The 141,603-nt window shown below is 52.6% G+C and overlaps 3 protein-coding genes across 5 annotated transcripts in view; 1 reads left to right on the top strand and 2 right to left on the bottom strand.

Moving 5' to 3' along the window:
• The window catches only part of EBF3 (EBF transcription factor 3), a gene marked incomplete at its 5' end in the record, with an annotated part of 116,245 nt that extends 99,681 nt beyond the window's left edge, over positions 1-16,564 (bottom strand). For both annotated transcript variants that reach the window (XM_079793364.1, XM_079793363.1), the window contains 6 exons: positions 10,164-10,232; positions 11,857-11,930; positions 14,960-15,015; positions 15,764-15,827; positions 16,172-16,328; positions 16,431-16,564. In XM_079793364.1, the coding sequence (XP_079649490.1) occupies positions 10,164-10,232; positions 11,857-11,930; positions 14,960-15,015; positions 15,764-15,827; positions 16,172-16,328; positions 16,431-16,564 (554 nt within the window). The remainder of the gene's footprint in view (positions 1-10,163; positions 10,233-11,856; positions 11,931-14,959; positions 15,016-15,763; positions 15,828-16,171; positions 16,329-16,430) is intronic.
• A 35,036-nt stretch (positions 16,565-51,600) lies between these two features.
• On the bottom strand, positions 51,601-68,148 carry LOC307112767 (uncharacterized protein C10orf143). Of its 2 annotated transcripts, XR_013814751.1 has the most exons (5): positions 68,022-68,148; positions 61,162-61,326; positions 60,991-61,053; positions 56,371-56,661; positions 52,117-52,156 (listed from the first exon to the last, which is right to left on the bottom strand). XR_013814751.1 is itself a non-coding variant. In XM_079793718.1 (4 exons), the coding sequence occupies exons 1-4, from the start codon at positions 68,088-68,090 to the stop codon at positions 52,127-52,129; spliced, it is 327 nt and encodes a 108-aa protein (XP_079649844.1). In that variant the 5' UTR covers positions 68,091-68,148; the 3' UTR covers positions 51,601-52,126. The 2 variants fall into 2 exon arrangements, 1 of the variants encoding a protein (XP_079649844.1); XM_079793718.1 differs by lacking the exon at positions 56,371-56,661 and having other exon boundaries at positions 51,601-52,156.
• An 11,893-nt stretch (positions 68,149-80,041) lies between these two features.
• GLRX3 (glutaredoxin 3) lies at positions 80,042-107,698 on the top strand. The gene is made up of 11 exons (XM_079794179.1): positions 80,042-80,163; positions 84,689-84,797; positions 90,974-91,048; positions 91,882-92,083; positions 97,775-97,947; positions 98,177-98,238; positions 100,567-100,624; positions 102,151-102,203; positions 104,294-104,333; positions 104,412-104,504; positions 107,485-107,698. Exons 1-11 carry the CDS (start codon positions 80,072-80,074, stop codon positions 107,533-107,535), a joined length of 1,008 nt encoding a protein of 335 aa, XP_079650305.1. The 5' UTR covers positions 80,042-80,071; the 3' UTR covers positions 107,536-107,698.
• The last annotated feature ends 33,905 nt before the right edge of the window (positions 107,699-141,603 follow it).

Below are 141,603 nucleotides of genomic sequence, written 5' to 3'. Positions count from 1 at the left end.
TGTAACGCATAAATCCATCCATGTGTCATACTACCCTGCGCCAAGGCAAGTTTTGTTTACATTGTCGAGCTGCTCCGTGGATGGTCGTGGGCGCGCTAGACTTGGTCAGGGCGGTGAGACCAACAGCCGTGGCAGAGAATCGGCCGTCTGTTGGGGTGGCAGAGGGAGGACCTCTTTTTGAGCTGCTTTCCTGAAAGGCATCACTCTGGATGGGGCATCCCGCCGTTGATTACCTTGCACAACTCATTTGTTTGTTCAAAGGAGTGATCTTCGGAGAGTGGGCTGTTATATTTAGAACCTGCTCGTCAGGCTTAACAAATGATACTGATTGCCATGTTTTCCCCCGGAAAGCCCTTCCCCAGATCCTTCCCACCTCTCCCCGGGGCGTCCGCCGGCCAAGGACCGCTGGGCAGCCCTCGTCTCCGTAACTGATGGCTGCTGCCCGGTGGCCGGATCAGGCCGCTGACCTCCGACAGCGAGGATGAGCCTCCCGTCTAATCCAATCCCCCACTTACTTCCTGACCCAATCTTCCCGGTGTCAGAGGACGAATCGCTTCATTGAGAAAATGGATATGGACGGGGAGCTCCCTTTGGCAGCCTTTCCGACAACCAAACATCAGGGCGGAGAGACAGCGCGCCTGCCCGGACCACCCCATCCCCGCACACTGATCTGATTTACAAACCTTTCCTAATGTGAAACAAATGCTGTGGGTGTGAATTCATACTTAACCATAAAAACCCGGGCATTACTCTGTCTCGTATTAAATACCACATATAACTCTCAGCAGGTTTTATGTTGTGTTTTACTGTCCGCATTGGCTAACGCTGGCCTAACATTTTGTTTGGCAATTAGGAAAATTTGTAGTTTAATTTATTAAACCAAAAAAAAAAAAAAAGCCAACAACTACACTGAATGCCGAATTCATTCCGTCTTTATGCCGCAGCACAGCAGACCGGCCTTCCCAGCGACTCAGTCATGCTCCTTGGATGGCCCATGCTACTTAAATATCCTAAAAAAAAAAGTAGTCTTTAGGGAAAAGCCCTGATAATAAGCAAAACTGAGTCACGCCGCTTAAACAAATTCTGGGTAAGCAGTTTCAATGTATTCGTTTCTCTGCAACGGAGGTAACTGGTTTAAGGAAAAAAAAAAATGGGGTTGGGCATGTCAACCAACCCCCAAAAGCCACGAGAAACCCACAGACAACATCCGAGGGTGACGACTCTACGAGTGAACGGTAAGCTCGAGGCTACAGAACTTTATTATAGAACACCAAGATGTTAAATGGAAGGGGAAATACTGCTCAGAAACCTTAAAGAAGAAAAAAAAAAAGCTGAAATTCAGAAAGTATCATTAGTGGCTATGAAGCCACAAAACACATAGAAGGACCTTCAATCCACATCCCTCAGCGAAAGGAGCCAATCGGAAAAGGCTACATGCTCTGTGAGTCCAGCTACGTGACATTCTGGAAAAGACGAAACTGCAGAGACAGGAAAGAGATCAGAGGTGGCGGGGGTGGGGGAGTTGCTTTAAGGGGGCAGAGCACAGAGGTGGTTTCGGGCAGTGAAACGACTCTGTATGATATGAAAGGGTGGGTACATGTCAGCATGCATTTGTCAAAACTCACAGGAGGTACAGCACACACAGCGAACCCCAATGCAAACTATGGACTTCAGTGAATCCCAATGCATCAGTGATGATTCATCAGTTGTAACAACGTATCTGACTAATGCAAGCTGTTACACAAAAAGGGAAACTGGGGAGGGGGGCGATATAGGGGCCCCACGTTCTGCTCATGTTTGTGTAAACCTAAAACAGCTCCAAAAATAAAGTCTATTCATTTTTCTAAAAAAACATTATCAGGACACCTTGGAATCTACATCAAAGGTAGAGGAACAGGATGCAAGCTTGGGGTGGCTTGTCGCTGGTACTGGTGTGGCTTTAGTGTCCCTGCTCTGTGGCCACCAATTGCCCTGCACCCATTTGTATCCCCCAGGCCACCCTCCAGGTCCTGGGATGTGATTCCACGGAGCTGGACACGTGGTTCTGGGCCAGGACAACCCGGGAAGGACAACTGCATGCACCTCTCAGAACGCCACTGAGGTGCCTGCCAACCACACCCCCCGACCCTAAAGGCTGGAGAAAACTTCGGGGACCCTCAGGGAGGATCCCCTCCTCAACGAGACTGGGCAGCAGCATCCCTGAGCCCTCCACCAGGCCCAGGTGGCTCGGCTGGGTGTTATCTAAAATAAAAGGGGCACCCCTCCCCACTGTCAGGCCCTGTCCCCCACCCAGGGTTGGGGTGACCTGGCTGCCCCACCCCCACACCAGGACTGGGGAAGGCTTGCTGCCCGCCTTGGCCGTAATTAAATCCCACACCTGTGCGGCACATGTCACCTTCACACGGCCCCCGCCCAGGCGCGGGCTCCAGACCTGCTTCCCGGTGACTCCCTAACGTCTCACCGGCCACTCGGGGGACGCTTTCCCTTTCGATGAAAACTTGCAGCAGGGGAGGCGGGGGGAGAGGGGGCGTGCAGTGGGCACGGAACCCCTGTTGAAGCCTTTCCCTGCATGGCAGGCCTCTGTGGTCCAGGTGGGTCTCTCCCCCCACCCCCCCCCACCTCCGCCCTTTGGAAGTTCGTCACCACAAGGGCAAGTATTTTTAGGGCCTTGAACGTTTTTAGGGCCCAAGTTTTGTCTGGATGTTCTGACAGGGCACCCTGCCTCCAAGTGCTTTCTGCTGAGAGAGAGGGAAGGGGGGGGGTAGATAGGCACGGGGAAGGGGGTGTGGGGGTGGGGCGGGGGCGCGGCTGGAGCCTCCTCCCCAGATGTGCGCTCCCTGCACACCCAGCAGAGACACGCTGGAGCCGACGCCTTCCGCCGCGGGCCTGGGCTCCGCGAACCACAGCAGCGCAGGCTGCAGCCCTGCCTTCCGCACATGTTAAACTCATTTCCTCGCCAACGACTGGGGAGGCGAGGCCCCCGCTCTGCTGTTTTCAGCTGCCGCTGGCAGGGCTGCTGGCAGGCACGGGGGCATTTTCTAGCTGAGCGGCTTCCAGAGGAGGAGCTGCAGAGGGACATTTCTCGTTTGTTTTGTTTGTAAAGGGAAGGGGGACCAAGAGATTCGAAAACCTAAATGAGAGCTTCCCCATCCCGCCCTGCTCCCCCCCGCCCCCCAGCCTCCACCTCGCGCTCCATGAAATGGTTTGCCCATTTTTAGCATTTATGATGTTGACAGATGTGCCTGGCTGTTTTCTGAATAAATAGTTTTTTAAAACAGGTTTCCCCCACAATTTAATGAATGCTAGTTACCCCAAAGTCTGAGGAGCTTATAAAATCCCACCAAAAATACCCTTGACACACAACATCCCTCCGCTTGTTTGCCTAAATTATAGCCACATTTCTATTTTCCAGCATTAATAATACCAGCATAATGCCTCATTATGTAGAGTTTTGACCACAAACATTTTGGGGAGATTGGCTCTGAAGATAAACAAACAGAGGTGCTTGTGTTCTGGCGGGCGGGCGGCGGCGAATGGTTTTCATTTTCTCCGAGTGCAAGCTCGGCAGGCTCCGCCAAGGACAGGTTAAGCTCCGAGAGTTTTCACTTCCTGTGCCCCTACTTGTCAATCACTTCCTGTCTGCCACGACCATCTCCATCATTAGAGCCTGGAATTCTTTTTTTCTTTTTTTTTTTATCTCCTCCAACGTGCCTCCTGTTGCCACCGGTAGTTTGAATTCCGATCCATTATTATTCACCATCTTGGAAAAGTAACCAAAAAATCACAGCATCGGGGCGAGCCACCAGCCAGGACCTCCGTCCCGGGGTGGGCGTCCTGAGCCGCTCTGCCCGGCCAGCTTCTCCCCCTTCCTGGGCGGCGGGGGAGGCCCGGCCAGCCCCAATTATCTCCGGGTGCACGGAGAGTAATTATTCGCTTCCTGTAAGCATGCGTACCAGAACCCCGCGTTTGGACGGCTTTCCATAAGGTAATCCAATTCATCCCAGCCATCCTAACACAATTACAGGCACTGGCAATATCTTTGCTTTTCACCTGATAAGGCCGCCGCAGAGGCGCGGGATGGCTTGCGTCAACATCCCTCCTGGACGATAGCTTCTGACAGCCCGGCCCCCAGCCCTCCCCCGCCCCCCCCCCCGCCCCCGCCGGAGCTGCGGGCTCCCGTGCACAGCGGCTCAGGGGAGGCGGCCCCCTCACGCCGCCAGCCATCGGAGTGCTGCCCAGTGTGGTGGAAGTCATTAGGGGTGTGTGTGGCTTGTTCTGAAACCCAGCCGTGCACCGGCCTGGCCCTGGAGTCCCTTCCCCGGGCCGGCAACCATAAATCTCTGCAGGCCTCCACGGCCTGGAGCAGAGGTGCAGGCTCAGGCCTGCTGGTGGCCGTGGCAGCCTCCCGACTCCTGGCCCCAAACCACGGCGGCCGTGGCCACACTGGCTGTGGCACACACACACACACACACACAGGGGCGGTCAGCACGGGGACGCAGCCTGGGAGACGGGGCTGCCAGGGGAGGAAAAGCTACCAGGTGGGCACTGTTTCTGGGGTCTCCCTGTTTCAATGAGAGCCTGGCATCGTGACTCAATCATACAGCTCTTCCTCTTCTGTTTATTTCCCGAAGTTTATGGAAAAAAAAAAAACGGTTAGAGGATGAATGAGCGCGGTGAACTTTTCGCCTCTCTCCGCCGGCGTGCCAGGGAATCAAACAGCCATTCACACCTGAGCGCGGCGCCAGCGGGGACCGTGCCAGGCAAAATCAGATTCTTTGTAGCCACGTCCATTCATCCACAGTGCGCTTTCAGATTGCCAAATCTCTAGCCAATATTTCCCCTTCACTGAAGTCCCGATGTATTAAAACAGACCCTGGGCCCACAGAGCGCCTCAGACACACGGCCAGCGCCGGGCGGGGGGCTCCGGGGTGCCGAGGCCTCGAGCCTGGTAATTATATTCACATCTTCAAGGAAACCGAGAAGGAGAAATTAACACCAAACTATACTGTTTTCATTGCGCCATGCGGGTGAAATGACAAGCTGTCGCTTAAGAAGTTAATAAACAGTCTCCGTTTTGCAGGTTATCCAAACGCTGCTGAATAGAAAAAAAAAAGCCTTGGATCGCTAAATGGTGTGTAATTAAAATTATTTTTAAAATCCTCCTTGACAGGCCGGGGCTTAGCCAAAATGTAAATGACATTAAAGAAGACAATGAATTTAATTTTATTTAATGTCCCTTTTTGCAGATCCTCATTTACATAGCGTTTTTAACAAAAGCGTTGACCTTATAAATGCTGGCATTTGTACAGCTCCCTCGGAGTTGGATTTAATCACGCTCGTGCAAAGCCATGAGGGAGGGAGCTTTAAGTTCTGTGCTTGGAGATGGAGTGGAATGAAAACATTGGGACTGGTCAAATGTTTATCCTCCTCGCTTCCGAAAACAACCTGACAAGAAGATGGAAGGGGCTAGGGAATAGCCCGGTGCTGTTTGTAAGGCTTGGTAATAATCATACATAATCGTTTGGAAATATAGCTAATAAAAAATATAATGAGTGTTCAGCAAAATCGGCATTAGGCCCAAATTACATGATATTAATACTTGAACAGGTGCAGAAAGGCGCTTTAAATGAGGTAAATGAATAAAACGTCCCAGAGCACAACTGTGTGTGCTGACAAAAGTCAATGCCATGAATAATTCAGTGGGAGGACTGCCAGCAAAGGTCGCTCTCTTTGACCTTTGTGACAGGAAGTGAAAGGAAACACTGTTGACTAAAAAAAAAAAAAAAAAAAAAAAAGGAAAGAAAGAAAGAAAGAAAATCTCCAATGTGTGTTCAGCTACCGTTCTGCAATCGTTTTAAAGGTGTAAACTTCAAACTCGTAAATGAATCAGAGAGGTGCAGGGGGGTGCCGGGGGGGCGGGGTGCGGAGTTAAAATGCTTGGGGTTTGGGGCATGTGACGGAGGACAACGTGAAATCGCAGACAATGAAAGGTTAAGTCAATAATATTTTTCTGCAACCCTGTGTCAGTTATGTATAAAAATCTGAGGTCAGCTGAAAAGTATTTTCAGAGCCCACAGGGTTGAAATTTTGTAACAGCTGTTAAATATGACAAAACTTTGCTTCTCTCGCCCCCCCCCCTCCCCACCCCCCCCACCCCCCACCCCCGGCCAACTAGAGCTATTCCAAACTCTGTATGAAAGAAAATGGAATAAACAGATGTCTGGCTTCCAGACAGCAAAGTGGGACAGACTTGGAATGATAAGTCTCCCGAACTCCACAGACCAATGCCAGGTTTGCCGGGGAGGGGGCCCCGCTGCCACAGAGATGCCAGCGCGTGGGACGCCTGAGACCGTGCCATCTGGAACTGCCCCGCCGAGCACGCTCCCTCCAGGCTCTGCACGGGGCCCCCGTGCGCGCCCCGGCCGCGCGGATGTCCCAGCACCCAGCTCCTGCCGCCCCGGAGTCCGCCTGCCCCGTCGCAGCCGTTGGACCCAAAGCTCCAAGCCACCCGGCCGGGCAGGGACGGAGGTAGGAGCACGTGCCTCCCCCGGGCCTGTCCACAGGGCCTCAGGCGACACCCCGGGATGGGATGGCATGAGAGGACGACAGCCAAAGTGTGGTTCTGGTTTAGCAGCTACACCGACATCCTGTAATCATTCACAGCCTTTGGAATGCACGGGTGAGACGGGAGAGATTCATCTGCTCATAGCTGGGCTGTGTGGACAATGGGTGTTCCTAATGAAGACCATCTGCTTTTGTGTTTTCCCAGAAAACATTATTCCACGAGGAAAACGATACCCCGTCCCTTTCAGAATACCGTAAAGCATTACGTGTGTGTGTGTGTGTGTGTGTGTGTGTGTGTGTACACACACATATACACGCACATGCATGTATGTGGGGATGTGCACATGGTGTGTACACACACACACACACACGCTCGCTCCCCCGCCCCCGTTTCTGGCTCTGCAGGTCACTACAGCCACATACATGCTTCCCACCGCAGTAGCTCTTCACGGGCCATGCCTTTACTTTACAGCGTCACGTTTCTCCTTTGCCCGTGAGTTGCTGTATTCTCCTAACCCCGCCGTAGTAGAATTATATTTGCGGAGCCGTAAACGGTGGTTCCTCTAGCATTGTTTTATGGGGAAGAAAACAGTGAAGGTAAGTGAGACCTTCACAATACAAGGGTTTCACAGCGCAAAAACACCCTCACGTGTCCCCCCTTTCCGCGCTGCGGGTCTTCACGCTGCTCGTGAGTGTTTAATGCTTCTGGAAGATAACCGGGCTAAATTGTGTAATTAATTGATTTAAGGCGTCAGAGTCTATAGAATGCGATCTGCCTGCCGGAGCCGGGGGCTGACTTCTCTGTTCTCATCACACAGCAGCGCAGGCGCGGCCTGCGGAAGCGCCTCCGCGTGGGTTAGCACGGACGTGGGCCCATTGATCTCAATTCAGGTTGGAATTATTGGTTTATATCCTCAGGACAAATAGGCCTTCTCTGGTCGGGAACCGCCAAGTGTGGCCACAGGCCACCCGGAGCCTGGGAAGCACGTTGTCTCTAATTCTTTCTTAAGCCAACTAACCAAGTAGTGACAGCGAGGGTGGGGACCTGTGGACGGACTCCCCGGCCCGGTGCGGGGTGTTATTCACCGGCCCTCCAGGGGCAACGCCGGCTAGAAGCTCAACGGGAGCAACTAGTTTTCGGAGGCAGCGCGCACGCCACTGAAATGATGATCATTATGAAACTGAAACGCATCTCAGCTGCAAAAGGCTGCATCACGCGAAAGACAGCCTCCTCCCACAGGCATTTTTCTTTCTCTGATTCACACAACTTGCCTCCGTAAACACTGAATTCTTCACTTCCCCCCTAGAACTATGCCTTACGCGGAAGGTTGTGCCAATAACTGCAATCATCACACACGGATTGACACCAAGCAACAAAATGTGAATAGTCTTTTGTCGTCAGAAGTGACAGCTCTCTTTAAGAACGGTAAAAACACACATCCTATTTGTCATCCCATAAAACTACCCTTACCCTCAGCATCCCTCACGTGGAAGGTGATTAAAATTCCTATAAAATTGTCATATCTTTGAATTTAGAAGCAGAGCAGATTTTCATCAATAATTAAGATCTCCAAAGCATTGATGCCAGGCGCAAATGGAGCTGCAATCCTCCTTATTCAAATAAACTTGGTAAACCCATTAACCAAATGTTTTTTTACATTTTCCCCTCCTCTCCTGCTTCTAGCATATCAAATGATCACACACTTCTCTAGGTCAGGGAGGTATCAGTAATCGTAGCACCTATTTTAATTAACCGAAGATAAGAAGGCATTCACTCAGACAAGAACCCGCGAGTATATTTCTGCACGTGCAGGGAAAGATATTTCCCAGGCCGTGATAAAACTGAGTATTAGAGGTTATTCCGTATCCAAGCGTCGGTACGTGATGGACTGTCACACCAACCCCAAAGTGATTTTGGGAGGGGAAACACGGCGCCCAAAACACGGGTTGAGTCAACACGGCGACGCGGTCCCTGTGCTGTGCTGTGCTGAACCCCTCACCACGTGAAAAGGAGCCAGCTTTTGTAAATGGACAAAGATCACCAATGGAAGGCAGCTCAGAAGATGAAACACTTCCCACCGCGGCGCGAGCGAGGAGCAGACACGCGCTGCCTTTTCAAGCATCCTACAGTCAGAAAAGATGCCAAGAGCTGCTCAGACACTTCTAGCCAATCACGGAAAAACAAAATAAATTCAGGTACGCGCCCAACAGCCCTGAGGCGGGAAGACTTCCCCTGACCACCGCGCTGAAGACAAATATAAAGCTATTGATTTCTGGAGCTGGAGTTGGACCAAGTGTTGAACTTGCTCTCGCCGCCTGAGTGACGGCCACAACTGGTCCACCCTATTTGATTACTAATAAGAGCCGTCCCTTCTGTCAGATACCGAGCATTCCCCACTAAGCAAACAGCGATCCCAGCTAGTTCAACATTAGCATTGCTCTCCACTGGAGGCCCAGATTTCCTCAGGCTTAACTCACGGAGTTTTCCGGGTTTAATTTTTCAGACACTGGACAGCCAAAGTTCATGATCAAAAGATAACTTTGTCCTGAAAGCCTGCTGAAATCCAACCCCTCTTCAAAACGGCCTAAACCTCTGCTTCACAAAACTGGAGTCATGTGCACACGTCTAACATGTATTCGATGTGGGTACCAGTTTCAAAAACCCCCAGCCCCTCGCACCCTGGGCCTCTGGCTGTTGTTCCCCATTGTTGGGGGGAAGAAAGCCTCCCTCCTCCCGGGCACAGAAACCCAGCGATGCGGGGGGGGGGGGGGGGGGGGGGTTGCTCCGGAGGAGGGCAGGGGGGTGGTGGTGTATTTGTTGTTTCAACTAAAGCAACAGCAAATGCACATTAACACCATCAGGGCTGATGATTAGTAGCTTTAAAGGATGCAATGTGGCCCAAGGAACATGATAAATAGCAAGATGAAGAGCAGCAAATGTAAAGAATGCATACAGCTCATCTAGTGATGGATATTAATGTTGGAAAATGTAACCAGCATGTGCAATTAGTTTCAATTATAACAACTTTGGTTTGTTAGTTACATATTTGCTACTTGACATAAAACGACAGCCACAATTGGAAAAAAATTAGGAGACATTTTGCAACTAATTGAGAGCAGATTAAATTCATTCTAACACTGGGCAACAATTACAACAGTAACACCACCCAAGTCTCAACTCCGGCTATCATCCGAGATTTTAAAAAAAAACACAACACAATAATAATAATGCAAAAATAAAATACTTGTTAACAAATTAGCAAAAAGCGTTTTATGACACATCTCTGGGTTTAAAGCCAGAAACTCTCTAGGCATAAAGTGCTCCTCACAGCGAGAGCGGTGGCAGATGAAACTGCTTCCCTTGACAACTCCAAGCAATTACCGAATCCCCACAGAGCCAGCCTCCAGGTTTCCAAGTCAACCCACCTGTGCACGATAACGCACGCGGACAACAAATGCGGCAGCGCACCCGGGGAGCCCAGCCCCAGCCCCAGCCCTGCAGACAGGGCGCCGCTGGGAACCCAGCAAGGCCCTTGCAGGCTGGGGCTGGGGCTGGGGCTGCGGTTTTGTTTTGGGAAAAATAAAGAAGCCATCCTTACCTGTCAATGATGACGGGGTCTGAGGGTGTCTCGTTCCTATTGCCACAACTTTTCTTGTCACAGCACCGGCTGTGGAGCAATTGTAAACAGGGGTTTTAATATGCATGTCATCCTTTCAAGCCTGACTCGTAATTTCTTTTTTTTCTTTTTTTTTTAAGTCTGACAGCCAAGCGGCTGGAGTCGACAAAATAAGTTATCCTACCCAGGCCGACGGGCGATGTTAAACCCAGTGGGCTCACGTGCTCGGTGGCTAAACTTAGGGTGTAACTTTCTGCCGGAAGGAAGGAACGAGCCTCGTTGGGCATATCTGTTCCTTAGGAGGAGGGTGACAGAGCTACCATCTAAATTGCGATGCTAAAATATGGAAAACATGTTGTGGTGTTTGTCTTTGCAGTGAACTGAGGAGAAGGGGAGGCAGGAGGCTGGGGAATAACTTTTCACAGCTTCAGCTTTTGTTTACCTCTAATTGTCAAGCTGTTATTTCTGGAAAAGATGCAAGATGCCACCTTCAACCAGTATTTCTTTGGGGGCACTTATTAATTATAACCACAAAAAGCATGCCTCCATCTATCAGAAACTTCCATTGTTCCTTCTTTAAGCCTACCTTAACTCTGTTATTGAAACTTTAATTAAAGCAGAAATGAAACAAAAATGTTATGCTTCTTGCATTTTAAAAAAGCATACTTGTATAATGGTTACATGTCTAAATTAGCTAAATTAACACCATATGGTAGGCAAAGTATATAAAGCCTTTTAAAGCTGACAGCTAAAGTGATTAAAGAAAGTCTACAGTCTTCCACTTAGAGCTTAAATCACATCTGTGCGCTTTCTATGTTAATTGCAGTACATGCAGAAGTGGATAATAAAGAAATTCCACTTTATTGGTTGTAATTTATATTTATTACCTGATATGAGAAAAAGTCAGCTTTTGTATATTAGTGCTGTAACAATATGTCTGCTCAGAAATGGCATGTAGGCAGCCAGCACCGTAGCCAGGCGGAGCCTGCCCCGCAGAGTCAGCGGCCCGCTACTGTCGCAGGCTCGCAGGTCCTCGTTATTCCTCGCCACGACGTTCCGCCAGCCGCACGCACCAAGTCAATGGTGCGTTTTTATTTGCCGTGGAGGGGTGAAACGCGCGTGGTCGTTAGACAAGAAGCAGGAGGGGGATGGCTCTTGTGACAGGGAGCTCAGGAAGAGCAGCCTAACCACCGGGGGAAGGGCGCCTGGCTGCAACAGGGGGAGGTGAACGGACAGGCTCCCAGACCCACGCTCACATGGTCAGCTCTGCAACACGGACAGGGTTTCCTTTTATCAACACCAGCCGCCGGCACGGCTCAGGAGGCCAGCGCCGCAGAAGGAAGCAGGCAAGTGCCTGGGAGTGATCCCCAACTCCTCCGCACGGAGGATGCCGGCATCACCAGGACCCCTTCGCATTTCTGGTATCGCAGCGACAGGGCCCACCCGTTCATCGGCTCTGCTGAGCCGCCAGCCAGTTGCGGGGACCACTGTGGCAGCCTGGGGGAAGTGAGCCCGGCTCCTGGGCTGCGGCTTGCGGCCAGCCGATTACATTTCAATCGAACCCCATCCCGAAGCCGAGCCGGGTGGAGGCGCCAGGACTGCGCATCCTTTGTGGCTGCAGCTGGCGCCGAGGCGACCCACCCGCCCGCCGCTCACCCGGCCGGCCGCCGCTCACCTGCACATGATCTCGTGGGTCAGCAGCACACGGCACATCTCCGGGTTCTTGTCCTGGCCCTCATAGACGATGGCCTGCACGGGGACACGCAGAGGCGGGCGTTACACGGCGCCCTGGCGTGGGCGTCCCGTTGCCCCCCGCCTCCAGGCCCGGCTGGCGGGCAGGTGCACAGAGGGCCGGGGGAGGCAGTGCGGCCCCCCATGCCACCCTGCAGGCGGGTCACCCAGAGGAAGGCTCAGCCACGGAGGCCTCCTCTCCCGGGCGCCCTCCAGGCCAGCTCGGGCTTTCACCTCCAGAGGATTTCAGTCTCCTGGGCGGGGGCAAGGCCGGGGTGCAGGGAGCCAGGGCACATTGGTCCGGGCACCCCGGGCTCTCAGCCCCTCGGCTACCCCCACGGCTGCCGGGCCGCGTCCTGGGGCCATTGTCTACATCGAATTCCAATGTGTGTGTCGGGAGAGGCCGCTGACAACACGCTGTGACTAAAGCAGGGCGAGCCGGCCGGGGCAGTCATTTGCCCGGAGCCCCTTGCGCTCCCCGGGCGCGGGCAAGGAGGGCGCCCAGCCGAGCCCCGAGTTCAAACCCGGGTTCCAGAGGTGGGCCTTCCGCCGGTCCGGCCGCCCTGGCCGCCCTGCCAGCTCGCCCCGCCGGGCCCTGCGCGCCGTGGGCAGCCCTGGGGCCGGGACGCAGCAGCCTCACGTGGCCGCGCCGGCCCAGGCCTCCGGGCTCCTGGCAGGAGAGCCCCTCCGGCCCCAGGCGCCCGGCCCCGCGCGGCCACGTGCTCCGCGCTGGATGGTATTTGGAAATAAAGTGCTAATGGCCAATCTGGTGTTTATTTTGAAACTGCTAACAATGATTTTTCTCGGGGAAGAAGGCAGCGGCTGCGCACACGCTCGGGTAGGTTTTGAGCAGAGGCTCTGCCAGATGGTGCGCAGCCCTAGGTGCGCTCACCACGGCGCTCACCAGCTCCGCCCGCCGGGAACCCGAGCTGGGGCCGCGCCGAGCCAGCCGCCCCAGCCCCACCGCCCGCAGCGGGGAGGGGGAGGAAGGGGGAAAGAAAAGAAGGGGGGAAAAGGCCACCGGAGGAGGGGCAGAGGGCGGGGGGGCCAGGAGCCGCAAGTTCCCGGCTGAAAATTCCACGGAAGGGGGAGGGGAGTCCCCTCTCCAGTTCCCGCCACCCCCACCCCACCCCCCAATTATCTGGAAATTACTTCCAACCTCCCCGGGCACTTCTGACTCTCTCCTCCACTTCCAGGCGGACAAAGCCCTTTCCCGAGGAAACCCGGCTTCCCTCTGGGAAGAGGGCACGGTCCCTGGGAGCCACTGTCCCCCAGCCTCCCTGGACCCTGCTCCAAACCGCGGTGTCACCCCAGGCCAACGGGGCCGCCCGGGCCGCAGGGCGGGCAGCGGGCACCACCAGCTCTTCCTTCCCAGTGCGCGGCTGGTCCTGGGATGGAGCCCCGCATTTGTATCTGATTTATTTTTTATTTTGTAGCGCAAACAGAAATCCATAAACTGTCGGTTCAGCACCATTGACTCTTTGATCAGTTACTGGGCCATTCCTTTCCTTTTTCCCCCCCCTCCATCCCGGTCAGTGAGAGGAGATTCAATGCCTTTATTTCCAGAGCTGTTTATACTGCCAAGGCCCGTGGCTAAATGAACAATAAAAGTGCACTGGGAACCGGCCTCCTGCTCTAGGCAACAACAGGAAAACTTCGGGATGCCCCCAGCCACCGCTGCCTCCCACCGCGGCGCGCTCTGGGAACACCAGCCCTTCACGTACAAAGAAAGAGAAGCACCCTGCCCGCCGCCCGCGGCTCCCCTGCGTCCGAGGGACACCCTGACCGCGGGGCACGCCGCCTGCCCTCCTCAGAAAGAGGGACGATGGCCACCAGGTCTGTGTTTCCTCTCAGAGAAAACCGCCCCGCGTGACCACCGCGGACAGGAGCAGCTGGCACGCGGGCTGCCTGGGGAAGGACAAACTTTCTAGAGGGGGAGTCCCATCGGGAAGCGAATTGCCGAGCGGAGCCGGAGGCACGCGCGCCCGGCTGCAGGAGCCGGGAGGCGCTGCCCCTGGCTCGCCTTCTTCAAGCCCGCGTCAGAAACGGAGGCTCCGCTTTCGTTTCCAAGCCTGAAGCCCAGCCTGGAACTAACTGTATTTTAAATCAATCCGTGCCAAGCGGATTTAATTTACACATCGGGCCTGCCCCTCCCCCAACCTCTGTTTTTTAAGGAAAGTGGGAGGGTGCGGGGGGGGGGGGGGTCTTTAAAACAACTGAACAACAACGTACGACCGGGCACAGACCCAGCCAGAAACTGCACCATGTCAGAAAGCAAGGAAGCGCTTTTCTGCACTTAATGACGTTTCCGAGAGCCAATAGTTATCCTCGGAAAAGTTGACCAAGACAGGTTAAATAATTTAATAAGGAGCTGCCTGTAATTATGTTATTTACAAGGTATGACAGAGGGCGGGAGCAGGAGCCAGAGCGGCTCCGCAGAGCAATGGGCGGGTTTGAGTGACCCCTGGAGCTCGGAGTTTGAATTATGGAGATGGGGGGCCGAGAGGTGAAGATGGGCTAGAGGAGAACAAGGTGACTTTTCACCCCAACACATTTAACTTTTAAATTCAAATAAACGTCTCGTGTTACTAGACCATCGTGCTGGAAAGGAGAAAAAGGGAACTAATCAAGCCCCACTCGCCGGGCTTCGGAAAGGAGTTCGTCACCGTGGTGATGAGGGGAAAAAAATCAATGAAATGATTCCAAGGAGAGAGAAGAAAAAACACACACCCGTTTAAAAATACACGGAAAGGGGCATCTTGAAATTTTTCTGTCACGTATGAATTACCATAATTAATTAAGAGAGAACTTGAATCCCATCACAAGCCATTTAATAAAGCATATCTGTCCTGTTGTAATGACAACCTCAACTATTTCACCGATTGCTTCGTTTATTCCAATAAATATGGGATTCTCATTAGCATGTCCAGGAAACTAAGCGAGAAACAAAAACACACAGGTCCATTTGTCAGTCTGCTCGCCTCTGAAGCCCGGGACGAGCCCAGCTGAGCAGCGAAAACTCATGCAGACGCTTAAAACTTTCTCACCTGCTTGGTCATGGAATCTATGAGGCGAACGTACAGATCCTGCTCCGTTCTCACTCCTGCAAGAGAGGGAGAGAGAGAGAGAGAGAGAGAGAGAGAGAGAGAGAGAGAGAGAGAGAGGTACCCATCAGTTTAGCAAGGGCACCCGGGCACAGGAAGTCCAGGGCTTAGGGACTGCACCCTCGTGATGCAGCAAAACTTAAGGCTTGGCCTTTTAAAAGGCAAGAAAGAAAACCCCAATCACTTCTCGCTTTTTTTTTTTCCTTTTTCCTAATTAAGAACCTTAGGGCTCTCAGGGTTTGCTTTCCTTGAAAGGTGCAAGAAATGTGCCCAGCTGAGTGCAGGCCTGGCTGCCATACCCACAGGCCCATGTGGTCATTTATTTTTAGAAAACAGAAAGCAAGATAAGGAAACAGAGTCTGAACTCTTTCTAACGCCTCTCGAGGATTTTTTAAGCATCGGGAGCCCGGGAAGGAAGTTATGCCCCCCGGTTTACCGGAGCCACCCCCATCTCAATCATTAACATTAATTTGCAAAATTGAAGAAAGTCACTTAGAAGTGATGTTCAGCTGGAGCGCCCCATCGATCCGCTTTTTACTTTCTACTTCGAGCCCTACCGGTTCATCATGTGAAGTGCCATCGACTTATTGATCGTTTATGTTTTGTTTTCCTTCTATGCCATGAGAAGATTTCGTGTTTACATCCATGTCATTTTAATCTCAAAATCTTTACGTCCTTTAAGCATCTCGGGCAAGGAGAGCCAGGGCGCTGGGCAGGGGCGGGGAGGCGGCGGCGGCGGCCACTTACCATTGCTGTACAACAGCTGGAGTTTGTAGTGGATGCCGTTGTTGGTTTTCTCGTTGTTGGGTTCCTGAAAGTAACGATAAATAAGGGCATTTAGTAGCGGGTCGGCCGTCGGCGCGCGCGGCCACCGCGCTCGGTCCCCCCTGCACGACCGAGGCCCCCCGGCCTCACGCAGCGCAGGATTCCAGGCTCGGAGCGGCGCGGTGATGTCACTGTCCCGCTCGCAGCCCCGCGCCCTCCCGGCCCCGCGCGAGTCCGGGGGCGCACGGGAGGCGCCCGGCCCACCGCGGTCCGGCGGGCGCACGTGGTCCCCGCCGGCCGCCGAGGGGGCTCTCCGGGCCGCCGCGCCGGGGCACCGCCTGCCTCCCGCTTCTAGGAAGACGGAGGGTGTGATCGCGTGCTCGCACTTACTTTCTCTTTCTCCACAAAGTCCACAAAAGCGGTCCTTTCGATCTCCACCGGCTGCCCCTGCCTGTCGTAGAGCGCCAGCACGAAGTGGAAGAAATTGGATTTCCGGAGGTTGGAGGGCGGCTGCTTCTCGAAGTGCGCCCGCGCCAGCCCCACGCCGCTGCGGGAGGAAAGAGACAGCGGCCCGGTGAGCGGCGCGGCGCCGGCCGGCGGCGGGGACGCGGCGGGGCCGGGGCGCGCGGGGCCGGCGGCCGGTACGTACCTCTGGGCAGCCGTGTTGGCGTCCACCACCCCCGCCGTGTGCATCCACGAGCGCACCGGGTTCATGCCGCTGCCCAGCGGCTCCTCCTTCATGGTCGTCCCCCCGCGCGGAATATTCTCCTGAATCCCAAACATGAACCCTGCTGGCGGCGGCCGCGGCTCCCGGCCGAAAGCGCTTCCGCGAGCAGCGGCGCTCGGGGCTCGGCGGCAGGCGGCTGCCCTGGCCGCGCTGGCCCTGCTCGGCGCCTGCGGTCCGGCCCGCCGCCGGCTTCAGCCCGTCCCGGGCAGGCACGACATACACCGGCGGCCGGGCGCTCCGGACGGCCGGGGGAGCGCGGGGGCGGCGACACCGGCGGCGACACCGGCGGCGGCGCGGCGCCCCGGAGAAGCAGGAGGAACGGGACGCGCGGCCGCGGCGCTGGCTGTTGTTGTTGTTGTTTGCAGGCGCGCTCAACGTGGTGTCATCCTAGCCGGGCGGCGTCCGCGGCTGCAGGACACTGCGGGATCGTCCGCTTCTGGCGCGGCCCGCCTGCTCCAAAGACAAATAAACGGGGCAGTGAGAGCCGCGGCGCAGTCCCGGGCGCAGGCGGGGCGCGGCGGGGCCTGGAGCGGCGCGCGCAGCGGACGGAGGCGCACAAAACTCAGCCCTCTCTCCCCGAGGAATGGACCCTTTCCCGGGAGCCAAAACTCGAAGCCCCCGGGAGCGGCGCTGTCAGAAGGTGACGTCGGGGGGCGGTGCCTGCGCCATATATGGGAGCGGCCGCCCCTCGCCGCGCCCCTCGCCGCCGCCGCCGCCGCCGCCGCCGCGCTCGCCGACTGACTGCCTGACGGCGCCGCGAGCCGGCCCGAGCCCCGCGAGCCCCGCGAGCCCCGCCGCCGCCGAGCGCCGCCGAGCGCCACCCAGCGCCGCGGCCGCCCCCGGCTACGCGCCGCGGCTCCTCGCGCCCACCCGCCGCCTAGGAAGTTTCCACTCGCCCAAATAAATCGTGAAATGAAACCACCAGTGCACGATGGCAGCTTGCCCCCCCCCTAATACCTTCTCCCCAATTCAGAGAGACGGTCAAAACACGGTGGCAAGGAGGGGGTAACCTGCGGAGGCACCCCGAGTTGTCCGAATGCGTGCAATAAATGCAAGGGGGCGCAGCTCCCTCTGGGGCGGCCCGGAGAGAAAAGGGAACGGTGCGAAGAGGCCCGCGGGCCTCAGGGAGGGAGCTGGAGGGGCCAGCGAAGGGCTGGGGGCTGCAGCGGGGGGAGCCGGGCTCCCTAGCCGAGGCGGGGCCCGCAGCTCAGCCCGGTTTCCAAGCAGACCCGGGGCTGCTGGAGGGGGCCGGTCCGCCCCCCGTCTGGGCCTCGCCAGACGCCAGGGTTCGCTGCCGGGGAGGGAGGCCGCTGACTGCCGGGCTGGGGCCCACGTCGGAGGCGGACTCTGCCAGATGCTCTCTCTTTCCTGGTGGCCGCGGGAGACCCCGGCCCCCGGCCCGTCCTTAGCCGCGGCGGGTAACAAAGAAGGCGACGGGCGCTCGGGCCGGCAGGAAGCGCGCCCGGCCTCCGCGGCGACCTGGAGCCGGGTGTCCGGCGGCGCGCCCCGCGCGGTGCCCAGACCTCCCTGGCGCCGGCCTCCCCCAAAGCCCAGCGGACGCCGCGGGCGCTCGGGTCCCGTCCTCGGTGCCGCCGGCCCCGGTAAGCGCGCGGCGCGCGCCTTCCCGACCTGGTTTCGAGGAATCGGGAGGGCGGCGGGGAGTGGGGAGCCCACGGTTCGCGGGCCCGGCGGCCGGGCTCCAGCAGCAGGGACTCGGAGCCCAGGCGCACCGCCCGCCCGCCCGCCCAGAGGACGTGTGCGGGACACCGATTGGAGACCCAGGGGACCGCGGAGAGCTGTCCTGCCAAGAGGAATCAGGCCCTTTTGATTAAAACAAACAAAACCAGAACAGGTTCCAGGGCGCAAGGGTGTCGCCGGGCAGCCTCTTCCCCCGTCTGGAGTAACACTCCCTTTTTTATGAATTGGCCGCGTGTGTACATTAATATTTTAATTAATCGGGAAAATCGAAGTCCGATTTACATTGTCTGGGGACCCCCACACCGCTTGGAAGGGGTGAGGGGAGAGAAAAAGATGTGTTGGAAAGCAATCTATTTTGCTGGTGTTGGGGGTTAATGACTATTGCCAAAGATAAGTGAATTATCAAAGCTGTTGCGCCGGTCCCATCTCAAAATCCATTACGGTGCCGGTCGTCTAATTAAATACGTAAGTATAATAAAATCATATTTTATGACTATTTGAGGGTAATGAGATTAGTCTTTAGAAGCGATCGCCACATATTAAAGATGCCACTGTCTATAGAATGTTAATAACCTTAAATCAAAGTGTATGGAAACTATTCACGATAAATTAAAAGAAAATTTCTGTATTCCTAATCAGCCCAGAGCTTTTCACCCACAGCAGCCTGCGTGGAGCAGGGAACACTGTCTTCCCGGAAAAACAACAGGGCATGAAGTTGGCCATGGGGGGGGGGAGAGGGTGGGGTTGAGAAGTGGCTTTGTCTCTGCGTGCTGAGCTGCTCGGGGGCTCCCGCGAGGCGGCTGACTGGCCAGGCCGGCGTTATTGTCAGGCTATGCAAAATGCCTTTTTGGGGAAAGATGAAGTTGGAAATAGGAAACAATACTTTCTTTGTCGCACACTTCCTAAAACGCCCAGCCCCGACTGGAGGTGCCCCCTTCCTTGCACTAACGAAAAGTATCATGCTTAAAATCATTTACAGTATCTTTAATTCAGATTACACGCGCCAAGGCGATTTAAATCTGATTACCAAATTAGAAGGTTTAAAAACAAATCCTTCTAAATCTGATACTGTTGACTAAAGAGGGAAGAAAAAAAAGTTCCATAAGCCCGTCGCATAAGGTAACGATCCTGCCCCAGAAAGAAAGGGGGTTTTAAACCTTTTTGACAACAAATGCAGCTGCCCCACTGTTTTGGACGATATTAAGCGAAAATGAATGCAAATCTGTGTTCAGCAGCCATCTGGCCCGAAATGGGGGAATCAGCTGCTCTCACAACAGGCTCAGAGGCTGAATCCATTTCAGCTCATTTTCTAGATCATCTGGTCCCGCACCCAAAGCGTGGAAAATACGGTCTTTATCATTCACCAACTTTATCTTTTTTGTCACTCCACTGCTGTCTCCGAGCTGTGAGCACAAGACTGGCCGCCTGGGCAGGGTCTGCACACGGGCCTGCTGTGGAGCGGCCTGGGAGGGCAGCCTCCTGGGCCCCCCTGCCCTGATCCTACCCCAGATTTTCGCCAGGATAGGGTGGGAGCAGCTTTGGAGAGGTGCAAGGGACCCAGCGCCCAGGCCCCAAAGCGGGGGGAGGGGCTGCAGGTCAATTCCTGGAAGTCTTGAGGGAGACTGGAGCGCCCCTGAGCCCAGCCCCCGCCCTCGGGAGCCCTACCCCGGCCGCTCTCCAGGGAGCTAGGGGCACCAAGTACCCAGGTAGGGGAAGCGAGGGAAGGGCAGGCTGACACTGGGAGTTGTGCAGGTCCTCCGAGGCTGCTGGTCCAGCCTCCGCTCCCGGAGCGCTCCCAGGGGCCCATTGGTTGGGGCCTGACCTTCACTGGGAACCCCCAGGCCGCAACCGCAGCGACTCTGGCTCGAGGCCGGGCTCAACGTGATTTGCACCGGTGGCCCTCACGCCGCCGCCGCCTCCGCGGAGGGTGGGAAGTATTCCTTTTGTGCGGATTTACAGGGAGAGGCTTCAATGAGCCCCCTCACATTTGCATTTAAATAGCGGCATCCAGCGCTTCGCGTGCCACACACCAGTGGGCTCCCAGATGTCACGCCGGAGTCAGTCAGATGGCCAGTGCCCAGCTGTCCTCCCCACCTCGTGCGGGAGCAGGCAGTGACCTCAGAGAGACGGCGCCCGCCGGCCACGGAGTCCTGCTCGGGGAGCAGCACGCAGGGCGCAGGGCCTTGGCAGCGCCCGGCCACTTCTCAGGGCGCCAGCCAAGGCCGGGTCGGTCGGCACAACCGGGCAGCGCCTGCACTCCGGCTCAGCCGGCCTCCCCGAGAGCCACGCCGCGCCAGTCCTCCCCCGCTGCCGGGCTCGCCGAGCCCCTCCGCCCGCGCCCAATTCCCATCCGAGGGCAGGGGCTGTTCGGCGCCTGCCAGGCAAGGATTTCCCCATCGCCCCTCCTCAGTCCCGGGTCCAACACAGCTGAGTGGTGCCGGGCCTGGAGAGTGGGAGCCCGGCTGGTTCCGGCCCCTGAGCCCCCCCAGAAACTTCGGCCAAGTTGGGCTCCTGGGGAGCGGGGCCCGGCGCGGAGCCAGAGCCCGCCCAGCATCCAAAGCGCTCCTGGGCGCCCCTTCCTGCTCGCAGCAGAGCCCGGGAGCCTGCGAGCGAGCATCCTACCGGCCTTCCAAAGTGTAACAAAGTGCATTTCCGGTGAGGAGAAGCCCGGGGGTGCGCGGGCACGGACAGGCGCGGGGCCCTCCGAGGGCTGGTGGCTTCAGGCCCAGGCTGCGCGGCCAGGCCACTCGGAGCGCTCGGAACCGGTGCGAGCCAATGCGCCTAAGGCTGGCGGTTCGCGTTCTCCCAGCCAGTGCGGAGCTGCAGGCGCGGCCCGCCCCCACGTCCTCCGTGCCCGGGGGTCACGCTCCTACCGCACCGGCTACCGGCCTCCGGCCTGGCTCCCGCCTGGGGTCGGGGCCGGCGCCGGCGCCAAGCACAGGCGGAGGCCAGAGGAAGAACCCGAAACCCTTAGCCCACCTGACCTTGGGCCCTGGAGGCCAGGAGAGCCTGGGAAGAGGGAAATCCCAGGAGGAGGCGCCTGGAAAGTGCAGTGAATTGCAGGAGAGGGTGGAACCGCCACTCACTGGCACACCTGCCCACCCCGGGCCAGTGACCCGGGCCCCAAGCGCGCCTGGGCTTTGCCTGGCATCGCGGGGTGGCGCTGCCCGTGGGCCCGGCGGGCCGGGCAAGCAAGGGCTCCGCATCAGGCCACCCCAACCTGTGAAGTTTGCACAAAGGTGGGGAGGCCAGGTTCGGGTGAGTTTGTCAGGCCCAGGGAAGGCGCCTTCGCTCTCTGCGCCGAGACGGAGGCCAAGGGGCCCTCCGGAGACATGTGGTGACTGAACCCAAGCCAGGCCGGAGTCCCGCTCACTCTGAGAGGCAAGTACCTGGGCACCGAGCCCCCAACGCACGGGGAGCACCAGCGGCCCCCTCTCTCCTGCGCTGGGAGGTGGGAGGCCTGGCGGGACTCACAGGTAAAACGCAGGCGCTGAAGGGTCCCAGAGCCCTTTCCTTTGCACACACACACACACCCACCCCACACCCCCCATCATTCTGTGAGGCTAAGGGTCCTGAGCCCGACCCAAGGACTGCAAAGGGAACAATTCTCCCGGTGAGAACGTGCAGGCGCCTCCTGCCAAGGCGGCCAAGTTTGACAAACAGCGCCTCCTGGGGTGGGGAGAGCAGAGTGCCGCGCAGCAGCGCCGGCTCCCAGCTACCCCGGGGGCAGGTGGCCACCGCGGCTCCCGGCTGGCCCCAACAGCTGGGTGGCGGCTCCTGCCAGTCCGGTGCACCTAGGCCTCTCTGACCTCGTGACCCCCGGTGCGTGCACCCGCCTCCTGGTCCTAATTGCCTCCCCCCCCCCCACACACACACACACACATGCATCTGCAAAGGCGGGAATAAGGCCCAGGCAGCCGCGTCCACGCCCTGGCTGGCAGGAACGTCGCGCTCCCAGCGGCCGGCTGAGCAAGGGGCAGCGAACACACATGCACCTCGCTCACTCTCTCCCTGGAAAACCCAGGATGCGCCTCGGCTCCTGGGACATGCGGGATCCGAAAGCGAACCGTTTATTGTCTCCTAACTTTTCTCCGGTTCCCTGGGTCGCTCACTGCGGCTGCCCCCGCTGGTCTGGGCGGGCCCTGGGGGCTCCTCAGCCAGACCACGAATCCCCAAATCAAACACTCGCTTCCAGAAAGCCGGGCTTCTCTCAGCGCACCCCGCAGCCTGAAAGGTTGCCTCTCGGTGAAAAGCTCGGAGGAGAGCCCGAGCTGGGAGAGGACAGCTGGTGCGTGGCGGGGTCCCAGGGACCCAAAAAGGTGCAGCCACTTAACAAAGCCGGGTTTCCCGAGGCGCGTTCGGCAGCGCCCCAAGGCAGCGGAGCAGGCTGCGCCAGCGCAGGCACCTGGACGCCGGTGCCGCCGCCCCCTCCAGCGCACAAAGCAAACTTCCCCCAGAGTAGCTCCTAGACAGAGCAGCGCGGGCGGGATGCGCCAATCAACACCTAAACAGACCCAAACTGTGGGAACACGGATCGATCAGATAATTTCAAATATTATAATTGGCTTTAATTAAACACACTGCGTTCTAATTAACTCTGAAATTTTAGCATGCTTTGGGACACTGGTGTCTGATTTGATATTGTCAGTCCAGATGTCCTAATAAAATTCAATCCTCCACTCAAGACTTCAATATTCACGAAGAACAAAATGCAAATTAAATGTAAAACCTAAAGTATCGCCAAAGGTATAATCAAGAAAGGTGTCTCCAAACTTCTCACTTTTTATTACGCAGTAGTTTAAAAATGCAGATTACATCCTAACAAGACCTCTCGCTCGGCTCGCGCGCAGGAAATCTTAACTCTTTCCTGGGCAGGAGGCAGTGCCTGGCGGCTGCTTCCAGGTTAACCCGGGGGGCGGGCAGACCCCTGCCCAGAACTGAATGCCCCTCCCCTGGTAGCGACGGGAACGCAAACGTTCGCCCGTGGAATTCTGGTTTGCAACCCGGGTTTGCCAACGCGGGCAAAGGTGCTGGGGTGGTAGAAAGCCAAGGGGTAGGAGTGGGCAGAATGGGGCGGGACTGGCGTCCTCTTCGGCCACTGCTTAGCCGCACCGGAACGGCGCGCACACACCCATTCCCCGTGAGCAAACGTGGGGCGGCGGGCGACAGCGGCCCGGCCTGGCCAGTCCGCCGGGGGAATCGGGGAATCGTTTCCGCTCCGGGGACAGCGAGGATGAGAAGGGGAGCGAAGCGAGAGCCCCTCTCTGCCCTTGGACAGAAATGCGTCCAGCACCGCTTCTTCCCTTGAGCTCACGTTCGCACAACTTGATCCGTGAGCGGGTGGACGGGGTCCCGCGGGGCGACGCGGCGGGATGACCGGTCCAGGGAAGCCCCGCGCAAGCCCTGCGGGGAACGGAGGGGGCGCCTTGGGCGACGCATTTAGCCAAGACGTGATTCTTCACCCAGCTGAAGGTCTGCTAAATTTGCAGTCCAAAATGAGTCCGTTAAAAGGAAGCTATTCCCACGTTAAACGTGTGTCTGTTTCCCATACTAATGGAGTCGCTTAAAACTGTTGCTAATTTAACTTTTTAAAAAGGCCACACGGTGGAAATTTGCATTTTCTTTAGGATATTGAAATGAAGAGAAAGCTGCTGGGTGGTGAGGCCGCCCAGGGCATAGCTAGGGGCCATGCAGAAATAAAAACAGAGAAAGAGAAGAAGAAAGAAAGAAACCCGCTTCTCTTCTAGACTATTAATAAGCAATTTGTCCCGCTGAAATTTACATTGCAAAGCGGAGTACGCCGGCAGTCTCGGCAGCGGGGCGGGCGCGGGCGCGGGCGCGGGCGGGACGGCCTCCGGGCGGTCCTGGCCGCCCTCGGGGGTGATCTACGGGCAGCTTTGAACTTGGTGTCCTTGCCGCCGCGCCGCCGACCCTCGCCCGCACCCACGCGCGTCTACATCCCGGTGCCCCGCCCCGGCCGCGCGCCCTCTGAGCGGGCAAGGGGGCTGCGCGGTGGCCACCCAGGCCCGAGCCGCAACCAGGATGGAGTCTCCCCGGGGACACCCCTCTCGGCTCCCAGGCAGCACCCAGGCTCACTGGACCCCCATCCGCCACCAACCATTCAAACATTAAAATGCCAACAATAAACGCTATTTTTTCCTTCGTGCTGAGCCGGGCTGCGCTGGTCCAAGTCCTTTGCAAGTGCGGCGCCCAGAGCTCCGCGCCCGCCCCGCGCGCCCCTTCCCAATTCCCCGCCCGCGCGCCGCCGGGCCGAGCGCAGCTGCGAGCCTAGCGTGGGGCCAGGGCGCCATCTACAGGCGCCGCCGCCTCCCTCCGGTCCAGGGCCGGCTCCTCCTCCTCCCTCCGCGCCGCCGCCCGCGCCCGCGCCGCGCCGCCCGCCACTTGTCACAATTACCCGACGCCCCCCGTGCTATTTTGCTTATGAAACATTGATTGCTTAGCGATGCGAACTTTTAAGCACTATATTAAAACTTTCCAAATAAAGGCCTCTCCCGCCTGCGATGTTTAGGAACGCGATTAAAAGACGTGAAATGGGAAGATAATGCAATTTGATTTGTTAGTCTAACTCCGCGATTTGAGACTTGATGTCCCCAAAGACCCAGGCGAGCTTTCCCCCTTTATTTATTTTTATTAAAACATCAATCTGCGCTCGAGCTGGGTGAACTCGGTTTCACCTGGAGAACATAAAATTCTCCATACCAGAGAAATAAGCACCGTTCATAAATCAGCGGTATTCCTGACACATCGATCAATTTTTGGTTGTTAATCCGAAAGGAGGAGTTTTAATTGCTTCCTGCGTCCCCGTCCAGGCACCTCGGCGTTGGAACCTTTGCCTCCCTGCCTCCCTCCCTCCCTCTGAGGGTCTCACTTTTGTATTGGGGGAGGGGCGAGGATTGAAAAATCCCGGGTCCCTCAACTCCATCTCCGGGACCCCCACTCTCCTCCGCGCCCGCGCGCGTCTCCCCCGCGCCGAGGGCCCTGGGCACGAGCTCCCTTCCAGCAGCCCCGGCGGAAAGGCCACTAGGAGGGGCCCCCCGGAGCCCAGGAGGCCGCCCGGGCCTTGCTCGCTGGCCACCAGGTCGCTGCCAGCGCGCAGCGCAAAAGTTCACGGGGAGGCCAGGCCGCAGCACCGCCCACGGCGCGGGGTCCCGCGTCCCCAGCCCCGCACGCCCCCCACCACAGCCCTGCCCGCGCTCCCGCTGGAGAGGAGCGCGCACCCAGCCTCGAGGGGCCCCGCCGTCCACGCAGCACCCCAACCCGCCCGCGCCCAGCCCCCGGCCCGCAACGCGCCAAGTTCAACTTTGCTGGCTCGCGGCCTCTGGGGGCCGGCGGGCCGGGCGGGGAGCCCCCGACGGGATCGCGAGCAGCCCCCGCGCGCTCACCTGCACCGCTCAGTCGATGGGCGTCGCAGGGCGCGCCGGCCGCGAGGTGTCGGTGACGCCACGGGCGGGCCGGGCGGGTGTGCGGCCGGGCGCCTGCCCACGTTCCCACCTCCCGCCCTCCCGGGAGAGCCCACGGGCCGGGCCGCGAGCGCGCCAGTGCGCACGCGCCGCGCTGCCTTCCACCGCGGGAGGCGGCGGCGGCGGCGGGGGAGGGCCGGGCGGGGGCGCGAGGAGATGCCCGCAGGCGGCCCCGCGGCCGGTCCGCCTCGGTGCCCTGAGGCCGCAGCTGCGCCCAGCTCTCGCCTCTGAGGGGGTGGGGAGGGGGGAGGGACCCCCGGGTGCCCCCTGGGCCGGCGCGGGGTCCTTCCGCGGGAGGCCTTCCTCGGAGCCACAGTGGAGAGCAGGGGACCTTCTTAACCTGCCTGGGCCCATAGCGCGCGCCAGGCCCCGGGCGGGGCGGGCCGGGGACACCTGTCCAGAAGCAGGTCCCAGGCCCCGAGGCCTGAAGCCCTCGGTGTAGATGCGTGCAAGCCCTCAAGCCTGAGAGTGGGTACCCCGACTGCTTGGTCATGTAGGGAGCGGGGACAGCTTCCAGAGTGTGGATGCTGCTGATGATCTCCTGGAAGCACCGTCCTGCCAGCGAGTAGAGCCACCTCCCACCAGGGGGAGAGAAGCCAGGATTCTCCTGAAACAGCCACAGGAAACTGCCTGTCCTGCTCCAGCCGGTTCTTAGTGGAGGGCCACCTCACTGAAGTGCTTCCGCTGCCTGACCACCCCCTCCTGCCTCCGGGGTCACCCAGCAAATGCCCAGATGTGGGGCCTGGCCATCACCCCTGGAGGTGCTGCTCCAGGCAGGAAAGGGGGCCAGGCTGGTGCCTGCACCCCTGCCCGCTGGCTGGCCCTGGGTTGGAAGGAACTGAGGTGTAGCCCTGTGCCCTACCCCGGGGCAGCATTTTCTCGCTCTAACAGACACCCCTTTGCCAAGAACCCGGGGTTAGCTCCTACTGATTCTTACCTGCCTGCGCCCTGAAACCTAAGTGCTGTGTAAATACCCGAATAAATACAACTTGCGTATCGCCAGGGTCTGTCTCCGAAAACAGGAAGCACCAGTGTGTCCACGCGTGACCCTCGCTCGGCACCGCCCACTTGGTGCTTTTTCTTGCCTGCTTTTTGCTCCTAGATGTGTTTTCCACTCTTTATTTCCACCTTGCATAGTGAAAGTTGGATGTGCTGAATCATGAAATCTTACTGGAAGGAAAAGTTATTTTTGGCCATTTATTTAGTAAAAAGCACTCTGGAGAATGCAACCCAGAAATGTACTTTATTGTGATAGCTTAATGTAAGAAAAGAACTAAATAACGAATATTTCCCCTTTGTCATCTTCACTTGGGAATCATTTTTAATGTGAGCCAGCATGAAACCATTTAAGCAATATGCAGTATTTTAAGATATAAAATTACCCATGTTTTTAATAGCAGCTCACATGTATGGAATGCTATATGCCAGACACCCGAGACAGGCACATGCACAGGAAAGTTAGAGGACGTGTCGCGGTCACTGTGCAAGGAAGCCCGGACTCCAGCCTCGGTGCTGCACCTGAGCCCTGGCCATTCCGTGGCTCAGCCACAGGCGGCTTCAGAGGCAAAGGGGCGGGGTTTCCGTGTCTCGAAATCACGTTGCATGCATGGAGCCTCCACATGGGCTTTGCTCAATCAGTTTGACCAGGGGGGGCTGTGGAATAACAGGGAGGAGACTGAGGGGCTGGGTTTGATCCCTCTAATGGTAGTAGCTCCCCAACCCTCCCCCTTATTGGGTCACCCCAAGTTCCCATCCACCCCCTCCATACAGTCTCACCTGCTCCCCCTGGCCCCAAAGGCTGTGGTTGCTGGGTCTCCTTCCTGAAAGCATCCTGAGCCTCTCCTGCTGGGCACCTGACCAAACCTCCCTTCCTCCAGTCCGGAGCCCATCCCTTACCCTTGGTAGGTCCTCAAAGACTTTTTTTTTTTTTTTCTGCAGGAAGGAGGACGGCATGGAGGGCATTTAGCCACGTATGTAACGATTCCTGATGCCAGGGGCCTGGAGAGGAATGGCTGCATGAAGTAAAGGACTTGAGCACATGGGGATGGTCGGGGGAAACCATCACCTGTGGGAAAGAAAAACTCAGAGGGCTTGGCCGTGGACAGGAGCCCCGCCTTCATATGCAAGTAACAGCACAGAGGTATCCTTAACTGAAGCAGGATGAATTCCTTTCTCTGCGCCTCACTTCCTGGACCCAGGGCTGATGTCCCCTGCTGTCTCCCACAGATTCCCCTTGGGCTGGGTTAGGCTGTGTGCCCAGTGGTGAAGCAGGGCACTGCCCTCGTGGAGCTTGAGTTTGGTGTAAGAGCAAGACAGGAGAGTCATGGGAGCCAGCTTCGTGATGTTCGCACGGGGGGAGGCCTCAGTAGATCTGGCGGGCTAAGCCCGATTCTCTCAGGCACATAAAAACCCATGTTCCTCTGCCGTCATCCACATGTGTATGCTTTGTCACTGGCCACTGTACCTAGAAACGCAAATTTACAAACATCAATATTCAAACCTGCCTCAATATTTACTTTTATCTCTTTATCCATAACAAGCAATGAGCCTGGTGGCCAATGCTAAGCAGCCAGCAGTGTAAGTGTGGGGACGAGGTGGGGATGTAACAGTGCCCAAGTGGCAGGTGCCGGTCCCAGGGCACAGAGGGACAGAGGGGCCCCCTCACGGAAACCTGGTGGAGGTGGAACGCGCCCCCCGGGCCCAGAAGTCAGAACTTAGTCCCGGGCATTTTCCGAGCACAAATGGTTTGCGTCGCCGTTTTATCTGTAGGCATCTCACTCCAGTGTGAAACGTGTCCTACGAGGCTTTCTCCTGTGGGGACCCTGGAGTCAGGAGCCACCTGCTTTCTTCATCTGTTTTTTACTTCTTAGCACAGAGCTGAGCACAGCCTGGGGTCTCAGCAAATCCATGTTGCGTTAATACAGATGTGATTCGCTTTTCTTAAAATACAGTTTTTATTAATTTCAGAGAGAAAGGGAGAGGGAGAGAGAAAGACAGAAGCAAACTTTCCCCAACTCAGAGGCTTAAACAACAGCCATGCTCCTCACGCCTGTCCCTGCAGGTCACCTGGGACAGCTCTGTTGCTCTGAGCCTGGCTGGCTGGGTCCAGCCAGGTGGGGCTCCAGGCCATGCATTCCGCCCAGGTGTGCTCCACATCTCTCATCTTCTGGGACCAGCTATCCCAGGCATGTGCTTCTCATGGCAATGGCAGGACTTCCATGGGCAGGCACATCCAAGGCTCTGCTGACAGCCCCTGGACCGAAGCAAGGCATGCGGCATGGATGCGAGAAGGTGGAGGGTTTGGCGTGTGAACTGGTATAAGAGCTCTGTGGAGCCTACATGGGCCCCAAGCCTGTTGGTGCTGGAGCCGCGAGAAGGACAGGCGCATCCGCCTGCATCCCAGGCTCCTTTGTCTCCACCCACACGCTTCCAGAGCCTGCAACCCTCTCGAAGCACTGTCTGAGCCAGCCCTGGCCTTCAGGGAGGCCAACCCCACCGGGGAGATTTGACCGTGCGAGGTGGCCATGGCTCTGTCCTGCCTGGTCACCTGCCTCCCCTTGTAAGGTATGGCTTCATCCCTAGACCTTGTTTCTGCACCTTGCCTGTGGAAGGCCCTCCTGGGTCCAAGCTCCCCAGGAGAAAGGGAAGAACTGCTGAGTGGGCTGGGGCCCCAGGCAGACGGCCTTGCAGAGATGGCCACTCCAGTAAGCCTTACCGTAAGGAATCTGCCCTCCAAGAGAGGCGTGGCCTTTATCCCAGCGATAGGACGAGGTGGAAAGTATGTCTTGTTATTCATGAGCCCCTGGGACCTTACCTGATAGTTCATGCGAATGAGAAGACTCGGGGCGGGAGCCAGCCGTGCCAGAAAGAGCACTCGCGTGATCTGAGGGTTGGTACGTTGAACCACATGATATCGTCCCACCTCTGGGAGGAGAAGCGGGGATTTATTTCAACTATGGGCCGATCAACCAAGCAATCGTGCCTATGTAATGAATGAAGCCTCCATAAAAACTCTGGACCTTGAAGCGCTAGTGGGCTTCCCAGGCTGGCGGTACTCAGTTCATGTTGTCTCACGTGTGTCCAAGAGGGAAATGCCACCCAAAACTGCATGGGGAGAGGACAAGAGCTTCCTGTGTGCCCCCTCCCCTGATTCTGCCATGTGAGTCTCTCCCTCGGGTGGTTCTCATTTGATACTTTGCCTGGAGTAACCGTGGGTGCAACCTAACACCCCTCCTGAGTCCTGTCACTTATTCTAGCAGATCAGACCTCCGGGTGGTTTGGGGAAGGGAAATCCCCAAATGTGCCGTTGGTATCAGAGTCTTGGGCAGACTAGGCAGTCTGGAGGTCTATGCCCTTGACCTCAAGTTCAACTAACTCTGGGTGAAGCCCCATCCAATTTGCCCATTGAAAGGTGGCCCAGAGCCTGTACAGCATCTGAAGCAAAGTCCCAGGAGGGACGTCCGATGAGGTTTGCACAGAGACAGCTCCAGGGGGGTCTTGGTTGGAAGGGCCTGAGCTCCTGACTGAGCCACCCTCTACCCTGACCGGGGGCAGGCCACGCCTTCCAACCAAAGCTGCTTTCAGTAGCCCCTAATCCTGGGCAGTTTACTTACCCTCTCCATGCCCCAGTTAGCAAGATGTGTGGTCTGTGCACCTAACCCAAAGAATGGCAAAGGAAGTTCTCTAAACAATAAAAGAAGGACCCCTGGAACATGCAAAGAGATCAACTTAAAAACACAATAACTAATTTAAAATAGAATTCTAACAAGTGTTACATAACCCACAGAATGAATAAGAAAAAGACATAGCCCTAGCCGGTTTGGCTCAGTGGATAGAGAGTTGGCCTGCAGACTGAAAGGTCCAAGGTTTGATTCCGGTCAAGGGCACATGCCCGGATTGTGGGCTCAATCCCCAGTGTGGGGTGTGCAGGAGGCAGCCAATCAATGATTCTCTCTCATCATTGATGTTTCTCTCTCTCCCTCTCCCTTCTGAAATCAATAAAAATATATTACAAAAAAAAAGGAAAGAAAGAGACATAAAAGCAGAGGGAGTAAACTAAAAATAAAATGGTAGACTTAAGCACTAATATATATTAAAAAAACTACATTAAAAGTAAATGGTCTAAATACACCAATAAAAAGACAAAGGTTGGCAAAAACACCTTTAAAAACATGATTCAACAATATGCTGTCTAAAAGAAACTCATTTCAAATATAATGATATAGGCAGGTTGAAAGTAAAGGGGTGGAAAAAGGATATATCACATAAACATTAATCAAAAAGAAAGAAGAATTGACTATATTAATGTAATATAAAACAGGCTTCAGAACAAAGAAAATTACCAGAGATGGAGAGAGGCATTTTATAATGATAAAAGAAGACATATCAATGTTAAATGTGCTTGCATCAAAAAGCAGCTCCAAAAAGGTGAAGCAAAGACTAATAGAAATGAAAGAAAAAATAGAGAAATCTACAATTATAGTTGAAAAGTTTCTCAACAATTGATAGAACACGTAGACAGAAAGTAAGCAGACATAAAAGAACTCAGCTATAACATCAACCATCAATTCAATCTAATTAGGTTCTAGTTGACATCTATAAAACAGTCCATTCAGCAATGGCATTGTACTCGTTCTTTCTAAGTATTAATGAACTTAGAAACTCTGGCCAACATTTCACCAATATAAGTAAACCATATAATATAGGCCATAAAAGAGATTTCAACAAATTTAAAAGAATGAAAATCATACAGAGTTTGCTGACTGACCACAATGGAATCAAACTAGCATTTAGTAACAGAAAACTCTTCAGACACTTGGAAACTAAATAAGGTGCTTCTAAATACTACCATGAGTCAAAGAAATCTTGAGTGAAATTTTAAAAAGAAATGCATTAAACTGAATGAAGCTTAAAAGACAACATATTCCAAGGGTGTAGGATACGGCTACGGGGGAGGACAATGTATAGCATTAAAATGCATACATTAGGAAAGATGCTGGACCAAGTGGACAGTCACAGGCAAACACATGCATCTCAACTGAAGACTCATGCCTTATACAAAAATTAATTCAAAATAAATCATGGACTTAATGTAAAAATACAAAACTATTAGCAAAAAGCATAGAAGAAAATCTTTGGGAACTAGGGCTAGTCAAAGAGTTCTTGGACTTGACATAAAAGCACAATCCATAAATGGAAAAATGAATAAATTGGGTTTAATCAAAATATGTTGGGAAAGGCAGTCTCCTGCATGTAGTCTTTTGACCTTCCCCTAGCCGCTTCCTCACCAAGAAATACGGAGCCCACAGTCACCCTGTGAAGGATATCTTGTCCTGTTTCAGACTCAACGTGTGCCCTCTGTTTGCTTCCGTGTGTCTCATATGGCACCTGGCCAAACCCACTACTGCGCCTGTCCCCTGCAGGGAATGAACTGGGTCTTTCTGATACAGCACAAGGCACATGACCCTGCACAGGTTGCAGGGGAGGGGCCTGCTGGTCATGGGGGTGCCAACGCCCACTTCTGAAACAGATCTTGCGCTGCCTCTCCTCTGTTGAGGAGAGTGTTGTTCTATCCAGTGTGGAGTTGCTAGACTGTGCTATTTCCTTGGCAACTATGATACCTGATGCAGAGAGGAATGTGCTCAGATTTCCACTCCTGGTGATTGGACAGATGCCACTTGCTTAGAAAAATAATTTTTTTAGGTTTTCTCTGCAGGAGACCTTGGTAAGAAGATGAAAAGATAAGCTACAGACTAGGAGAAAATATTTGCAAATCAAATATCTGACAAAGGACTAGTATCTAGAATATATAAGGAATGCTCAAAACTCAACAGTAAAAATCCTATATAATAAAGAGGTAATATGCAAATTGACAATCACTTCAACACACAACATGGCCGCCCCCATGTGGTCAAAGATGGCTGCCCCCATGTGGACACAAGATGGCCAGCAGGGGAGGGCAGTTGGGAGGGACCAGGCCTATAAGGGAGGGAAGTTGGGGGCGATCAGGCCTGTAGGGGAGGGCAGTTAGGGGAGACCATGCCGGCAGGGAGGGCAGTTAGGAGCAATCAGGCTGGCAGGGGAGCAGTTAGGCGTCAATCAGGCTGGCAGGAGAGTGGTTAGGGGGTGATCAGGCTGGCAGGCAGAAGCGGTTAGGGGCAATCAGGCAGGCAGGCAGGCAAGCGGTTGGGAGCCAGCAGTCCTGGATTATGAGAGGGATGTTCCAGATTGGAGAGGGTGCAGACTGGGCTGAGGGACAACACCGCCCCCATTCATGAATTTTGTGCACCGGGACTCTAGTAATAATAATAATAATAATAATCTCATTAGAAGACTGGCTAAAAACATGAAGAAACATTTCACCAAAGATGGCAATTCATCCCTGAAAAGATGTAAAACATCATTAGTCATTAGAGAAATGCAAATTAAAATCACTATGAGAGACGGTTACACACCCATCAAAATGGCTAAAATGAAAAATAGTGACACCACCAGACATTGGTGTGGACGAGGAGAAACTGGGTCTCGTGTACATTCCCACCAGTGCAGCCACTTTGGAAAACAGTTGGTGGTTTCTTTAAAAACTGAACATGCACCCACTATACCACCTGGCAATAGCACTCTTGGGCATCAGCCCATAGAAATGGAAACCTGTGTTCACACAGAGATCTGTGTGTGAATGTGTTCAGCAGCTTTACTCCTAATAGCCAAACCAGGTTTCCCCCAGTAAGGCAGTTCCTTAAACTCTGGCCAATCAAATACTTTCTGTTTTGCTTCCATGTCTTCCGTATAAAAACCCCTCCCCTCACTCCTACTGGGGGCAGGCTCCTTACCACCTCTGGCTAGGTGTTGCCCAAATGAAATAGATGTACGCTCAAATAAACTATCTTTTTTTATTTTATTGATTTTTTACAGACAGGAAGAGAGAGGGATAGAGAGTTAGAAACATCGATGAGAGAGAAACATCGATCAGCTGCCTCTTGCATACCCCCGACTGGGGATGTGCCCGCAACCAAGGTACATGCCCTTGACCGGAATCGAATCTGGGACCTTTCAGTCCACAGGCCGACGCTCTATCCACTGAGCCAAACCGGTTTTGGCCAGATAAACTCTTGAAAAGCTTTTTTAAAATTTCCATTACGGTTTACATTCAATATTATTTCGTATTGGTTTCAGATGTGCAGCATAGTGGTGAGACAATCATCTACTTTGCAAAGCGTTCCCCCGATATTCCTGAAAAGTTTTCATGTGCCTCAGTTTACCTTTTATCACTCACTCCCACCAGCTCCCGGCCCTCAGCCATCTGCTATCTGTCTCAATGGGTTTGCTGTTCCAGACATTTCACATCAACGAGATCGGACAATACGTGGCCTCTGTGTCTGGCTTCTTTCCCTCTGCATCGTGCTTTTGCGGTTCATCCCCGTTGCAGCATGGATCGGCGCTCTGTCCCTTCAGTGGCTGTGTGTGGGCTCTGACCCACCCAGCCTGTGGGCACTGCACCCGTTTCTCCCCACTTCTCACCCATCCTCAGCTCGGCAGCCTCAGCGCAGCGCCTTCGCCCTTGGGAAAATGCAGAAATTCGTGTCACTGTGAACAAACGGGTGTTGACCATCCCACCGACTCCAGCCCAACGGAACACTTCCGTGGGCTGTGGAGGAGCCAAGGTTGTTGTCCCCGAAGCCCCGAGCCTGCAGCCTTCTCCCCGGCCCGGGGCTGGCTACCCTCTGGCCGCAGGCCCAGCCCCTCCCGGGGACCCTGAAAGGAGATGCCGCCTTCACCTGGGCACGGTTTGGGCCCCCAGGGCGCCCGCCTGACCAGCAGCCCCACGGCCGGCTGCGAGGTGGACACGTGTGCCCTCCGTAGAGGAGAGGCCGGTGCAGGGAAGGCGGCCAGCCCGCAGCTCTGCCAGCGCCTGGCTCAGGCTCTCTCGCCCAGGCTGCATCCCCAAACCAGGCTGGCCTCCAGGCACCTGCAGCGGCAGCCCCGAGCCAGGCGGGCAGCTGCTGGGAAGCAGGGCCCGGCGGGGCCCGGCACTGGAGTGTGCAGGAATGTCCTCGGCTGCTCGCTGCCAGGCCGGGAGCCTGGCGACCAGGGCCAGGCAAAGCGGCCGGCACCTCGATCCCGGGGCCCACTGGCCAGGCACCGTCCTGACGCTCAGATGCCGGGACACAGGGAGCAGCGAAAGGAATTCCAGGTCTCAGCGGGCCGGCTGCCAGGTCAGGCAAAGGCCCCGCCAGCTCCACTCGCTCTGGAGCACCCTGCGAGCCTGCGGTGGCCGGCAGCCGCCACGGAGCGGAGTCAGAAACCGTTTACAAGGCAAGGACACCAACACAGAGGCCAGACCATCTCCAACAAGAGCTCTCTGCCTAGGTCTCTCTCTCCCCGAGGAGGGGTACAAACTGAAGTTGTCGGAAAGATCTGAGATTTGGGTCCAGGTCTGAAGTGCTAGGGTGTCGTTGAAACAGGATGGTGTAGGGCAGTGGTCGGCAAACTCATTCGTCCACAGAGCCCAATAGCAACAGCACAACGATTGAAATTTCTTTGGAGAGCCCAATATTTTAAGCTTAAACTTCTTCTAACGCCACTTCTTCAAAATAGACTCGCCCAGGCCGTGGTATTTTGTGGAAGAGCCACACTCAAGGGGCCAAAGAGCCGCATGTGGCTCGAGAGATGCAGTTTGCCGACCACTGGTATAGGGGGACAGCAGAGAGCAGCACTTCCTCACCTGACACAGACGGAGCCACAAGACTGTGTCCCAGGTGGGTCACAGCCATGGAGCTCCGTGCACAGGACTCCAAGCTCTTCATGAAAAAAATGGCAGAGCTAAGAATAATATCATAAAAGTAAGGGGAGAATGCAGGAAGTGGGAATGACTGAAACGCCTCTTTCCTACTGAGAAGCCACACAGAAATGGCTTAAAACCGACAAAAGCAGAAACAGAAGTGAAGGCCTTTTACTGGTGGTAACACCCAGGTCTGAAACCATCAGCTGTTCAGAGGGCTCAGTCCTGAGAGCGGAAAGCGGGTGGGGAACTTTGCTTTTTCATTTACTATCAGTCTACCCCGCTTTAGTATTTTCACTTGGTGTGTATTACTTTTATAATTTTAAAAAATGTGGAGAAAAAGCCATGTGCACAGACTTCAATGTCCTTGTTTCCTGTAAAATGTCCCCACTTGTGTATGATTTAGCCTTATGCCTCTGGACTTTATAGAGGGTCAGTATAAAAAACGGCCATTGAAGACTATGCCTATATTGTTCGAAAACTGCAATAAAAGGCATTCGTGTTCATTATGTCTCCTAGAATTTCTCACCTGACAAAAGGTTTGTCTCGACTGGGGGAAAATATATCTACAACAGATAGAAAGGACAAAGGGGTTGACTTTCTTAGAGAAACTTTCTCAAATTACTTTTTAAAAAAAGTCCTAAAAAAAAGTCTTAAATACCTGAATAGAAAAAAAGGATAAAGGATACAAAGCATATCACCAAAGAAGAAATAACAGTAGTCAAACAAAACAGCAAATTACCATTGTACCTCTCCGCCTGGTGAAATCGATGGGGTGTGGAGGGGAGGAGACAGCTCACAATGACCGTGGTGGGGCACCGGGGAGCCCGGCCTCTGAGCTCTGCAGGTGGAGACACCACCGTCCGTGGGCCAACTGGGTAACACGATCAAAAGCCCCGCAGTTTCGCTTCCAGGCATCCAGGCTGCGGGAATAACTGTGAGGTGTGCGAAGATGTACTTCGATCCAATGAGAAGAGAAAACAGAGACTCGAGGACATGCAAGGGGAGGGAGACGCTGTGTGAGGACAGAGGTGGAGCCTGTGGTCGTAAATCAAAGACCACCAGGGAACACCTGGGACCACCAGGGAGCACCTGGGACCACCAGGGAGCACCTGGGAACACCTGGGACCACCAGGGAGCACCTGGACCACCAGGGAACACCTGGGAGCACCGGGACCACCAGGGAGCACTGGGACCACCAGGGAACACCTGATCCACCAGGGAGCACCTGGGAGCACCGGGACCACCAGGGAGCACCTGGGAACACCAGGGAGCACTTGGGACCACCTGGGAACACCAGGGAGCACCTGGGACCACCAGGGAACACCTGGACCACCAGGGAGCACCTGGGAACACCTGGGACCACCAGGGAACACCTGGGACCACCAGGGAACACCTGGACCACCAGGGAGCACCTGGGACCACCAGGGAACACCTGGACCACCAGGGAGCACCTGGACCACCAGGGAGCACCTGGGACCAGCAGAAGCTGGAGGGAGGCAGGAAGGACCCTCCCCTCGAGTCTTCAGAGGGAACATTACCTTACCAACACGTGGAGTTCGGATTGCTGGCCTCCAAACTGGGAGAGAATACATTTCTATTATAAGCCACCAGTTTGTGGTACCTCGTGACACGTCCTAGGAAACCAGTGCCCTTGTCCAACAGCCGTCAGACGGACCGACCGTCTTGGGCAGCCCCCTGGGGTCCAGGTCAGGTCCATGACCACGGCCACCAATGTCCCGGCGTCGGGGCCTCGGGCCAGCTGCTCTGTCTGTGAGGAGTCTGCTCAGGGTGGCACCGCCACTTCTGTGAGGCCCGTGGCGTGGCCTAGTCGCCCCGGTGCAAGAGGCCCGTGAGAAGGGCCTCTGCCGGAAGCCGGGCCCTGGCTGGAACTCACAGGGTCTCGTCCTAAAAGGACGATGGGAGAAGGATGGGGGGGGTAGTTTGGGTCAGTGCGATCGCTCCCCTTCATACTGTGCCTCAGGGGTGAAGTGGTGTGGCTCCGGGCAGCACCTGGGCAGGGGTGGGTCCTGGGAGGGAGGGCCTTCCCGGGTCAGCAGCACGAGGGTGCATGGAATCGTGGCAGCAGACAGAGCAAGGCTCCCGAGTGCGCGCAGCACCCCGCAAACCCCCGGCTCTCTTCCCTTTTAGAAATAGGCCACGGGGAGCTTGATGCCGTATTTAGCAGGTGACGCATTGCTCTCTACTCTCCGCTCCAGCCAGAAAGACAAAGTAAAGGGCCATCTGGCTGTGGCACGGAGGGCACTGGGATGAACCAGTGGATGCCACCCCGGCCCGGAGCCACTCTCAGAAGGAGGGGCCGGCTCACCTGGGCTCCCAGCGTGACCTGGGCACAGCCTGGGCTGTTTCCGCCTCTGTAGCTGGGAGATGTGTGCTGTGGCCTGTCCATCTAAACACCGTCAGGAGAGGAGTCTTTACGTCACGCCTGCAACCCCGGGCCTACAGGCCGTGTGTCACACGGTGCCACTGGTGGGGATGTGACTGGGAACGCGGCCGCTGTGGTGACGGACGGGGACCCGAGGAGCCGCTGCCTGAGCCCATGGGGTGAGGGCACACAGAGTAGCTTCCCCCTGGTGGCGGACAGGGGGCCAGGTAACTTCTTATCTAATCCCACCTCGCCTGTGAGAGATGGTGGAGCGGACAGAATGGTGGCCCCCCCAAAATGTGTCCCCATGCTAACCGCTAGGTCCTCTGACGTGACCTTAGAGGCAAACAAGTGACCATGACCTTGGATGACAAAAGGTGCCACGGAGTGAAGGCCTTGAGAGGAGGAGCTCATCCTGAATCCCCCGGTGGGTCCTACATGCTGTCACGTGACTGAGCCTGGGTGCCCAGTTTGGAGCATCATTCTGGGCACACTGGGACCAGGGCAACGCTGGCCAGGGGCTGAGAGCTCGCTGGTCTGGAGGCTGCTCCTGTCATTCCTCCCTCTGGGTCTCCCCATGTCCGTCCCTCCGTCCCTCTGCCTCTCCACCGCCCTCGGTCAGGCCCCCGCGTACAGAGGGCATGGCAAGCCTGGCCCATCGGCACAACAGTCAGTGGCCTCTCTCCTCCGTGGGCACGATCGCCCTCTCCTCCTGGTCCCACGGCCTCTCTCCTCCGTGGGCACGATCGCCCTCTCCTCCTGGTCCCACGGCCTCTCTCCTCCGTGGGCACGATCGCCCTCTCCTCCTGGTCCCACGGCCTCTCTCCTCCGTGGGCACGATCGCCCTCTCCTCCTGGTCCCACGGCCTCTCTGCTCCGTGGGCACGATCGCCCTCTCCTCCTGGTCCCACGGCCTCTCTCCTCCGTGGGCACGATCGCCCTCTCCTCCTGGTCCCACGGCCTCTCTCCTCCGTGGGCACGATCGCCCTCTCCTCCTGGTCCCACGGCCTCTCTCCTCCGTGGGCACGATCGCCCTCTCCTCCTGGTCCCACGGCCTCTCTCCTCCGTGGGCACGATCGCCCTCTCCTCCTGGTCCCACGGCCTCTCTCCTCCGTGGGCACGATCGCCCTCTCCTCCTGGTCCCACGGCCTCGCTCCTCCGTGGGCACGATCGCCCTCTCCTCCTGGTCCCACGGCCTCTCTGCTCCGTGGGCACGATCGCCCTCTCCTCCTGGCCCCACGTAACGACCACAAGAGCAGCACAGGGACCAGGAAAGCAGGAGGAAGCGGTAGGGACCGGTCTGTAATGGATCCACAAGGCCCGGCAGGCAGGTGTGGGCAGCAGCCAGGCGCTGGGTCCCCGGGACAGCACCGCCCAGGACAGGGGTATGGGGACGAGGTCAGCACCTTTGGTGACAAGGGACCATCTGAAGCCGGCTGCCTCCTTCCATTCTTCTTTCCTCTTCCCGAACTGGTTTCAGGTCGGCCTCTCCGAGGTGCAGCCTCAGGGTTCCTGGGGTGGCTGGAAAAGGCCGAACAGGGAGAATTAGGGGGCAGACAGGCCTCGTAACACAACAAGACGAATTCCTGGCAAGCGTGAGGCATTGGTTTCTCATCACCCGAGAAGCCACTAGAGCACGCGGAGGCGTGTGCTCAGTCTGAGGTCCCCTAATGGATCTGACGACGCTGACGGATTCCCCTGCTAGGGCTAAATCTCTCCTTTGGACGGTGCCAAGCGCTGTCGTGAGTGCTGATCATATGACAAATGGGGTTAGGACATGATCTCTATTTTGCATATGAGCCTCTCAGCCAAGGCTGCCGCTGGCCTGCCTTTCCAGACAAATGAGTCCACGGGCTGGGCAGCGACCAGGGTGGGTCCACAAGGCTGGAGGGTCTTCAGCCCAAATAGCTCCCCCTCCTGCCCAAATATCGCCTTGGGCAGGTCTCCGCCTTGCCGCTCATTACCATGTTAACTACTATGACAACGTATTATTGTTATTGTTATTGTTATTGTTATTGTTATCATTATTCTGCAGAGGAGGACTCAGAGGCCCAGGGAGATGCAGGCCTTGTCCGCAGTCCTGCGGGCACCTGTCCTGTGAGAGCGCGGTGTCCGCAGCAAGTACCTGGGCACCCCCTGTGCCACGCCGGGCGCCCCTCTGCGCTCCAGCATCAATTACTACAACTGATTCTCACTCACATCCCGGACTTGTTATCCCAATTTTACAGAGGAGGAAACTGAGGCACAGCAACCCGGAGAAATCCACCCAAGGCCACAGGGCTGGGAAGGGGGAAGCTGTCAATTATGCCAGGTGGGCGGGGCTCCAGCCTTCAGTGTCAGAAGCATAGACGGGACACTGGCGAGAACGCTAGCTGCCTCCTCCTGCCCTCTCCAGGTGGGCACCGGGACCTCCACCTCCACCCAGGAGGCTGCTCCCCAGGCTCCTCCCGCCACACATGGGCCCCACGGAGTCTGCATATGGGTCTGTCCTGCCACATGGCTGCTCCCGGGTGGCTCTGGCCTCCATGTGGTGCGGGCAGGGGGCAGGGGGCCCTGGGCAGAGGCCTGGGGAGCACAGTGGGGCCCGGGTGGGAGGAGCCAGCTCTGTGTGCCCTGGGCCCGAGGCGGCTCAGCAATGGCCTGGGGAAATATCCTGTCTTTCATCACATGGACCACATGCGGGGGTTTTTACTGACTTTGTTGCTATGTAAGATTTTCCCCAGGACTCTCCCATAATCACGTTTTCTAAGTCAGGCTGATGATGTCTCCCTTAAGAGGTATTAATATCCCAATAAATTGTTCTTAAGGTGCATCTGCTTAGGAAATAAGCTGTAACAAGCACACTGCAGAGTCCCACCGAGCACAGGAGACATGCTAATACACAGAAGGCTGTGGGTGGTCAGAACTGTGTTGACTCCTTGAATCAGCCCTGCAAGGGACGGGCGCCTTTCTGGAACTCTCTCTGCTAGAGAGGAAAACTTACCCAATGCTCCCTCTGGATGAGGCGAAGCATTCGCAAAGGGCAGCGGTCAGTCGGGATGGAGGCGGCTTGCGGGGCCCGGGAGTCCCTCCGGCCGCAGCAGGGAGCCCAGGCGCAGAGCTGTCTCCTCCGAGGTCCTTGCTCCACCCCCCACCCCCCTGCCCATCTGGAGGCTTCATAGTCTAAACCTCCAAACTGCGGCTCCAAGAAGACTTCCCTGCATTTGAAGCTCTGTCCTCTAATGGTAGGTGTCAACTACATCGCCTCATCTAAACATTCCATGCATTAAGTATTAAACACCCGCTCTAAATACACTGTGAAATGCAAATGATGGCAGCTGTGTTATATCTTAATACAAAATTCATTAAATGCATCGCCCCAAACTTCCCAGCCTCATTACCCCGCGGTGTGCTCAGTGCTCACTACCAGAGGCTCGGCCTCGTCTGCAGCCTGTTCGTGAAGCCGGCACATCCCGGCTGCAGGCAGCTACGAAAGAAGCGAGGGGTGGGGAGAACTTGCACCCTCCCAGGAGAAACGGGAAGTAAAGCGGTGAGCAGTGCATCTCGGGGGAAACTGTGCTCAGGTCAAAGCACGCTCAGGATTCACCCAAGTCAACCCAAACGTGCCCACGCCTGAGAGCGCCACGGCTCCGCCATCACGGGGGAGGGCGGGGCAGGGCGGGGCCCCACTGGTCTAGACCCAGGGATGCCCCCGGGCCAGTGCCCTGCAGGGCCAACTAGCTATGTGCAGAGAGGACCTGCGGGCAGCAGGGCCCCCACCACCCTGGGGCTCCTGACAGATGAGCACAGAGGACATGGGCTGGTCAGAGGCACGGGGCCACCCCTTCTACCCACAGACACTCAGAAGCACCTCCAAGGAGCCTCCGCTAACCAATCACAGGAGCACCGGGGCAGCCCGCACACGGGGCGGCGGGCAACACTTGGTTAACTCATCCATTCCGGGTTCCCTACGAGGTCATCGAACATTCCCGGTTGACAGCTGCTGTCTCTAGCTCCCGCCCCACGGAGGGCCCTGGGTCCATTTCCTCCCCTGGAGAGCGCTGCTCCCCGAGGGCACTGCCCACTGTTCTCACTTATCTGTCCTTGAAATTGTTTTTGAAATTGACTGAGTGATATCCTGCCACTTCTGAGACAAATGTGTTTTAAAGTCTATGTGTCCAGTTGGATGTGCCCATGAACGTTTGTGAAAGCCACCCACCAAGGTTCGAGAGTGACTGTGCACATTCACAGCACGAGGGCCCAGGACTCCGCTTCATGAGCACGGATGGGGGTCCTGGGGGGAGGTGCCCTAGGCCTCCGGCGGGCGGGACCTGGGTGCTGCCAGAGCGCTGCCAGCCTTCCCCCGGCTCCATCCAACCTCTGAGCGCTTCACATCCTTCTTCCACAGAACCTGCAGCATACTCTCCGCCCGGCGATTTCACGGGGCCTTCCCGGAGAGAGACTTTCTCTCTCTTTTGAATGCATTTAGGAATGGCTGTGTTGGGGGTTCCAGGGGCTCCCAATTACTGGAATGTTCTCCTTAACTTGAAATGCTTCCCCTCGCAGCTCCCAAGCATTGGCACAAACGATCCCCGTGTTCAGGTTTGGATTAGAGCTCCAGGCCGAGCTGCTGTGACCAGAGGGGCAGCAGGCAGTTTGGGCACCAGATTCAGGCGATAAAACCCGAATTAGAACTAGACCAGGGAGAGGGCAGCCCTGTGCCGTGGCCCCATGAGAAGTAGGGCTGTTGGTGTGATGGCTGTGACCAGGGGGCTGGGCAGTGACTGGCACAGCAGGTGACTCAGTGCGCCAGCCCTGGGTGCCCAGCTCCACTGGGCTTCTCGCTTCCTCCAGCAAACCCGCTGGGCGCTGGGGACAGTGGGGGACTTCCCCCATCTGAGGCCCTGTGAGCAGCCCCCTGGACGGTAGGAGGCAGCAGGCTGGCTGTGGCTCTGCCTCGGGTCAGCAGGAGGTGGGTGAGCAGCCCCTGTGCTAACACAGGCCTGAACGGACTGAGTCTGAGGGCAGCTGTGTTGCCGTGAAGTGTAACAGCCACAGCCTCCTGAGGGCCAGACTCACGCGGCGCTGTCCACTCCCCAGGTGCGGTTATGGCCTTGACGATAAACAGAAACGACGATGACCCCAAACTGAGGACTAGGTCTCTCCCTTAGTCCTGCCCGACTGCCTCCCAGCAGATGTGGCAGCAGCCCCACCACTGGGAGCCTGGGCAGCTGCTGCATGGCCCTCCCTGGCCTCCGCCCTGCACTGCAGCCTGGGATGCTGGGCAGGGAGCTGGGCAGTAGCTGGTCGGCCAAGCCCAAGGGCAGGGCCTGATCTCACTGGCATCACCACCCACCTCCCCTGGGCCCACCGCCTGGCTGGAATGGGAAGTGGGCTCAGAGCAAGTCGGGCCCTCTGGAGATGGTCTCCCTGGATGCTGGACGGCACCCTCGGCTCTGCCTGACCCGGGGAACACAGAGGGAAAGGCGCAGGCACCCTTCTGGAGGCTCCAGGGGAGAGTCCACGTCTTTGCCTCCACCGGCTTCAGGGGCGGCTGCCCTCCGGGGCTGTGGCTTCCTCCATCCCGAAAGCAAGCAGAGCAGGTCAAGTCCTGTTCACATCACGTCTCTGAGACTTCCTCTCCTGCCTCCCTCTCCCACTTACAAGGACCCTTGATGACTCGGGGCGCTGGAATAATGCAGGATCTGATCTCTAGGTCCTAGCAGAGCGGCCTTCATCCCATCTGCGATCTTAATTCCCCTTGCCACGGAACCTTACAGATTCACAGGCTGCAGGGACGAGGACAGGACACCCCGGGGTGGGTTTTATTCATGATTCTGTCTCCCACAGCAGGCTTCCTGGGCATCTTCTTGTTCTTGATTTCCTATTTGATTCCATATTGTCAGGTTACATCTTCTGCATGAATTCAATCCTTTAGATTATTAAGGCTTGATATGTGACCCAGCCTGTGGTCATCTATCTTGGAGAACATCCCACATATTTAATTTTTCATTCTTGTTAGAGTTAACATGGTACCATTATGTAAAATACAAAAAACTTATAACTGTATAGGTCCAACTGCTCCCCAGTCCTTTATATTATGTCCACATACCTGGTAAACCCCAGAAGACAATATTGGAATTTTTAGATTAAAACAGTATTATGTATTTCAAAGAGATTAAGATTTTTAAAGTTCTTTTATATTTATGCATATTTCCCAGTTTTGATACTCTTCATTGCTTCCCTAAAATCTAAATTTCCAACTGGTCTTATTTTTCTTCAAAGAACTTGTTTTAGCATTTCTTATAAATAGCAATAGAGTCGCTAAATGTTCTTTAATTGGAAAGCATTTTTATTTTTGGAGGATACTAGCTCTCCCTGATGATAGAATCCTAGGTTGACAGTTTTTTCTTTCAGCACTTTAAAGACATTCTTCCACTGCCTTCTGGCCTCCATAGTTTCTGATGAGATGTCTGCAGTCATTCAAATAACACTCCTCTGAGTACTATGTGTATAGCTTTTCTCTGGTTGCTTTAAAGATCTCTCTCTCTCTCTCTCTCTCTCTCTCTCTCTCTCTCTCTCTCTCTCTCCCTCCCTCCCTCCCTCCCTCCCTCTCAATTTTCAGCAGTTTGATTAGGATGCTTAGGTGTGGTTTATTTCTATTTATCCTGTTTGGGGTTCAATGAGTTTTTTGAAACTCAAATTTATGTGTTTTGTCAAATTTAGGAAATTTCTTGATCACTAGATCTTTGAATACTTTTTTGGCTACATTCTCTGTTTCCTCTCTTCTTGGGATTCAAATTGCATAGATGTTAGACCATTTGATATTGTCCCACAGGTTCCCAAGGTTCTGTCCATTATTTTCAGAGTGTTATCTCTTTGTCAGATTGGATCATCTATATTCATGTTCATGGACTCTTGACTCTTATTTCCATTCTGGTAGTAAGTCAATTTACTAATTTTTCAAAATCAAATACTGTTATTTTTTTTTTCGGTTCTAGTATTTCCATGTAGTTCATATTATTATGATTTCAATTTCTTAGCTGAGATTTCTTTCCCCCTCTTTCACTGCCAGCATATTTTTCTTTACTTCCTAAAGTATAGTTATAATATTTAAAATCCTTGTCTTCTAATTCCAACACCTTGGAATCATCTCAGGATTGTTCTCAGTTGAATGACTTTTCTCTTGAGACTCGGTCACATTTTCCTGTTTCTTCCTGTCGAGCAAATTTAGATTGTATCCTAGAATGGATGTATTGGGCCATTACATTGTGGAGAGTCTGAAGTCTTTTATAATGCCCCAGAGAGAGTGTTGACTTTGTTGTTGTTGTTTTAGGAAGTAATTAACACAATTGGATGTAGTGTGAAAACTCTGTGTCGTTAGTATAAGCACAAATCACAAGTGGGATATTTTATTTTAGCTAACTTGCTTAAAGTCTGTGAAAAAGCGTGTGTGGTTCAGGGGTCAGCCAGAGACATGAGTGGAGGTTATTATTTTTCTTTCTGACCAGAGTTTGTAGTTTTTATTTGCAAGAGAGTTAGTTCCTGCCCTAGCCGGTTTGGCTCAGTGAGTAGAGCATCGGCCTGTGGACTGAAGGGTCCTGGGTTCGATTCCGGCTAAGGGCACATGCCTGGGTTGCGGGCTCGATCCCCAGTGTGGGGTGTGCAGGAGGCAGCCAATCAATGATTCTCTCGCATCATTGATGTTTCTATCTCTCTCTCTCTCTCTCCCTTCCTCTCTGAAATCAATAAAAATATATTTTTTAAAAAAAGAGGGTTAGGTCCAGCATGAGTTTACTTGGTTTGTGCTTGTATTCATAGGCTTGTTTCTACCACACAGGCGTTCTGTTCTCCTGTCACAAGGCTGGGAGGCTCCTGAGCATGTGACTTAGTGACAGAAACACCTTCAGAAGAGACTGAGGAATAAAGGCTAATAACAGAGGCAGCTGTCGGAAAACTTGCCTATATTAGTCTGCACAGGTTGCCATAACAAAATACCACAGAGTATGTGGATTAAACAATAGAAATTTATTTTCTCACAGTTCTGGAGGCTAGAAGTCCAATATCAAGGTATCAGCAGGTTTGGTTTCTTCGGAGGCCTCTCTCCTTGGTGTATAGAGGGCCGTCTTCTCCCTCTGTCTTCTCATGGTCTTCCCTCTGTGTGTCTGTGTCCTATTCTCCTCTTCTCACAAGAACAATGATCATATTGGGTTAGAGTCCACCCCAATGACTTCATTTAACCTTAATTGCCTTTAACAATTCTATCCATAAATACAGTCACATTCTGAGGTACTGGAGGTTAGGACTTCAACATATGAAATTCAGGGGGAGACAATTAATTCCATAACTCTGCCCTCCAAAGGCTGAGAACTGTCTTCTATTAAAAGGTTGCAATTGCCCTGGCCAGTGTGGCTCAGTTGGTTGTCATCCTATGCCAGTTTGATGCCTGGTTAGGGCACATGCCCAGGTTGTAGGCTCGATCCCTAGTAGGAGTCATGCAGGAGGCAGCAGATCAATGTTTCACTCTCACTTTGATGTTTCTCTCTCTTCCTCTCCCTTCCTCTCTCTCTAAAAATCAACAAACTATTCTTAAAAAATAAAAAAGCTGCACTGAGTTCAGCTAATCTGCCGAATGGCACCTGTTATCCCATATTCTTTTTTTTAAAATATATATTTCTTTATTGATTTAAGAGAGGAAGGCAGGGAGAGAGAGAGAGAGAGAGAGAGAGAGAGAGAGAGAGAGAGAGAGAGAACCATCAATGATGAGAATCATTGATCGGCCGCCTCCTGCACGCCTCCCAGTGGGGATCGAGCCCGCAACCCGGGCACGTGCCCCTGACCGGAACCGAACCCAGGACCCCTCAGTCCGCAGGCCGACGCTCCATCCACTGAGCCAAACCCGCTAGGGCTGTTATCCCATATTCTGATGAGGACACTGAAGCTCAGGAAGATCAGTCGTGGAGGGCATGGCTGGCACACCTGATGGTACTTCCCATGCCAGGCCTTCTGACCAGGAGCCTATGTGGGCCCTGGGCTCTGGCCTTCTGAGCCCAGTAGGTTGTAGGAACCACCCACAGACCTCAGGACCTCCCGTCACAGAAACATAAGCACCAGGGGAGAGTTGCCACCGGGGCTGGAGGGTTCTGTGGGCCTGTGGCTCAGCATTGACACCTGGGAGCCACAGTACCTGACCCAGAGGCAGGCGGCTCCCTCTCAAGTCCCCCGACACCAGGGCCTAGACGTTTCTCAAAGCCCTGCCTTATGCCTCACCGAGGGGAGCAGCTCCCTCCCCTTCTCCTCGTCAGCTGCCTCATGGCCACATGGTTCCTGTGAGCACCCGCATTTCCATGGTCTGTATTTGACGATCAAAGGGAGAAGCCACATACAGCAGCTCCGTAAGTGTTGTGAATCAGGGTGGAGTGTCCCGAGTCCCCTCGGTGGGACGTGGCCGTGAGGCAGGCGTGCGGCCCACCTAAGTGCACGCTGTGCCGTGTTGCTCCCTCTCCAAGTGGACCCGAGTGGGGTCCCCGGAGAACGGCGGTCCCCGGAGAAGGGCAGTGCAGAGCATGCAGGGTGGGTCTCCAGGAGCATCAGCCCTCCCAAATGCACCTCTCCTCAGTAGGGACTGCGGGAATGAAACCTCAACAGAGATGCATCCCCGTGGAATGGGGCAGGCTCTCCAAGGTACAGCTCAAGGGATGAAGCAACGCCTGGAATTAGCAGAAGTGGAATGTTCTGGAAAACTTGGCTTCAACGTCATTTTAAATTGCAGATGAAGGAGAAGAGCCTGGCAGGATAAGTAAGGCATGGACCAGCCTGGCACCACCAGACAGTCCAGGTGGAGAGGCTGTGGGCTGGGGGCAGGGGCTAGGCCCTCTGCCCCACGGGAAGGGGCAGACAGGCAGGAAGTGTGTGTGATGTCACAGCTCTCTACAGCCATGCTCTGGTTCAGTGGCATCTCACAGGTCAGAGAACATCTGTATCCAAGCACTGCCCCTCTCCTGGCTGTCTTTATGCATCACTCTCACCTGGTACATTCATAAAACCTGCCTCCATTACACTGTCTGGGAAACAGCCTGGCAACCATTAATCCCCTGATAAAGTATTTGCAAAGCTAACACACTCAGAGGAAAATCACTCCGGATCCTGAATTTCACCAACGCCCCCCGCTGAGAGAAGTTGGGACGCTTGGCCTCCCGGGGAGGGGCAGCTGGCTCTGTCCTCTGTCCGAGAGGGAGGTGCCATGGCACGGTGGGCACAGCCCGCAAAGAGGAGAGTGACGCATATGCATCTTGCCATCAGGTACCTGTAGCCCACATGTCACTCCGCTCGGGGTCACCACAGGAAGGTGTGCAATTACAGGGACAAAAATACCCCAAGGAAATCAACATGGAACTTATTAATATCAGACCCATAGGTGACAAGTGTCAGACAATCGGTCAACAAGGGGCCCCGTGTCTGCGTGATCCCAGCTAACCCATTATGATCTTTATGAAGTGTCCTTCTGGGGGGTCCGCGTCGTCAGGCGGGAGGGGAAGCCCCTTCCCTTTTATTAGCAGCTAAGCTCTTTATGCTCTGACCATATTGCAGCAGGTTAGGCGTCTAAGCTTTATTGTCTTATGTTATTGAAAATCCAGCTTCCGGCAGGCTTCTCCCTCAGGTCACGCTTTGTCTGCGAATACATTCTCATTTTTCCATGTACAGAGACTGTCTGGAGAGAGGCAGAAAAAGATTATGACTGTAATATACTTAAATCCAATTTATTTGCCTGGCCAGAAACTTGCACCCTCCACAATTGCTTCCTACCCTAGATGTTGTCTTTAATTCTTTCCTGACAGCGAGAGGCACGCAGCGCCGGCGTCCGGCAGGGACCGGCGTAGGGAGAGGGTGAGGGTCCCGAGGTGTCCAGCCCACGGGTGGCAGGAGGGCCCGAGGGGGCTCCAGGCACGCGCTGGTTTCCAGTTCAGAAGGTCTCATTTGTCACGGGGAAGACGTCTGCAGGCACGTGGCGCTCCCCAGAGGAGACAGGCGAAGGTGAGAAAGCAGGGAAGTGGCCACGAAGGAAGGAAAGGAAGCCCCGGGAAGGAAGGCGGGACCGCATCACGTGGAGGAAACTGAACTTGAACTGGTATCAGATTCGATTAGGGAATCACTGTTGATTGGGTTGGGTTAGCTATAACCTAACCACATGCCCGAGCCAGACCTGCTGCCAGAACAGAAACTTCGAGACCAGAGGGAAATGTACGAGTCACGTGTCTGACACTGGCTGATTAAAACGGGACGGGCCCCACTCGTGTGCACTTGACGACAGAGCAGCCGCGGCCCCGGGGCCCGCACACCCTGGGCTCAGCGTTTCTGGGGCCACCCCTGGGCCCGGCACCCTCACACTCACTCGCTTAGAGATGCCACACGGTGTTGCTGTGCCGCGCTAAACCCTTTACTCCAGAAACGTCGTTATTCGGTGGCATCAGGAAAGTGTCACTGGGCAGCCGCCCCTGCCCAGTCACATCCCACACGAGTGGAGATGAAGTCACGGCTCAGTCACATCCCGTCATGCCGGCGGGGCGCGTGCCCGTGGGCAGCGTGGATGCAGATGCCGGCATCTCATTTGCCAGGCGCCTGCCCGGATCCCATCAAGCACCGGCTTTCCCAGATGCCGAGGCAGACTGACAAAGTCGTCGGATACAAATAAGTCCTAGATTCGATTCTGCAAAGCACATTTTCCTAGGAAATCCAATTGCGCCTGCTTTGTTTCTGGGGCGTATCCGTCATTGCTGATATTACATGAAATGTGCTTAGGCGGCTTGAGCAGGAGCGGGGAGCACCTTTGTTGATAGCGGGTGAGACCGCACCGGGGAGCTGGCAGGGGGAAGGGACCATGCTGGACACCCGTGGTCCCGGCTGGCCGGGCAGCACCACCTGTCTCCTCCCCCAGCACCTCCCTGACCAGGACCTGCCCCGGGGGCACCAGCCCACCGTCCATAAGTGGGAAGGCAGGCAGTTGGTTTTAATTACGTGGGACACACTAGGACCACCCACGGATGCGACAACGCTGCCGGAGAGTCTCAAGGTTACTGTGGGGAATACTTCATAACCCAAGTGTGTTTTCCCCAAGGAGTTACACCATTTGATTTAATTTTTAATTTTTACATTTTAATCAAAAATAGATCAAATGGTGGTGGTCTCTCCGGGGAAACACACTTCAGATAGAAAGCCGGCCATGCTCCTTTCCATGTGTAAAGCTGCCACCTCCGTGAAGTCATGGGCTGGGCGTGTTTCTGGAGCTGCAAGGCCACAGGCAGCTCCAGCGGCTGCAGCCCGGCACCCGCTCCACAGCGAGCGGGTGAGAGCGCCTGACTTAACCATCGCGCCTCCGCACAGGGTGGGCTTCCCATCTCCCCGAAAGGGCTACTTCTGTCTCCCCAGGGGAGTCCCTTTACCTGCCCAGGGGAGGGCAGTGGGCAGTGTCCACCCCCTCTCAGGTGCATGTGTGTATCTGCGCACGCTTGCTTTTTGAGGCTCTGCATTCTAGAAACAGGCAGTATTTTGTTTGCAAGGAGAGGCACACACATTCTCACCCAGGTGTTTGCAAGGAAGAGGCGTGTCTTCCGTCCACGATGCTCACCTGGCTTGTTACGTCACAGCTCTGAGTGGCCTGGACCCCTGCTGACCCCAGGTGGGCTCTGAGAGCAGCCCTCCGACCGGCTGAGCGGCCTCAGACGGCGCAGCTTCTCTGGACCTGGTGCCATGTGTAAAGTGGGCGAGGCTGGAACATGCCCACGGCGTCGTCATGGGAATCAGGTGTCCGTCAAAGGCCGTGCCAGAGAAACGCTGGCTGCACCTAAGTGCTCACTATGTTACCGCGTTAGCGTCATAGCTGTTTCGTGGGTCATGAAGGCAATCTGCTCTCTCTCATCCTGTGTCCACTCAGGCCTGGGGGGGGGCTGGGTGCTTGGTAGGGAAAATAGTGGGCAATGGGGAGACCCAGGGCCTCCAGAGCTCGGCTTTTCCTAGAGGCGCCTCAGGCCCCAACAGAGCTCGCAGCATCCTCCCAAGGACCTAGCTCTCTCTTCCATGCGTCACCCTCGGGCTCAGCACAATGGCATTTGGTTTTGCCTCCATCTCTGGATCACTGACTGTCCCGCTCCCTCTCCGAGCTGGGCGACAACAGGACAAGGGGAGGCTGGTCTGGCTGTGTCCCTTCCCTGGCCCCGCCCACCAAAGCCAAGGATGGAGCCCCAGTCTGTGGGCACCCCATCCACTGGCCAGGGGGGACAGGCATTGGGAGCAGGCACCCCTTCCCCCATGACCTGCACCCCCGAGGTCCCCCCTTCCTCCCGCCACTGCCTTGGCCATTGGCTTGGCTGGAGCGCCAGCTTCCTTTCCAGCGGTTCTGAGAGCCCACATCACAGACGGCATTTATTAGTGTCCTCCGGCTCCTTGTCCCCTTCTGTCTGTCTTTCCAGTGTGCATTCCCTCCACAACTACACACTGTGACTGTCTATGGTTTGGGCTCCTCAGAGCGCCAAGGGGGAGGGTTGGTGGCCGGCAGAGAACCGGCCCACGTGGGTAACACAACGAAATCAATCACCTGAGCTCAGGGGCTCCGTCCACCTCTGGTTCAGGAAGGGGAAGAACCGAGAGCAATCCCTTAACCAGCTCCATTTGTTAGGGCCTCGTCCTAGGTGACGGGGACACCCCGGGAAGCCTCTGACTCAGGGCAAATGACACCGGTCTCCGCAGTCAGACGATACATCGAAAACCCAAGAAAATGAGAAACTGCCATTTAATGTCAAAGGGGCCAGGGGCACAGTCACACAGAGCGGCTGGGACACCAGCACGTGGTAAGATTCACTTTAAGATGATAGGGCATTTAAGTATAAAAATAAGTCTTCATTAAAAAGAATGCACAAGCAGCCCTGGACACACCCACAAAGCCACGGGAAAGTACAAAAAGGAGGCCACATCTGGATATGGTTCCAGAAGCCACAGGGTTCTCCAACCTCACAGGAAATTCGATGACTGAAATTTTCAGAACTTTTCAACGACACAATGGACCTCCTTTCCACCGGGCTGCACGGGAAGACGGCTCAGAAGGCGCTAGCGGTCCGCAGTCTCTCTGGAAGTGACAGGGTCCTCCTGGCGGGGTCGCGGAGGGCGGTGGGTTACCTGGATGATGGCAACGTGGATGATCCCGGTGGAAAGGTGTGCACCCACACCCATCCGTAAGAGGCTTACGTTCGCCATCACACGGAAGTTCAAAATCGGAATGTTCCTCTTCCATCTCCCATCTTCTAATGCGTCTCGGTATGGTTAAAGTGGCCCTAAAATGACAAAACAGCACACGTGGGAATTAATTTTCATGGACGAAATTCATCTACTGTGGCTGCGTGTTCACCAACACACAGACCTGCTACCCCTGAAGTGACGCTACCCCGGCGAATGAGACCTCATTTCTGAGGCAGGTGCGTGCTTACCGAGTGTACAGGGCCGACCTCGGAGACACGGTGGCCGGGTCCAGACCATCAATAAAGCGAGTATCGCGATAGAACTAATCATGCGAATCTGTTGGTTTCCCAGTGCACATGTAAGTTGTTTACACTGTACTATAGCCTAGTAAGTGTGTAATAATAGCTCTATGCCTAAAAATGCATATCTCTTAATTAAAAAATACTTTATTGGTAAAGATACTATGCATCATCTGAGCCTTTTTGCTGGTGGAGGGTCTGACCTTCAATTTGTAAAAAAAAAGAAAAATCAGTATCAGCGAAGCACCATAAAGCAAAATGCAATAAAACGGGGTATGCCTATAAATATAAAAATATTATAGTTAATATAGTTAAAGCACTTCCTACAGTGCCCGTATGTAGAATGTTCTTAATAAATGTTATTTCTTCTCTTGCCTCTGAGGAAAAAGGAGAATAAAATATCTAGATATTCATAAAATAGAATTTTTTTAAATGATGTCCAAATACTGAATCGGGATTCAACTCAAAAGTGGCTCCTGGGGGGACGGGACACGGAAGTAGCCCAGGTTCCTCGCCATCCGGCCACGGCCTCCTGCCCTGTCTCCTGGACCAGGCCTCGCGTCTCCTCACCTCACCGCAGAAACAGCGGGGGAGCCAGACGGCTGGTGGCAGACAGGTGGCCAGACACTGTGCTACCGTGAAAGGAGGTCTCTCCAGCATTTAGGAACCTTTGTCACACCTGGCCATAATACCGCAGGAACAGCGTGGCTCCGTGGCCCAACGGCAGAGGCCGCCCTGCTCTCCGAGGCCACACTGTGATGGCAGTGGGCCCCTGGATGCCAGGAAGGCTGGTGTGGGCTGGCGGCGGGGAGAACAGCAGCCAGGTCCACGATGGTGTCCCAGTTCCCGGCGGGCAGGTGTGCCCGAAGCCACGGGGACCAATAGGAGAGACTCGGGCCTGACCGACAGCAGCGTCACACAGGACGGCTCATTCAGGTGATGGGAACGAAGCTATGGTGGCACTGATGCCACCTGACGAGGGCCGGGGAAGGCTTCACACAAAGCCAGGTGTCCCGAGTGGACCACAAAGGTGGAATAGAGCCTTACAGGGTGGGAGAGGCCATCCCAGGCAGTGAGAACGGCATGAGGTCAGAACGTTCCAGAACTGGAGAGGCTGTGATTTCACCGCACACGGGCAGTGATGGGAGACCTGCCTGAAGAGCCCAGCGGTGCCCAGACTGTGGAAGGCCCTGGGCACCATGATGACGGCAGGGCTGCGTTTACCCATCAGGCTGCTTCCCAACAGTCTCGGAAGTCCATGTGTGACGAGCACTCTTTACAAGAGGACATGGAAGGAAATGAACAGGTTTCTTCACTGTGAGTCTCAGCGTCTTTACTCGTCTAATGCACAGCAAATCTACAGGAAGTAGGGAAGCCCAGCCAGCGTGGCTCAGTGGTTGAGCGTTGACCTATGAACCAGGAAGTCAAGGTTTAATTCCCGGTCAGGGAACATGCCCGGTTGCAGGCTCAATCTCATGTGGGGAGTGAGGAGGCAGCCGATCAATGATTCTCATCATTGATGTTTCTATCTCTCCCTCTCCCTTCCTCTCTGAAATCAATAAAAATATATTTTAAAAAAGAAGTGGTACCCGGCCGGCATGACTCAGTGGTTGAGTGTTGACCTATGAACCAGGAGGTCATGGTTCAATTCCTGGTCAGGGCATATGTCTGGGTTGCCGGCTCCATCTTCATTGTGGGGCCTGCAGGAGGCAGCCGATTAATGATTCTCTCTCATCATTGATGTTTCTGTCTCCCTCTCCTTTCCTCTCTGAAGTCAATAAAAAATATATTAGAGAAAGAGAAATGATAATAAAAAAAAGAAATGAGGGAAAAAATTCAGCATTTCTCAAACTTCTTTGACCTAGAAACTTGTCCTGAGACCCTCAGCAGCAGCAGGGAAGAGCAGCTCTGGGCATCAGAGTTGTAGAGGTGAGGTCAGACAGACGTCTGGAAAGCTCACTCTGAGCTGCTGGGGGCGAGGGAGAGGGGCAGATGGGGTCAAGAGACAAGACAGGGCCTCTCTCAGCACAATTTACAGAATACCTTGTCATTTCCAACTGATTTGTAATATCTTCTCTGTAAAGTATAAGCTGCCATATATGTTTGTTTAAAGCCCTTGACTTTATTCATTGGTCCATGTGTCTATTGCTGGACTAATAACACATCATCTTAATTATCACTGCTTTGTCATATGTCTTGATATCTGATAGGTGATTTCCCTCATCTTGTTCTTCTGCTTCAAAACTGTTTGGCTTTCTTCCAATTCTAGGAAATTCTCAGCCATTATCTTTTTAAAAGTCACTATTCCTTTCAAATCTTTTGTTTTCTTTTCCTCTCCCATTTTAATATTCCTCCATTCTGGGTTTCCTAATAGATCTTCTCATTTTTTCCTCTGACTCCTAAATACTTTCCTACTTTCCACTTATTTCACTTGGTGCATTTTAGCAACTTCCCTGCTTTATCTTCTGATTCACAAATTTGGTCTTCAACTGTGTCTAATCTGATGGTTTTTTCTTTAACTTCAATATTCATCATTGAAGTTAAAGAAAAAAACCATCAGATTAGACACAGTTGAAGACCAAATTTGTGAATTCACTTTAAGTTCTTTTTTTTTTAAATCTTCCAATTGCTTTTTCTCCATACTGTTCTATTCTTTCATTATGGCCCAGCAGCCTGCTCCGACACCCCAGAAGGGCAGCAGGGAGACTGTGGGTCTTCTTTGATCACTTTTAAAAATTAAAATACTTATCTTTATAGTAAATTTCATTTATTATTTCAGATTCTTGGAGGTTTGTATTCTCCTGTTTGTTGTAGTTCCTGACCCCCTATTCCCAACCATGGCTGGTTTGTTTATGTGCTGCTGTTCCATCTCTGCATCCTGTGTGCTCCGGTGGGGGACGCCTACAGGATAATTCTGCATTCGTCACGATGAAAGACCATAATGTCTTCAACAGTTGTACCTGTTTTTATGCTAATGTTTGGCTTTTGGTTCTTGTGCTGCTGAGGTAGACTAAAAGGGGAGCCCAACCCCATGCACGGCTGGTGTTTTAATTTCTAAGCCCTAAGGTCCAGACAGGTCTTCAAGGCTCTGAGCTTTATGCAAATTCTGGCTCCCACACCTCCACTGGAAATTAGAATCCTAGCCCCCAGCCCCTGGACCAATCCCGGGCCAAACCCAACAAAGGCCAAGGCGGAGGACAGCGGCCAGGGGTGTTTTGTGCTCCCTCTTCACTTACAGGATTAACTGTGCACTTCACGTTTTCTAAGCAGGAGGGACACGTTTGCGTTAGCTTAGTCCAGCATGCTTATAAGAAGTCTAAACTGCATTTTTCTTCAAGTGCTAACTTTCCTTTTATTCCATCCCACCATCCCCTCATAGAGTAACATTTCACTCCTAGAGAAAGGTGTTTGTTTTGTTCGTCTCATCATCTGAAGGCGCTCTTCCTTCAGAGCCTAGCAATGATCCAAGTTAAGCCTTTCTAACACTACTTTTCTGTACCCACATTCCAGAGAAAGCTTTCTCTATCAGACGCTCAATCGGAAGCCTGTGTCAGTGAGTCTGTTCAAAAGCATCTATTTTGGGATTCACATTTGGCTGCACTGGCACAGCCCAAGTTTCCCCTTGGCCAGCTTATTCGTTCACAGTTTGAATAATTCAGCCCTGCGCCTGAGCCAAGCAGCTCTCATTGTGTCTGGGAATGAGGTCCACGAAGACCCACAGCCTCCCTGCTGCCCTTCTTGGGGTGTCGGAGCAGGCCGCTGCACCCCGTGTTGGGAAGTGATGCTGGCACACTGGCTGTAAACACACACACCAGCCAAGAAGAACAGGAGAGGAGGGCGCAGTGCGTGCTGGAGCCAGCCTCCCTCTCAATCAGGCTGCATGGCAGGCCAATCACTTACCCCTGTGGACCTCACTGCCCTTATCTCTAACTTGACGGGGTTAGACCGATGAACTCAGGATCCCTGACACATCGAGGGGGGAAAGGCACGGAGCACAATTCCATTCTTACAGAATGATCAATGAAATCCTGTTGATAACTCCATGATTGCGTTTTCTTCTCTCAGGACGTAAGAATAAAGGACCGACAAGAAGTAGCTGTTGAAACAGGACACACGGAGCGAGCCACTGCACATCGATCTTCCTTAATCTGTGTCAGGACATCACATTTCCCTCCCTGGCCTTGGTCCCGGCCTGACACCTGGGCCTGCGGTATCGAGCACAGGCGGGCACAGGAGACAGGCAGAGTCTTGCTTCCGCCGGGCCTGGGTCCGCTCCTGCTCTGCTACTGTGCTTCTAGACGCTGCAGGCGTGCAAAGCAATCACCAATGAGACAGGCAGGCAAACAAATAAAGCAAATATTTTAAAGGTCACCCACTTGGAGATAAAAGTACAAAAAAATGTATGTCCATTTAGAATCAGAGTCATCATCATGCTTGGCTCCTCCTGCTGTCCCTACAGGGCAACAATGAACCAACAACCCCCTCGCGGGCCCTCCATTCCTACCGCTGCCGTGACCCAGCCCCGCCATCAGGCAATGGAGTCGAAAAGCGAGTGTCACACAGTGAGCAGCACAGAGGCTGATGAAGACCACTCCCTCAGCAGCTGCCCTCAGCCCCCACGCACAGGCCAGGATCCCAAATCAGTTCGTTGGGAAGTGGGGGTGGGGTGCTGGTCAGCAATACCAACAATCATGGTTTCTATATTGGGTTCCAGTTTGGGCAGGAAAGCCCACTAACACCAGGTAAAAGAAAGCGAAGGAACCCCAGTGATGGGCCATAGTAGAGGGCCTGACTGCATTTTTCAATTTAACACCCCCCCCCCCCCCCGCCCCATCCGTGTGACTCGCAGCCAGGACTGGCCCTGCCACACGCCAAACGCTGAGCCCGGACCAAGCCCCTGAGCCCGAGGGGAGGCACAAAGGCCCAGGGGCCTGCGTGTAGAACTGCAGTCTTTGCCCTAGCCAGTTGGGCTCAGCGGAGAGAGTGTTGGCCCTCGGACTGAAGGGTCTGGGTTTCGATTCCGGTCAAGGGCACATATGTGCATTGCAGGCTAGATCCCCGGCCCTGGTCAGGGCACGTGCGGGAGACAACTGATCCATATGTCTCTTTCAGATCAATGTTTCTCTCTCTCTGTGTCTCGCTCCCTTCCACACTCTCTAAAAAAAGAAAAAAAAAAATCAATGGAAAAATATCCTCTGGTGAGGATTAGCTAAAAACAAAAAACAAAACACTATCTTTTCTTGTCCAGGGAAACTGTCCATGCATTAGCTGATTAGCCCAGGTGGGTCCAATCTAGGCATTCCAACACAGGAAATTTAACATGGGATTCAAGTCCACAAATGGTGGAAATCTTAGCCACACAGGGGAGGGGGAGGCAACCCAGCAATCCCCACAGTGGGAAGCCCCAGTTTGGGCTGGGAGGGCCAGCAAGAGTTGGGACCACAGGGACCCTGTGCAGGAGCTGGGACCTTGGGGGGAGGCACCGAGAGGCTGCCCTTAAGGAAGGAGGAGGGAGAAATGCTCCGGCTGCCACCCCCCTCCGACCACGCTGGTGTCCACTGTCAGAAACCAGAGCAAGGGAGTCCGGAAATGCAGCCTCCACAAGAGCGCAGGGGACACAAAGCTGGGGACGGAGCTGAGAGAAAGCAGGCCACTGACTGTCCCGCTGACCCAGGGGAATCTGAGGGTGGCCCCTTCCCTGAAGGGCTACAGAGTGTCAGGAGCCAGATCCCCCTCGAACACTTGGTGCTGAGAATACAGACCTGCCCCTCAACTACCATCCCCATCTGTCCTTCCCATGGTTTCTGTCTTACAAGGCCACCCCCTTCCCATGTACCTATCATGCCACCCCTTTCATGTATCTTTCTGGATTATCCTGGAGAGCTCTGGCAGCCTTCTGAGGTTTCATTTAACGGGTCTGAATTGACAACGAACGGTGTGCTTTCCCGGTCACACCTGGGACCCTGTGGGCTGAGCTGGCCCGAGAAAGGAAGCCTGCTCCCAGGCCCTGGCCCAGCGCTGGAACCTCTGAGGAAGGAAAGCCTGCCAATGACAGCGACCGCTGGCACTGCTGCCAGACTGCAGCACGGGACGGTGCACAGAGCGAGGGCAGCCTGGCCCGTGTCGGGGAGAGACCCCGAGGGACATAATACCATGTCCTACCACGTGAGAAGAGGACAGTTCCGTTCCAACTGTCAGTAACACGAGCAGAGTAACTCAGGGCTGAGAGATGTTTCCAAATAACAATATATATGAGTTCAACCTTAACGGCAACTACGATAAAGGACGACATCAGCGACTACTGAAATAGTGGTCATTGTAACCGTGACCTAGCACGAGAAGGTCTAGGGGGAGATCCTGGCTGATGTGAGCAGTCAAGACCTTGCATTTGTGAGAAAGGACTCGTGATAAAAATAAGGAAAAGCTCAGGGACAGGAGGAGGACAGGAAGCCGGGCACCGAGCTGAGACAGCCACGTGGACAATTCAGGGCAGAACTGATCAGCTGACATTCCACTAGGATCAGAAAAATACCAGGGAATTAGGATGTGAAGGGGTTCCTGGGGGAAAGCACCAAATAAGCTCACAATCACACAAGATCCCCGTTAAGAAACCCACACAAACTACCCCTGGGCCAGTGGTGGGGATGGGGCCCGGGCGGGAGGCACTTGGGCCTGACGCGCCCTGGTGCGTGGCGGGGCCTGGTGTGTGGCACGGCCTGGTGCGTGGCATGGCATGTTTAATGAAGCCGTCTGACATGCAGGGCTATGCCCACTGGTGATCTGTGTTAAGCACTGCTCCCTGGGATCCTGCATCGCTAAAAATACTATTTGCTTTTTATTTAACACTGGACTTTCAATGTTCTAAAATGCAAAAATAGTGTCTTATTATTTTAAAAGCTTAGGAGGGAAAGTAGCCATATTATTAGAAAAAGAAGATATATGCAGCTAGAGTCTGTTCAAATATCAAGAGGTGTGACTTTTCGAATTCATATTTCAATCTTTATTTACATAAGACTTTTAGAAATAGTGGGTGTAAATATTAAATCACCCAAGGCTGGGTGAAATTTTATTGAAAATAACTACAAATAGAGAGAAACTGATTTTTTAAAGTCGGTTTCTGAAATTTAGATGAAAAAGAATATCAAGCATTAACCAAAAACTGATATATTTACATATCAATGTAGGTTTTCTGCTCATAGACTCATTTCCTATGAAACCTAACAGAGGCAAGCTTGGGGAATTACAAAGGAAGGAAAAACCCTAATCAAATAGGTACTGTTGTTCAAACAGAATATTAGCCAAAATGATCCAATCAGTTGCATGAGCCAAATTTTTTTCCTTTAAGCCACTCATGCCAGCGCACAGCTCTGAGAGCACCGAGATCCACGGTTCATTCCCAGGGTGTGCCCCACGGGTGGGGTTTGGGAGACACTGAAATGGGAGGAGAAGGGAGGGCAGCAGCAATAAGCAACGGGCCCAGAAAGGGTCCCATTTCTCGAGGTAAATATTACTTCTCTGCATTGCACGGTACGTGTGGCAGTCACGTGAGCCATCCCAGCAGAGTGAGTTCCAGCGCTGGCTCCTTGCCTTCCCGCTGTGCGGAAGCCCATCACCTTCGAGAGCAGAGCGTCCTAGAGACAGCGCCGAGGAAGAAGAGCGCGCCTTCGCGGGCGAGTCTGACGCGGGGCTTTGTTTTATACCTGACTGATGACTTCACATGAGCAGAGGTGCACAGAGATGACAACTAACATGCTTTCAGTTCTTGGAATAAAACAAAATCGTTGCCTATCACTGTAAAACATAATAACTTGCAATGTGTCCACTGAAGATCTTATTTGTTGACTCAATGTTTTGCTTATCAAAATCAGAACAATGTGCTTCTGTAAAAATCTTTAAGGAGCAAAAGCAGAAATACACAGACATGCGCGCGCACACACACACACACTCCTGGTTTCTACGTAAAATTAAACATAATTCTATTTTATTACAATATTAAGATTCCAATTTTTAAATTGAAAAACCCCCAAGAATTACAGAGGTTATCAAAGATATATTAACTTGTTCTTAGAATAAGCTCAAAATTAATAACCAAGGCATGATTATGCTAATGTATACTTTATGATATTCCACCTGACACAGGAGACTGAGAACCCGGCCCTGGCAGTGTTAGACCGCCCTTGACTTTGAATTAATGGTGTGAATACTGCATTTCTCCTGAAATCTTTGGTTTATGGGAAGTTTATGGAAACCTGAAAGAAAAGCTTATCAGAGAGGAGAAAAAACAACACCGATTCCTATTTGGATAATTAAATGAGGGCAGGCCTTTCTTCCAGGATATCCTCAAAAGATCTGTGTTCGTCCCACCCAGTGGCCTGTTCCCTTCCCTGAACCCTGCTTTTAAAAAGAATTTTAAACATATTTGCAATTTCTATTTCCAACTTGAAGCTGGAGACAAATTAGTTTGCACCCCAGTAGAATGCTAAGGAAAGCTTAAATCAAACGGCACCTTTTTATTTACATCCCTCATTCCTGAGAAGCGTAATTGCCTTTTTTATTAACTTTGTTTTATGGATCTAATATTTAAGAACAAGTCTACCCTTTATGTGACACAAGAAGGTGAATGCACTTACAGACTCTCCTGCAATACATCTCAGGCAGGGCTGGGCGGGGCTCCTTCCACCGGGCGGAGGGACCTGGTTGACAAATCACAGCCGCAGACGGATCAGAACCACGGTTATTGACACCTTTTATTGGAATATTTCAATGGGTTCCCAGCCGGGTTGGCAGGAACAGGAACCTACCCCCACACGTGGTGGCCCCTGGCCGCTGGCTGGCCTTGGCGCAGGGGGGCGGCCTCCAGGCTGCGCCTCCAGCTCCCGGCTGCCCCAGGACACCAGGGTGCTGGCCTTCACCTGGGGACAGCCCGGCTCCGGCGCAGCTGCTTCGAAGCTCCGGCACACCCGCTTCTGAAACGAACCACGTTGCACTTGAGATGGCCTCGTAAAGCACACGGCACTAATTACATTTGCTTTCTCCCTGAAAACTTCAGCTGCAAATACAGACCCTGTGGAGCTGGCAAGTTTATAGGACATTTGAGGAGGTGACTTTAAACTTTATCTTCAGGAATAACCACCATCAATTACATGTAACCTCATTATTTCCTAAATTGTCTGGTATTTACTTAGCTTTACAGATTTAAAACAGCCATTTTTAACAATTTGAGCAGAAAATCTTGTCATAAACTATTGTGACTGGTTTATTGATATTGAAAATGCACAAAACCCATAAATTTTGTTCAAGAAACTACTTTTATGCTGCAACACATTCTGCTAGTAGTAAGTGGCACACTTTCTCCACACAACAGGAGTAATCCACACATGAATAATTCTTTCTCTACGGACACCGAAGACCAAGTTAATTTTATTTCACAAGTTGCGCACCCAGTCTTAACTGACAACCTTTGGGAAAGTTGGCATTTGGTTTCTGCTTCCACTTGAGCTAAAGGTAAACTACGAAAGCACTCCCCTAAAGCTACAGGAAAATTACTCTCCAAGTGCCAAGGCTGTGTACTGTGAGGGGCCACGTGCGCGGACACAGAGTTAGATGTCACTGCCTCGCCCGGCCCCAGCGGGGTCTCTGGATCCCTGGGCAGCGCAGGCCCGGCTGCTAGACAGCTCCTGCCCGTGACTCCGTGGCTACAACTTCTTCAGTCACTTGCAAACCCTCATCACGATTTGTGCCAGATTATTTATTATCTGTACTGTTATTGACTTAATATTTTCTAAACTCTCACCTTTTTATTTAATGGATTTATTCAATATAGAAGCTTTATCTCAGAGGTTTAGGCTGCTGGTTCTACTATTCTCTAACATGCCTTAAAACAGATACGTAGAGATTAAAATGAAAAATGTTGAACTCTGAGGCCCTTAAGCCACTTGGTAGTAATTCCTTGGGGTAAGCGCTTGACCTCTATTTAGATGGCAGAAGACAAAGGCGGGTATACAGTTCTTCCCAAATGATAGGAAACTAAAGCCTGCGAAACTCTCAAAATTCTACACCAAACCACACCCTGAGCAAAACTTAAAGACAGAGGATGCCAAAATCTGAAAATAAGGCTAGTTAAAAAGAGGAACACCACCAAATCTGAGTGTGGGTCCCCGGGCTCCCAGCCCACACCACTGACGCGGGCTCTGTGATGAGCCACTACCATAGGGGTGAGAGCCAGCTCCGTGGCCCGGGAGAGACCACTGCAGACATGCAGGAGCTGTGACAGTACCTGTGTGGCCCAGAGCATGGACGCGGGGAGGGATTTCAAAGTCCACACAATTCTAAGGAACAGACCCCCTTTAAAGAGGCCTTCTCCAAAACTCATAGCTTCCGGAGCAAACAGGGGAAAGAGGAGGGTGAAGTGCCCTTTGGCAACTGGTGGTGAAGATAAACAGAAGAAAAACAGGGAAAATTTCGGGTCCTACAAGTAAAGGGGACCATACTATCAGGAGGCTCACGCCCTCCCGTAGACACACACACACACACACACACACACACTCACACTCACACTCACACTCACGCACACACAGCGGCTGCACTGACTGGACCAGGTGCCATCAGACCAGGGTCTTGTAGAAAGACCAACGCCATAGAAATTCCTTCCTGAAAAACCACCATGAACCAAAGAAAACTGTAGTTCAATACTCTGCAAACGTAACTAAACGTATTCAAACAAACACTGGAGGAGACGAAATTCACCTTGAATTAGAGATGTCAATTAAAAACAGAAAGGGACAAAAACAGGGAGGAAGAAAGAAAGTGAATGAGCCCAGGAAAGTAATGGAAGGGGAAATCGAAATTACGTCAGAAATGAAGAATAAATTGTAAAGTACCCAAGGAGAATTCAAACGAAAACTAGTAAGGAGCCTTGGGGAAAGAAGGAACACAACCAAGAGAATGAAAATGACATAAAAAAGGGGTAAAGGAGGTCAAATACATGGTGAGGAAGAGAACTAGACTTTGGGTGGTGAGCACAGAACAGATGTTGCATGATAAAGTTGGACACGTGAAATTTATATAATATTATTAGCCGTTGTTATTCCAATAAATTTAATTTAAAAAAGAGGCATGATATGTTAAAACTGGTTTATTGTCAGCTTTCAATAATCTGTGTTAAGCACAACCCATGGACACAGATAATAGGGTGGTGAAGGCCTGGGGTTGGGGGTGGGGGTAGGCTGGAAGGGCTCAATGGGGGAAAAAGGAGGACAGATGTAATACTTTCAACAAAAAATATTTAATTAAAAAATAATCTGTGTTAAAGGGAAACAGCGGAAACACCACGTGGCCCATGCCATTTTATACATGGGCGTGGACTTTCCATCAGCAACATCACTCAGCAACGAGCACTCCTACCATTTCCCTGCCTTCTGAGTGACATCAGACTTGCTGAGAAGGAAAGCACAGGGCTGGGTGGGGGATGGGAGGCAGAAGCCACTGCCTCCGTGACATACCCCGCACTCCAGGGTGACATCGGAAGTATTTCTGGGTGGGGTCACAGAACAACTGGCACGTGAAGGTCAGCAGACTTGTGAGTATCCATGGTGACAAGCCGAGGTTCTTCGAGGGGCTCAGGTGGCCGAGGAGGCCAGCTCCCCACCTCTGTGGCAGGTGAAAGGAGGGCCCGCGCTGATACCAAGGTGCTGGGTTCAGGTTGGGCTCCCCAGGGAATGTGGGGATCACCGGCTTGATGGCCCTCAGTCAGCTGAGTGGATTAAATTATTCATGTTTTCTGCTATTTACCGTGGATTACTGAGAGCTGACCGCATGAGATTGACCTGTACACTTACTCGGCAAATAGTCGGGTCATCGCGGATTGGCCTGGACCCAGGGAAAAGGAAGGCTGCAGAGGCACCGCACGCTGGATGCCTGCGTGACACGGCTCTCTCCCCCCTCCCTTCCGGCGAGGCTCTGTCAGCCTTCATAAGGCAGATGGAGATTTACTGCCCGACTATAAAGACACTCGCACTGTATAAACAAAATTAAAACCCCGCGTCTACACAAAGACCCCATTACTTAACAGTAATTGAAGGAGATCAATCGAACAGCAACCTCGCCAGAGAACAACTGAAGCAGGAATGCGATTAAGAGAAGACACTTGATACGACGCATAAATTAAAATATAAGATATGTATCTTGTTGCCTCAGTGATGGAACAAAGTGGACAGGTCTGGGAAAGACAGGCTGCCCTCGCCGAGGAGGTGCGACTGCGCCTGTGTTGCCGAGGACTTGCTTCTTTATTGGAAGTGATGGGGCCCAGGGAGTGGATGAGTGGACGTGGAGGAGGAGGGGGGTGGGGGAGGGTTAAAGGTTTCACAATCGGGCAGAAATGAAATTCAAAGCCTCGGCTTCCGTGCTGATGCGAGCGAGCCGGCGCAGCAATCAGACTGGAGATGCTTTCCCCACGCACCTGGGAGCCAATGGACAGGACAAGGGACAGGGCGCGCGGAGCACAGGCCTGAACCCGCTATGGCTGAACCCGCAGGCTGCCACCTCCAGAAACCCATTCTTCCACTCTACACGAGAGAAGAGTGTGGAGAAGGAAGAAGAGATCCCAACGTCCTCCAACACTGACAGAAGAGCGCCGTGTGTTCTCTCCCATCAGCACGGCAAGAACATGCCACGTTCTTAAAAATGAAACACCTTGAACTAGACGTATATAATATATATGCTGATATATGAGTTAAGCATATATACCATGAGTGAGAATACCAAGGTGAATCATTAGAACTCAGCAATGTAATTAATGGTAAGTCTACACACACACACACACACACACACACACACACACACACACACACATCTAACCTTTCAGATTGAAGGTATTTGAGGGTTTTTACTGACTAATGGCCTTTATTCATTTGTATTCTAAATGTGTGATGCTGGCTAATTGAGTCCTAGTTACTAGAAACAGTTTGCTGAGTGAGGATTTTAGTTGAGTTTGGTCTTAATTCTACCACAGTAAGGAAAGTTTACTTTTGCTGATATGGAGTAGCTGATACGGACGTCCATCAGCCCTGAGTACAGAACCGTTAATGCTGATGAGAAAGATTAATAAGGCCCTACAGACCGCCATTTAGAAAGAGAGCATGGTTTCCATCAAGCAAAGATTCCTCCTCGATGACACTTTCATTTGGAAAATGACCTTGCACTTGGGAGGTTTGCTCTACAACACAGTGAAATCTGGCACAATGTCAACTACAGAGAAGATCAGAAATTAAGGAGTCCCGCCATCAACTCCCATGTTAGCAGGGCATAGAGGACGTCAACCAAATCTGAATATCTTGATGTTGTGCTTTATCCAGCTCTGACCATGTCTTAAGACTCCTCAACTTTCTGACCACATCCACACTCAACTTCCTGCGCATGTCCACACTCTAGCCTGGCAAAGAGAAGGAAACTTATGAGGAGACAAGGCAAGCCAGTGGTCAGAAGTAAGAATGCTAACTTCATTCTATGAGAGCGAGTTATCTAGAAGAAGATAAGCAAACAAGAGCAAAGAAAAATCACTTTTATTTCGAATTAAAGTAAAAAGACATGAATGCACATACTATACTTATTGGGGAGTAATCTTAGGCTTGCAATATTCATCAAGTACAATATAAATCTGTTATACTAGTGGCCCAGTGCATGAAATTTGTGCACGGGGTGGGCATTGTCCCTCAGCCTGGCCTGCACCCTCTCCAATCTGGGACCCTCAGGGGATGTCCGACTGCCGGTTTAGGCCCGATCCCTGTGGCAGTCGGACATCCCTCTCGCAATCCGGGACCGCTGGGTCCTAACCGCTCACCTGCCTGCCTGCTTGATCGCCCCTAACCACTCTGCCTGCTGGCCTGCTTGCCCCCAACTTTCCCCTCCCCCGCTAGCCTGATTGCCCCCAACTGCCCCCCCACCGCCTGATCACTCCCAACTGCCCCCCTGCTGGCCTGATCACCCCCAACTGCCCTCCCCTCCTGGCCTGATCGCCCCTAACCGCCTCTGCCTCGGCCTGCCACCATGGCTTTGTCTGGAAGGACATCCTGAAGGCCCCCTGGAAGGTCTTCTGGTCTGATTAGCATATTACCCTTTTATTAGTCTAGATTCCTGGTTAAAATTAAGAATCCTAAGGAAAGCGAGTATACAAATTGACTTACAACAGGTAGAACCTAATAAACATCCCTTCCCATCAGAAAAAACTACGGTTTAGGGTGTTTCCCTATTTGTTATCTCATTTGATCCTCACAATAATCTACTCCATAAGCAGGGCCTATCAGTTCTTCCTCCACAATATACTGCTGTCTACTCCTACCACCTCACTGTCCTCTGGCCAAGCCTCTGTCGCCTCCCTGATCTATGTACTCAACCCATTCCTTCATTCTGACCACCCCCCCTTTCATTTCCCACACAGCTGCCAGAGGAAGCTCTCAAAATGTCAGTATGATCACGTCACTTGACTATTTACTCCCCAGTCTGGAATGTGAGCACTGTAGTGATGAGCCAGTGCTGACCTCAGAAGGGGACAGCATTGGGGGGGCGGGGGGGGGGGGCGCAGAGCTGAGACAGAAGGACCTGGGCTCCCTGGATGTCTATGATCTGGGCAGCAGCGGTCTTATACCTGTATGCAGAGTACCTATGTTCCACAGTCCTGGACTGCTCACCTCTGTACTTTTAGGTGAGAGAATCCAACTTGTTTGAGCCAATGTGGTATGAAGTCGCCCTGTTACAGAAGCTACACCTGTGCCCTAGTGACATGGTCCCTGGAAGTGGGGTGTGGCTGTGACGTAAGTGATGCTGGCCTAGTGATCAGGCAGTGAGTGGGTGGCGAGGAAACAAAGAGATGCTGCAGGGTAGAAAGTTAAGCCACTTATCCTACCGGGCGAAACATTTGAAAACGCGCTGCCCGCATTAACTCGGGCGAGATCCTGTCTCTTGGAGCCTGTAGGTCCAGGAGAAGCAGAGAGAAGAAAGTCCGACGTGGGTGTGCAGGCAGCTGGCCCATGCTCTGGGGCAGAACCGCGGCATCCCCGAGGTGGAGAGGAGCCAGCAATCCGCAGACAGAGGCGGAAGACGAGCGTGCTGCCCGCTTCAACCCCACGGACTGCTTTGGGTTCCTGGAAAGGGGAGGTGCCTTTCCACGTCCCACACTGTTTTCCCTCCCAGTCTCGCACCGACCCGACCACCCACCCACGCCATCGCCTCCCACCTGGTTCCCTCGGGCCAGAACACTCAACCCAGGCGGGACTGACCAGTCTGCCCAACCAGCACTCCTACCACACCAGCCCAGCGCCTGCACGTGGAGGCGGGACGCAGGAACGCCACTCCCTGGCCCAGACACCGAGTCCTCAAGCCTTGCAGGGAGGCCCGCGCACCTGGAGGGGACACGGGTCTCGCAGTCCCTGACAGCACGCGGGTCTGGCGGCAAACAAGTCCCGATTTCTGCGCAGGCGCGGCAGGAGGGAGGGCCCCGCCCACCCCGGGCCCCGCCCACCTCGGGCCCCGCCCCAACAGGTGCGCGCGGGCAGCTGCCAGCCGGGCCTCCACCCCGAAGGGGCCGCCAGGAGACGCGAAGCCCACTGTGGGCCAGCCCGAGGACACCGCCTTCCCGTTCCCAACGCCCAGACCCCTGGGGGCTCACCGCGTCCCCCGGAACCTGCAACTCCTCCGGCCTCCGCCGACGCCACCGGCCCAGCGCCAGGGTGTCCATGCGACCCACCAGCCCGAGTCCGCGGGACGATCTATCATCTCCCCCAGAGGCCGGGCGCCCCGCCCACGCCGCCGGGTCCGCGCCCCCTACCTCCACGTGTCCCGAGGGAGCCAATGAGAAATGGGGGCGGGGTTCCGCCGGGCCACTGGAGTCCCGCCGGGCGGTCGCTTCAGGCAGGAGTAGCGGAGACCAGAGTCTTCTGGACTGAAGGGACGCCTGCCCCGGGTCATTATTTTGCCACGAGGGCCGGCCTGTCGCTTCTACGATCACTGAATCAGTCGTGAAGCTCGGGAGAACTTAACTTGTTAAGGGACCCACCACGCTTCGACTGCAGACCTTGGATCGGAGGGAGGAGCGCCCGCCTTCTCGCCCTCGTAATTGGCCAGCTTCCTGGCTGGTTGGCTGATAGAAGGCGCAGCGAGCCAATCAGTATGGGCGAGACCGCGGGGTCTCTGGGAATTGTAGTCCCAGTAAGGAGGCCTCACTTCCTGGCCGGAGCTGGCAAGGACGATTGTGGGGCGACTCCACGGTCTCCAGCCGCGTTTGGCCAGGCGCACGGTGGCTTCCGGTCCGGAGGCCCTAGGGGCAATGCTAATCTGCTGGCTGAGGGCAGCGCTGCGGGGCCCTTGGATTGTATACAAGGGGGAACCGTGGCCTCTCCGCCCGACCGTGGGGAGTGGGGTTCCGGCTGTGTGCATGGTGAGCAGGGGTGCCCAGGTGACTGACGTTGGTAAACAGTGCAGAGCTACACCGCATCCTTCTAAATACACCTACTGTATGGCATGTTAGAGGGAAGATATTCGTGACCCTTGTTAAAAACGGTAAGGCAGACTTTCCCCGGGGGACCATCATGACGGGTATTGGGGTTCGCAGTAGGGAGAGTGGGCTCAACTCTGACTTCAAAGACAAGTGGGAATTTATACCCTATTGACCTAGTATGTTTATTGAATTCTTAATATCTTAAAAATTTTTTAAAAACTTTAAAAATAATAAAATGATAGTTAAAGTGCTCGTTATTTAAACGTTAAATACATTAACCGGTGGAAGAAAAAGGGAGACTTTCATGACAAATGGAGTCTTGTATAAAACACAGTCAACAAAAAGGGGACAAAGGTAATACTTTCAACAATAAAGATACATTTTAAAAAAAAATTCACAGTCAACAAAAGAGAAAATGCCTGAATTGGACTATTGAAAAGTTTGAAACTTTTATGCATCAAAGGTGATAATACAAATGGCTAATAAACACATGAGAATATGCTCAACATCACTAATCATTAGGGAAATGCAAATCAAAACCACATTGAGATAGCACGTCATACCCATTAGGAGGGTTGTAATAAAAAAGCCAATCATTGTTGGCTAGGGTGGGAAGAAATTGGACTCCTGGTGCATTGTATGACAGTACCTCAAAAAATTAAAAATAAAGTTATCATATGATTCCATAATTCCACTTTTGAGTATAATTGAAAGCAGTGATTAGAATACCCATGTTCAAAACAGTACCATTCATGATAGCCAAAAGGTAGAAGTGACCTGTGTGTCCATAAATGGGTAAATGGATAAACAACATATGGTAGATACCTACCAGGGAATATTGCTCGGCCTAAAAAGGAAGGAAATGCCGGAAGCAGCTGCATTATGCTGAATGAAATGCGCTGGCCGCAAAAGGGCAAATGCAATGTGATGCCACTGTTTGAAGTGCTGGAATAGACAGACGATAGAATGGGCTCTCTCCGTGAAGAGACTTTTCAGAGGGCTGAAGGGAGGGGGCAGAGGACCTATTGTTTAATGGGGACAGTGTCTCCGTTTAGAAAATGAAAAGGGTTGTGGACATGGCGGGGATGTTGGTTGACAAAAAGGTGAATGTGCTTAATGCTACTGAGCTGTACATCAAAGAATGGTTAAAATGGCCCACTCTGTGTTCTGTACGCTTTACGACAGTAAAGACATTCCTGTTACAAGTTGCTTATCCGTGCACCACTTCCCGCCGCCGCCTTGCACACCACCTTCAGGGGAAGTGGCTCAGGAGGAAGGTGACCTGAGTTCCAGTTTCCCCCTGGGGACTTCCAGCTCCAGGGCAAGGTGCTCTCACCTGGCAGTCCCCACCCCTGGGTGACAAATTGGGGTGCTGATAAGGGGTCTACCTCAAGGGGGTGCTCTGGGTTCTCAGTGAGCCGTCTGGGCAGTGGTGAGCCTGCCATTGAGAACACAGTCAGCTCCCGCTCATTGGCTCATTGTCCCTCCTGGGACCATCTCCAGCTCCCAGCTGAGCCCTGGACCAGTTGGAGTTCAGAAAGGGTCAGGAGGGGTTTCAATGGCACTTAACCAAGGATGTGTACTGGGCGAGTGTCGACCTCTGAGTCTCAGTTCCCTCCTCTGTAAATAGGAATACAACAGCCTGCTCCTGTCGCCTGCCTTCCAGGGAAGACAAAACTGCCAGGAGTAGCTGTGGATTACCTTTAATAAGTGGCTCAGCTCCTGGCCAAGGGAGCGTGTGTGTGTGTGTGTGTGTGTGTGTGTATGTGTGTGTGTGTGTGTATATGTGTGTGTGTGTGTGTGTGGTGTGGTGTGTGTGTGTGTGTGTGGTGTGTGTGTGGTGTGTGGTGGGGATGGGATTGAGGTTTTTTAAAACAGTTTTTAAAAATATATTTTTTATTGGTTTCAAAGAGGAAGGGAGAGGGGGAGAGAGAGAAACATCAATGGTGAGAGAGAATCATTGATTGGCTGCCTCCTGCACACCCCCCATTAGGGATCGAGCCCACAACCTGGGCATGTGCCCTTACCGGGAATTGAACCATGAACTCCTGGCTCATAGGTTGACGCTCAACCACCAAGCCATACTGGCTGGGCAAGTGAGTAACAGTTTTCATTCAATTGTTGCAAAGCCATTCTATTCTTCCACTGACGTAACCTTCCCCCTTTCAATCTTTCATGACCTCTTTCAAACATTACTGTCCTCTTATCTTGTTTGGGATGTAAACGCGGTGGTACTCAGGGCAAGGCTGGTGAAGGATGAGTTCAGCATTTAGCTGCGTGGCGTCTGCTCCAGCCAGGGCCTAGGAAGGCCTTCAAAGGGGTGCCCCGCCCCCCAGCTGCTGTCCCCTGAAGATGTCTATAGGCACTTGTCCACCGCTTGTCTTTATTCAAATCACAGTGTTACTGCAGAGTGGCTGATCAGGGTTGTCTCGGGCCCATACCTGGCCCTCATCTTCTGCCTCAGTGATCCAGCTCGCAGCGTACAGGTAACCTGTCCAGTCCACTCTCGGCGGACAGGTGTCTATCCCGGAGGACTGGATCTGCAGGGAACGTGTCTCTCTGAGGTCAGCACACACCTGTTTGCTGAGGGTCATGGTTTTGTTCCAGTGTCATCTTAGCTCAGGTTTCTTGTTAGTTTTTTTGGGTTTGTGTTTTTTTTTTTAATGTATGACAAGACTCAGTATAAGATTTTCCTAGATGCAATCCTTATAATCTAGACATACTTCCTTCAGGCAAAAAAACAATAGCCCACTGCTTTCCAACTTCCTAAATGATACCTCTCTGTGGCGGCCTTAGTGATCTGAGCCAGTGCCCTAAGCTATTTCCTGACGTCACGTGTGCTCTTCAGGGGTGACCAACAATAGAGAGTTATTTACTGTGGAAAGACTGACTGGTGCGCAAGAGAGATTTACACGAAACCGGGCGGTGGACGGGCCCGCTCCCTCCCATCACGTAAACATTCGCTGGGTACGTAGCGGGGATTTTTAATCTGTCACTTTGCATTTTCTTCACCGGTGCTGTGGGCGAATAAAGATATCAATGCACCACCAATGTGTCTCCTAAACTCCACAGCTTTAGGTTAGACTGGAAAGTATTAATTGTGCCTCATTTGAACGCATCCCTGCTTCTGATCTGTTGATGACACTCCCTGAGAGTCACACTCAGGGTGCTCCCTGTGCTAGGCTATGCTTCAACAAGAGATTAAATTTTAGCATGTTTTATATTTCATCCTAAATTTTTTTTTATTTATTTTTGAGGGTATGAAGTCACATTGGTTATGTTTGATAACCCACGTTTGCATGGATTTTCCTATAAATTAGAGGGTGTTGTGCCTCTCAGCGCTCACACCATCGTACGGAGAAGCCCCCAGCACGTGGAAATATGACGGATGTCGCATTAGCGCGTGGCTTGGCAATAATAAGGATTATAAATGACTCACTAGGTGTAGAAAACCGGGGGAGACTTGCTGGGAAGAAAGAAACAGCGTGCTCTCTTTATGGGCAGCCCGAAGAAGGCACCGGGAAGATATATCACTTCCACCTGGTTTGTATTTCTAAGGGGGTTTTGTTAACCCCTTTTTATCAATCGAAATAAATTGACTGCCAGCGGATGCAATATTTTCTGACTCTTGGAAATGATAAAACAGAAGCAAAGACCGCAAACTCATTGTATTCCATCTCCTGATAAATGAGAGACAAACTCCTTCCGACGAGACTGCTAAATAGTGGTAAAGATTTCTGTGGCGGTTCCTGACGATGGGATGTTTCCTTTAAGGCCAGGAGTGGGCCTTGGGACGCCTGGAGCCGGCTTTATCCTGCCGTGTTAGTGGCCAGGTATTCCAGAACACCGCTCTTTACTATTCATGCCCCATCATAAAAGGACACATCTCTGTAGGTAAGCACATTTATGGCTAATAACTCGGCTCTGGGTAGGGAGTGATGCAATAACCTGCTTCAAGGAGAGAGGAAGCCGGGTGGCCTGGGATCCCTGGACAAGTGCCGCCTGAAGCCACTCCCAGCGGCGACACGGTGATGGCGAACGTGTGGGAACGAGAAAATAAACAGTTCTTCCAGGCGGGTGAGAGCATCCCTCCCGGTCCTCCCCAGTCTGGGGAGAAGGCCGGGTTCGGGACAATTGGAATAAAGCCCAGCAGCAGTTCAGACGGTGGGACCATGTGGAGCCCATGGGGCGGGGCTGAGGATGGGCGGGTCGCTGGCCTCGGCTGAGGACCCCCAGGCACCCGGAGCTCTGTGCCTGGTCCTCCTCACCCTCCGGGCAGCTGCGCCTCACTGCTCGAGGGCCTGGGGCCTGGCACAGCCTTCCTGTCCTGCCTGCAGATGGGCCAGGTGTGGCTTAGCACCCCTCTGTCCCTCAGATCCGCGGCACGGGGGCCCCCCATTTAGGGGCCCCCATTTTAGGGTCTCACACATCTGTCCTTCGTCATAGGAAGGAGACTCCCCCATCTCCTGGTACTAGTTTCTTAGTTCATGTATGAACTGAAAAAGGCATGGATGTCACATGGGAACGTCTAAAAGGAATGTTGGCATTGAAATTTCTAAATGAGGGGTTTCTTCTGATTAAAGTAAAGCGCGTGTTTCACAGGAATGAGTGAATAGCAGATAGTAACTTAAGTTCAGGCTGATGGTGGAGCCACCACAAGTGTTTGCTTCATCTGGTGAGAGGACACAGCCACCGAGGTTTAAACTTCAGCATGAGAATGTGAAATAAAGCCCATTTATTTTATTACATCTTACCGCCGGGCAGTAGGCCTCCGCACCATTTGAAGATCACTGGTTTGCGTTTTTCCTTTCTTTTTTGTTTGGTTCTACGGGAAGGCGTTTGAGGTCAGCAGCCATTCTACAGGAAGCGTATCCCGGCCGCCCCAGCCCGAGGGAGGCAGCCCCGATGGGAGGCCCTCCGACCTGGGAATCCTTCCAGGATTGGAGGCCATTCGGGACCCGGCACCGCCTTCAGGACGGCTTTACTGTCACCGCCTTCCCGAGGGCCCCTGAGCCTCGCTGGAGCAGCTGCTGACCCCTGGGCACAGGAGGTGGAAGAGGCTCAAGAATACGGTTTCAGAAGATAAAAAAAATACTTGGCCCTGGCCGTTGTGGCTGAGCTGGTTGGGCATCGTTTTTTTTGTTTTTTGTTTTTTTTTTTTAAATATATTTTATTGATTTTTTTACAGAGAGGAAGGGAGAGGGAGAGAGAGTTAGAAACACTGATGAGAGAGAAACATCAATCAGCTGCCTCCTGCACACCTCCTACTGGGGATGTGCCCGCAACCAAGGTACATGCCCTTGATCGGAATCGAACCTGGGACCCTTGAGTCCGAAGGCCGACGCTCTCTCCACTGAGCCAAAACAGTTAGGGCGGGCATCGTTTAATAGACTCTATCCCATACACCAAAAGGTTGCCAGTTCAAAGGGCACATGCCCAGGTTGCAGGCTCCATCTCTAGTAGGGGACGTGCATGAGGCAGCCGATTGACGGTTCACTGTTTCTCTCTCCCTCTCCCTTCCTCTCTCTCTAACAAGTCAATAAAAAAATCTTTAAAAACATGCTTGGTGTTCCTTTGCCCTGCACTCGGGGGAAATGGCATGCTCTCCGCTAGAGGACAGAGGGGGAGGGAGGGAGCCCTCGTAGCTGTGGCCCTTTGGAGGCTCTGGGGCAGGCAGGAGATACGGGGGTCAGTTCTTTAACTAGTGGAGCCGACTCACTTTCCAGGTTGGGACGATGTCTGCCATGTGACAGAGGACCCGTGACCGTCCTCGGCCAGAGCTCGGACCCCAGAACTCAGCAGCATGTCGCCGAGCTGTGTCCTTCAGGGCCACACACGCGTGTTCTCCGTGTCCCGGCCCTCTGCACCCTGAACCCCTTCTGCAGGCGGGGAGGGCCAGCTCTGCTTGTGGCGCCCACTGGACGCTCCGGATGTCCACTCCGTGAGGGGCGGTCTCTGGGCAAAAGCAGCCTGTGCGAGAGCGCCCCGGTCAGCGGGACAGAGGGCCCGTCAGCTCCAATGAGGCAGCGCCCGTGGGGACCCGGGGTCTGGAAGGTTCCTTGTTGAGGTGTGAGCTCTTGGAGCCACAGAGCCTCCCGGAGCCCACCTGGTTACAACTTCTTGGCCCTCTTAAGGATTACCTCTGGCCCAGTCGGTGTGGCTCAGTGGTTGAGCACCGACTATGAACCAGGAGGTCATAGTTCAATTCCCAGTCAGGGCGCACGCCCGGGTTGCGGGCTTGATCCCCAGTGGGGGGTGTGCAGGAGGCAGCCGATCAATGATTCTCTCATCATAGATGCTTCTATCTCTCCCTCTCCCTTCCTCTCTAAATCAATAAAAAATGTTTTTTTTTTAATTTTTTAAAAAAAGGAATTACTTCTGACTTTACAAGCGTTCTTGTCTGTGGCACCAAGGCAAGCTCACCTAGGCCCTTCGTTTCAGTTGTCAAATTTGAAACAATGACAAGTAAGAGCAGAAAATTAACTCCCGGTGGACGTGAAGAATAAACACACACAGACACACATGGGCGCACACACCAGCGCATTTTCAGGTAAAACATTTGACGGGACGCCTTGCAGATGCACACAAACACACACAGTTATCCCGGACACTCCTGGTCCCAGCGTGTCCCCGACTCTGCATCTGGGGTGACCACATGGGGAACTGGCCCTTGGGGTAAACCAGGATGCACGTGGAGGTGAGTGTGCAGGTGACAACATGCTCTGCCCGCCCCCCCCCCCCCCTTCAGTGCCAGCGTGTTCACAGCACAGACTTGGGAAACTACAGGCAGGATCTCGAATACCCACGCCTGGGCATGAGAGGCCGGGAGAAGGTGCGTGTCTGCAGGCGGGAGAAGGCACCTGCTCCCGGTGGGTGAGCAGCTTCTGAAGAGGCGGCCCCAGGCTGTGTAGACTCAGCCTCTCCAGGCTGGAGAGAGAGCCCTCAACAAAGGAGGCTCCTGCAGCTGGGAGGGCGCGGATGCCACCTGCAGCCGGCGGTGGGCCCTGCACCGGCTGGTGGCTGTGGGGAGAGGCGGTTAGGATGTTTGTCGGGGCTGGAAAAAGGGCAGTCGGCTCTCGGATGCATTCTTTCCTGATGAATTGTAAACAGCTAAAAACATGTTTAAAATTTATTTTGGCCAAAGAGTTTTGGGAGCTTGCAGCAATTAGATGAAGGCCCATGAACCACATTTCTTAGAAGCTGATTTCTTCTAGAGAGCACCTGGGGGATGAGCCACGCCTCCCCCCGCCCCTCCCCGTCTATACAACCCCCAAACATCCAGCCCAACACGACAGGTCAGCGGGTACCTCCTTGTCCGGGTTGTTTTATCTTCTTAGAGGAAACCGGATTGCGGTGAAACCATCCGATAGCACACCTCTGAGAAGAAAGGAGATGTCTTTTTATTGGCGGAGCCAGGATGAAGTATGCCTTGAAATCTGTTGTGCAAATACCCTGGCACATAAATTGTCCATTCCTGCCTCGGGATCCTTTGTCACGTTTGAGGAGCTGTCAGAGGTCCCTAATAAACATGAGCCTTATTTAGTTTACCGGATATGTAATTCTTCTTTTCTTTGAAAATAATAATTTTTTTTTCCAAGCAAGTACAGCAAAAATACAACCAATAAAAATCTAGCTATGACAGCATAAACCACCTTTATAGCCAGCATATACATAGAGTCCTTCCAATAAAAGCAGTTCCAGGTAAGAAAGACAACACAGGAAATTGGCTGACTTGTGTCAAGATCAAGTCCCTGGCTCTTAGGGTGACAGCAGCAGCATCCTGGCTGCCAGGCTGGCCCGTGGGCGAAGGAGAAGAGCTGGCTGCGCGGTTGGACCCATGTCCAATGTATCTCACCATCCTTTTTTTTTAAAAAAATTATGTGTTTATTGATATCAGAGAGGAAGGGCGAGGGAGAGAGAGAGAGAGAGAAAGAGGGAGAGAGAGAGAGAGAAATATCAGTGATGAGAGAGAATCATTGATTGGCTGCCTCCTGCATACCCCCCAATGGGGATGGAGCCCACAACCTGGGCATGTACTCTGACTGGGAATCGAACCGTGACCTCCTGGTTCATAGGTTGATGCTCAACCACGGAGCCACGCCCGGCCGGGCTCTCATCACATTTTGTGAGCCAAGGCCCATACTTGGAGCCACCCAAGCTGATGGACAGTGGAGGGTGCATGAGGGCAGGACACAGACTGTCTACCTCTTGGTCCCCCCTTTCTGCATCCCAGGTAGGCGGTCCCCCAGGGAAGGAGGTGCCAGGGTTAGTGGCAGGGCTGGGCGTGGGGACGGGCTTTGGAGAGTCGAGTCCAGGGAGAATGCTCTGGGATTTGGGCAACCTGTTGGGGCTCCTGGGCAGGCAACTTTGTTTGGACCCTTCCCAGCCAGGCACCCAGCGGTGGTCACTGTGCCCCTGGCCATAACCCTGGGCTCCCAGCCCCTCTGTGGACAGACTGGGGGTGGGGGGCCCTCCTGGTGTCCCCAGCCAGGGGGTGGGCTCCTCCTGGTTTCCCAGCAGCCCTGTGGTGCTCATTTGGGCTTTTTATAGTAGCTCCAGAGATGTTATCGCAGCTTGAGAACAGAAATTTAAAATTATGTATTCTTCAGGTGCAAATCTACTGTACTTACAGTTTTACTGTTTCTCTGCAGGGGGGCTCCATTCCTCTTCCAGCCGTGAAATTCCTAAGGAAATTAATTCCCTCCAGTTGGGGTTATTTTCAACTGGTCTTCTGGGGGCAGAGTAATTGGAATTTAAGAGTCTCTCTTAAAAGAAAGGAAACATTAGCCACTTTACCTGAATAACAACACTTTGCAGTGCCATGCTCTGCCCATTAAAAGTGCTCTCTGTCCGGGCCAGTGTGGCTCAGTGGTTGAACCGGGTTGGATTCACCGTCAGGTTACTGGCTCCATCCCCAGTAGGGGGCGTGCAGGAGGCAGCTGATCCGTTATTCTCTCCCACCATTGATGTTTCTATCTCTCTCTCCCTCTCCCTTTCTGAAATCAATAAAAATACATATACTTTTAAAAGTGTCCTCTGAATTCTTCCCTCCTGTACCACCGTGTCTCTCAGGCCCTCTGGGTGGGGTTTACAAAGCTCCCACCGGCCGGGAATTCAACGCCAAGTCCTCATCTCCGCTGACCGCTGTTCCTCTCTACTCTGGGTTACACATGTCCCCCCTAGAACGCAGCACCGTGCCCTGCCACAGAGTGCAGAGTGGCACTCGGTTGGCTGCAGGAATGAATGGTTCTTCATCGGAAGGGCATGGCTACAATGCTTCCTTGCCCACGTAGGAGCAGTATTAGCGGTCATTACCGGGAAGAAAATCAATCACACACACCCCTCCTTAAATGAGGTCAATCCACAGCCCCGGCAGTCCTGTCTGGAGCTTCGCTCGCCCAGCCCGGGGCTTCAGCCCTGAGGACCCAGAGCCCCAGCTTCCCGGTCCTCATGCTCCCGGCCCTGGAGTGGCACCCAGCACCCAGAGAACGAACTGTGCCATCCTTCTCAGGGCTGTGCTGCTGCCTGGGGAAAGCTGCTCCTGGTTCCTGACCAAGCGGGTCCTGGGAACCCAGGGCACTGAAGACGAAGTGTCACTCAGTTGCCTAGCCCTGAGTGGCCCACGGATGCTGACATGGAGTCAGCAGAATGCCAGTGATGGACTCACCTTGGAGACCAGGCCAAAATCAGCCCCAGTATCTTGCTTTGCTGTGTTTTTGAACTTCTGAGCAGTAACAGGGGCATAAGGGTAAGCCAAATCCAGAGAGTGGAAGCGGCCGGGGGAGGGGGGGGTGTAGAAACATCAGTGTGAGACACCTCCCACATGCACCCCGACCTGGGCAGGGAGTGAATCCACAACCCAGGTATGTGCCCTTGACCAGGAATCGAACCCAAGACCCTTCGGTGTGCAGACAGACGCTCTAATCACTGAGCCAGGCTGAAGACCTTTTTAAATGCTATATTCAATTATAAATACTTATGTATTCTATTTACATGTAGTTCTGCTGCAAAATGGTTATTGGCATATAATCCTGTTTTGCAACACGCTGGGGTTGCATTTTTTCCATGGTTATCTCTAGGTTTTGTTTACTTTTTTTTTTTTTAAACTAACCTTTTGGCCCTGGCTGGGTAGCTCAGTTGCTCAGAGTGTTGTCCTGATAAACCAAGGTTTGGGGGTTGATATCTGGTCAGGGCACATACAAGGATCAACCCGTGAATGCATAAGTAAGTAGAACAACAAATCGATGTTTTTCTCTCTCTCAAATCAATTTTAAAAAATCAACCTTTTTATTTTAAAATAATGGTAGTCACATGCAGGTGTAAGAAGTGACACAGAGATCCTGGGTTCGCCTTCTCCAAAGACATCTTGCCAACTGTGGTGCAGCTGCACAACCAGGATGCTGACGCTCCTACTGTCCGCCATCTGGTCCAGACCTCCCCTGTTTCCCCCGTACATGTGTGTGCGCTTTGTTCCGTGTTTAAACATCTAATCACGTGCTTAGGTTTGTGTATCTACCTCCAGAATACAAAACGGCTCCGCATCGCTCTCCTGCTGCATTATAAATACTGTAACTTACCGTTTTCAGTAACACCTATTTCTCAGCGTGAGGCACACCTAGAACAGCCACCAAAGGCCACTTCCGGTCACTGCACCCTTGGGCGCAGGTGGCCGGACACGCGGTGGCGCGCGGGTTGGGGTCCCCCAGGCCCTAGTTCGCAGTCCATGGTCAGTGCTGAGGTTCCGAGACGAGGAGCACCCTCCCTTTTCCTGACCTTTCACTCCAACCCTGCCTTGGTGTAGTTTTAGGTTGAGATTTATTTTTTTTCCCATTTTATTTATTTATTTGTTATTTATTATTTTTGCTTTCTCAAGAATTTTTATTTTTTTTATTTTTTATTTTTTTCCATTTTTTTATTAAGATATTATATGTGTACATAAGATTTAGATTAAGATTTCGGGTATTTTGTGCAGTAAGTACAAGCGACTGCGCTTACACTCCCATCGCGCGCACACCCTTTCCCAGCCCAGAGCGTCCCCCGCGGCTGCCCTCGGCTCTGGAGCAAAGGGCGGCCGTAAGCCCCGCCCCCCGCGGCCCGTCCGGGATGACGCCTGCGCAGACCTGGGACAGGGCGGGGCCTGGGCGGGGCCTCCGCGCGAGCCGCCGTAGGCCACGCCCCCACCGCCCGCCCGCGCTCGATTGCTCCTGTCTGGCGGCGGCAGCATGGCGGCGGGGGCGGTTGGGGCGGCGGCGGCGGCGGTGGTGGAGGTCGGCTCCCCCCAGCAGTTTGAGGAGCTGCTGCGCCTCAAAGCCAAGTGAGCGGGGCGACGGGCGGCAGGGGTGAGGGTCGCGGCAGCGGCGGGCGGAACGGGTCTTCCCGGCCTGGGCGGAGTGGCGGGCGCGGCCCCCGGGCCATGGCTCCCGCCGCCGGCGGAGGAGCGGGGCCCGACCCCAGATCCCGGGCCAGACCCCGGTCCGCCGGGCGCTCGCAGGCCCGGGCCCCCACCTTCCCGCCCGGCCCTAGACCCCGGACGCGGCGACGCGGTGACCGAGCCGGGATCCGGAGGGGCGCGGAGACCCCCTCTGCGGCGTGGCCGCCCGCGGTGGAGGAAGGCCCGCTGGGGTCCGTGCTGCGGGGGCGCGCGCCTGCCGCCCTTGGGAAGGACACTCGCAGGGCGGCCCCGAGGCCACGTTGGGGACGAACAGGGACCCGGGCTGTCCGAGTGCTCACCAGTCGGGGCTCCCCGGCGATCCTGCCCCTGGCCCGGTAGGGCTGCAGGGGCCTCCGGCCCAGGCCTGGGAGGTTCCGGGCGGGGAGACTGGTGGGTGGCAGGGGAGCGAGCTTCAGCGTCGGCGGCCTGGGTGCAGCCCCCACCTCAGCCACTGCCTAGCCAGCTAATCCCTGGGCAAGTTTCATACCCGGGCCTCAGTTTCCTCACCGCGAGACGGATTGGGACAGTGCCCAGCTCGGGGTGGGGGGTTAAATGGGGTGACGCAGGTGAGGTGACACACGCATTGCCCAGCACGCTTCAGTGCCTGCGTGCAGCTCACAGGCAAGAAATGCTATTGACGGGCCCAAGGGCAGCGGAATTTTGAACTTGGCCCGTGTGGCCCAGATGGGCATCAGCCTGCGCACCAAAAGGTTGCTGGTTTGATTCACGGTCAGGGCACAAGCTGGGCCAGGCTTGATCCCCGGTGAGGTAGGGTTGTGCAGGAGGCAGCCGATGTATCCATCCGTGTTCTGCTCTTACATGGATGTTTCTCTTTCTCCCTCTCCCTTCCTCGCTCTCTCTAAAAATCAATAAAAATATGTTTTAAAAAAGATTGATAACCTATTTTAATTTTTTAAAAATATATAATTATATCCCATGTCATTAAAAATTCTTTGACATATTTAACATACAATCTTAATGGCTTTATTTTGCTATATGACTATTAAAAACTATATTGTTGGACCATATATGTGCATATATACATATATGTTTATTTGTTTGTTAATCCTTATCCGAGGATATTTTTTCCATTGCTTTTCAGAGAGAGAGAGAGAGAGAGAGGGAGGGAGGGAGGGAGGGAGGGAGGGAGGAAGGGAGGGAGAGAGAGGAACATTGATGTGAGAGAGACACATTGATTGGCTGTCAACCGAACCCTCCTCCACCATGGGCTGAGAGTGAACCGGCAACCCAGGTACATGCCCTTGACCAGGAATTGAACCCGAGAGCAAGGACGGAAGCTCTAACTACTTAGTAATACCAGCCAGGGCTGGGCAATCTATGTTTACAGTTACTTGCTATGTAAAATAATAGGCAAGTATTTGTATACATATACCTTTGTCTCTTTAATTGTGTTCTGAGGATAGAGACTTGAAAGTGTAAGAAATTTCTGAAAGGTTCCAGTTTAATTTTAACCAGCAGGATATTTCACTTTATCCTTTTTATCATTGAACTAGAGGCCCGATGCACGAAATTCGTGCAAGAGTAGGCCTTCCTTCCCCCGGCTGCTGGCACCAGCTTCCCTCTGGCACCTGGGACCCGGGCTTCCCTCACAGCCCTGGCTTTGTCTGGAAGGTCGTCCGGTCTAATTAGCATATTACACTTTTATTATTATAGATATTATGATCTTAAAAATCTTTTTTCAACTTGGTAAAAAGTTGAGCTATTAACTTACTATAATGAAATGCCCAGATCTTGTTAGGTGCAGTGAACTTGGCGATTGGATGGATACACACAAGTAACCATCATTTAAAACAAGGACAGAGAGCCCGGAAAATGGAGTCACACAACTCCCCGTCTAGTGTCTTGTTCTGCTCAGTATGTTTTTGAGGTACTTCCATGTTGTTGAGTGTCTCTATAGCTGGTTCTTTTTCATTGCTGAGTAGTATTCCATTGTGTGAGTTTTACAAGTTCTCCAACTTGTGCACTTTATTTCCAGGATTTGGCCTTTATGTCCAAGGCTACTGGGAACATTCATGCATGGGTTTTTGGGGGGCTCGCTTCTCATCTCACTATGCCTTAGGTCTTGGGGCCCCCTTACCCTCTGCAGAGGCTCTGTGAGATGTGGCTGGAGCAGTGGGAGGGTTTTGAGGGGCCAGGTAGATCACTTCTGGCCTGCATCCCAGCAGCCAGAACGCAGACCCAAACAGCTGCAAGGGTCCCGAACAGCTGTAAGGAAGACGGAACCGCAGCCTAGCTGTCCGTCCCAGAGGAAGAGGACGCGGTGCTGGAGGACACACAGCGTCTCTGGCCTAGACCCTGAGGCCTCTCACACCGCCGCTTCCCACTCTGCTGATACAAATAGTGACGCCCTGGTTGGGGGCCCCTCACTCGGTGTGTCCTTTCCCACCTTAGCTGCGTCGTCCTGTAGAGCCTCCTGCTCTCCTTGGTGTAGCTCTCCTTCAGCATCAGTCCTGTCTCTGCCCCCTGCCCGCCGTTTTCCTTGGTTTCAGCAATGACCTTGCTTCTTATCTGGGAAAACAGGACTTCAGAGCATCTCCCAAGCTCTCCTTCTACTTGTCCCTCCCCCAACACTTCACCCATTGATGCCTCTGCTTCTGGCCCAGAGGAGACCGTCCCTCTTCTCAAGGTGGGTTCCTCTAGATCTCCCCGCCCCTGCCGCCTCTGAGGCCTCGCACACTCAACCCCGCTGTCTTCTTCAGCTTCTCCCCGTGGCCTCTCACAAAATAAACTGTCCAGGCTTCCTTGTATTAATAAAACCCATTCCTGCCTGGGCGGCGTGGCTCAGTGGTTGAACGTGGACCTATGAACCAGGAGGTCACGGTTTGATTCTCGGTCAGGGCACAGGCCTGGGTTGTGGACTCGGTCCCCAGGGTGGGTGTGCAGGAGGCAGCCGATAGGTGATTCTCTCTCATCATTGATGTTTCTCTCCTCTCTTCCTCACTGAAATGAATAAAAATATATTTAAAAACAACAACCCATTCCTTGATCCTGTCTTTGCCTCTGCCTCATTCTGTTTTCAGCCAGATCTCATAAGAGCGGAGTTCTAGCAGTCTGCACTTCCTCATCTTCAGTCCCCCCCATGCTGCCGGGGGACCTGCCCTGCTCCCACTGGATCCCCCCCCATTGCTCGCTGTCCTTCCTGCTGAGCTGGATGGGTGTCACCTCTTCCTTGGCCCTGGGAGGCCCTCTAACTGCCCTGTATGTACCTCTGGGCGCCTTTTCCGCCACCTGTCCTGCAGCTTAGCGTTGAGGAGCCAGAGACTGACCTGGCCTCTGGCCCTCTGCATGGGTGCGCGGGGTGCCAGCACGGACTCTCTTCCCGAACCTTCAGATCAAGTGCAGACTTTTCCTGAGCGCCAGACCGTCACCTCACAAACAGCCATTGGACTCCCTTTCCTCTCAGGTTGGCAGCTTCTGTGCTGGGATCTGCCCCTCCAGACGGTGCCTCCAGTGCCACCCCATCCTGCCCCTCCCGCCTCCAACCCCAGTGCCTCCCTTTGCTGGGTGCTGGGCTCCTTCTCACCCGATTCACTTCACTGTGTTATTTTCCTTGCCTACGGGTTAGTTACCCTTGGTTCCTCTCTCCATGTAACATACTTAAAACATGTTTTCTTCCTGAATTTTCAGATTTTTTTGTTTGTTTCTTTGTGGGTTTTTTGTTGTTGGGGGATTATATTTGAGCTTAGAATTCTATAAAACTAGGGTTTTTCAGTTGGATATGAAGATAGAGATATCTTTGTCTAGATAATTTTATATGAGAGTAGTTGATAGATATGTACAGATTCCTAAGAATTTCATCAACAGTTTATTCATCTACTATTCTGTTCATACTATCCATTTTTAGAAAACCTTTGTAGCATAATATAAAAGTATGTCTTTGTAAAACGCAGTTCAGTTTTTTCCATGTTTGCTGCTTGCATGCTCTCATTGTCAGTGTTTTATTCCTGTTCTGATGGTACATTATGCCCCTTCATCATAGTTCTGTGTTTAAAAAGGTAAATACTGTCATTAACAGTAATCATGCTTCTGCAGTCTGTTTTTACGAACATGGTACCTCAGCTACAGAAATCTGGTCTCCACCTTTCCTAAGGGTCAGAAAAGGTAGTTGACTTCCATGACTCTTAGTTAAGGTGGAGGAATATTCAGAACCACTTCGTGTGAGCTAAGTATTGACTCAAGAAATATCATTAACTCGAAAATTCACCTAGAAGATTCCCGAGACCTTGCAAGTCCTTCTATCTTAGTCTGTGTTTAATACAATGAAATTCTAACAGAACGAGAAGATTCAGGCAGTTCCCGTAACTGTGGGGAAGACTTGAGTCTATCAGTATTTGCTTCTTTCTAAAGATACCGTATCTTTTTAAAACTGCATTTTACTTACTTACAGGTCCCTCGTCGTGGTCCATTTTTGGGCACCATGGGCTCCGCAGTGTGCTCAGATGAACGACGTGATGGCAGAGTTAGCCAAAGAGCACCCCCAGGTTTCCTTTGTGAAGGTATTTCATGCTCCGTGTCATGTCTTTTAGGAGTTTATATGAACTAATGTGAAAGGAATTCCACATGCTTATAATTGAGGTTGGAATCTGTTATTTTTGTAGTAGACTATTCTTAAAAATCTTAAAATAGTTTTGCATTTCTCTAGTATCAGGAGTGTAAAACTCACCACACTTTCCCTACATGTGTGTGGGGGTGGACAGGACCGATACAGAGCAGGATGGGCCACGGGGGGGGGGGTGGGGGGTGGTGCCTGTGAACAAAAGCAGACTAGATCATTCACTGTGGATAATTGTGATTTTAAAGGAAAAATATTAGCAGACACATTTCATGGAACAGGTAGGTGTGGTGTGGAAATGATTGAAGAAAGGGGGTCCCAGGTGCTGGGAACTGGGGGGTTGGGGGTGGGGGTGGGAAGAGTTGCTCTCTGGGACTGGGCAGACCTGCAGGAGACACCGAAGGTTTTCCTGACTTGTTCAGGAAGCAGAGGACAAAGGAAGCCATCTCTCTTGCTTTCTGTGTGTGTACTGAATGTTACATGCTGTATATTTGCAGTATCTCTTGGATGGGTAAGTACTAGGAAAGTGATAATTGTGGCACGCTTGGTTTAGCACACATATTATTATTTAGTACTTCGTACTGGTTTAGACAAAAGGCCAGCATATGAGTTGAGAGTCTTAGAAATGAATTATTGGGAAGGAAGGCACACCCTGTATTCAAAAGCCTGGATCTTTAGGATTTAAAACAAACAAACTAAAAAACCAAAGCCTTATTTCTTAAACCAGAATTTATTAGTTCATAAGGCATGTTGACAAGTATACCTGTACATAGAGTTAAAAATGACATCAGCTGGGTTTGTATGCCACTTGATATACAAACTGAAAACAGAATTTGGACAGGCTAATTCATTTGTACAGCAGGTGTATAATTTATCAGACAGTTTCTCTATAGAAGTGTGCTCTGAATAGGTATTGCAGTGAGATGGCTCAAAAATCAAAACTGAAAAGCTGTGCTGAGCAGGCTCATCACACGCCTTCCCATCAGTCCTGTTGTCCCCCCATAAGTAACTGCTTGCATTAATTTTGTATGAATCCTTCTTTATGCAGATAGAGCAAGTGTGAATATAATGGCTAGCTTTTTAAAATTTAAGGACTTATTTAAAATTCCAATGAAATGTGTAATGTAACCTTAGAATGTAACCCTAAAATGTCCAATATAAATAATGGAAGGGAACATTAAAACTGCATGTTTGGTCAGTGATAAAAGATAATGATTACAAGTGAAATGAATGATTAAACATTTCAATCATAAGATTAATCAAGATGATGGTAATTGTTGTAAGTCTGCTTTTGTATGTATAATGTTACTGGTTTAGGTAGCACATTGTTCCTGGCTGCCATCTGAATGATTTATTTAAAGTGACTCTACAGTTACTTCTCACATTGGTACCAGACTTGGCAGTGAGACTTTGAGTTGTTCAAGTGCTTAAGTGTCTCAGCAGGCCAAGGTCGGAAGCCCTTATCTGTCGGGGATACCTGAGCCCGACTGCGTCTGCCGTTCCCAGGGAGGGTGAAGTGTGGGTGGGTCGCTCACTCGCACAGGCTTTCTTTCCCTGGACATCGAGGAGGGCAGAGGCAGTTTGCATGGAGCTTGTGAGGTGGATTGTTCCAAAGGCTGCAATTGCTGAACCACAGTGAGCAAATGAGAAAGGAGATATTGGCGAGATCTGTTGGCATTTCCTACTAAGAGAGGCTTGTGGTTCATTTTAAAACAGCTGGCTTGTTGGGAGCTTTTTGAAACTTCTGGGCTATGGAACTGATGTTCTGTTACTTCTGTGTTTTTTCATTTGATTTCTTAGTCTTTTTTTTTAATGACTGCAGTAGTTTGGCATTTTTGACATGTGAAATATGGAGATTAGTCCATTCTGTGACTTGTATTTACAGAATCATTATGCAGGTTATCTTAAACTTGATATTTTCAATAGTTTGATGTAAAGTTTTGTGACCATCAATAATTTATCTTATAGATAATGGTAAAATATGCCTGAGGAAAGTTAGCATGCTTTTTTGGTCCACGTTTGTGCTCACTGGAAGAGGCTTCCCCATCTTTGAGTCCGAGTGCCCTCATTTCCTGGACTGTGGTGTGGTGATGAAGGGCACGCAGGTCCTCCTGGTGCCATGTGTATGCCCATGGTGGTCCACTCGCCTGGATCGGCCCCCAAGTTTGGTCAGATCCTGAGGTTCTCATGTCTACAAGGGCTTTGAGGTGATACATGAGTTACTTCTATTGCTGAGCCTCATAGAAACCTATTTTTATTCAGAATAAACTTAAAACGTTAATTAAAATGTCAAATGTCTTTGCTTTTCAAATTATGTAAAGTTGGTTTGCTAGCACTAACAAAAATGGGAATACATATTTATCATTTATCAATTGTTTGGTAGATAAAATCTTTGAAGGTAAAGTGCCTAGTAGAGAAGATGGAAAGAAGAAGAATTATACAAGGTTTTTTGGGTGATGAACAAGTTGGGTTCCCCTAGTCATATCCAAAGTCCAAATCAAATCCATGTTTTTTATAGGAGTGGCAATTTTTGAAATTTTATATTTGATTTTATTTTTAAAAATTAAAATGGCCTCTATTTAAGGTGTCTAACATAATGATTTATATCAAACCATTTTATATGAAGTCGTTCCCATGTACCCCTGTGGCCTTTTTAGGGGGGAGGGGGTGTCTCTGAACTTAGTCTGTGCCGTTGGTTGGACTATTAGTCAGGGAACATCTTTAACTCTTGTTTTGATTGGTTTCTGGACTAGATGGTGGGTGCTTGAGGTGGGAGCCTGTACCCTGCCATTTCTTAATTGCTTTCCTTTGTGCAGGTAGCTCCCACCTCCCGTGCCAGCCTCTCCCCGTCCCCCCCCCCCACCCCCCGCAAGTTTAGTGCACTGATGGTGCTGGGCTGTGGTTACTATGCAATGCACTTGGGTACAAAAATTCTCCAAGTCAGACTCATCAGCCACCTGATTAGTGAGGTTTTCTACTGTTGCATTTCATTTAGCATTAATCTTGTTTGTATAGTAGCTGCTGTACTTGCATTTTATGTTCATTGTAACTTCATATTGTAAGATCAAGGGTACAGAAGGAGTTAATATACTTAGGTTTGTATTTTCTGATTTAAAAAAATAGGAATATTTATAGTTTGATTTATTCTTAAATGTGCAACCATCTTAAAGATACAGCTCACGCTGTTTAATTTCGGAAGCTCTTGACAGTCAGTATAGATCATCTCTGGAGCCTGCACTGTTTAATTCTCAATGTCTGTGCAGTTGGTGTGTGTGAGCAGACAACATAGGGCAGTCTCCAGGGCACCAACTAGCTGTGCAACTAGGTACCAGCTGACCAGCTGAATTCCTGTTTTTCTCTGTCAGAAGATATTTGCCAGGTTATTTGGCATCTTATCGTAAGTGCCTCTCAGATAATTCTAGTGAATTGTTAAATCTTAAAAAATACCCTAGTTTTTATCTATGTTGTTGTGGTAATAAAATAAACCCAATGAACATAGTTTATTAGCTGTTGCTGCACTAAGTTTGGCAAAAATTTTTAAAAAGTTATCAGAAATGTTAATTTAAATATCTATTTTGAAATTTATATTTGACTGACAAAGAATTTGATTTTGAAAAATTTTCCTGTACTGTCAACATGCCATGAGTAGAAAGAAACCTCTGTTTGAGGTTTAACAAAATGTCCCTGAGTGCAGGTTTAAACGTTCCCTCCTCAACCTTGGAGCCTCATTGCCACGACTGGCAATTTTTATTTCTTTTCTGAGCTCAGCTGCTTACTAACTGTGTGTCTTTGGACAAGTTACCCTGTGCCCAGCTGCATACCTGTCCAGGGTGTAAGTAGCGTACTGTGCACGCTTATGTAGAGGGCCTGTCATGACTTGTGACACAGAGTAGGTCTTCCTTGAAAGATATCTATTATCCATCAAAGATATCTTTGGTCTCTTCTGAATGTAGATCATTATTAAATATTTATATACTTAGTTTCCATTTTCATTATTATAACTCATGTTTTACATTCAACAAAAATATTTCCAAAGACTTTTAGTGCTGCAAAGGTTTTTGAATTTCAGATGCCCTTGACGTCCTGGAGAGGGGCTGTCCTTCATTGGTACTCCTGGCCCATGCTCAGCAGGATCTGCCTGTCACCATTGCCTTTGTCTTTGTAAGATTGGTCTCTGGAGCTCACGTAGTGAGGGGAGGGAGGGAGGCACACGTAGTGATCCTTCCGGCTTCAGCGGGAATGGCAAGAGGCCTATTTGCTTCCCAGAAGAGTTCCCAGAAGGGACCCTACTGGGAACCAGGAATGTGAGAAGAGACCACTTTTAACAGCATACAAGACTTTGGTTTTATGCATGTTCTGGGTTAAGACCACGCTATCTTGTTTCTACTTAGTGTAGCCCGTTTATGGATTTTACTTTCTGTTAGAATCCAGTTGTACCAAAGATGGGAATCTAGTGAGCCTAGCTCAATGTCCATTGCCCAGTGCCCAGTGTGCGGTGGGCATGCCACAGATCTCAGTCAAAGACAAAAGAGCCTAACCGGTGTGGCTCAGTGGATAGAGCGTCGGCCTGCGGACTGAAAGGTCCCAAGTTCGATTCCGGTCAAGGGCATGTACCTTGGTTGTGGGCACATCCCCAGTAGAAGGTGTGCAGGAGGCAGCTGATCGATGTTTCTCTCTCATCGATGTTTCTAACTCTCTTTCCCTCTCCCTTCCTCTCTGTAAAAAAAAAAAAAAAAATCAATAAAATATATTTTTAAAAAAAGACAAAAGATAATGAATTGCCTTTGTAGTCACCTTTGCTGCTCCTCTTTGGTCTGACTGAGGAATTGTGGGGAAAACACAGGTGTGTCTACAATTTTAGAGTCTGTTCTAAAGAGCTGTCTCCCATTGCTTAGTCTTCTCATTGTTCTTTTTTCACTTTTATTGGACAGCTGATGTTGATTTAAAGTGTATATAGTTTTTCTCATAAACATTTAAAAATGAAAATAATTAAAAATATTGTTTCGAAAGGGTGTTCTAGAGGAAAACAGAATTAAGGTAGTAAAGGAGCACCCGAGAGCCTATGAGGTGGGAGAATCAAACCCAAGACAAATGGCTGTGCCTCCACTATGTCAGGGCTCGTTTGTGTAGATACGCTGGATTGGTTAAAGCTCGGGCTGAGGATAGGGTTTCAAGCCCAGTGGAAATCTCCCACTCTTGGAAAAATACAGTACTTATATTTTAAAAACTTTTAACAATGTAATTTATCAATAAATTTTATTTCCTACAGGTATAATGTAAATACAGGTTTTTATTGGTTTTAAAAAGTTTATATTACATTGACAGTCCTATGAGGGAAAGATGCAATAGATATCGGTTTTTCTCAAAGTGCGTTGTTTTTAAAGTCTTACATAATAGCTTATAGTAATTGTGTTTAATTATTGGGAGATTGTGTTACTTAATGTGTTTCAGATTCGCGCATCAGCTATCACACGGTGTCTTGTTGAGGGGAATTATCACACAGCGTGCACTCATCTCATTTCACAGGCATTCACGTGGGCGCAGATCCCAGCAGCCGGGAACCTGCAAGGTATCTGCTTCGTGCCCAGCAGCCTTGCAGGAGTTAAAAGTAAAATTTATCAGACATCAATAGTTTATTGAAGAAATACTCCTTTTTGCTTCATAATTTGCAGAAGGCTGCAACTGTCAGTCATGATGTACTGCCTCTTGAAATTAGTCAATAGAGCAAACAGCAAGAATTGCTGTGGGCAGAAAATAAGCACTGTAATCATGACATAACTGGGGTCAGTGATTTATGGATTTCAATATAGTAGTAGCTGCATATGATTGAAAATTTACTAGGTCACTAGTGCACCAAAAATTTTATTCACAGCCTCCAGGCATCTTTTGAAATGTGCAACAAAATAAAAACCTCTGAACCTGTTTTGACACCGCAGACTCAGTGGATGATATGCCAGCCCAGTGAGTCTCATTTAAATGTAAATGTGTCATAAACTTTTGTACTACACTCTTTAAAAAATGTCACCTACTAGAAGGAATAATGCATGTGAAACTGATTTACATATTGAAGTTGTCAAAAAGGACCTTTTATAATCAAGCTTAAATTCTCTTATTTTAAAGTTGGAAGCTGAAGCTGTTCCTGAAGTATCTGAAAAATATGAAATTAGTTCTGTTCCCACGTTTCTGTTTTTCAAGGTAAGGATAAAGCTGGCACAAGAGTCTCCATCTGCCCTGGGCCGGGGGGTTTCTGCTTTGGTTTCTTTACCCGCTCCCCTGACCCCTGTCCATTCCCATTGGGTTGTTCCTGGCTTTGTCCCTTCTCGCAGTCTCAGTGTTTGCTTGTCCTGGGCGTCCTGGAAAAGTGACATGAGCTGGAGGTGCAGCAACCAGAACTGGGGTTTGTTGAGAACCATTCAGATACAGGCTGTAGACCACAGCGTTCTGGCGCTGGGTCAGAAGTTGGTTGCTGGGGCGGTGTGGATGGAATGACACAGCAGACTGGCCCTGGTTTGATTAATGGTTCCTTTATGAAGCCATGTAGATCTGTCCTTGGGGCCCCCTGGGTGTTACCACAGTCCCCAGATGCCTCCTTTATACTTAATAAAGGACGCATCCCAGCTGGGGTGGGGAGATCTTTCTGTTTTAGGTGAGACTGGTCTGGTTTGAGTTTGAGACGGGGTGATGTTTACAGCCAGCCCAGTGAGTCTCATGTAAATGTGGATGTGTCAGAAATCTTTGTACCACTCTTGAAAAACATCAGCTACTTGAAGGGATTTGATATTTGAAAATTGACAGATGTTTTCTTAGTATGTTCCCAAAAAGGGAAAAAAGAAAACAAGAAAAATTAGTTATTTCTAAAATTGAGATGCATTGCAGGCAATTGGTAGATTTCTATAAAGTTCTCCAGTAATAGTAGTCCTTTAAAAATGGACTAGAACTATTGGTTTGTAATTGTTATAATTTTGGAGCCTAAAATATAGAGGTGATGGAGGAATGCCTCACATACTAAATGAGTTTTTTAACTTTAGAATTCTCAGAAAATTGACCAATTAGATGGTGCACATGCCCCAGAGTTGACCAAAAAAGTTCAGCGACATGCATCTGTGGGCGCCTTCCCACCCAGTGGTAGTGAGCACCCCAAAGAAGACCTCAACCTTCGCCTGAAGAAATTAATTCATGCTGCCCCCTGCATGCTGTTTATGAAAGGGACTCCGCAGGAGCCGCGCTGTGGTAAGACGCTGCTGTTAAGATCCTGTAACAAAGGGCCTGCACCAGGATGGGTCAGCTAGGAGCCCACGCTGGTTTCAAGCTGTGCCATCCTCCTATGCTTGGGTTCAGACACCTCCAGAAAGTCAGGAAGGTTCTAAAGGTTAGGTAGTTACTTGGGTGATATGAATTAGTTTGCCCTAGAGACTCAGAATATGGGAACCAAAAGGCATCTTAGAAGTCATCTAATTCAAGATCATTGTTGCTTGTGTAGGTACTCAAAGGTGTGAGGGCAGCTTGCCCACGGTCTGTCTCCTGGTTGCGGAGTTGGGATCAGCTTCCTACTGCATATTGCCGGCCCCCTGAATGGGCTTCCTGCCTGTTCTGTTCCCTTTGCTGTTAACAGCTGCCTCTCCATCCTGGCTTCCCCCTTTTACCCACCTCCTCCAGCTTGAGCAGTTCACAAGCTCACTGAGTTTTGCTAGTGTTCCTGTGTCTGCCCTGAGACTGCTGCCTGCCTTGTCTCGCAGCATCTGATGACTATTACTCATCCATTGCTGTCATTTCCCGTTTTTAGCTTCTGCTAATTTAAAATTCCTAATTCTGTGTCTTATAGTCACCCTTATTTTCTGAACCTCAGAGCTGCTTGTGATTTCGTCCTTAAGTTTTACAGTTATTTGACGCCTCTGGTATGGGGCTTACGTTGTTTTCTTTGTACTATGCCTCGCATACAGTGTGATGCTGCATAATTGAGCATTTAATGCCTTTTGATGTGCTGCTGAGAATCTGAGTATTTGTTTCACCTGCTTTGGAGGGACTTCGTTAGGTGGGTGCTGTTGGTGGGATCGCTGGCTGTCTGGGGTGACCATGAAAATAGCCAAGTTTCCGAATAAATTCCATTGTAAATTCTTCCCCATGCGGTTAGCAAGTTACATAGTAAATTATGAAATGTCTAGTTTAAAAACAAAGTTTCATGATGAATTCTAAGCCTAAAAAGCTACAAGAAAATCATTTCTTTATCTCTCAGTTCTACTGGAACAATTTCCTTGCCAACATGCACATATCAGGTGGCCTGCTGCCTATGTATGTACTGAAGCTAACTGGTCTGCCCCAGAGCTAGCTGCAGCGGCCTCGGGCAGTCTCTGGGAGGTGCTTTGTTTTCAGTGGAGGGTGCACTGGTTTACTTCCTGCCAGCAGGCATGGAAATCATTTCTGGCACTTGATGTGGTGACAATAACAGGACTTAGAACGCCAGCCCAGTCACTCTAAGTCTGGAGTGCTGCAGAACTGCAAAATGTGGGAGAACCTGTGTGACAGGTTAGACTTGGTGAACCTGCAGAAAACCAATAGAATGTTCTCTTCTCTGGGATCCAACAGTAGCATTCTCTTCATCTGTGCTGGATGGTGACCTAAGGAACCCGGCAGGTGGGCTGACTGAAGCTTGAGGCACTGGAGGGGAAGGCCAACTAGATGTCACGACAGGTGGGCTGTGGTCCCGACTCTGCCCCTTGCCACCTGCCTTGATAACTGGAGGTGCAAGTCAGTCACCCTCCTGTGCCTTCCGTTCTTCCTCGGTGGAGGTGGGAGTGGGAGCCAGTCTCGGAGATCCTTTTCACTTCACTTAGAAATAAACCTTTCCTGCTTACCGTTCACTTCATTAGACTGACTTCATGATGTATTTATAGCTATTTTTATATTAACTGTCTGAGTGGCATTTAGAAGACTACAAATAACAAGTTAGAATAAAAGCTTTAAAGCATTTCAGAGCAATCTGAAAAACACGATATAGACAGATATTCAAGATCTAATTAGGAAACTAAAAGATGTTTAGATACCAAGGGTTTAACAAATTTTATTCTTTATAATTTTTGTAACTACATTTTTAAAAAATGTATTTTTCAATGACATTTGACATTCAGTATCGTTTTGTGTTAGTTTCAGCATGGTGGTTAGACATTCATATACTTTCCGGAGTGTCCCCCCTGATATTTCAAGTACCTGTAACTACATTTTAAAAAGGCTTTTCTATTTCCTGATAGTTTGGTTTTTGCTACAGGTCTTTCTGTCCCATTTGGAAATAGATCATTGTGCAGTGCTGTATTCTCTAATAAAATACCGACCTGAGGATGCATTGGGAGATGTTTTATGTGCCCGCCCGTTCCTTCCTTCCTCAGCTCTGCTCCCATTGTTTGCCCTGTCTGTGCGCACTGTGACAAAGCTCTTCATCTTCCAGCTGTTTCCTGGAGGACTGGGTACCATTTCACCCTCTTCCTCCCAGAGCCTGTGTCGTGGGAAGTAGTTTTGCTCTCCTTAGCACGTGAGAGGGGAGGCCGGCCAGAGCCTCCTTTGTCGTGGCTGTTGGCTGTGTGGACGCGGGCGGCTGGTACTTCTGTGTTTTGCACTGAGTTCGCTTTGAAAGCACTCCCATCGGTAATAACCAGGCTCCCTATGATGCCTTTGCTTTTTGACTAGCTGGCTCCCACCTACCTCACTTTTAGTTAGTCAGGAAATACGTGCATGAGTAACACACATTTTGTATCAAGGAACCCTGGAAAGCTATTCAGGGTCTGCCCTGGCGTCTCCCGGGCTCTGTCTGCGGAATACAGTGTGATGCAAGCCTGGCATCTCGGTGGGTCTCAGTCGACAGGATTAGATGTCCTCATCTGTGATCCTAGGAAGACAGGACAGAGGGCCCTCGTGTGTTGGGGAGATGTTTACGAGGCGCCGAGCTGTACATCTTCTTAAGCAGAATGTAAAATCCTCCAACATGCAGTTAATAAGTTAGTTGGGAATTCTTTTATCTATTTCAGTGAACAAAGCTTTTAGCAGAAGGAAAGGTATTTGAACCACAGTACAGAAATTTCTCCTGCAGTGAGTCATCTAATTGGGTTTTACTTTTTAAATCAGACACAAAAACATTGGAGGTTCAGGAGTGTTCTTTGGGGTTTCGTTGTTATTAGTGATGAAATGTGGCAGCTGGCTTATTATTCACGGCTTCTGTCAAGGTAGAAATGACTACAGGTAGAAGGGCTGATTCTGTGGCAGTTAAACATGGGCTTTCCACTTTTAAATATCTTTATTGCATGCATGCATGCATGCATGCATTTTTCTTTAAAAAATGTGTGTAAATATTTTGTTATTAGAATAAAGCCTTCTTACTATTTTATCCTTAAGCATAACATTTCCAGTCAGCCACTTTAACCCTTAAAAATGAAGCACTACCAATCAATCTTTCTGGTCTGCATGTAATTGCCTGAAGCTAAAATAAAGCTTTTTCTCAGCCAGTTACAGTAGAAATGAGTTAATATATTGGCAACAGAATAACCATGAGCAATCAGCCGTTAGCTGTTTACTAATGAACTCCCAGATGAATGAAAAAATTTCAGAGTCAGTGTTTTACTTCAGGCTGTACATGAACTTAACACTTCAGTTGTAGGAAAAGCAACTGCTGTGCTATACAAATAAATATAGGGGGCAAAAGTAGGTTTACAGTTGCTCATATGGAAAATAATACAATGATTAATAAATAATAATGCAGGAATAAACTGTGTTTCCCGTACAGCTGTAAACCCCCTTTTGTCCATCCTGTACTGGTGCTTGCTGTCGGTAGGCTGCGGGCTGGAGATGTTTGGTGCTCACTAATAGATCCACATCTTAGTAGTGAAGGTGCATTTGCATGGCATCAGATAGAGCCTGATCTGGAAATAATCTGTTCTTTGTTTGCTTGCTTGCTTTGTTTTCTTTTTTTCTTAATCCTCACCGGAGGATATTTTTCCTATTGCCTTTTTTTAGAGAGTGGAAGGGAGGGAGGAGGGAGAGAAGAGAGAAGCATCAATGTGAGAGAGACGCATTGATTGGTTGCCACCTGCATGTACCCTGACCTGGGCCGGGATCGAACCTGTAAACCCGGTATGTGCTCTTGATGGGGAATCGAACTCGAGACCCCTCAGTGCTCAGGCTGATGCTCTAACCATTGACCAACTGGTCAGGGGTGGAAATAATCTTATACTGAATTTTATGATTCAGTTTTATTTACAAATTAGAAGCCCGCTGCACGAAGAGATTCGTGCAATAGGCTTTCCTTCCCTTGGCTTCCAGCACTGATTTTCCTCTGGCACCCAGGACCCAGGTTTTCACTCCGGCCAGAGTCTGCCTTCTTCGTCTTTGCTGCAGACTTAGGCCGGAGTCTGCCATCTTCGTCTTCGCGGCAGACTCAGGCCGGAGTCTGCCATCTTCGTCTTCGCTGCAGACTCCAGCTGGAGTCTGCCATCTTCGTCTTCGCTGCAGACTCCAGCTGGAGTCTGCCATCTTCATCTTCGCTGCAGCACTCAGCTCCTGTATATCCCTTCGCACGCCCTCCCTCTCATAGCAGGCGTCCTGCCCCGCCTGGCCACTCCACGCCTGGAGCAGCTGGGCAGCCACCATCTTTGGCCTTCTAATTTGCATACTCACTCTGATTGGCTGTGGGCGTAGTGGAGGTATGGTCCATTTACTTATTTGTCTATTATTAGGTAAGATAATTGCAAGTATTGAAAACACTTGGGAAGAATTAGCTTACAGAAAGAAAAATATCCTCTTTTCAGACAAGACCAATAGGTTTATAAAAGACTGATATTCACACTCTTATTCTTCAGTACTAATGTAATCCTAAGAAAATGATGTCAAAAAAGTATGGAACAAAAATGTGTCACTAAAATGTAATAAAATCATGGAGCATGAAAAAATCACATAACATACTTGGGGGAATGTAAATAGTTTTAAAAAAGAAACTGTCAAGTTATGACACCAGATGAGAAAGAGCTCCCTCAGTTAGACAGTTCATATATAACAACAGAGGGGATAGCTTTGAAACCCAGTGTGGGAAATATCCCTTTTAGACCACACAGAACACATCCACTTGCTTTTTTGTTATATATATATTTTTTATTGATTTTTTACACAGAGGAAGGGAGAGGGATAGAGAGTTAGAAACATCGATGAAAGAGAAACATCGATCAGCTGCCTCCTGCACATCCCCTACTGGGGATGTGCCCACAACCAAGGTACATGCCCTTGACTGGAATCGAACCTGGGACCTTTCAGTCTGCAGGCCGACGCTCTTTCCACTTAGCCAAACCAGTTAGGGCTCACTTGCTTTTTAATTTCTTCTACTTAGAGGTGGCAAAGATTGAGAACTGCTGAAGTGGTTACATGGGAAGTAGTAACGGACAAACTGAACGGGGTCTCCAGTATGGTCAAGTAGTAGTTAAAAATGAATGTTGTAGAGCTCTGTCCTCCGCCTGTGCTGATTCTCGCAGGTGCACAGGACATCAGAGCTGGCAGGGCGAGTCCCGGGTCCAGGTCAGTCCCCTGGTTGATGGGCAGGGCTTGAGGCTCTGCTTTTTGGCTTGTACTGTTTCTTTTACAACAAAAAAAATGTGCCTGATATCAAAGAGGAACTTTGATAAACACACACACATACACATTAAAGAAAAATTCACAAGTATTAAAAAGTTAAATCATGTGAACATGTGGTATGTGGTTCAGCATGAGATAAGGGGTTCTTGGAATTTGTTTTCTCTGCACACTATTCAGCCATGGTTATGAAATCACTGGTAAAACAGAGGCAGACATCTATGGTTAGTAGATATATGTACTTTGAATTCAGAGTTGTGTGTATGTATATGCGAGAGAGAGAGAGAAACTAAGTTTTTTATTTTCTTTTTCTGTATGCAGGTTTCAGCAAGCAGATGGTGGAAATTCTCAACAAACACAATATTCAGTTTAGCAGTTTTGATATCTTCTCAGATGAAGAAGTTCGTCAGGGCCTCAAAACCTATTCCAATTGGCCCACCTACCCCCAGCTCTATGTGTCTGGCGAACTCATAGGAGGACTTGACATCGTGAAGGTTAGAATTGGGAGTTGTATGGGTACAGAGTTTTCCTTTAGAGCCTCGTTTCCTGAGTGCTGTACTAGGTCCAAAGAGTCAATTTCTTAAGCACGTCTCCAGTTAGCAGGCTGAGTCTGGGACATGTGCGGGCATTTCTGAGGAGATGATTGGGACTGGCATTGTGTGTTAGGGTGTGGCCAGGACTTACCTGTAAGTGTTCCTTCAGCTTAACCTGTGTTTATTTCAGGAGCTGGAAGCATCTGAAGAACTAGATACAATTTGCCCCAAAGCCCCCAAATTAGAGGAAAGGTAAGTGTTTTAAGAGTTTCAAATAGTCTGTCATTATTTTTAAAAATGTTTTTAAAATTCTCAGCCTTGCATTGCCTTTCTATACAGAAATCAGAGATTGGTCTCATGTGCCAAGTTCATCATTCTGCTGTTTGCAGTCAGACACGCCATCCTCACGCGGGAAGGGGTGATTTGGACTGGGGAGTGTTGGGTGTCAGTTTGGTGACTAAGTGGAGGGTATTCTTTGTTTTATAGAAACGTCACTGCTGCAGTGGGGCCACCCCGTTTTAGTTGTCTCTGCATTTCTGAGCCAGGATCCAGCTGTCGGGATGTGCAGGTTTTAGTCACGGGTCCCGCTCACGGCACAAGCTGGTCCCTGTGTTTTACTTCACGGGCCCTGGCGCTGCTGCTGTCACTGTCCCGTCGGAGCACTGGCGTGGGAGTCGGGAGCCAGTGCTGTGCTGGCAGTGCGCGGGCCGCGCGGGTTCCCCTTGCCTCCAAACCCTGAGAACGCAGCATCCGGGGAGATTCCGGAGCTGTGAAGTCTGTCCGACTCGTTTTATGAAGCATCTCAATCAGCTTTTAGACATTTTATCTTATAGAAATTTTGGACTTTGGCCTGTAGGGAGACTTAAAGGAATTTTTATTGTAATAAATATGAATTAATGTAGTGGTTTAAGAAGGAATTTCTTTTGAAGTGTAGCGGCATATCAGCCATTCATTGTTGGGGAGTGGCTGGGCTTCAGTTTGTAAGGTAAAACTTCTCCATGTCATTGTGTTGCCATTTTAACTGCGCGTGGAGCTGTGCGCAGTTAAAAAACATTTTGAGAAATTTTTTAAAAATATATTTTATTGATTTCAGAGAGGAAGGGAGAGGGAGAGAGAGATAGAAACATCAATGATGAGAGAGAATCATTGATTGGCTGCCTCCTGCATGCCCCCTACTGGGGATCGAGCCTGAAACCTGGGCCTGTGCCCTTGACCAGAATTGTACCGGGGACCTTTCAGTCCGCAGGCTGGTGCTCTATCCACTGAGCCAAACTGGCTAAGGCGAGGAATTTTAAGTGTTTAAAAATAAACACCTGATTTAGCTACCCTTGATAATGAAGTAATCCTTACAAACAGTATTCCATCTACGTCAAGCCGGCCTTTAGGTGGCACATTCTCTCAAATGATTTCCATCCTTTCTTGCCTTTTGGTAAGAAAGTGGTGCTCCTCGCCCCTTTGTTACTCTGGGGTCCTCTGCTGAGAGCTCGGGCGGCCCCGGAGGCTGTGTGGCCCCAGGAGACTGCTGTGCACCTGCTCTGCTTGGGTTTGCTCTTCATTTGCTCTCTGTTGAATGCACCCGAATCTCTGTGGTCAGACACCGAAGGATGGCTGGCTAGAATTATGTAGGAAGTAAGGTCAGTGTATTTTGAGTAACAACTTAAAGGGCTCCTGGGAGGAAAAGTGCAGGAGCCAGAGTTCCTAGGCTTGGTGACATCTGTGGGTGGGACAGAGGGACCTGTTTTGCTTCCCTGGATGCAGGTGGTGGTTACTAGGTGAGATTGGGATCAGCATCATGTTGTTTCTCACTGTGTTTTGTTTGTTTGTTTTGAGAATTAGCTAATGGCACTCTGTTGAAAGTGTACATGACAGCTTTGTGCATGATTTGTGGTTCCGTTTGTGACAACTTGATACTGTGAGGAGATTTGGAGCCACCACGAAGGATCCAGAGAACCAGGGGCAGGAGGAGAACATGGTGATGGGGCCACCACGGGGCCAAGAGGGTCTTCAGCAGCCACTGTCCCCACTGACTGTCCCCGAGGCCTGTTTCTAGGCTCTAGGCTCGTGTGCAGATGGTGCGCATTCGGACAGCAGGTTCGCTCCTGATGATGAAAGATGGTGCGACGTGTTCAGCCGGAAGTGAAGGAGCAGCTGGTGTTAGTGGGGTTCCAAGACGTAGTGCTCCCCTCGGGGGCGGCCTGTGGGCACTGAGCGCGTGGAGCCGTGCGCAGCCTCAGGACGAGGGGAACATGCAGGATGGAGTGCTGGAGGTTCCGGATGGGCCCTTATCGAACAATTCCTTATTGGATTGGGTATTATTATTTTTTCAGCACTGTGAGTTGATGGGCTTAAATTGCAACTTGAAGGAACATTCTTTGCCTTAAAAAGCCACATTGTGTTTTACAGTGGCTTAGGGAGGGAGTGAAATAAAGGAAAATGTCAATGCATTTGCCTGTTTAATGCCATTCAGAGCTGAGAGCCATCCTCCTGCTGTCCCTCAGCATGCACGTTGCTCCTGAAGCGCAGCGAAAGTGGGGCTTAATAATTGAGCTGAGCCGTTTCATATCAATTTTCTCTCCTTAGGCTCAAAGTACTGACAAATAAAGCTTCTGTGATGCTCTTTATGAAAGGAAACAAACAGGTAAAGAACTCAGAATGGTTTTCCTTGTAATTTCTTTTGGGGTAACATGTGCAGCAGGGGGACATTTACCATCTTTTCCGCTTCGGCTAATGGAGCCGCGGAGGCCCCAGGAAGTTCTCTGGGCCTAATCGGTGCTTATGGACATCAGCCCCCGCCATCGGCATTTTCTGATTCTGCCCTCGCATCGCACGCAGTGGGTGCGTTTCTTCCTGCTGCCGGGCTGTCAGCTCCCTGGTCAGCACTGTTCTCGCTTCCTGGTCTGAGAGCTGCTGTCGGGACCATGACTGAGTCCACAGAGTGCGGTCTGGCCGCTGCTTCCTGGGTCCGGGAACCTCAGGGTCTCGGCCTTGGGCTTTAGACCATCCTTGAAGTGTGACCCCTGCCGCCGCCTGTGTGCTCCGTGCTTGTGTGATGAATGAGTGAAATCGTTTCGGCGATTTTTTTTCCTTTTCTGTAACTGCATATTCCATATTCCTATTTTTCTAAAAGGAGAGTTCTTAGTGTTCATCAGATCCTCAAAGGGTCTGCCCCTCACTGGCTAAGAGCCACTGACACATCCGACTTCCCTCCAAATTCCATTGCGCTCTGGTGTCAGCACGATTGTCACTTGTGGCCGTCACTTCACAGAGCCTCGCTGTCCCTTGGTGCACAGAGAGCCTGGTGCCGCCCGCACCGCGGCTGCGAGACCGAGGTCGCCATCACTGTGGAGTTAATAGCACTAATACAGGGACACCAGTTAGTTTGCAGAGGAATCAGTTAATGTAACTGTTACAGTGAAAGCAGGACAACTAGGAAATGGTCAGATACATGTCAGCGTGTGATCCCTGGATGAGGACCTAGATTCTTCGCCTGCTCCACTGTACTTACTAAACAAAATAGAGGAAGCTAGTAATTCCCAGTAGTGGAAAAGCCATCTCTTCCTTTTGGTGATTATTTTTATTCTCAAAACACTTTTTTCTTTTCTTTCTGGAAGCCCAGACAGTATTCGTGCATTTGGGAACATAATTATTAGCGCCATTAAGGTGTTTGTGTGGCCCCAAGTCTTCCCTCAGGATTGAGGGGATTTGAGATTCTGTGCATGAAAAAAGTGTAAGATTTCCATAACCTCAAAGAAGTTTGGAATAGGAAAAAGATGGAACAGGAAGGGGATGATGATGGTGAAAGGTCGAGTTATTGAGATGGTCTGTATGAGTGACATCTCCGGAGAGCATGGGGGTTTACTCGCGGGACTTCTGACCACAAAGATTAGAAGCTACTAGACACACGCCCTCCCCCTGGTTACAGACCGAAGTGAATGGGGGTGAGGGGGGCGCGGGGGCGCGGGGAGGAAGGGGGAGTGCATCTGAGCCGATGCCTCGGGGTCAGTATTGGAGGTGCCCCTGAGCCCTCACCCCTGACTGCCCTGTGATGTGAAGGGCCTGAGGCTCGTACTCGCCCACCAGCTGTCCCAGGACAGAGCGAGGGACAGCCACGCCGTGGGCCGTGGGGAAATGCCGTGCATCTTCACTCTTTCTCTTTGCTTTTAGGAAGCTAAGTGTGGATTCAGCAAACAGATTCTGGAAATACTAAATAGTACTGGGTAAGTCAGTCTTATTTTTAAAATGGTCTATTTAAGAAGTTCTAACTTTTCAGTTATATCTAAATCCATGCATTTTTATCTATGTATTCTTGTTATACTGTTTTGTGAATGCTTTAAGTTAGATTACAATAGAATGTTCTGGCCATTGTCAAACTCCTGGTAACATTAAGGAGTTTCTCAGGCAACAATGAAATAACTATTGGTCTACTCTCCCAGAGGAAAGTTAATAACTGAGTTCTTACCAGGCGTAAAGATACGTTGGAGAGAGTGAATTATAGGTGTTTTAATTTTCTTTAAAAACATTGTAGTGTCTAAATAGTCCATAAAGCAGATGGGGTAAGTATTAAGGTCGATTATATGGATCTGAGGAGGAGGATAAATTACATGCAAGGTCCTTGCTTTTGATCTGCTCAGTGATAAGCTGTCAGGTGAGAAAATTGTGATTGATTTTTATGGTTAAAAACAACCACTTTTATATGTCAATTATACCTCAATTTAAAAAATTAAAACAAAACCACTCGGGGATATTTACACATGTTTTGTAGAGTTTGTCATGTGTTTTTGCTTATTTTATTTCACGATTGCTTTTTAATGTAAGTTTTCTAATCATAGCTTTAAGTAGATTAGGCAGCCCTATGAAATTATAGTGAAAATAATCTTCGAAATATTTAGACATTCTTGGGGAGAGTTGAAATAGTCGAATAGTACAGGTTTACATGCAGTTTTAGGGACATAAAAAGAAAAATGATAGATTTCTTAAAATGATTGTGGCATTTCACAGTGCAGAGTCTGGTCAGCCTGTGTGCTGTGTGTTGAGCCGTCCTGCTCACTCTGCCTGAGGATGGAGGACAGCTGGCTTGGTTTTGGTCCTTATTTTTATGGCCTTCCTCTGTCTTCCCTCGGCCACAGCTCCACGGAGACGCACACTCAGTCCACTCCTTCCTGGCCCAGCCTGGCCCTGGGGCACCCTCTGCTGGTTCATGAGCCAGGACGTGACAGATCTCCCTGTCTGCTTTCTGTCCTGTATCTGTGCAGTCCGGATGGGACCGGAGGGCAGTTCTTGGGGGGCTGGGCTTCCGTGGGAGACAGTGTCCCATGGCCCGAGCCTTGGTAAACAGGATGGCTCTGCGGTGGGCGCCCGTGGAGCCTCTGCGGCTCTATAGCGGGAGCACCGTGAACTTGGGGGGTCGTGGTGTGGAGAAAGAAGGCCCGGCCCTTTGTCCTTTCTCTGATCTTGCTAGTCCAGATTAACTCGCCACAAGGGTGGAGTCCCAGGTGCACGTTGAGGTGTGAACGGTCCTTGACAAAGAACTGCTGGGACTCTGACCCAGGCCCCTGGCCCCGGACTCTCTAGGTCCCTGACAGGTGGCCTGTCATTCGCCCTTTTTATCAGACTGTTTAGCTGAAGATCTGCCTCCCTTAGTTCACCCTGAAGGTCCTTTTTAATTTCCTTTTGCTCTTTCAAACATTTCTTTTCTGGTACTTGCTGCTGGTTAATCCTGTCGTCTGTTTTTGAGTATTTCTGCGCCATGGATAGATTTCTTGGGAACTTGTTTACTAAGTAACCAAGGTTTCCCTTGAGGGTGGCCTCAGTTTTTGTATGTGGCGTTTTCTTTGGCCAGTTTTTGGACCTGCACATAGGACCCTCACGTCTGGTCCCACGCCGCCTGATTCCCTGATTCCCTTTAACACCACGCAGTTAGAGCACAGCACCGTCCTGGTGTAAGTCCATCCCCAGGTCACGAGGCGGCATTTGCTGGCAGTGAGGGTGCCCTGGCTGGTGAGTCCCAGCAGCCTCTGGCCATGGCCTGCGGCATCTAAATGTTTCTCTTGCCCTTTAAGAAAAAGTCTGCTGGCCCCTGTGCAACCTAGTATTGCCTAGAGAAAAATTCAGACACCTATGTGTGTTGGCATGACGTATTCTGAATAGTACCAGACGGATTAAGAAGTAAAATCATTTCCGTTTTTCTACAGTAAATTTTGTTGGCACCAAAATGGTTTATTTTCTTGACTCTTTTAAAAACACAAAGTAGGTTTACAGTTTCTGCTTAGAACCGAATTGTCTGTTGAAATGTTCTCTCCTTTTGCAGTGTTGAGTATGAGACGTTTGACATACTGGAGGATGAGGAAGTAAGTTCCTTCTTTCATGTCCTTGGTCTCTGTCCCTGCGCCTGAGGGGCAGGTGTCAGGGTCCTGTGGTTTCCGCAGGTGCGGCAGGGACTGAAAACCTTCTCCAACTGGCCCACGTACCCGCAGCTGTATGTGAAAGGGGAGCTGGTCGGAGGGCTGGACATCGTGAAGGTGAGTCCCGTGCCACCGGGCGCCCCGGAGAGCTGGGGAATGAGAGTCCCGTTTCCAACAGGAACTCGGGGCTGTCCTGGCCGCCTTTCTCTTCTGGCCTCACGTCCAGGCACTTCTACACCATGTTCCCTGTCCGGGCCGTCATGGCTTGTCATCTCCCGTCACTGCCCTGTCAGACCGTCCTCACCGCTCACCTGAGCCCCAGGCTCTGCCTCACTGTGGGGCCTGACCCGACACTGGCTGCTGCTCCGGGAGCCCCTCCAGCTCCTGAGCGGTGCCGCCCAAGCCCAGTCTCTGGAACGTGGTGCTCAGAGGAGCTCACCCTGCGGCCAGGCTCCACATTCAGTTCTCTCCCACTGCACCGGTCCGGTGGGACTTCCTGCATGTTTTCGGCTTCTCTTCGCCGCCGCCTCTGCTTCGGGTGGCCTTGCACGTTCGTTCCGTAGTTCAATCTGTTCTTTGTATCCATCAGGGTCGCTCTTGTCTGGGAGTCACCTGGAGTATTCCAGCCAGAAGTGTTTGCTTCTGCTCCTGAAGTCCTCCCGTGCCTTCAGACTCACGTTGTTGTAATTATTCTACCAGAGGCCCGATGCACGGAATTTGTGGGAGAGTAGGCCTTCGCAGCCTGGCTGCCTGGATCCCTCCCTCGCAGCCCCGGCTTCATCCTGGAAGGACATCTGGAAGGATGTCCGGTCTAATTAGCATATTACGCTTTTATTATTATAGATAGCTTTTCTCGTGTTACTCTGTTCTGCCTCACTCACATGCTCTTGGGTGACACCAGGTCGTGGGCAGGAGCCTGAGCCGCGGTGCCCGCCCGGCCCTGTGGTTACTGCCTGTTCCTGAAGGGAAACTGCAGATGCGTTAGCCACACCAGATCCCCCGCTGGGTCTCAGGGGCTAGAAAATGGATTCCTCCTCAGACTGGGAGCACATTTCAAGGGGACACGGTTTCTTACACGTCTTCAGGGATTCGTGTCCTTCTTTGTTGGCTTTAAACTCCTGTTGAATTTTCATTGGCCATGACTTTTCTTCTAGAATTTAAAGTCTAGAGGTGCGGTGGCACCTGTGTGCTGCAGACACTACTGAGGGAACCTGGCCCCCCCCCCCCTCCCCCCGGGGTGGCGGTGCTGGAGGGGGGCCGTGGTGGGTACGGCAGGGCCTGAGCAGGGCGTGGCCAGGCAGCGAGCTGCTCCTGCGCCCAGGCCTTCGTCCTCTGCCTGGACTTCCTCCGAGGTCACATCTCTGGCTTAAGTGGAAGGCAAGTAGTAAGTGGTACTGCTCCTAGTCACGTGGGAGAATGAAAGCTGTAAAGTCGCACTCGGTAACGTGAAGGAATCCGAGCAGGACCTGCGTGACGTCGGTGCTGTGGTCGGAGGTTTCTAAGCACATCCTTTGAGGGCAGAGGCTCTGCTCTGCGCAGGCGTCTCCTGCAGGCTTCCGGGTTTGATGTCACACTTGCAAGCAGCCAGGGAGGCATTGTTCTGGTAAACTGTCTACTCCTGGTGGAAAAAAGGTCTCACTTAGTAGCTTGTGAATAGCCCTGAAGCAACAAATAGATCTGCATCTGTTATTTTATACAGGTATTTTATTTTTGTAAAACACAGAGTCTTCAGACCCCACACTCTCCTGAGCCTGTTCCTGTCTGAATGTTTTATAGCCGGTACCTTAGCCATTGGTGACTCTTGGGAAGATGCAATCAATAAATCTCATTTCATTCTGCAGCTGAGCAGCACGCAGCTTCTTCTGGGTATAGAGCAGGGTGTTTGCCATGCGACTTGATGCTCCCCTGCTGGGAACGAGGAGTGTGGAGGTTTGTTCTTTGGGAAGATCACTGGGAGCAGCTCCTGGATGGGCACTTTGGTGTGCTTCTTGCAGAGCGGGGTTCTTCATCTATCGTTCAGTTAAAACCGAGGTTACGTTCCCGGGGGTCTGTTCCGGCCTCTTTAGGAGCGGAGTGCTTCTCTGATGAATGGGTGACTGACCTGATGAGCTAGTGAGTCAGTGACCCCGTCAGTCTCACGTCCTGAGAATCTTAGCTGCTGAGCAGTATGGACGCATGAGTGGGTCTCAGCTCTGAAGAGCCCACTCTGGAGAGAGTTTGGAGTCCGAGTAGTTAGCCCTTTAGACTGCTCCAGTGCCGCAGCCTGAGAGAGGCCTTGTCCCCGTCAGAGGAGGGGTCACAGCCATGGAGAAGTAGGCGAGCTGTCTGCCATGTCACAGCCAGGACGTCCTCCATCCAGATCTACCCGAGGGCGCCGGCCTCCTGGGCGTGCTCAGACAGCCCTGCGGGTCTTTGGGGGCAGCGGGCGGCTGCTGTTTTGTGGGTGGTGGATCCCAAACATCACTGCGGGCTGGCCGAGAGCGTGTGACAGGATCTCCCCTCCCAGGTCTAACCCAGGGAGGCGCTCTCACGGGGTTATTGATTGGTGTTCAGGCTGCTTCATAAGAACCTGACATGTTACATCAAATTAAATGTTCATTTTAACTAGAAAACTTGATCCCTTGGTCGCACTTTACACCTGATGGCTGTATTCCAGCTTTTCTGGGCGGTTCTGCGGCGTGCTGGTTCCTGGCCTCTTGCTGTATTGACGCAGCAGTGCTGTGGCTTTGCGGGGGGCTGGGGGGGGAGAGTGGCGGGGCGGCAGGTGCGTGTGCAGGTTTGAGTGGTCGCTCCCATCGCAGAGCTTTTCCTTCAGCCCCTCAGTGTCCGCCTCTCTCTGTTGTGTTGCTTAAGCAGGAGGCCTCGTGGTGGGTTCCAGCTGCTGGGTTCGCTAAAGCTAAACAGTCTGCGGCTGCGGAAGCCTCTTCCTTCACCTGATCTTCGCAGCCTGACCGCGTCCTCTGAACGCTGTGTGGCTCCATGCGGAGCTGGGGGTTGGCAGGCTGGCGGTCTGTCTGGTTCTGATGCAGATGCGACTCTACCTACATTGTTTTTCCCAGGTGCCTGTACATGTTACTGTTTCCTTCTTTATTTCTAGGAACTGAAAGAAAACGGTGAACTGCTGCCTACACTGAAAGGAGGGAATTAGTACCAGCTCAGCGTGGAGCCCAACCAGTGCAGGAAGGACTTCGCTACAGCCGAGCGGCTCGCGGCCAGGCCTCCCCACGGACGCTGTGTCCCACAAGCTGTGCTAAAGACGTGTTACCATTTCCCCACCAAAACCAGAACGCAATAAACCAGTTCAGTTAACAGCGCTGCGGGAAGGGTGTATCTTTACAGGGAGGGTAACCCTAGTGACCACAATTAACTCACAATCTCTCTCTCATAACCTGGGCTCCTGGTAGCTGGTAAAGATGGGCAGGCGTCAGGAAAGGGAGCCTGGTGGAGCGAATCCACAGCGCTATTACAGCAGCTCAGACCGGGCCGTGGCTCCCCTCGTGGCCAGAGGCCTCCGCAGCGTGGGCAGCGCTTCGTGGTGGAGCGCGGAGGTGATGCAGGGCGCTCGGGCTCCAGTGAGCGCAGCGCGTGCTCCCAGGAAGCACTGCAGAGGCAGCGGCTGATGGAGTTGGCACAGCAGGCACTGCGCGGCACCGGGGAGTGGGCGGCCGGGACACGGCGGGACAGGGCCCAGGGTGTCGTGGCTTCATTATCACAGCGTGTTGTAAGCACTCTGTGGACAGCACTGAGTTAGCCTTTAAACAGGTCCACAACATCCTGAGGCCCGTGAACATGTCGGCAGCATTTTCGATCCTGAGTCAGCGTTATTTAAGAAATAAGTGCTCCATCAGGCCTGTGTCACGCATGCCATTCACAGGATGGCCGAGTTCCCCTCCATGCTGCTGAGATTCTGGGGGTCCCTCTGGCCTGTTATGGTCACTGACTTTTCCCAGCCTATGGATCTGGTGGTTAGGGCCCACAAAAGTGCCTGGTGGTAGTAAGGAAGGGGTAACAGGCCGCCATTCAGATAAGAGACGGGAAACGCTGGGCTCTGGGGGTTCGCCCTGCGCGAGGCGCTGCTTCCCTGCTGTTGGCCTGTGTCAGCGAAGCAGCGGCCACACGGGGCGCGTGTGACAAAGGGCATGTGCACAGGTCGCAGCGGGGGACATGGCCTTGCGTCCTGCTCGGAGACGGACACCATCTCATGGGTTTTCTTGCCCCTGTGTAATCAGATGGGGCGCCTGCATTGTCCATGAAGCAGAACCTTTAAATGCAGACGGGAATCAGTTCACTAAGCCATTGAGTGACTCACGGGGGAGGAGTCCATACATTTAAACTTAAATCGTTTGCTTTCATGAATTTTGCCCTGTCCACCTTGTCCTATGATACTTTCTGCTAAATTGCCTTTTAACTTCACCTTATCCTAAGCAAGAATATCTTTTAAAATACATATTTTTTTATTGATTTCAGAGAGGAAGGGGGCGGGGGAAAGAGACATCAGTGATGAGAGTCATTGATTGGCTGCCTCTACTGGGGATTGGGCCCACAACCCAGGCATGTGCCCTTGAGCAGAATCAAACCCAGCACTGCTCAGTCCCCAGGACAAGTCTCTATCCACTGAGCCAGACCAGCATGTCTTTGCTATCACAGGTTGGTAAGCTGTTTCCTCCCTATTGCATCTCAGAGAAAATGGCTGACTCTTCACACAGTCACCCGCCTGTAGCTTAGGAACCACTGTTCCGCCAAAGGCGGTTGCTCTGATGTCAGCTGCGCCGTGGACTTTAGAACAGACTTCCCTTCCTTAGGGCGACTCGCATGACGAGAACCCCCAGCGACGTCACCCTCGGCTGAGCACCCAGGTTTGAGTAGGGGTGAGAGTTGATAAGAGTTTTTGGGGCGTCAGCCCTGTCCAGCACGTGTTAGTCTGCTTTTCTCGACATCCTGTTGGGGCTGCTGGACTCCAGGTGCAGTGCAGGGAGGTGTCTGCAGCTAGCCCCGGGAAGGTCAGGGGACCCTCATGCACTGACCGAAGGCCATTCCTAACCGATATTTTAGGATCGAGGCGATTCTTGGGCCCAACTGAGCCCCACGTTCCACTGGCAGTCCCCAGTAGGTTTTCTAACATCGAGCTCACCCTTGCGGTAACATTTTGTCAGAACCGATCTCTCTGATGCACTTGAAAGGCTGTGAGCAAGGAGAGGTGACATCATTTGACTGTCACCCCAGGTCTGAGCTCTGTCGGGAGGGCCCTAGTGAGTGTGGGTGTTGCGGGAGTGGGGGTTCCCGTGTGGAAAGAGCCCGGTCTGCACTGCGGGTTTGAGAAGCACCGGCATGCTTTTGGGGGTAGGGCCTCGCACGCCCAGCCACTCGCAGCCTCCCTGTGCTTGTGCGTCCTCGTGGCTGGAGCTCATGGCTCTGGGGGGCTGTGGATCGCCCTCCCAGCACGTGACTTCAGTGGAAACAGACCTCAGCGAGGGGGGTGCCTCCTCACCGGGGCCTAAAGGTGACCTTGCCAGGGGAGGGTTCTTAGGGGATTGGTGTTCACTCGGAAATAGCCTGCAGAGACGGCCCTTTTCTTTTAAACTCTTTGCTTGGTAACCAAAACTGGAAAGAAAAATACAATGAAAGGAGTTAGGAATTGTGCAGGTGAAGAACTTGGGGACGTAAGAATTCGTTCAAGGGCATAATAGTAGCATTGGAGCAGGGATTTCTGTCCCCAAACCCCAGGCTCGCCCCTTCTCCACAAGAGGGCAGTATTGCAACACCTCCCTTACTACGGTGCTGTTCCCAGAATGTCCACAAGAGGGCACTATAGCAACACCCCTGCAGGATGAGAGCCCTCTAGGTCTCAATAGGATTTTCTTTTCAGATTTGTGAAATTCATGACTACAGTTCTGGTCTCAGAATACCCGCAAGAGGGAAATACTGCACGACTCCCTGCAAGGGGGAGAGCACTCTAGGATAAGGTGACCAGATTTTAACATTGGTAAAGCGGGACACCATTGACCAGGGGGAGGAGGGTCTTTTTTCTTTTAAAATTTATTTTATTGGTTTTTTACAGAGAGGAAGAGAGAGGGATAGAGAGTTAGAAACATCGATGAGAGAGAAACATCGATCAGCTGCCTCTTGCACACCCCCTACTGGGGATGTGCCCACAACCAAGGTACATGCCCTTGACCGGAATCGAACCTGGGACCCTTGAGTCCGCAGGCCGACGCTCTATCCACTGAGCCAAACCGGTTTCGGGCGGGGGGGGGGGGGGGTTCTTGATTAAAAATTTGGTCTATATTGTAATCGCTTTTGGTTTTTTTAATAAAAGGAAATTCACTTCTTAGATCATCGTTGAATTTGCATCCTCTTTTCTTACTCATGTTAAAAATCTAAAAAAAATAATTTAAAATTATATTATAAATTATATACATATTGTTTAAAAACACAGTAAGTAGGTACATAATTACATGAACATATTTTGTTTTAAAATTATAAATTATTATATACATATTGCTTAAAAACACAATAAGTAGGTACATAATTACATGAACATATTTTATTGTTTATAAATTAATTTGATTGTTATAAAGTAACTATATTTTAAAAATTATTTTAATCCTATATTTCTTTCTAAATAATAACAATACTAACTTGTATTATTTTTCCTCTGAATTTGCTGTAACGTAAGTCGTAAGTGTCACTTTCAAGGCCGGCGCTAGACTTTTTGCCGCCACTATAAAATATAAATAATACGAGTACTGTCTGCTAAATTCAAGAAAATTTATGTATTTATTTCATTTTTATGAAATAAATACATAAATTACTTACCTAAATTATCTGAATAGCTGATTTGTAATGACATCACTTGTTTAACTATCTTACTAGCACGCAGTACGATGTGTATCGTCTGAGAGACAGTTACAAAATGTCTTCGTCGTTGCCAATCCCAAAAAATGCCATTGTTCATTAAGGCCAAACAATGGTGGTCGAATTCTAACAACTGATCAACAATGCGAACTTTGATAAGCAGTTCTCAATAATCAGTTCTCAACAATTATTTGTTATTATTAAAGTTTAACATTATAAAATTAACAAAAATAATATAAAACTCATATCCTGGCTAAATAGCCACATGGCCGCCGAAAACCGTATATTCCCTTCCCGTTCTCCCGCCGTTCCCTAGCTTGTCGTGCATTCTTTCCAAAAATCGGGACTTTTTTAAAACGCCGTGGGACACGGGACAAATTGTTAAAAATAATTTTTAAAATGTAGTTACTTTATAACAAATTGTCCAAAGCAGGACGTCTGGTCACCTTACTCTAGGACTGCCAGTGGGACTTCATTTTCAGACTCCTAGATTTCATTAGGAGGGTGCTCTTCTCAGAATGTCCACAAGAGGGCACAACTGCCACACCTCCCCGCAGGGCCAGAGCGGTCTAAGTCAGTGGTCAGCAAACCGCGGCTCGCGAGCCACATGCGGCTCTTTGGCCCCTTGAGTATGGCTCTTCCACAAAATACCACGGCCTGGGCGAGTCTATTTTGAAGAAGTGGCGTTGGAAGAAGTTTAAGTTTAAAAATTTTGGCTCTCCAAAGAAATTTCAGTCGTTGTACTGTTGATATTTGGCTCTGTTGACGAATGAGTTTGCCGACCACTGGTCTAGGTCTATCAATCAGTTTTCTGTTCAGACTGGCAGAATTCCTTACCGGGTGCTCTTCTCAGAATGCCCACAAGAGGGCACTGTTGCAGACCCTCAGCCAGCATTGCCTGTAAACGGCCCATTTTGCATACCCATTCTTACCCCTTAGTCTTTGTCCTTCTACCCAAGGTAAGCAGCTGAAGGGCTATGGTGGAGGGCAGGGCAGATTTCGTGCATGACCTGCTCTCCCACGCTGCCGGCAGGATTGGAGTCAACACTCATATGATTCAACCCCGTCTCTGTGAACTGGCTCAAGTAGGGACAGGCAGCCTGGACCCACTGAGGGTCCAGTTTCAGTTTCTGACTTAATCTTCAACTAAAACCAGTTTCCTTAAACTTGATAATTGTTACTAAAATCGAAAACTTTTTTCTAAATAAAAGGAGTTGGGTACTTTGCACATAAATTCACTCATTTATACATATTCCAGATGTTGAGTTCCAGGGATGGATATACCTTAACTTGCTGATGCCTCATTCACCGCAATGGTGAATTTCTTTTTTTAACCTTTAAAAAACTTTTTAACCTTTTCAGTTACAGTTGACATACAGTATTATATTCATTTCATGTGTTCAACATAGTGATTGGACATTTATGTATTGGACATTTATGAAGTGATCACCCCGAAATGCCTAGCACCCCATGACCCTGGAATGGGGAGCTTCACAGAGAAGTCTGTGAGGTTAGCATCGCACTCTGGGTCACAGTCGGGGCTTTCTCGTCCAGCTGCGTCTGATATCTGCGGACGCACAGATTCGGGGAGTCTGGACCCAGTGAAGAGGGTGCGGGGGCGGGGTTAAGGGGGTCGCCTGTGCTGCTGTGTGCCCTGGCCCCATTCCCGCTCTCCTCGGGCCGCGTCCTGAGCGGCAGGACTCGGGCCCTGAAGCCACTCCCCGGGTGCCTGGCTGGGAGCCCTGGCGGGCTCAGTGCTCGGAGCCTCCCCACACGGGCGGCCACGCCACCCCTTGCAGGCGCCTCCCTTCTGAATTAACAGTTTTACATCGAATTCAAAATTCAGTGCCCAGACTCAGCAAGGGGTGCCGGTAAGAGGCCTCTGCCGTGCCCCCTTCATCTAAAGGTTATTGTTGGTAGGTGTTCATTTAACCTCTGCTTAAAACCAAGTTTTATTTGAGGGGGCGACACGTTTCCCATCTGGACCCGGAGAGGGAGAGCGGTGCCTTCTCGGGTGGCCTGGGGGTGCCTGCCATGGGCTGGGGTAAAGGCTTCCGTCTCCCTCGGGTTCAGCCTCGGAACTCAGGCCTGGGATCCGGACTCGGACGTCTAACCAGGAAGAGGGAGCTTGGTATTCTATAGTGCGGGGCTGACCGGCAGAGCTGATGGTGAATTTTAGTTCAAGTTGTTGTTCCAGTAAAAGCCTAAGGAGGCAGGTGAACAGGGCTGTTTGCTCCTAAAGGATCGCACTCTTTGTGTTTGGAGTCTAAACGTAAAGATTCCAGTAAAACACCCAAGGGCTCAGGCTGGTTTGGAAAAGGGGCTGCCGCCTTCGGCAAGGTCCCCCTGGAGGCCCCCAACCTTTCAGAGAATCCTCCTTACAGACCTCCCAGCCTAGTCCCGCGCTGCCCCACATTACAGGAGTTAAAATAGTTTATTATGCTCTTGCCCTGCGTTTTAATAAAGGACCATGCATGCGCTAATGAAAAGTTAGGAGCAGGTGGGTGTCCTCAGAGAGTCCCTTCCTGCCCCCTCCTCCCCTCCTCCCCTCCCCCATTCCTCTTCCTCTTCTGGGAGGGCAGTGCCTTGGCTGTGGTGAGTGCAGGCAGGGGGGGGGGGGGGGCGCCCAAGCTGTTTCTGGGCCAGCCGTGGAGACTCACCTCACCGGGTTGGAGCAATGCAGGGCCCTCGTCCTTCCTGAGTCCTGAGGGTCCCACCCCAGAATTACCAGCCACTGTGCACCGCCCCTCCTGGCTGGGGGGCTTCGCAGAGGGGGCGGCTGAGCAGGAGAGCCGCGTTTGGGGAGGTGGCCCGTGAGTCCAGCACTGGGGTTCCCAGGCCAAGTAAGCCTGCACTTGCTTTGAGTCTCACTGAGCTCCCCGGCACGGTGCCCTGGGCCCCTGTGCTCACGGGGCACCCCAGCACTGAGAACAGGGAAGGGGGGCCTGGGGCCCAGGTGGACACATGGAATGCATGTGTCTGTTCACACACACCCTCTACGGTCGGATTTCACTCACCGAACACAGGTCCAGAGACAGCAGGTTGCGAAACTCAGCTGAAGAACAGCATCCCATGAAGGTCAGGGCCGGGGGCCACACCCCCAGGAACCGCGGCTTCGGAGGGTGTGGACCGAGGAGGGCTGGGGCTGGGAGGTCAAGCCGGGACCTGTGTTCTTTCCCGGAGGTTCTGTTGAAGAACCACTCGGAGCCACGGGCCCGCTGACGGACCCTCTCCGACCTCCAGCAGACTGCTCACGAGGAACAGCACGTCCCCGCGGCCGTGCAGAGCAGCGACAGCCAACACTGGTGCTTGTTACGGTCGGGAGCTGCCCTGAGCGTGTGGCACCGTGAGTCACAATTCTCGCTGCACCCCTGGGAGGCTGCCTCAGCCCCCTGTCCAGATGGGGAACAGGGTAGCAGACGGCTCCAGGTCAGAGTTCCAGGTGGAGCGGGGACCCAGTCCCGGGTCAGGTCGCCTGGCCCTGGGTGTGGAGTCAGACTCTGCTCCTTCCTCTTGGCGCGGGGCGGGAAGCCAGGGGGCCCTGGGCACAGAGACGGGCCCAGCTGGTCCCGCGGGGGCAGGCTGCGCAGGCGGCACCGGAGAGGCCCCCGGGGAAGCCAGGTGCTGCTGCCAGCATGCGCATGTCCCTTCGAGACGCGAAGGACCCACAGTGGGTGCCGTGGGTGCTACTTTTGTCCTCCGGGAACGGGGTTCAGAAATGTCCCCGAGCCCCTCGCCTGAGCGGGTGGCTGGACCCCTGCCCCTCCTGGGCAGCGGGTGGCGGCGAGCAAGCCTCCGGGGCTGAGTGCAGACCCTGAAGCTTTAAGGCCCGGGAGCAGACGTTGCCAAGGGCGCTGTCCCCTCACGTGACACATACACCTGCTGATGACGGCAGACCGCACCTGAGTGCAGAACGATCGGTCCGGTCGGCGGAGCGCTGTGCCGGCCACCTGGGCAGAGCGCCCCGTGCACGCGGCCCAGCCGGGCATGCGCACTGGGGTGAGAGCGCGGAGGGGATCTGCGCAGGCTCCGCGCGCCCCCCCGGAGGTCCTCGGCCCGCTGCGCCCTCTTCCTGTGGGGTCGCCTCTCTGGAGAGGCCGGTCCCAGCGCGCCCACCTTTTGGAGGGGTCCGCCTCCGGGGATGCCTCTTCTGGGGAGGTAAGTCCTAGAGCACCCCCCTGCCAGAGGGGTCTGCCTGGGCGCCCCCACTTCTGGAGGGGTTGGCTGGGGCGCTTCTGCACTGGGCCTGCAGGCTCCTCACCTGCCAGGATGGGCGGGGTGCGAACGGCCTGACAGGTGCGGAAAGAGCCGCCCAGAGCCCCTCAAGCCTCGCGGCCGAGAGTGCCCAAAGGCCAGGCGCGGGATCTGGCTGCCAGGCCTCCGTGGACCTCGAGGTCTACACCGTGAGCGCCCGGAGCGCGTGCCGCGTCAGAGCTCTGCACACAGCACGCAGGCCCAGCCCGCGCCGCCTGCAGTGGCGGACTCCAGGCACCAGGGGGCGGGCGAAGACCAAGGACCACCCCGGAGCCAGGCCCTTGCCCCAGGATTGACTTCAGGGCCCAGGATGGGTGACTGGATCCCAGATGTAGGTCTGGGTTCAGAATGGGGTCTGGATCCCGGATGTAGGTGTGAATCATGCCATGGCTTTTCAGGTCCTTCCATAAGGGTCAGTCCCTGGAGGGAGGTCCCAGTCCCGCCTTGGAAATACAGGTCCTGCCATGAAGGTCTGGGCCCCGAATTAAGGTCTGATCCTGGGATGGAGGTCTTGGTCCCGGGATGGGGGTCTGAGCCTCAGGATAGGGGTCTGGGCCCCAGAATGGAGGTCTGGGTCCCAGGATAGAGGTCCGGGCCCCAGGATTGAAATCAGCACCTCAGAGAGAGGGCAGGGCCCCGGAGGGAGGTCCAAGTCCCGCCATGGAAATGGGGGTTCTGTCATAAAGGTCTGGGCCCTGAATTAAGGTCTGATCCTGGGATGGAGGTCTGGGCCCCGAGATGAGGGTGTGGGCCTCAGGAGGGATATCTGGGGGTCCGGGTAGAGGTCCGCTCCCCAGAATTGAGTTCAGGGCCCTGGATGCAGGTCAAGGCCCAAGATGGAGGACTGAGTGCCGCTGTAGAACTAGGGGTCCTGACCTGAAAGTCGGGGCCCCGGATTAAGGTCTGATCCTGGGCTGTAGGTCTTGGTCCTGGGATGGAGGTCTGGGTCCCAAGATAGTGATCCAAGGCCCCAGGATTTAAGTCAGTACCCCCGAGGGAGGTCAGGGCCCAGGAGGGAGGTCCCAGGCCCTCCACAAAAATAGGGTTCCCTCCATGAGGATCTGGGCCCCGAATTAAGGTCTGATCCTGGGATCAAGGTCTGGGTCCCGGGATGGGGGTCTGAGCCTCAGGATGAAGTTCTGGGCCCCGGGGTAGTGGTCTGGGCCCCAGGAGTGACATCAGGTACCCAGACGTAGGTAACGGCCCAAGATGGAGGTCCTGGTACCGCCATAGGAATAGGGGTCCTGCCATTCAGGTCTGGGCCCCGAATTAACATCTGATCCTGGGATGGACGTCAGGGCACCGGAATGGGCGTCTGGGCTTCCTCATGGGAGTCTGGGCCCGAGCAAGGAGTTCTGAGTGTCGGGATAGAAATCCGGGCCCCATAATTGCGTTCAGGACCCAGGATGTAGGTCAATGCGGCTGACGGAGGTTCGAGTGCTGCCATAGAAATTGGGGTCCTGATTTGAAGGTCTGGGCCCCAAATTAAGGTCTAATCTTAGGATGGCTGTCTGGGCCCCGGATAGGGGTCTAGGCATCGGAATTGAAGTCAGTGCCTCTTAGGGAGGTCAGGGCCCTGGAGGGAGGTCTGAGTCTCGCCATGGAAATAGGGGTCCTGCTGTGAAGGTCTGGGCCCCGAATTAAGGTGTGATCCTTGGATGAAAGTCTAGAACCCAGGATGGGAGTCTGGGCCCCAGGATGGCGATCTGAGCCCCAGGATGGAAGTCTGGGCCCCGTGGTAGTGATCCCGGCCCAAGGAGTGACATCAGGTACCCGGATCTAGGTGAAGGCCCCGGATGGAGGTCCTGGTACCACCATAGGAATAGGGGTCCTGGCCTTAAGGTGCTGTCCCCGAATTAATGTCTGATCCTGGGATGGAAGTCTGGGCCCTGAGATGGGGGTCTGGGCCTCAGGAGGGATGTCTGGGGGTCCAGGTAGAGGTCTGCTCCCAAGAATAAATCTCAGGGAGTTGGATGTAGGTCAAGGCCCAGGATGGAGGACCAAGTGCCATTAAGGTCTGGGCCCCGAATTAACATCTGATCCTGGGATGGATGTCAGGGCCCCAGAATGGGCCCATAGCGAGTTCTGGGTCAAGGGCAGCACCTCGTCATGATGAAAAGGTGGTCAGGACTAGCCTGGACAGCTAGACTCCAATACAGGAATAGGCACTGGGTTCTAGTCTGGGTCCCTGGAATGGCCTTCTGGTCCTCGCCATAAAGATCTGGGACCCGGGTGTAGGTCTGATACCCAGAGGTAGGTCTGGGTGCTCGGAGAGAGGTGTGGTCACTAGGGGGGGCTATGGCCCCAGGTGGGAGGTTTGGGTCAAGGGCAGGGCCTCGGGATGATGAAATGGTGGTCAGGACTAGCCTAGATATTTCGATTCCAATAAAGGAATAGGCACTGGGTTCTAGTCTGGGTCCCCGGAATGGCCTTCTGGTCCTCGCCATAAAGGTCTGGGACCCGGATGTAGGGCTGATCCCCGGATGGATGTCTGGGCCTCAGGGTGCGGTCTGGTACCTTACCTGGACATCTGGGTTATGGAATAGTGGTCTGGGTTACAGATGGAGAACTACACCCCTGATACAAGACTGGATACTGTGTTAGAGGCCTGGGTCCCGGGATAATCTTCTCGGCACCACCATGATAGTCTGGGACCCTGATGTATGTCTGAGCCACAGATGTAGGCCTGGGTGCAGGAAGAGAGGTGTGGTCACTAGGGGGCGCTAGGGGCCCTGTTGGGAGGATTGGGTCAAGGGCAGGACCTGGGGATGATGAAATTGTGATCAGGACTATCCTGGCTATTTATTTATTTATTTATTTAATAGCAAGTGTGGAAATTTATTAAAGAACAAGTACCCGCCCTGACCGGTGTGGCTCAGTGGATAGAGCGTCGGCCTGCAGACTGAAGGGTCCCAGGTTCGATTCCGGTCAAGGGCATGTACCTTGCTTGCAGCACATACCCAGTAGGGGGTGTGCAGGAGGCAGCTGATCGATGTTTCTCTCTCATCGATGTTTCTAACTCTCTATCCCTCTCCCTTCCTCTCTGTAAAAAATCAATAAAATAGATTTAAAAAGCACATGGAGCTGCAGATACCGCCTCAAGAAAAAAAAAATAAAAAAGAACAAGTACTGACTCCCGATGTAGGGAGGGGAAGAGTCCACAGAGCTCCTCTTTTCCTATGGCTTATAAAGGCTACAGATCCTTGTGCCTTGATATGCCCTCTGATTGGTCACTATTCCCTTATACTGGTTACTATAGTAACTCATTTTTGTTTTCCTATTTCCTTTGGCCTTTCTTCCTCTCCTTCTGGATTAAGGGCTTCCTTCCCTTTATACTGTAAATATAGACCTTTTGCTGTTCCATGGTTCCATATTCTATGGTAATGCACCAGTTGCAGCTTCTCAGCTTCCCTATTTTATGGAAATTGACCTTCTGTTGCTCTGCAGCCTTGTGCTTCCTCCATGCTAGCCGGGACATCTAGACTCCAATAAAGGAATAGGCACTGGGTTCTAGTCTGGATCCCAGGAATGGCCTTCTGGTCCTTGCCATAAAGGTCTGGGAATCGGATGTAGGTCAGAGCCCTGAATGGAGATCTGGGTTTTGGGAGGGCAGTTCCATCCAGGGAGGGAGGTCTTGACCCCGGGGGTGGGGGGCAGTCTGGTACCTCACCTGAACACCTGCGTTATGGATAGGTGGTTTGGGGTACAGATGGAGAACTACACACCTGATACAAGTCTGGATTCTTTATTGAGTTCTGGGCCCAGGGATGATCTTCTTGGCCCCACCATGATGATAGGGGACCCGGATGTAGGTCTGAGCCCCAATTGGAGGTCTGGATTCTGGGATGCTCCTTCGGGCCAGGGAGGGATGTCTGGTCCCCGGGGGTGATCTGGTACCTCACCTGGACATATGGTTATAGAATAGTGGTCTGGTCCGCTGATAAAACACTGGATTCGGTGTTTGTGGCCGGGGACCCGGATGTAAGTCCCAGCCCCGGATAGAGGTCTGGATTCTGGGATGGTCGTTCGGGCCAGGCGGATCCTGGGCCCCGGGGTGAGGTCTGGTACCTCACCTGGACATTTGAATTATGGAATGGTGGTCTGGGATACATAAGGGGAACTACACCCCTGATACCATACTGGATTCTGTGTTTGAGGCTTGGGCCCCGGGATAATCTTCTCGGCCCAGACATGATGATCTGGGACCCTGATGTAGGTCTGAGCCCCAGATGGAGGTCTGGGCCTCCTGGGACGGTCTGGCACCTTACCTGGACATTTGGGTTATGCAATGGAGGTCTTGATTACAGATGGATAACTACACCCTTTTTTTTAAAAAAATATATTTTATTGATTTTTTACACAGAGGAAGAGAGTGGGATAGAGAGTTAGAAACATCGATGAGAGAGAAACATCGATCAGCTGCCTCTTGAACACCCCCTACTGGGGATGTGCCCGCAACGAAGGTGCATGCCCTTGACGGGAATCGAACCCGGGACCGTTGAGTCCGCAGGCCGACGCTCTATCCACTGAGCCAAACGGGTTTCAGCAAGAACTACACCCTTGATACAAGACTGGATACTGTGTTTGAGGCCTGGGACCCAGTATAATCTTCTCGGCACCACTATGACCATCTGGGATCCGGATGTAGATATGAGCCCCGGATGTAGGTCTGGGTGATGGGAGAGAGGTGTGGTCACTAGGGGGCGCTATGGTTTCAGGTGTGAGGTTTGGGTCAAGGGCAGGACCTCAGGATGATGAAATAGTGCTCAGGACTAGCCTGGACATCTAGACTCCAAAAAAGGAATAAGCAGATGATTCTAGTCTGGGTCCCAGGAATGGCCTTCTGGTCCTTGCCATAAAGGTCAGGGACCCAGTTGTAGGTCTGTGCCCTGAAAGGAGGTCTCGGTTTTGGGAGGGCAGATCGGGCCAGGTAGGGAGGTCTTGAACCCGGGGGGTGTTCTGGTACCTCCCCTGGACCTATGGTAATGGCATAGTGGTCTGGTCCGCTGATACACAGGATTTGGTGTTTGTGGCCAGGGAACCAGATGTAGGTCCCACCCCGGATAGAGGTCTGGATTCTGGGATGTTCATTCGGGCCAGGCCGATCCTGTGCCCCAGGGAAGGTTTGGTACCTCACCTGGACATTTGAATTATAGAATGGTGGTCTGGGGTACATAAGGGAACTAACCCCTGATAAAACACTGGATTCTTAGTTTGAGGCTTGGGCCCCGTGATATTCTTCTCGGCCCCGCCATGATGATCTGGGACCCTGATGTAGATTTGGGCCCGAGATGGAGGTCTGGGCCTCCTGGAGCGGCCTGGCACCTTACATGGACATTTGGGTTATGCAATGGTGGTCTTGGTTACAGATGGAGAAATACACCCCTGATACAACACTGGATACTGTGTTTGAGGCTAGGGCCCCGGGATAATCTTCTCGGCGCTGCTATGACCAACTGGGACCCGGATGTAGGTCTGAGCCCCAGATGTAGGTCTGGGTGATGGGAGAGAGCTGTGGTCACTAGGGGGCGCTATGGGTGCAGGTGTGAAGTTTGGGTCAAGGCAGGACCTCAGGATGATGAAATAGTGGTCAGGACTAGCCTGTACATCTAGACTCCAAAAAAGGAATTGGGACATGATTCCAGTCTGGGTCCCCGGAATGGCCTTCTGCTCCTTGCCATAAAGGTCAGGGACCCAGTTGTAGGTCTGTGCCCCGATAGGAGGTCTCGGTCTTGGGAGGGCAGATTGGGCCAGGTAGGGAGGTCTTGAACCCGGGAGGCGTTCTGGTACCTCCCCTGGACATATGGTTATGGAATAGTGGTCTGGTCCGGTGATAAAACACTGGATTCGGTGTTTGTGGCCAGGGAACGAGATGTAGGTCCCAGCCCCGGATAGAGGTCTGGATTCTGCGATGGTCGTTCGGGCCAGGCGGATCCTGGGCCCAGGGGGAAGGTCTGGTACCTCACCTGGACATTTGAATTATAGAATGGTGGTCTGGGGTACAGAAGGGGAACTACACCCCTGATACCATACTGGATTCTGTGTTTGAGGCTTGGGCCCCGGGATATTCTTCTCGGCCCCACCATGATGCTCTGGGACGCTGATGTAGGTCTGGGCCCCACGTGGTGGTCTGGGCCTCGGATGGCCGTCTGGGACCTTACCTGGACATTTGGGTTATGGAATGGTAGTGTGGGTTACAGATGGAGAACTACACCCCTGATACAAGACTGGATACTTAGTTTGAGACCTAGGCCCCGGGATAATCTTCTAGGCGCCCCTCTGACCATCTGGGACCCGGATGTAGGTCTGAGCCCCGGATAGAGGTCTGGATACTGGCATGGTCATTCGGGCCAGGCGAATCCTGGGCCTAAGCGGAAGGTCTGGTACCTCATCTGGACATTTGAATTATAGAATGGTGGTGTGGGGTACAGAAGGGGAACTACACCCCCGATACCATACTGGATTCTGTGTTTGAGGCTTGGGCCCCGGGATATTCTTCTCGGCCCCGCCATGATGCTCTGGGACCCTGATGTAGGTCTGGGCCCCACATGGAGGTCTGGGCCTGGGATGGCGGTCTGGTACCTCACCTGGACATCTGGTTGGGAATGGTTGTCAGGGTTACAGATAGAAAACTACACGCTGATACAAGACTGGATACTGAGTTTGAGGCCTGGGCCCCGGGATAATCTTCTCAGCGCCTCTATGACTATCTGGGACCCGGATGTAGGTCTGAGTCCAGGATGTAGGTCTGGGTTATGGGAGAGAGGTGTGGTCACTAGGGGGCACTTTGGTTCCAGGTGTGAGGTTTGGGTCAAGGGCAGGACCTCAGGATGATGAAATAGTGGTCTGGACTAGCCTGGACATCCAGACTCCAAAAAAGGAATAGGCAGAAGACTCTAGTCTGGGTCCCAGGAATGGCCTTCTGGTCCTTGCCATAAAGGTCAGGGACTCAGGTGTAGGTCTGTGCCCCGAAAGGAGGTCTCAGTCTTGGGAGGGCAGTTCGGGCCAGGTAGTGAGGTCTTGATCCCGTGTTGCGGTCTGGTACCTCACCTGGACATATGGTTATGGAATAGTGGTCTGGTCCGCTGATAAAACACTGGATTCGGTGTATGTGGCCAAGGAACCAGATGTAGGTCCCAGCCCCGGATAGAGGTTTGGATTCTGGCATGTTCGTTCAGGCCAGGCAGATCCTGGGCCCAGGGGGAATATCTGGTACCTCACCTGGACATTTGAATTATAGAATGGTGGTCTGGGGTACAGAAGGGGAACTACACCCCTGATACCACACTCGATCCTGTGTTTGAGGCTTGGTCCCGGGATATTTTTCTCGGCCCCGCCTTGATGCTCTGGGACCCTGATGTAGGTCTGGGCCCAACATGGTGGTCTGGGCCTCGGATGGCCGTCTGGGACCTTACCTGGACATTTGGGTTATGGAATGGTAGTGTGGGTTACAGATGGAGAACTACACCCCTGATACAAGACTGGATACTTAGTTTGAGACCTAGGCCCCGGGATATTCTTCTAGGCTCTGCTATGACCATCTGGGACCCATATGTATGTCTGAGCCCCCGATGTAGGTCTGGGTGATGGGAGAGAGGTGTGGTCGCAATGGGGCGCTGTGGGTGCAGGTGTGAGGTTTGGGTAAAGGGCAGGACCTCAGGATGATGAGATAGTGGACTGGACTAGCCTGGACATCTAGACTCCAAAAAAGGAATAGGCAGATGATTCTAGTCTGGGTCCCAGGAATGGCCTTCTGGTCCTTGCCATAAAGGTCAGGGACTCAGATGTAGGTCTGTGCCCCATAGGAGGTCTCGGTCTTGGGAGGGCAGATCTGGTCAGGTAGGGAGGTCTTGAACCCGGGGAGCGTTCTGGTACCTCCCCTGGACCTATGGTAATGGCATAGTGGTCTGGTCCGCTGATATACAGGATTTGGTGTTTGTGGCCAGGGAACCAGATGTAGGTCCCACCCCGGATAGAGGTCTGGATTCTGGGATGTTCATTCGGGCCAGGCGGATCCTGGGCCCCGGGGGAAGATTTGGTACCTCACCTGGACATTTGAATTGTAGAATGGTGGTCTGGGGTACAGGAGGGGAACTACACCCCTGATACCATACTGGATTCTGTGTTTGAGGCTTGGGCCCCGGGATATTCTTCTCTGTCCCGCCATGATGCTCTGGGACCCTGATGTAGGTCTGGGCCCCACATGGTGGTCTGGGCCTCGGATGGCCGTCTGGGACCATACCTGGACATTTGGGTTATGGAATGGTAGTGTGGGTTACAGATGGAGAACTACACCCCTGATACAAGACTGGATACTTAGTTTGAGGCCTGGGCCCCGGGATAATCTTCTCGGCGCCTCTATGACCATCTGGGACCCGGATGTAGGTCTGAGCCCCGGATGTAGGTCTGTGTGATGGGAGACTGGTGTGGTCACTAGGGGGCGCTATGGTTCCAGGTGTGAGGTTTGGGTCAAGGGCAGCACCTCAGGATGATGAAATAGTGGTCAGGACTAGCATGGACATCTAGACTCCAAATAAGGAATTGGGAGATGATTCTAGTCTGGGTCCCAGGAATGGCCTTCTGCTCCTTGCCATAAAGGTCAGGGACTCAGATGTAGGTCTGTGCACCGAAAGGAGGTCTCGGACTTGGGATGGCAGATCGGGCCAGGTAGGGAGGTCTTGACCCCGGGTGGCGGTCTGGTACCTCACCTGGACATACGGTTATGGAATAGTGGTCTGGTCCGCTGATAAAACACGGGATTCGGTGTTTGTGGCTAGGGAACCAGATTTAGGTCCCAGCCCCGGATATATTTCTGGATTCTGGGATGATCGTTCGGGCCAGGCGGATCCTGGGCCCAGGGGGACGATCTGGTACCTCACCTGGACATTTGAATTATAGAATGGTGGTCTGGGGTACAGAAGGGGAACTACACCCCCGATACCATACTGGATTCTGTGTTTGAGGCTTGGGCCCCGGGATATTCTTCTCGGCCCCGCCATGATGCTCTGGGACCCTGATGTAGGTCTGGGCCCCACATGATGGTCTGGGCCTCGGATGGCCGTCTGGGACCTTAGCTGGACATTTGGGTTATGGAATGGTAGTGTGGGTTACAGATGGAGAACTACACCCCTGATACAAGACTGGATACTTAGTTTGAGACCTAGGCCCTGGGATAATCTTCTAGGCGCCGCTATGACCATCTGGGACCCGGATGTAGGTCTGAGCCCCGGATGTAGGTCTGGCTGATGGAAGAGAGCTGTGGTCACTAGGGGGCGCTATGGGTGCAGGTGTGAGGTTTGGGTAAAGGGCAGGACCTCAGGATGATGAAATGGTTGTCAGGACTAGCATGGACATCTAGACTCCAAAAAAGGAATAGGCAGATGATTCTAGTCTGGGTCCCAGGAATGGCCTTCTGGTCCTTGCCATAAAGGTCATGGACCCAGCTGTAGGTCTGTGCCCCGATAGGAGGTCTCGGTCTTGGGAGGGCAGATCGGGCCAGGCAGGGAGGTCTTGAACCCGGGGGGTGTTCTGGTACCTCCCCTGGACCTATGGTAATGGCATAGTGGTCTGGTCCGCTGATACACAGGATTTGGTGTTTGTGGCCAGGGAACCAGATGTAGGTCCCACCCCGGATAGAGGTCTGGATTCTGGGATGTTCATTCGGACCAGGCCGATCCTGTGCCCCAGGGAAGGTTTGGTACCTCACCTGGACATTTGAATGATAGAATGGTGGTCTGGGGTACAGAAGGGGAACTACACCCCCGATACCATACTGGATTCTGTGTTTGAGGCTTGGACCCTGGTTTATTCTTCTCGGCCCCGCCATGATGATCTGGGACCCTGATGTAGGTCTGGGCCCCACATGGAAGTCTGGGCCTAGGATGGTGGTCTGGTACCTCACCTGGACATTTGGGTTATGGAATGGTAGTGTGGGTTACAGATGGAGAACTACACCCCTGATACAAGACTGGATACTTAGTTTGAGACCTAGGCCCCGGGATAACCTTCTAGGCGCCGCTATGACCATCTGGGACCCGGATGTAGGTCTGAGCCCAGGATGTAGGTCTGGGTGATGGGAGAGAGCTGTGGTCACTAGGGGGCGCTATGGGTGCAGGTGTGAGGTTTGGGTAAAGCGCAGGACCACAGGATGATGAAATAGTTGGCAGGACTAGCATGGACATCTAGACTCCAAAAAAAGGAATAGGCAGATGATTCTAGTCTTGGTCCCAGGAATGGCCTTCTGGACCTTGCTATAAAGGTCAGGGACCCAGTTGTAGGTCTGTGCCCCAATAGGAGGTCTCGGTCTTGGGAGGGCAGATCGGGCCAGGTAGGGAGGTCTTGAACCCGGGGGCGTTCTGGTACCTCCCCTGGACCTATGGTAATGGCATAGTGGTCTGGTCCGCTGATACACAGGATTTGGTGTTTGTGGCCAGGGAAGCAGATGTAGGTCCCACCCCGGATAGAGGTCTGGATTCTGGGATGTTCATTCGGGGCAGGCCGATCCTGGGCCCAGGGGGAAGATCTGGTACCTCACCTGGACATTTGAATTATAGAATGGTGGTCTGGGGTACAGAAGGGGAACTACACCCCTGATACCATACTGGATTCTGTGTTTGAGGTTTGGGCCCTGGGATATTCTTCTCGGCCCCGCCATGATGATCTGGGACCCTGATGTAGGTCTGTGCCCCACATGGAAGTGTGGGCCAAGGATGGCGGTCTGGTACCTCACCTGGACTTCTGGTTTGTGAATGGTGGTCCGGGTTACAGATGGAGAACTACACCCCTGATACAAGCCTGGATACTGAGTTTGAGGCCTGGGCCCCGGGATAATCTTCTCGGCGCCTCTATGACTATCTGGGACCCGGATGTAGGTCTGAGCCCGGGATGTAGGTCTGGGTGATGGGAGAGAGGTGTGGTCACTAGGGGGCGCTATGGGTGCAGGTGTGAGGTTTGGGTAAAGGGCAGGACCTCAGGATGATGAAATAGTGGTCTGGACTAGCCTGGACATCTAGACTCCAAAAAAGGAATTGGGAGATGATTCTAGTCTGGGTCCTAGGAATGGCCTTCTGGTCCTTGCCATAAAGGTCAGGGACTCAGATGTAGGTCTGTGCCCCGAAAGGAGGTCTCGGTCTTGGGAGGGCAGATCGGGGCAGGTAGGGAGGTCTTGACCCCGGGTGGCGGTCTGATACCTCACCTGGACATATGGTTATGGAATAGAGGTCTGGTCCACTGATAAAACACCGGATTCGGTGTTTGTGGCTAGGGAACGAGATGTAGGTCCCAGCCCCGGATAGAGGTCTGGATTCTGGGATGGTCGTTCGGGCCCGGCGGATCCTGGGTCTAGGGGGAAGGTCTGGTACCTCACCTGGACATTTGAATTATAGAATGGTGGTCTAGGGTACAGAAGGGGAACTACACCCCTGATACCATACTGGATTCTGTGTTTGAGGCTTGGGACCCGGGATATTCTTCTCGGCCCCGCCATGATGCTCTGGGACCCTGATGTAGGTCTGGGCCCCACATGGTGGTCTGCGCCTCGGATGGCCGTCTGGGACCTTACCTGGACATTGGGGTTATGGATTGGTAGTGTGGGTTACGGATGGAGAACTACACCCCTGATACAAGACTGGATACTTAGTTTGAGACCTAGGCCCCGGGATAACCTTCTAGGCGCCGCTATGACCATCTGGGATCCGGATGTAGGTCTGAGCCCCGGATGTAGGTCTGGGTGATGGGAGAGAGCTGTGGTCACTAGGGGGAGCTATGGGTGCAGGTGTGAGGTTTGGGTAAAGGGCAGGACCTCAGGATGATGAAATGGTTGTCAGGACTAGCATGGACATCTAGACTCCAAAAAAGGAATAGGCAGATGATTCTAGTCTGGGTCCCAGGAATGGCCTTCTGGTCCTTGCCATAAAGGTCATGGACCCAGTTGTAGGTCTGTGCCCCGATAGGAGGTCTCGGTCTTGGGAGGGCAGATCGGGCCAGGTAGGGAGGTCTTGAACCCGGGGGGTGTTCTGGTACCTCCCCTGGACCTATGGTAATGGCATAGTGGTCTGGTCCGCTGATACACAGGATTTGGTGTTTGTGGCCAGGGAACCAGATGCAGGTCCCACCCCGGATAGAGGTCTGGATTCTGGGATGTTCATTCGGGCCAGGCCGATCCTGTGCCCCAGGGAAGGTTTGGTACCTCACCTGGACATTTGAATTATAGAATGGTGGTCTGGGGTACAGAAGGGGAACTACACCCCCGATACCATACTGGATTCTGTGTTTGAGGCTTGGGCCCTGGTTTATTCTTCTCGGACCCGCCATGATGATCTGGGACCCTGATGTAGGTCTGGGCCCCACATGGAAGTCTGGGCCTAGGATGGCGGTCTGGTACCTCACCTGGACTTCTGGTTTGGGAATGGTGGTCCGGGTTACAGAGGGAGAACTACACCCCTGATACAAGCCTGGATACTGAGTTTGAGGCCTGGGCCCCGGGATAATCTTCTCGGCGCCTCTATGACTATCTGGGACCCGGATGTAGGTCTGAGCCCGGGATGTAGGTCTGGGTGATGGGAGAGAGGTGTGGTCACTAGGGGGCGCTATGGGTGCAGGTGTGAGGTTTGGGTAAAGGGCAGGACCTCAGGATGATGAAATAGTGGTCTGGACTAGCCTGGACATCTAGACACCAAAAAAGGAATTGGGAGATGATTCTAGTCTGGGTCCCAGGAATGGCCTTCTGCTCCTTGCCATAAAGGTCGGGGACTCAGATGTAGGTCTCTGCCCCGAAAGGAGGTCTCGGTCTTGGGAGGGCAGATCGGGCCAGGTAGGGAGGTCTTGACCCCGGGTGGCGGTCTGATACCTCACCTGGACATATGGTTATGGAATAGTGGTCTGGTCCGCTGATAAAACACGGGATTCGGTGTTTGTGGCAAGGGAACGAGATGTAGGTCCCAGCCCCGGATAGAGGTGTGGATTCTGGGATGGTCGTTCGGGCCTGGCGGATCCTGGGCCTAGGGTGAAGGTCTGGTACCTCACCTGTACATTTGAATTATAGAATGGTGGTCTAGGGTGCAGAAGGGGAAATACACCCCTGATACCATACTGGATTCTGTGTTTGAGGCTTGGGACCCGGGATATTCTTCTCGGCCCCGCCATGATGCTCTGGGACCCTGATGTAGGTCTGGGCCCCCATGGTGGTCTGGTCCTCGGATGGCCGTCTGGGACCTTAGCTGGACATTTGGGTTATGGAATGGTAGTGTGGGTTACGGATGGAGAACTACACCCCTGATACAAGACTGGATACTTAGTTTGAGACCTAGGCCCCGGGATAACCTTCTAGGCGCCGCTATGACCATCTGGGACCCGGATGTAGGTCTGAGCCCCGGATGTAGGTCTGGGTGATGGGAGAGAGCTGTGGTCACTAGGGGGCGCTATGGGTGCAGGTGTGAGGTTTGGGTAAAGGGCAGGACCTCAGGATGATGAAATAGTTGTCAGGACTAGCGTGACATCTAGACTCCAAAAAAGGAATAGGCAGATGATGCTAGTCTGGGTGCCAGGAATGGCCTTCTGGTCCTTGCCATAAAGGTCATGGACCCAGTTGTAGGTCTGTGCCCCATAGGAGGTCTCGGTCTTGGGAGGGCAGATCGGGCCAGGCAGGGAGGTCTTGAACCCGGGGGGTGTTCTGGTACCTCCCCTGGACCTATGGTAATGGCATAGTGGTCTGGTCCGCTGATACACGGGATTTGGTGTTTGTGGCCAGGGAACCAGATGTAGGTCCCACCCCGGATAGAGGTCTGGATTCTGGGATGTTCATTCGGGCCAGGCCGATCCTGTGCCCCGGGGAAGGTTTGGTACCTCACCTGGACATTTGAATTATAGAATGGTGGTCTGGGGTACAGAAGGGGAACTACACCCCCGATACCATACTGGATTCTGTGTTTGAGGCTTGGGCCCTGGTTTATTCTTCTCGGCCCCGCCATGATGATCTGGGACGCTGATGTAGGTCTGGGCCCCACATGGAAGTCTGGGCCTAGGATGGCGGTCTGGTACCTCACCTGGACTTCTGGTTTGGGAATGGTGGTCCGGGTTACAGATGGAGAACTACACCCCTGATACAAGCCTGGATACTGTGTTTGAGGCCTGGGCTCCGGGATAATCTTCTCGGCGCCTCTATGACTATCTGGGACCCGGATGTAGGTCTGAGCCCGGGATGTAGGTCTGGGTGATGGGAGAGAGGTGTGGTCACTAGGGGGCGCTATGGGTGCAGGTGTGAGGTTTGGGTAAAGGGCAGGACCTCAGGATGATGAAATAGTGGTCTGGACTAGCCTGGACATCTAGACACCAAAAAAGGAATTGGGAGATGATTCTAATCTCGGTCCCAGGAATGGCCTTCTGCTCCTTGCCATAAAGGTCAGGGACTCAGATGTAGGTCTCTGCCCCGAAAGGAGGTCTCGGTCTTGGGAGGGCAGATCGGGCCAGGTAGGGAGGTCTTGACCCCGGGTGGCGGTCTGATACCTCACCTGGACATATGGTTATGGAATAGTGGTCTGGTCCGCTGATAAAACACGGGATTCGGTGTTTGTGGCTAGGGAACAAGATGTAGGTCCCAGCCCCGGATAGAGGTGTGGATTCTGGGATGGTCGTTCGGGCCTGGCGGATCCTGGGCCTAGGGGGAAGTTCTGGTACCTCACCTGGACATTTGAATTATAGAATGGTGGTCTAGGGTACAGAAGGGGAACTACACCCCTGATACCATACTGGATTCTGTGTTTGAGGCTTGGGACCCAGGATATTCTTCTCGGCCCCGCCATGATGCTCTGGGACCCTGATGTAGGTCTGGGCCCCACATGGTGGTCTGGGCCTCGGATGGCCGTCTGGGACCTTAGCTGGACATTTGGGTTATGGAATGGTAGTGTGGGTTACGGATGGAGAACTACACCCCTGATACAAGACTGGATACTTAGTTTGAGACCTAGGCCCCGGGATAACCTTCTAGGCGCCACTATGACCATCTGGGACCCGGATGTAGGTCTGAGCCCCGGATGTAGGTCTGGGTGATGGGAGAGAGCTGTGGTCACTAGGGGGCGCTATAGGTGCAGGTGTGAGGTTTGGGTAAAGGGCAGGACCTCAGGATGATGAAATAGTTGTCAGGACTAGCGTGGACATCTAGACTCCAAAAAAGGAATAGGCAGATGATGCTAGTCTGGGTCCCAGGAATGGCCTTCTGGTCCTTGCCATAAAGGTCATGGACCCAGTTGTAGGTCTGTGCCCCGATAGGAGGTCTCCGTCTTGGGAGGGCAGATCGGGCCAGGCAGGGAGGTCTTGAACCCGGGGGGTGTTCTGGTACCTCCCCTGGACCTATGGTAATGGCATAGTGGTCTGGTCCGCTGATACACAGGATTTGGTGTTTGTGGCCAGGGAACCAGATGTAGGTCCCACCCCGGATAGAGGTCTGGATTCTGGGATGTTCATTCGGACCAGGCCGATCCTGTGCCCCAGGGAAGGTTTGGTACCTCACCTGGACATTTGAATTATAGAATGGTGGTCTGGGGTACAGAAGGGGAACTACACCCCCGATACCATACTGGATTCTGTGTTTGAGGCTTGGGCCCTGGTTTATACTTCTCGGCCCCGCCATGATGATCTGGGACGCTGATGTAGGTCTGGGCCCCACATGGAAGTCTGGGCCTAGGATGGCGGTCTGGTACCTCACCTGGACTTTTGGTTTGGGAATGGTGGTCCGGGTTACAGATGGAGAACTACACCCTTGATACAAGCCTGGATACTGAGTTTGAGGCCTGGACCCCGGGATAATCTTCTCGGCGCCTCTATGACTATCTGGGACCCTGATGTAGGTCTGAGCCCGGGATGTAGGTCTGGGTGATGGGAGAGAGGTGTGGTCACTAGGGGGCGCTATGGGTGCAGGTGTGAGGTTTGGGTAAAGGGCAGGACCTCAGGATGATGAAATAGTGGTCTGGACTAGCCTGGACATCTAGACTCCAAAAAAGGAATTGGGAGATGATTCTAGTCTGGGTCCCAGGAATGGCCTTCTGCTCCTTGCCATAAAGGTCGGGGACTCAGATGTAGGTCTCTGCCCCGAAAGGAGGTCTCGGTCTTGGGAGGGCAGATCGGGCCAGGTAGGGAGGTCTTGACCCCGGGTGGCGGTCTGATACCTCACCTGGACATATGGTTATGGAATAGTGGTCTGGTCCGCTGATAAAACACGGGATTCGGTGTTTGTGGCTAGGGAACGAGATGTAGGTCCCAGCCCCGGATAGAGGTGTGGATTCTGGGATGGTCGTTCGGGCCTGGCGGATCCTGGGCCTAGGGGGAAGGTCTGGTACCTCACCTGGACATTTGAATTATAGAATGGTGGTCTAGGGTACAGAAGGGGAACTACACCCCTGATACCATACTGGATTCTATGTTTGAGGCTTGGGACCCGGGATATTCTTCTCGGCCCCGCCATAATGCTCTGAGACCCTGATGTAGGTCTGGGCCCCCATGGTGGTCTGGGCCTCGGATGGCCGTCTGGGACCTTACCTGGACATTTGGGTTATGGAATGGTAGTGTGGGTTACGGATGGAGAACTACACCCCTGATACAAGACTGGATACTTAGTTTGAGACCTAGGCCCCGGGATAACCTTCTAGGCGCCGCTATGACCATCTGGGACCCGGATGTAGGTCTGAGCCCCGGATGTAGGTCTGGGTGATGGGAGAGAGCTGTGGTCACTAGGGGGCGCTATGGGTGCAGGTGTGAGGTTTGGGTAAAGGGCAGGACCTCAGGATGATGAAATAGTTGTCAGGACTAGCGTGGACATCTAGACTCCAAAAAAGGAATAGGCAGATGATGCTAGTCTGGGTCCCAGGGATGGCCTTCTGGTCCTTGCCATAAAGGTCATGGACCCAATGTAGGTCTGTGCCCCATAGGAGGTCTCGGTCTTGGGAGGGCAGATCGGGCCAGGCAGGGAGGTCTTGAACCCGGGGGGTGTTCTGGTACCTCCCCTGGACCTATGGTAATGGCATAGTGGTCTGGTCCGCTGATACACAGGATTTGGTGTTTGTGGCCAGGGAACCAGATGTAGGTCCCACCCCGGATAGAGGTCTGGATTCTGGGATGTTCATTCGGGCCAGGCCGATCCTGTGCCCCAGGGAAGGTTTGGTACCTCACCTGGACATTTGAATTATAGAATGGTGGTCTGGGGTACAGAAGGGGAACTACACCCCCGATACCATACTGGATTCTGTGTTTGAGGCTTGGGCCCTGTTTTATTCTTCTCGGCCCCGCCATGATGATCTGGGACGCTGATGTAGGTCTGGGCCCCACATGGAAGTCTGGGCCTAGGATGGCGGTCTGGTACCTCACCTGGACTTCTGGTTTGGGAATGGTGGTCCGGGTTAGAGATGGAGAACTACACCCCTGATACAAGCCTGGATACTGAGTTTGAGGCCTGGGCCCCGGGATAATCTTCTCGGCGCCTCTATGACTATCTGGGACCCGGATGTAGGTCTGAGCCCGGGATGTAGGTCTGGGTGAGGGGAGAGAGGTGTGGTCACTAGGGGGCGCTATGGGTGCAGGTGTGAGGTTTGGGTAAAGGGCAGGAATTCAGGATGATGAAATAGTGGTCTGGACTAGCCTGGAAATCTAGACACCAAAAAAGGAATTGGGAGATGATTCTAGTCTGGGTCCCAGGAATGGCCTTCTGCTCCTTGCCATAAAGGTCGGGGACTCAGATGTAGGTCTCTGCCCCGAAAGGAGGTCTCGGTCTTGGGAGGGCAGATCGGGCCAGGTAGGGAGGTCTTGACCCCGGGTGGCGGTCTGATACCTCACCTGGACATATGGTTATGGAATAGTGGTCTGGTCCGCTGATAAAACACGGGATTCGGTGTTTGTGGCTAGGGAACGAGATGTAGGTCCCAGCCCCGGATAGAGGTGTGGATTCTGGGATGGTCGTTCGGGCCCGGCGGATCCTGGGCCTAGGGGGAAGGTCTGGTACCTCACCTGGACATTTGAATTATAGAATGGTGGTCTAGGGTACAGAAGGGGAACTACAACCCTGATACCATACTGGATTCTGTGTTTGAGGCTTGGGACCCGGGATATTCTTCTCGGCCCCGCCATGATGCTCTGGGACCCTGATGTAGGTCTGGGCCCCCATGTTGGTCTGTGCCTCGGATGGTCGTCTGGGACCTTACCTGGACATTTGGGTTATGGAATGGTAGTGTGGGTTACGGATGGAGAACTACACCCCTGATACAAGACTGGATACTTAGTTTGAGACCTAGGCCCCGGGATAACCTTCTAGGCGCCGCTATGACCATCTGGGACCCGGATGTAGGTCTGAGCCCCGGATGTAGGTCTGGGTGATGGGAGAGAGCTGTGGTCACTAGGGGGCGCTATGGGTGCAGGTGTGAGGTTTGGGTAAAGGGCAGGACCTCAGGATGATGAAATAGTTGTCAGGACTAGCGTGGACATCTAGACTCCAAAAAAGGAATAGGCAGATGATGCTAGTCTGGGTCCCAGGAATGGCCTTCTGGTCCTTGCCATAAAGGTCATGGACCCAGTTGTAGGTCTGTGCCCCGATAGGAGGTCTGGGTCTTGGGAGGGCAGATCGGGCCAGGTAGGGAGGTCTTGAATCCGGGGGGTGTTCTGGTACCTCCCCTGGACCTATGGTAATGGCATAGTGGTCTGGTCCGCTGATACACAGGATTTGGTGTTTGTGGCCAGGGAACCAGATGTAGGTCCCAACCCGGATAGAGGTCTGGATTCTGGCATGTTCATTCGGGCCAGGCCAATCCTGTGCCCCAGGGATTGTTTGGTACCTCACCTGGACATTTGAATTATAGAATGGTGGTCTGGGGTACAGAAGGGGAACTACACCCCCGATACCATACTGGATTCTGTGTTTGAGGCTTGGGCCCTGGTTTATTCTTCTCGGCCCCGCCATGATGATCTGGGACGCTGATGTAGGTCTGGGCCCCACATGGAAGTCTGGGACTAGGATGGCGGTCTGGTACCTCACCTGGACTTCTGGTTTGGGAATGGTGGTCCGGGTTACAGATGGAGAACTACACCCCTGATACAAGCCTGGATACTGAGTTTGAGGCCTGGGCCCCGGGATAATCTTCTCGGAGCCTCTATGACTATCTGGGATCCGGATGTAGGTCTGAGCCCGGGATGTAGGTCTGGGTGATGGGAGAGAGGTGTGGTCACTAGGGGGCGCTATGGGTGCAGGTGTGAGGTTTGGGTAAAGGGCAGGACCTCAGGATGATGAAATAGTGGTCTGGACTAGCCTGGACATCTAGACACCAAAAAAGGAATTGGGAGATGATTCTAGTCTGGGTCCCAGGAATGGCCTTCTGCTCCTTGCCATAAAGGTCGGGGACTCAGATGTAGGTCTCTGCCCCGAAAGGAGGTCTCGGTCTTGGGAGGGCAGATCGGGCCAGGTAGGTAGGTCTTGACCCCGGGTGGCGGTCTGATACCTCACCTGGACATATGGTTATGGAATAGTGGTCTGGTCCGCTGATAAAACACGGGATTCGGTGTTTGTGGCTAGGGAACGAGATGTAGGTCCCAGCCCCGGATAGAGGTGTGGATTCTGGGATGGTCGTTCGGGCCCGGCGGATCCTGGGCCTAGGGGTAAGGTCTGGTACCTCACCTGGACATTTGAATTATAGAATGGTGGTCTAGGGTACAGAAGGGGAACTACACCCCTGATACCATACTGGATTCTGTGTTTGAGGCTTGGGACCCGGGATATTCTTCTCGGCCCCGCCATGATGCTCTGGGACCCTGATGTAGGTCTGGGCCCCACATGGTGGTCTGGGCCTCGGATGGCCGCCTGGGACCTTACCTGGACATTCGGGTTATGGAATGGTAGTGTGGGTTACGGATGGAGAACTACACCCCTGATACAAGACTGGATACTTAGTTTGAGACCTAGGCCCCGGGATAACCTTCTAGGCGCCGCTATGACCATCTGGGACCCGGATGTAGGTCTGAGCCCCGGATGTAGGTCTGGGTGATGGGAGAGAGCTGTGGTCACTAGGGGGCGCTATGGGTGCAGGTGTGAGGTTTGGGTAAAGGGCAGGACCTCAGGATGATGAAATAGTTGTCAGGACTTGCGTGGACATCTAGACTCCAAAAAAGGAATAGGCAGATGATGCTAGTCTGGGTCCCAGGAATGGCCTTCTGGTCCTTGCCATAAAGGTCATGGACCCAGTTGTAGGTCTGTGCCCCGATAGGAGGTCTCGGTCTTGGGAGGGCAGATCGGGCCAGGTAGGGAGGTCTTGAACCCGGGGGGTGTTCTGGTACCTCCCCTGGACCTATGGTAATGGCATAGTGCTCTGGTCCGCTGATACACAGGATTTGGTGTTTGTGGCCAGGGAACCAGATGTAGGTCCCACCCCGGATAGAGGTCTGGATTCTGGGATGTTCATTCGGGCCAGGCCGATCCTGTGCCCCAGGGAAGGTTTGGTACCTCACCTGGACATTTGAATTATAGAATGGTGGTCTGGGGTACAGAAGGGGAACTACACCCCCGATACCATACTGGATTCTGTGTTTGAGGCTTGGGCCCTGGTTTATTCTTCTCGGACCCGCCATGATGATCTGGGACCCTGATGTAGGTCTGGGCCCCACATGGAAGTCTGGGCCTAGGATGGCGGTCTGGTACCTCACCTGGACTTCTGGTTTGGGAATGGTGGTCCGGGTTACAGATGGAGAACTACACCCCTGATACAAGCCTGGATACTGAGTTTGAGGCCTGGGCCCCGGGATAATCTTCTCGGCGCCTCTATGACTATCTGGGACCCGGATGTAGGTCTGAGCCCTGGATGTAGGTCTGGGTGATGGGAGAGAGGTGTGGTCACTAGGGGGCGCTATGTGTGCAGGTGTGAGGTTTGGGTAAAGGGCAGGACCTCAGGATGATGAAATAGTGGTCTGGACTAGCCTGGACATCCAGACTCCAAAAAAGGAATTGGGAGATGATTCTAGTCTGGGTCCCAGGAATGGCCTTCTGGTCCTTGCCATAAAGGTCAGGGACTCAGATGTAGGTCTATGCCCCGAAAGGAGGTCTCGGTCTTGGGAGGGCAGATCGGGCCAGGTAGGGAGGTCTTGACCCCGGGTGGCGGTCTGATACCTCACCTGGACATATGGTTATGGAATAGTGGTCTGGTCCGCTGATAAAACACGGGATTCGGTGTTTGTGGCTAGGGAACGAGATGTAGGTCCCAGCCCCGAATAGAGGTGTGGATTCTGGGATAGTCGTTCGGGCCTGGCGGATCCTGGGCCTAGGGGGAAGGTCTGGTACCTCACCTGGACATTTGAATTATAGAATGGTGGTCTAGGGTACAGAAGGGGAACTACACCCCTGATACCATACTGGATTCTGTGTTTGAGGCTTGGGACCCGGGATATTCTTCTCGGCCCCGCCATGATGCTCTGGGACCCTGATGTAGGTCTGGGCCCCACATGGTGGTCTGGGCCTCGGATGGCCGTCTGGGACCTTACCTGGACATTTGGGTTATGGAATGGTAGTGTGGATTACGGATGGAGAACTACACCCCTGATACAAGACTGGATACTTAGTTTGAGACCTAGCCCCCGGGATAACCTTCTAGGCGCCGCTATGACCATTTGGGACCCGGATTAGGTCTGAGCCCCGGATGTAGGTCTGGGTGATGGGAGAGAGCTGTGGTCACTAGGGGGCGCTATGGGTGCAGGTGTGAGGTTTGGGTAAAGGGCAGGACCTCAGGATGATGAAATAGTTGTCAGGACTAGCGTGGACATCTAGACTCCAAAAAAGGAATAGGCAGATGATGCTAGTCTGGGTCCCAGGAATGGCCTTCTGGTCCTTGCCATAAAGGTCATGGACCCAGTTGTAGGTCTGTGCCCCGATAGGAGGTCTCCGTCTTGGGAGGGCAGATCGGGCCAGGTAAGGAGGTCTTGAACCCGGGGGGTGTTCTGGTACCTCCCCTGGACCTATGGTAATGGCATAGTGGTCTGGTCCGCTGATACACAGGATTTGGTGTTTGTGGCCAGGGAACCAGATGTAGGTCCCACCCCGGATAGAGGTCTGGATTCTGGGATGTTCATTCGGGCCAGGCCGATCCTGTGCCCCAGGGAAGGTTTGGTACCTCACCTGGACATTTGAATTATAGAATGGTGGTCTGGGGTACAGAAGGGGAACTACACCCCCGATACCATACTGGATTCTGTGTTTGAGGCTTGGGCCCTGGTTTATTCTTCTCGGCCCCGCCATGATGATCTGGGACGCTGATGTAGGTCTGGGCCCCACATGGAAGTCTGGCCTAGGATGGCGGTCTGGTACCTCACCTGGACTTGTGGTTTGGGAATGGTGGTCCGGGTTACAGATGGAGAACTACACCCCTGATACAAGCCTGGATACTGAGTTTGAGGCCTGGGCCCCGGGATAATCTTCTCGGCGCCTCTATGACTATCTGGGACCCGGATGTAGATCTGAGCCCGGGATGTAGGTCTGGGTGATGGGAGAGAGGTGTGGTCACTAGGGGGCGCTATGGGTGCAGGTGTGAGGTTTGGGTAAAGGGCAGGACTTCAGGATGATGAAATAGTGTTCTGGACTAGCCTGGACATCTAGACTCCAAAAAAGGAATTGGGAGATGATTCTAGTCTGGGTCCCAGGAATGGCCTTCTGGTCCTTGCCATAAAGGTCAGGGACTCAGATGTAGGTCTGTGCCCCGAAAGGAGGTCTCGGTCTTGGGAGGGCAGATCGGGGCAGGTAGGGAGGTCTTGACCCCGGGTGGCGGTCTGATACCTCACCTGGACATATGGTTATGGAATAGTGGTCTGGTCCGCTGATAAAACACGGGATTCGGTGTTTGTGGCTAGGGAACGAGATGTAGGTCCCAGCCCCGGATAGAGGTGTGAATTCTGGGATGGTCGTTCGGGCCCGGCGGATCCTGAGCCTATGGGGAAGGTCTGGTACCTCACCTGGACATTTGAATTATAGAATGGTGGTCTAGGGTACAGAAGGGGAACTACACCCCTGATACCATACTGGATTCTGTGTTTGAGGCTTGGGACCCGGGATATTCTTCTCGGCCCCGCCATGATGCTCTGGGACCCTGATGTAGGTTTGGGCCCCACATGGTGGTCTGGGCCTCGGATGGCCGTCTGGGACCTTACCTGGACATTCGGGTTATGGAATGGTAGTGTGGGTTACGGATGGAGAACTACACCCCTGATACAAGACTGGATACTTAGTTTGAGACCTAGGCCCCGGGATAACCTTCTAGGCGCCCCTATGACCATCTGGGACCCGGATGTAGGTCTGAGCCCCGGATGTAGGTCTGGGTGATGGGAGAGAGCTGTGGTCACTAGGGGGCGCTATGGGTGCAGGTGTGAGGTTTGGGTAAAGGGCAGGACCTCAGGATGATGAAATAGTTGTCAGGACTAGCATGGACATCTAGACTCCAAAAAAGGAATAGGCAGATGATGCTAGTCTGGGTCCCAGGAATGGCCTTCTGGTCCTTGCCATAAAGGTCATGGACCCAGTTGTAGGTCTGTGCCCCGATAGGAGGTCTCGGTCTTGGGAGGGCAGATCGGGCCTGGTAGGGAGGTCTTGAACCCGGGGGGTGTTCTGGTACCTCCCCTGGACCTATGGTAATGGCATAGTGGTCTGGTCCGCTGATACACAGGATTTGGTGTTTGTGGCCAGGGAACCAGATGTAGGTCCCACCCCGGATAGAGGTCTGGATTCTGGGATGTTCATTCAGGCCAGACCGATCCTGTGCCCCAGGGAAGGTTTGGTACCTCACCTGGACATTTGAATTATAGAATGGTGGTCTAGGATACAGAAGGGGAACTACACCCCTGATACCATACTGGATTCTGTGTTTGAGGCTTGGGACCCGGGATATTCTTCTCGTCCCCGCCATGATGATCTGGGACCCTGATGTAGGTCTGGGCTCCACATGGTGGTCTGGGCCTCGGATGGCCGTCTGGGACCTTACCTGGACATTCGGGTTATGGAATGGTAGTGTGGGTTACGGATGGAGAACTACACCCCCGATACAAGAGTGGATACTTAGTTTGAGACCTAGGCCCCGGGATAACCTTCTAGGCGCCCCTATGACCATCTGGGACCCGGATGTAGGTCTGAGCCCCGGATGTAGGTCTGGGTGATGGGAGAGAGCTGTGGTCACTAGGGGGCGCTATGGGTGCAGGTGTGAGGTTTGGGTAAAGGGCAGGACCTCAGGATGATGAAATAGTTGTCAGGACTAGCATGGACATCTAGACTCCAAAAAAGGAATAGGCAGATGATGCTAGTCTGGGTCCCAGGAATGGCCTTCTGGTCCTTGCCATAAAGGCCATGGACCCACTTGTAGGTCTGTGCCCCGATAGGAGGTCTCGGTCTTGGGAGGGCAGATCGGGCCAGGTAGGGAGGTCTTGAACCCGGTGGGTGTTCTGGTACCTCCCCTGGACCTATGGTAATGGCATAGTGCTCTGGTCCGCTGATACACAGGATTTGGTGTTTGTGGCCAGGGAACCAGATGTAGGTCCCACCCCGGATAGAGGTCTGGATTCTGGGATGTTCATTCGGGCCAGGCCAATCCTGTGCCCCAGGGATGGTTTGGTACCTCACCTGGACATTTGAATTATAGAATGGTGGTCTGGGGTACAGAAGGGGAACTACACCCCCGATACCATACTGGATTCTGTGTTTGAGGCTTGGGACCCGGGATATTCTTCTCGGCCCCGCCATGATGCTCTGGGACCCTGATGTAGGTCTGGGCCCCACATGGTGGTCTGGGCCTCGGATGGCCGTCTGGGACCTTACCTGGACATTTGGGTTATGGAATGGTAGTGTGGGTTACGGATGGAGAACTACACCCCTGATACAAGACTGGATACTTAGTTTGAGACCTAGGCCCCGGGATAACCTTCTAGGCGCCGCTATGACCATCTGGGACCCGGATGTAGGTCTGAGCCCAGGATGTAGGTCTGGGTGATGGGAGAGAGCTATGGTCACTAGGGGGGGCTATGGGTGCAGGTGTGAGGTTTGGGTAAAGGGCAGGACCTCAGGATGATGAAATAGTTGCAGGACTAGCGTGGACATCTAGACTCCAAAAAAGGAATAGGCAGATGATGCTAGTCTGGGTCCCAGGAATGGCCTTCTGGTCCTTGCCATAAAGGTCATGGACCCAGTTGTAGGTCTGTGCCCCGATAGGAGGTCTCGGTCTTGGGAGGGCAGATCGGGCCAGGTAGGGAGGTCTTGAACCCGGGGGGTGTTCTGGTACCTCCCCTGGACCTATGGTAATGGCATAGTGCTCTGGTCCGCTGATACACAGGATTTGGTGTTTGTGGCCAGGGAATCAGATGTAGGTCCCACCCCGGATAGAGGTCTGGATTCTGGGATGTTCATTCGGGCCAGGCCAATCCTGTGCCCCAGGGATGGTTTGGTACCTCACCTGGACATTTGAGTTATAGAATGGTGGTCTGGGGTACAGAAGGGGAACTACACCCCCGATACCATACTGGATTCTGTGTTTGAGGCTTGGGCCCTGGTTTATTCTTCTCGGCCCCGCCATGATGATCTGGGTCCCTGATGTAGGTCTGGGCCCCACATGGAAGTCTGGGCCTAGGATGGCGGTCTGGTACCTCACCTGGACTTCTGGTTTGGGAATGGTGGTCCGGGTTACAGATGGAGAACTACACCCCTGATACAAGCCTGGATACTGAGTTTGAGGCCTGGGCCCCGGGATAATCTTCTCGGCGCCTCTATGACTATCTGGGACCCGGATGTAGGTCTGAGCCCCGGATGTAGGTCTGGGTGATGGGAGAGAGGTGTGGTCACTAGGGGGCGCTATGGGTGCAGGTGTGATGTTTGGGTAAAGGGCAGGACCTCAGGATGATGAAATAGTGGTCTGGACTAGCCTGGACATCTAGACTCCAAAAAAGGAATTGGGAGATGATTCTAGTCTGGGTCCCAGGAATGGCCTTCTGCTCCTTGCCATAAAGGTCGGGGACTCAGATGTAGGTCTCTGCCCCGAAAGGAGGTCTCGGTCTTGGGAGGGCAGATCGGGCCAGGTAGGGAGGTCTTGACCCCGGGTGGCGGTCTGATACCTCACCTGGA

The sequence above is a fragment of the Cnephaeus nilssonii genome (genome assembly GCF_951640355.1).
Source record: "Cnephaeus nilssonii genome assembly, chromosome: 16".
Taxonomy (NCBI): domain Eukaryota; kingdom Metazoa; phylum Chordata; class Mammalia; order Chiroptera; family Vespertilionidae; genus Cnephaeus; species Cnephaeus nilssonii.
This window is presented reverse-complemented; position numbering and strand designations above follow the sequence as displayed.

What these genes read in the sequence shown, in the direction of transcription:
- LOC307112767 (XM_079793718.1), bottom strand. Translation starts at nt 68,090, where the DNA reads ATGGACACCCTGGCGCTGGGCCGGTGGCGTCGGCGGAGGCCGGAGGAG. An exon ending in TGCAGGTTCCGGGGGACGCG is followed by an intron (nt 61,327 to 68,021) that starts GTGAGCCCCCAG and finishes GGTTCGTTTCAG; the next exon opens with AAGCGGGTGTGCCGGAGCTT. An exon ending in GATGTATTGCAGGAGAGTCT is followed by an intron (nt 52,157 to 60,990) that starts GTAAGTGCATTC and finishes TTGTCATTTTAG; the next exon opens with GGCCACTTTAACCATACCGA.
- GLRX3 (XM_079794179.1), top strand. Translation starts at nt 80,072, where the DNA reads ATGGCGGCGGGGGCGGTTGGGGCGGCGGCGGCGGCGGTGGTGGAGGTC. An exon ending in ACATACTGGAGGATGAGGAA is followed by an intron (nt 104,334 to 104,411) that starts GTAAGTTCCTTC and finishes TGGTTTCCGCAG; the next exon opens with GTGCGGCAGGGACTGAAAAC. An exon ending in GAGGGCTGGACATCGTGAAG is followed by an intron (nt 104,505 to 107,484) that starts GTGAGTCCCGTG and finishes CTTTATTTCTAG; the next exon opens with GAACTGAAAGAAAACGGTGA.